The sequence below is a fragment of the Gymnodraco acuticeps genome, unplaced genomic scaffold (assembly GCF_902827175.1).
Source record: "Gymnodraco acuticeps unplaced genomic scaffold, fGymAcu1.1, whole genome shotgun sequence".
NCBI classification, from domain to species: Eukaryota; Metazoa; Chordata; class Actinopteri; order Perciformes; family Bathydraconidae; genus Gymnodraco; species Gymnodraco acuticeps.
This window is the reverse complement of record NW_022990042.1, coordinates 6,029,505-6,170,677: the sequence shown is the minus strand read 5'-3', so window position 1 is coordinate 6,170,677 and position 141,173 is coordinate 6,029,505. Positions and strand designations below refer to the sequence as shown.

Sequence of the window (141,173 nt, the reverse complement as noted above, 5' to 3'; positions counted from 1 at the left end):
AAGACATTTCCCTGTGAGGGATTAATAAAGTCTTCTTCTTCTTCTTCTTCTTCTTCTTCTTCTTCTTCTTCTTCTTCTTCTTCTTCTTCTTCTTCTTCTTCTTCTTCTTCTTCTTCTTCTTCTTCTTCTTCTTCTTCTTCTTCTTCTTCTTCTTCTTCTTCTTCTTCTTCTTCTTCTTCTTTCAAAGTAGGATACACAGAGAGGCTAACCGCAGATGTCAGATGTTGCTTATATTTTAACTAGTCAAAATCTTTTAACATTTTGTAGAAGTAAGTTTGTAGAAGGTATATTCATTTATATTATTACTCCAGATTCTTCTATAGTGTAGTTTGTGCTTTTGCAGAAGATCTTTTAAAGGTACCTACTTGAGCAGGTCTCCCTTGTAAAAGAGTTCAATGATCTCAATGGGATTTATCTGGATAAATAAAGGTTTGAAATGAAATGAAAGGTCACCTATTATGCAAAATCCAGTTTTTCATGTATTTTCTACATCAACACGTGTCCCCTCCCCTCTGTGTAAAGAGATTCTAAAAATGTCAGGAAAAAACATTTGCTCACTTTTTGTCCTGATCCATTTATATAAAAACCAGTCTGAAAATGAGCTGATCAGAATTTGGCCACTTCATGATGTCATAACGGTTTATTGGCTTGTATAACCATAAACCGATAACCAATCACGGTAACTGCCGCCCACCTTATCACCTGAATCCCCTCCTATTATGTATTTATTTCAACAAGGACCATTCATACAAATACATTAGTCACAGAAAAGAGAAGATATGAATTATGCCAGATCTGCAGTCCTCATGCTGGTACATAACAATCAACAAACACTAAAAACATTGCATAATCTCTATCACACAAACAATTATAAAACAAGATTTAAGTACAGGTCAATAAATAATACATAGTACAGTTCAAATATAATATTACAATACAGTTCAAATTGAAAAACTCAGATTAGAGTGTAAATAATGTTGGCATGACTAGTTGCTTAATATCTTCTTCTTTTTTTTGCACCATAAGAGAATGAGTTAAAGTCAGTACAGGTTTTAAGATCACCATTGTGTTCTTTGTAACCAAATATCTCTCAGAGGGGCGTGGGGAGGGGCTTCTTATTTTCATCTAAAGTAACAGACAGAGAATCAGCACTTTGGAAACAGGGCTGAAACAGAGGGGATTATGGGATGCTGCAATGCATGATCTGTTTGGTATTTCTAGCCTAACACTTCAGAGACATGTTTTGTATATATCTGAGACCTATAATATATTGATGAAAAACAGTATAATAGGAGACCTTTAAGAATTTGAAACCAAAAATTGAGATTGTCTTGCAAGCCAATGGCTGGCATGTAAGTCAAGCCAATTGTACATTACTGTATTGTATATTCAAGTACAAATAACTTTTAACCCAGGGTTTTTAGTTTGTCTGATGATGTAAATATCTGATATAGGTTGGCAGTAGCTGTATAGAAAGTAGTCTGTAGAGACTTGACTTGTGACCGAGAGGGTTACTGGTTCATGTCCCAGAATGGACCAAATACAGAGAGAGGAGTGCTACTTCTTTGTGAAGAACTGTTGTCTTTTTTTCACAAAAGCAGTATACAGGACCGTTAGTAACCCTCGATGCCTGATTTATCCTGCAGCTCACCTCCATCACGCTGGCCTCCATGTCCACCTTGTGCAGAGAGAGCGCCTGCTGAGCTTGGTGGGCTCGAACCTGCCCGTTCATGCTTTCCATGTGACTGTCCATCTCCGCCTGGAGGCTCGGGAAAGATGTTTGTTTGATGCTGTCCATCATGATGTTGTACTGGGCTTTAACCTGGAAGTAGAAACAAATACAAGTGCACATTTCTTTTTAGTATGATCATGATAATAATCACCAGGACTTGTGTGTTCGCCAAGATGAATACACAAATTAAACACTATGATTATTTATTCCAGGCAACCCCATTAGTCTGCTCTGCTTATAATTGTCCCAATTGTTCTGGATTGTGGTGCAGACCCTCCTCCTCCTCTGCTCCACATTATGGTAAAGCTCCTCCAGAGGGAGGTCACCTGTCATCCAACAAAATAAAACGTCTGCATGTCAGGTGTTTTCCATCCACCTTTTCTTAGTAATTGTTCAATGCTATAATCACAGCCTAATAACAAAACCACAAACTATCAACATCTTCTTTTTCATCATCGATCACAGAGGCCGTACTTGCTCCATCTGTTCGTACATCCTCCTCTGCTGCTCCAGTATTTCTCTCTGCTGGTTCACCAGCGTCCCCTGCTGCTCGCTGAGGAGCCTCTGCAGCTCCTTGACCTCGTCCTGCTGGCCCCTGAGGGCCTCAACCAGCTTCTCCTGGCTCTTAGACAGGGACAGCTGCAGCACAAGAGCGTCCTCAGAGGGAAGCTCATTGTTGCCTGTGGTAGAGAAAAACAACTAGTACATATATCACAGAATGAGGTTACACAATGGTGATGAAATGCTACATTTCTATATTTGCATTACAAATCTGGTGTCTGCCATTATTCTGGGGAGTTTTCCCCCATTGTATACACACAATAACATTTAAACATGCATACGATTTTGAAAACTTTGCAAAATACTGCTTGATTCTAAGAAAATGTGGATTGTTTTATTAAATTAGACGTTTTAAATCAACCAGGACTGAAATCATAAAGTTTGCTACTTCAAGTGTTTTTTATTTCTCACTGAGAAAGCTGCAACTTCACTTAGATTTATTTATCTAAAATGTAACTTTTTGGCAGATTCCTCCCAGACTGACACTGACCTGGTTTCATGTCACATGTCAACTGTATCCATGCACCACGATCCGTCCCAACGTCTGGAAGCTCATCCAGAAACTGCGCCGCTCTGTCCGTCACATGAACCGGGGACGAGTGCCCTCCTCTCCCGTCGTCTCCTCCATGCGTCCCGCATCCTTCCCCGACGCAAGGCTTGGGCGTCTGGCGCATCCGGAGGGGAAGTTTACATCCGATCCCTTTGCACCCATGCGTTGCACCGTCATCACCCGTGGGACGATGAGAGACAGACGTCGGACATGTCCCACCGACGCAGCCAGGATGGAACACCTCCGCCGTGATGGTCCTGGGGTTAGTCCTCCTTATGCCATCCGTCCCTGCTGGCTGCGCAAAGCCTCCCTGCTGAGGTTGGATAATGGTGTACGGGGATAAAGGCGCGCTCTGGCCTTCGTGGTGACTAAAATGAGCATCCTGTTGGTAACTCGGGTACACATGTCCCTGTCTGGACTGTGCAGAGTGGGGAATCTGTCTCCTGGGTGCTGCAGCCTCCGTGCGCCTTTGGCAGTGTGCTCCGACGCACGGTCTGCTCCAGTCCTGGCCAGAAAAGCAGCGCGCGCCCCGGCAAATCTCGCTCGCAGCCCGATTAAACAAAGATGTTACACAGAGTAAAAATAAGGTAGAAACACGCGCCATGTTGCAATGCTGAAAGGTAAAAACGTAATCAAGCCCTTTTTGCGCACCAATCCTTCACTCCTGTTTGTTCATGTCTTGAGAGAGAGAGAGAAAGATCCCTTAAATTAGTAATTATCCACGTAGGTTCCAATTGATGTCGAACAAGTGGTTCCACAGACTTTTAGCTTGTCCCCATTGCGTGCAGTGCGGTTTCTGCCCGCTTTGCCCCTTCTGGAGATAGCTACGTCTAGCCCACATGTGGCGCTCACTGCTCCTAATTGGCAACAGGCTTTGCTTCTAGTCTTAAATTAACCCGTAGCTTTCCCGGACATACCACTCTGCACAGTCACTCCTATTGAAGCTGTGCATGTGGTACATATTTGGACTTTCGATAATGTTGTTTTTATTCTCACACTCCTGTGGTTCATTTATAAGCAGCTTTGGAGCAGGAGTTATAGGAAGTTCCAAATGGTCCAGTGGAATCACAAATATGTTGTTAAAAGGTTTTTTTTTACACATGTTTTTCAAAGGGAAATTAGCTTTTTTTCCTTTTATTTCATTCATTTTGATGACAGGATCAGCCCTGTGGGTTTTTAACAAGCACTGTGAGAATACAAATATGTGCTTTATATGGCACCCAAGCTTTGATCTCTTCTACTAGATTAGAGTGCAGTAGTGGGACCCTGTGATATTCTGAAGTCAATTCTGCCTCTCCTGTAAAATGAGTACTTTATTACACTTTCTTGCTACTCATTTCCCTTCACTGACCCCACCTGGCCTTGATTAAAGCCTGTACCCACATTAGAAACACTTAAATGTTTCCTCCTTGTCTTATCTTTAGGGCAAAATGGAACTCACACAAACACAAACTGAATATAACCAAGTCTTTACTCATGTCCTCCATCTCTCAGAAGTAGTTTATAATAAATCATCGGCTTATAAACACACACTTCATGTATATGTTGAGTCGGGACCTTTGGGTTTTCTTTAAGACCGTTTAAGGAAGGGTACACACACATGTGCACCAGCAGCAGGTGAACGCAGGGTCGCTCTTAGACATGGTTACTAATTTACCCACTTAAGCTAAAGAGGGACCTCACATGGTTCTGAGGGAAGCTATACCGACATGTACTCTGTACTTAAGAAGAGTCCGGAATAGGATTATGAGATAGGAGAAAATTGTTTATTTTCAGATCACGTACTTTGTTACAGTATGTATGTATTTTAGTCTTTTCATTTGTTTTTCTATCTCATATATATATCCCTTTTTTAAACAGACATATTTATTTCATTTTTTTCCATCTGTAAAGCACATTGTACTGCAAAACAAAACAAAATTATTGTAAAAAATATATTTCAAAATAACCAACAGCCCACTGGCAAAGACTAAGTGACAGTAAGAACATTACTGTTCTTGTTGGGACCCAGAGATGGGGTCGTTACTAAAAAAATGTAATATATTACATATTACATATTACTTTAAAAAAAAAAAAGCAATATATTACACTACTTCGTTACTAGTATCTAGGCCTACATAAAGTAACTCGTTACTTTAATCGTTACTTTACTCGCCGAGCACGTACGAACTGCGCATGCGTGAGTGGTAATAACTCTCCTTACCAGCAGGCGGCGGTAGTGTGTATTTGTCATTCAAAACAGGCAACAACCGGAAGACAGAGAAGAAGCACAGACTACGTGATATAAACAAACAACAAATAGCGTGTGTGTTAGCTTCACCTTAGCATGTGTTATTTGCAGGTGTTTGTTGAGGTTTGACGTGGTGTTTACAGCAGTGGATAACAGTAGTGATGGAAAGATTAAGCCTTATGAAGCTTTGAAGCTTTCCAGCCAATTGGTTCGCAAAAGGGTTCATCCAGGGCTGCCAAGTCTCACCCTTTGAGAGTGAGAGTCACGCAATTTAACCTCTTCACACGCCTCACGCCACACTTGCCATTTCACACGCTTTTTTCCCCCTCTCAATACTTTATAATTATTTTTATATTTAATGATATATTTCCATAACTTGTTGCTCGAGGCTTGCCGTAGTTCGAATCAGGGACAGGGTGAGTCCGCCCTATTCTGCCCCCGATTGGCTGACCGAGATCTGTGATAACCAATCATCAGCCCTCGAGGCTAAATCTAACCAACCCAACGAAAGGCACCACGTATACAAACCAATCAGAGGCAGCTTAGGGCGGGTCATTGCGTCTCTATCCTATGAAGAACAACCTAACTCTATGGCGGAGAAATCGAAAAGTAAACGTGAAACGTCTGTGTCAGCGCCTCAATAATGCCGTGACTGACATTTTCATCTGAAGCGGGAGGTCAAACGGCAGGTAACCACATTATTTGTACAAATATTTTTATTTTGATGAAGTCAACGGTGGGTCTGACTACGTGAGACTTAACGTTACACAGGCTGCTGGTGAGCAGTGTGGCAGGTTGCTGCGGTGGGTTTAACAACAACCGTGACTAATAGCAGTGTTAGTTAAATCATCACGTATTTGCGTGTGTGAGCTAATGGATACTTACTATGAGCTAAGGGAATTTTACAGTACTGTACCTGTGCTGTTTGCATTTCTGTCTAATAAAATATTCAATCAATCAAACAGTTACATGTAGCTATATTTTGATCCAGAGGATCTGACTGTGGATGTGGGATACTGGTTTAAAGGAAGCACCAATACAGTATGCTAGTAATAATGTACTATGTGTGTTCCCTTTTTCATTAGCACTCTACTTCTAGGTTAAATGTAATTTTGAAAATCTTTTCTGAAATACAAATTTGTAGATACAGAGTTTCATCCGCAAGTTGCTCTCGAAGTTTCTGAAGCCAGCAGCACTGCAGCACCGGGAATTGCATGAAATCCTCTATAAGGACCCATCAAACCAACTGCCATAGGTAATCCTCCAAGTTTCACATCAGCAGATGCACATACACTTTCCACTCACTGATCTCACTCACATAATACTGTTTGTGTTTGTTAGAGGGCTGCTTGTGCAGACAAGTTATGAGTTTGATAATCTAATCTCATCTCATCACACACATAGGACCACAATGGAAACAAGTCCACAGGACTTTTTTACGTTATCCTTTTAGCCCAAATGTGTGACTGTACCTTGTGCTGTTTGCATTTATGTCTAATAAAGTATTCAATCAATCAATCACTGATGTGATGAAGATACTTAAAGGGGTGCTTTCAAGTTAGCTATTGTGGTTGTTGATGATTGCTAAAGGGACTCAACACCGGTCTTATTCCCAGTCTCATACTGACATGTTGGAATGAGAACATATTGCTTCAATCTTTCTCCAGAATCGCATACAGCACCTTAATGACCTCTGTGATGTTGTTGATGTATTGTGTCTCTCGTAGGAGAAAAGCTGGTGATCGGCTTCACTACTCGAGCTACACTCAACAGGCTCCTTGATGCAGGAGACATTACACCGCAGCAAGTGCAGAGGTTCCAGCAGGCAGCAGTGGCGTTTCTGGTGAGGGCTGTGGAGTATGCCATGAAGAAACTCCACATGAGAGAGCCCCTGATAAAACATGCCATGTTTCTGGATGTCCAGCAGAGGGTAGAGTGTGGAGTGGAAGACGCCTTGTACTTTGTCGACAGGTTAGTTGGGGTATCAAGTCAAGTACATTTATCTATAGTGCCAAATCATAACACAAGTTATCTCAATATGCTTAATAAGTAGAGCAGGTTAAAGACTCTTGGCTCTTGTTACATTTTCTTAACATTTTCTTAATAGATTGTAAAGTTTAATGACCACATCTGAAAAACAACCCGTTTCAGCTACATTACTTGACCAGATCAGTGCACATTGTGTTCTTTTTAGGTTTCCTGAACTTCTCCCATACAACGGACCTGACGAGCGTGACAAACTGAGTGAGGAGTTTTTGGACTACCAGTCCATGGACATTGCCATGCCCGAAGACCCAGCCACGTTCGACATTGAGAGCTTTTGGGAGAACTTGGCATCAATGAAGAATAAGGTAAGAATTATTCTGCACCCATTGAAATACCCATTGACGTAATCAACGTAATTCTATACAAAAATACTTGAGAGTAATTAGGCTTCCTACATTTTTCAAAGGTGACCGGTACGAGCAGATTTGGGAGGCTCTCCCGTATTGCCAAGTTGGTGTTGGTACTTCCACATTCAAATGCTGATGCTGAACGAGTGTTCTCTGTGGTGGGACTGAACAAAACCCGAAAAACTGTTTGGCTCTTGATGGAACTCTATCATCCATCATGACTGTGAAGATGGCAAACCTTGAGCCACAGTGTTTCAAATGGGAGCCCCCTCCCTCTGTCATCAAGGCATCAACATCTGCCACAAACACCTACAACATGAGACATGTCATGTAAACCAAAACACACAAACAAAGACATGCACTTTATTTATTTATAATATATATATTATATATATATATATATATATATATATATATATATTATTCTGGTTCTAATTTTGTTACTCTTAAAAAAAAATGCACTAAAGGAAAAGGCTGCTATTGGTTCTTAAAAGGCTGCTATTGTTTCTTAAAAGGCTGCTATGTTTTCTTTATATTGACATTTTATAAATAAATGTATTTTATTTGTCAAACTTTTATTTGTTACAATTATTTTCATTTCTACTTGTGCTGGTCAATTATTAACACTATATAAGCATGAGGAGGCTGACAGTGCAGGGAGAGCAGCTGGCATGGGGGTGAAGACATCACAACAGTCTTAATGTTCATTTAAATTGAGATATTCCTCTAAATCGATGTTAAAAAAAGGCAAAAAAAAAAATCAAAACGCATCTTCCCCCGAAAGTCTCACTCCTACTTTTTACTGAAACTTGGCAGCCCTGGTTCATCTCATGAGGCTTCATCATGGGCTTCATTTGAACACAAACCCCCTGTTGGTCAAAGTGTGTAAAACAGGCAGATTGGACATCTCATCCGTGTGCTCTATCTCATACCGAGTTCCCAATGAGTAAAGCCTTAGCATAACTCTAAACAACGAACATTAAATCATATCTTCATGTTAACAATATTGTATTTATTCCAGTTTAATGATTGTGATTGAAAAGCCTAAGGACGCTGGTAAACATTGCAAAGAGGGATTTGTATTCCTTAATAATATTCGTAAACTTAACCATGTTGTAGCCTGAGAAAGGCTAAACCATATCAAAGAATACATTTATTAACTACATTATCTAATTTACCTGTAGCTTTTATAAAAATAAAAAAAAGACGTATTGACCAGTCGTTGAACCAGGGACCCTGCGGTCATGAGTCAACTGCTTTCCAGCTGAGCCACAGCACACACACTGAATTAATCTGAAAGCACTGCACGCTATTTATTCCTGTATTTATTCATTTATTTATTCATTGATGTTTTTATTCCTACTTTTATTTATGCTTTTATTTATTTATACTTAAAACATGTTCCAACCTCTATATAAGTGAGGGTCTGAGCTCTCTTAATTCCATCGTGTCACCGGCCCGGGTACAGGAGGGGTAATATGGTTCTTATTATACATCCATGGCATGGGTAATATCATGAGCGTTGTGGTTCAACCGATCTAAAGCACTTTCTGCTTCCAGCAAATCGGTTCACTAAAAGGTTCATCTGAGGCTTCATCATGGGCTTCATGTGCACACAAGACCCCCTATTGGTGAACAGGTGTAAAACAGCCAAATATTATTTGTAATCTTTGACATACTAAAAATACTGGAAATAATGATACAAAAGTGTAAAAGATGTCAAATGTATTTGTAATCCTGTATTAACAGAATTTTGCACCAGTAAGTGTTTTAAAATGACTGTATATAATAATAATAACAATGTATCAATAGTAGTATCTTGTTGTTATATCTATACATAAATAAATGTAAATGTCTGCTGCCTTCTATAAAGACAAAAGAATCAATATATGTTCGAAAACTGGAAAAGAAGAAGGGTTTAACTTTCCAGAGGGCAGTGAATGTGCTTGTGTGACTTTGCAAAGGGCAGTGGGCAGTGGGTGTGCTTGTGTGACTTTGCAGAGGGCAGTGGGTGTGCTTGTGTGACTTTGCAGAGGGCAGTGAATGTGCTTGTGTGACTTTGCAGAGGGCAGTGAATGTGCTTGTGTGACTTTGCAGAGGGCAGTGAAAATGGTTGTGATTCATGGAACAATTTTATTGGTTTTTGTTTTAAAAACAATATTTTTTCCACAGTTTTCGGGCTTAGACGATGATTCTTTTTCTTTGACACAACTTCTCCTGCCTTTGAAAATACCCTTTCACACAGGACTGAGGAAGCAGGTGTGCACTGTAGAGTTATATTTGTATTTATTCATGTTAGCAAACTATGGATAAGCTTAAAATGAGAATAATTTGGGTAAAACTGTGAGCTGCATTTGGGGCCTGTTGACATGTGTTTTTGAGGATAAAGGAAGATGGGGGAAGGTGAGAGCATGTCCTGATTTGCATTCAACTTAGAACGAGCTACAGTGGTTGTAATATTAAGAGAGGTCCCTTGGGTTTCTCTGGTGGTTATCAACAGTAGCAGTTAAGTGAATACTGTTCAAACAATACCTGTGTTTGTGTTTTATATTGATTTCTCTGTTTTATCCTTTCATAAATGTAAGGACTACAAATGGCTATAAACATTCTGGGCTGGTTGGAGTAAACAGGGTTTTATTGCTCTGTGGGGGAGGTGTAGGTATGCAGGCCTTGAGACCTTTTGTTGGAAAGTGAGCCTGTTTGGTTTCCTGCTGCGTTTCCTGCTGCGTTGCGTCTCCCAATGAGATGACCTGAAAAGATGACCAGCTGACCTAACACCAAACCCCTCCTTCTTACTCTGGTATATATCCGGTGGATCCCTGGCGTTCGGCCTCTTCTTCACATGCTGCCCTCGGGTGAAAGTAGCTCTGCAGTATGCGGACCAGGGCAGGAGTAAGCCGGCATTACTCCTTAAGCATTACAATATAACTGTAATATATCATGTTGTATTGTAATGATTGTATTGCATTGTCATATTGCCATTAAAGTAGATTAACTGTTACTTTGTAGATATGGATTCCTTCCTGTATTATAAACAGCTTCATAGGAACGCGCGGAGATTTGAAAAGCGGACCAGATATCCCTCCAAATCTCCAACAGCACAAAAAAGTGACTGCAAGTTTATGCAGGTTTGGATAAACATGTTTTTGTGTCTGCTAGTAGTTCAGAGGGTCCTCCAAGCGTCCGATATTTGGTTCGGACAGTTGCATCAGCTGTGCATTCTTGGTCTTCCTGGACATCTTCACAGTCTGATCCAATTTATGCCAGAGTTTGTTTCCTGAAAAGTATACACAGAGAGTGTCAGTGGATGTAGTAATTACTTCAAATTGCTTTGAAATTAATAAAATCAAGCTGTGTTAAGAATGAGTATCTTGTAACTTTCTTTTATTTGCATGATAAAGTGAAGTTAACATGGTTAAATTCTAAAATATATTATTCCAAAATATTAAATGACAAACCTTTAGCAGGTCCACCTCCATGTCCCTCCTTGTTCTCATGTATGGTACGATAATGCGTTAGCATGGATGAAGTATTGTTATTGTATCCCAGTTCCCTGGAGCACAATAAACACTTGACCTTTGAATGAAATAGAAAAAGTAAAAAAATGAACCATACAAAATCTAACATAATACATCTGCTGTAATATACTATGTATGCAACCTACCTTATTGGGTGAAATCAGATCAAAGTGTTCCCACACAGGGGAAGTCCTTCTCTTCTTTGCTGGCTCCATTCTAACGAGTTGCAAAAATATCATACAACCAAAACTGGCAAACCACAGTGTTCTCCTCTCACAAGGTTCACACATCTTGATTCGAATCCCATGGGTTTTTATCTGTCAGAAGCACGCGCCAAGATCTGAAGCGCTTCCTGAAGCAGTCACGTGGTATCGACAGGCAGCGAGGCTTCGTTTGTCATCGATGATGTCACTGGCCCAAAACGATACAAGCCTTGATACAGGCTTCACAAAAAGCTTCGGGGATTACTCAACACACGCTCCGAAGCCTCGGCGCAATACGTAACATCACTAGATAACAGCTTCTGGCCTGGACACAGTTTGCACCTCACCGTCACATTTCTGTCTATTCTTCCGACGAACTCAAAATAATGGGCATACCTCCACCCCTCGAAAGTTATCGCTGACTCAGTCATGTTTATGCAGCACTGCATGTGGAGATGTGGACGCGCAAGTCGCGCAGATTACGTACATATAAACCTGTGGCGGAAACCCCTCTTGTCTGTCAGTGTGATTATGACTGATTTTAGTAAGTAACGAAGTAACGCGTGTCGGGGCAATGTTAGTAACTGTAGTGTGATTACTGAATTATAAAAGTAGCGCGTTACACTACTCCGTTACCAAACAAACAAAAGTAATATTATTACAGTAACGTGTTACACCCAACTCTGGGACCTCACCCATTTATTTTATTGTTTGCAATATTTATAGGGATGCTACTATCAATGTATTGCCCTATCTGCTGACCCGTCAACTTTGCTATAATATTCTACATAAACTGCAGCCAGGGCCAAAAATGTTAAGGGTGACTCAATTTAGTTGTAGAACCCTAAAAAGTCATGCATGTGAGCTCACTAATGGCGCATTTCCACTGCAGCGGGTAGCCCCGTTTAAGCGTCCTTAACCGTCCTCAAGCGGCCAGGCCAGTTTTTGGTGGCCTTTCCATATAGCCTAGCACCGGCTAGCGGGTACTTTTTCCCTCTTTTTCCGGCCCCATACAATTGTGGTTCTATCACATGGATGTATAATAAGAACCTATCAGTTCTATCAGGCCAGGGCCAGGCCTGAACTAGTGACGTCAACACTCTCGACTGCTGATTGGTCAGAGAGAATCGTCACAAGATCGCGCGCAAGATCATCCCTAGCGTAGCATATATATCTAGAAGCAAGCTTGCAGCATTTTTATAAACAGCATTTTTGTAAACGGAGGAGCTACAAAAATGGCAACGTCAAACCGTCACACCGTGGTCGACCGCGGAGGTGACGACGTTCCTAAATCTCATTGGGGATGATACAATCCAGCGGGAGCTCGACGGAACAACTCGAAATGTGAAAGTGTTCCAGGATGTCTCTGCTGCACAGATGTCCGCAGATCTTCGAGGACTTTCCTGCAGTGTAGGGAAAAAGAGATGAAGAGTGAATATCGCCAAGTAAAGGACAACAATAACACGAGTGGTGTGGGTAGGAAACAATGGAAGTGGTTCGACTTGTTGGACCAGATTTACGGCCATAGACCGGCCAACGTTGGGAGGGAGGGAGGCCTGGATTCTGCAATGGCTTTACTGGAGTCCCTGCAAGGTACGCTCACTTCTAACAAATATGTCTATTTTAATCCTTACATTAATGTTCGACAACCCATGCTTTTATGGAGCCCCGAAGAGCTACATAGCTAGCTAAGGCAGATAGCCTGGCAGATAGCCTTAGCTAGAGCTATTGTTTGCTAACACCATATGTGCCATTGTTTACGTTCAGTTTTTCTTTTCTATAGTTGTTGTTGCTATTTAGTATTGTGCTGCAGTAGTTTGTGGAATTAACAAGTCATTTTGCTGTTCTAGATGATTACATTGGGACTAGTGAGGAGGAACATTCCCGAACAACGGGTGATGTCAGTGTTCCGTCCACAACATCGTCATTGAATCCAGAACGGACCCCAGCTCGACCACAGACACCAGCCGAAGAACCGACACCAACTCAACCACCAACGACACCGCAGCGTGTGGTTCTAGGTAAGAAATAGAAATGGCAAAACGACTGGAATTGTGTTTTGTTTTTTTAAACCTTGGATCATCCATCGTCAGTAATTCAAATAAGCTATACCACTGTGTGGAAATGCTCTGTTACAAGTAAAGTCTTAGCTAGTAAGCAGCTAGTACAGTTGTGTGTGACATCGTATCATATACATATATTTATATTCATTATCAACAGGCTGGACATAATGTAATTCACAATCATTGTAAACATCTAGGGCCAGAACTTTCTTTAGTTCACCTTACTGTTGTTCTGTTTATACATGTTATTCTTATATCCTTGTGTGACCTGTACCTGTCCAGTGTTTTTTCCTTATTGCTAATTATTATCTTATTGTCACCCAGGCAAGAGGAAACGAGGAGGAGAGGATCGGGCCCAGAAGTAACGGCACCATGAACAGCACATGGCCCAGCAGGAACGGCACTTGGACTGGGCCAAAGTGTCTGCTGAGCGGAGATGGGAGTTGGATGCGGCCTTGAGAAGGGAGGAGGCCGTCTTGAGAAGGGAGGAGGCCGTCTTGAGAAGGGAGGAGGCCGCTCAAGCAGAGATCTTCAACCAGGCCCGGTTCCAGAACAAAATGACTCAGGGTGCATCTGAGATTAGAGAGGGTGCAGTGGTAAAGTGCTATTTTTATAAGTGGGGAGTGGACCCAACACCCTCTAGGGGGGTCCTCACCCCCTCTAGGAGGGTCCTCACCTCCTCTAAGGGGGTCCGGGGGCATGGTCCCCCGGGAAGTTTTTTTTTTAAAAATATTGAAGTTAAAAGCATCAATCTGGTGCACTTTGAGAGCAACATTAAGAGATCTATGGATCTAAATGCTCTTTGCTTGATTCATGCCTTCCCAGTCCCTTATCACGTACAAGAGCATGGCGCCAGTTGTTGTAGCCAGTTGTGGTGAAGGCATCTGACTTCCTTGAACCGAAATGTCTACATGCACAGCAGAAGATGGCATCTTTTTTACATGAATATTCCAGCCAATCTCTATTTTGAAACCATGAGCTGCAAAATGAGCGCCTTACCCCACTGTAAAGGTGAGTTGGCTACTTTTTTAAATATACCTGGGCAGGCTCTGTTTTGCCAAGGTCCTCTGGCACTTGCGGGCCGCTGAGGCTGCTCCGCCTCCGTGGGCGAGGCGGGCAAAGCCGGCGAGTCGGGCGTTAGTGTCCACGACAGTGGCCGCGGGTAACGTAATGTCCCCATGATCTGAACTGTTATTACCTGCAGTAGATGCAGTGTTACTGCTGGCGATTAGGGCTGGTTGTTTTAACCCTTTTCTGATGTCCATCATTGACTGCTGTGTAAGCACTTTGCAAATAACGAACGCGCAGCAGCACAGGTCACGCACACCTGACATAATAACGTTACTTACCGTTTAAATTGACCAAATAAATGCAGCAAACAATGTTATTTAACCACAATTACAATTGATTTTATTTCAACTAAATTCTTCTTCTTATTATTATTATTATTATATATGTAATATTTTTCACTTTTCACTTTTATTTTTTTTCACTTTTCATTTTTCAAATGAGGATGCATAACGACTCAACTGAGGGTGCAATGCACCCTTATGCACCCCCGTAGAACCGGGCCTGCCTTCAACCTAGCCTTCCTGCGCACTCTTGGCGAGGTGCTAGGGGGACTGGGCAGCCGACGTGGCCCGTCTCCTCCGTGATACTTCAAATAACCTTAATAGTTATTGTACATATTATATATTTTTTATCTAGTTAATTTTTAAATGCAACATTTGTACTTTCTTGTTTATTTATTTTCTTTAAAATGTGCATTTTATATTTATTTTTACAATGCCATGTATATTTATGCTGGCTGCAATACAGTTTTACATGTTTTATTTGTATTGTTTAATGGCATGCCTTTTTGATAAAAAAAATGTTTTGTATTTTTATACTGCCATCAATAAAGTACAGATTCACATAATCTTGATTTAGAGAAGATATAAACCTACATGAATTTATAAAGCAATAACAAACACCATCAGTTAGGAAAAAGCCCATAAGATAAGTTAGTTTTAAGAGATTTAAAGCAAGAAATTGAGTTTGCTAGCTTGAGGTCCTCCTCTAAAACATTATTACATGTTTATTTTGTAATAGTAAGAATACATGATAAATACATAATACATGTAGTAGAAATTGCTCAATTGTAATACCCTCGTTCTACTAGACTCAAACAACACATTCCTTATATATTTCAAAGACGAGAGAACAAAAGAAGAAACCTATAACCCATTCAAGCAAGCTTTTAACATGTCTAGAAGAAAGATTGAGGTTATATTTTAATATATTATTTTATGTTGTGGATACTTTAGCCTCCATCCATGTTTACAATTGTCCACACTATTTTACACTTGCATTTATGAATATAGTTTTGCTGTGTTTTACACTTTAGTATTTATGTTTATAGTTAGCTTTGATATTCGCTTAATTTATTAGAAAGATTTTCTTTTCATGATCTGATATTTCCTCAAATGTTCTTATTGTGGGGCAGTTCTTACTGGTGCTTGAAATTCAAATATTTACTAAATATTCAATTCAGATAACATTTGTTTAAAACATTTGACAAACACATGTATATGAAAAAAAAAAGATTTATTTATGTTCAATACAATGAATACAATACAATGCATATTTAGGTATTCAGGTAGCGCATCAAACCCTCTCTGATGTCAGTGCCCTCCTCCTCTGCACCTTGAGCCACTGCTACCCCAGGCTCTGCTGCTGGTGCATTCCACCCATCTCCATGACTCTCGCAGAGGTTATGCAGAGCACATCATGTTAACAAGCCACACACCAAGAAACAAGTAAACGATCGCTTCCACATCCTCCATTGTTGTGTGAGTTGTGTCGCATTGAAGATGACGCCACTGCAGTTTTTACTCAGCGTCGCTCCGCCCAAAAAGCCCGCCAAAAAGCCGATCGCCCCGCCTACACTGCGTTGCTACCCCAGGTCCTAAACTGTATGGAAATGCGCCACGGCCTCGGACGGCCAGCGAGGCAGCCCGAGGCCTGAGCGAGGACGCTTAGGGACGCTTAAACGGGGCTACCCCGCTGCAGTGGAAATGTGCCATAACTCGAACAACCAAACAAAATGTATCAGTCAATAATGTTTCTTTAAAGGTAGGGTAGGTAATTCACTTCAGAAACACTTTTTGTTATATTCCATGGAATGCTCTTAACATCCCGATAGCAATGAATACATGAAATGCTTTGACAATAAATATATACAAATATTTCATCTGTGGAAGCCGTGGCGCTGTAAAAAGCATGCAAGTCGAATTATCTGCCTCGGCCCGCGGCAGATAATTGGATGGCCTACCTGCCTGTCAGCCTTCCATCTGTACACAAACTTATCTCGTGCCCTCATTGGTCATGTGCGCGTTCGTGTGTGTTGGAGGAGGGGCTCTGTAAGGAAGTCTGAAGGAAGGGGCAGATTTGTTTCGGTTGTGTACTTTCAAATTCTAGCGCACTTGAGCTGGTTTCCTCATTCTTACCTACCCTACCTTAAACATGTGCTTTCTCTGCATGACAAAATCATTGCTACTGAGGCTGATTATTGTTTTTATTTTAAATCGTATAATGTCGGACTTTTTTTGTCGTCTGTGAGGAAAATAAATGGGGCTCAGAGCCTCAGAATACTGAAATCTGTATTTCCTTTAATCTTTTTTTCCTTCTAATTTGTTATTCTTTTCTAAAAAGATAACACACAATTATCCTTGTTTTTATTTATTTGTTTAATTCCATAATCTCTGGCTTTTTTGGCGTCCGTCAGGAACTGAATTTCAAAATAAAAATAACCGGAAACAGACATAGGCCTATATGGGACATTTCGAGCATCATTGCGATACACACCCACTGAACTGATTACTCAAGATCCTCAGCTATGGTTTAAGCTCGGTGATTGGATGTTTTAGCCGCAATGCACGTTGGGATATGGTGTTAATGCGATATGAAATCCGAAAAACATTTCGGAGTTTAGGATGGCCGAAGACACTACATTACCCATAATCCCCAGCAATCGTTTGGGACTACAGCCCCCGTGATTAATCTTCGAAAGATTACGAAACCACAGAACTACACATGCTGACTATTGTGTTTCGCAACATGTTCTATGGCACGTCTCTACTGGGAATTGTAGTTTTAAAAGACGTTTTCCCCAAAATTAGAAGTTGACAGTATTAAACTGTGTACAGCCCTCGAGGTTTAGGCGATAGGAAACAAATTGGTGTGTACAAATTTAAAACATATAATTAATAAATGGGTGAAAATCGCTTGTGTACATAATGCGCAGCATTAATATATACCCACATGACAGCTCATTGTTACTTTGTAATTCTACTCCACTACAATTCAGAGGTTAACCAACCTGGTATTTTTACTCCATTACATTTATTTTAGTTACTTTGCAGATTCTGATTAATGATGTGAAATATAAACAACCCTTAAATCAGGCTTTAGTTGCACTCCAGTAAAATTCAGGGAAGGTGATTGTCAAGTGCCAACAATCAGGAGAGATATTTGATAGTTGGTGCTTGAGAAGACTAAACATGTATCTGCAGATCTCTATAAAGCATATTCATTACTTGTTATTCTCTACTAATAGTTAATTAAAGACTGTATATAATGGCTATTTTGCACATCCCTTTCAAGATTTCAAGATTTTCTAAGGTTTATTGACATATCAGTGCACAACTAATTCAATAACGTGCTCTAGGCGGTGCAGACAAGGTACACACAGCATACAATGCCATAATAACTTTGTATTATTAGTGTAGGACACTTGTGTATGTATAACATCTGAAGATGTGTAGTTTTATTCATGTTTTCACATAATTGTACAGGATAGTGCTATATTATTTCACATGTTTTACTTCTAATAACTGATTTGTAAAAACATCACAGACAGAAAGCCATATCCGTCGTTTAATGGTAAGCTATTGAAATTCTTAATCCATAGGTGTGTCTCCCATCACCCAAAACCCCTGACTATTCTTTCAACTCAGTATTCACATTCTTATAATCAAAGAAAATTAGTAATATCTTTAAAAACTACAAGTCCTTTTCTAGCAGCTGTGCACCGTTATGGTGTAAATATAACTTATCTACCAATTGGATCAAATATAAAAGTCAGCCGAATTAGTATTGATACTGCAAGGAGACATATTGTGTGAAGAGAAATTGAAGATGTTGTTTAATTGCTGATATATTTATGATCCACGTCACATATTCAGTTTCCATGGCAGTTCTTCCAGTTTGTCTAGAAGTCTTCTAATCAGGGCTCTATAAATAGAGAACTACGGCAGATGTGTAATATGTAATGCAGCCGAACCGTGTATTACAATGCCGTTATGTGATGACTTTCAAAGAGAAAAGCAAGAACACTCGGAATAAAGTATTATTTAATTTTTTTTATAAATGTTTTTCGGATTTCATATCGCATAAACACCATATCCCAACTTGCATTGCAGCTAAACAATCCAATCACCGAACTTCTAGCTGAGGTGAGGTCCCCTCCGCGAGGTGAGGCCCCATGCAGTCTGTGTGATCTGCTTGTAGGGAGGGGCGGGCCTGCATAGGAGGAACCGCAACACCAAAGGTCTGGTTTAAAAGCTGTCTTCCTGTGTAGGCCTATCTCTTGCTTTATATGTACTCTGTTGTGACTTTTAATTTCTCCACAGAGCAAGTTTATCTTATTTTAAATTTCACCCAATGTTGTTGTTCAGAAGGCCACTACATGCTGCATTACCTCACGTCAACCATGGTAACTCACACAGGTGTTTCCTGTTAAGCTGATTGATTATAGCTCATTAAGCCAAGGCTGGTTTATTATTATAGCGCCTTACAATAACATTGCAATGCAAAGGGACTTATGCCTTACAAAAAACTGCATCTTAGGCAAGATATGAAATAAACACAAAGGAGTTTTAAAAGAGCAGTATAATGTAGGAGATAAAAAAGTTGTATATTAAAAAAAAATGTAAAAGCTCAGCCATATAAAAAAGTGTTGAGCCTCTAACTTTAAAAATACATGCTTTTTTTGCTGATATCACCAAACTCCCTGAACTTGTAAATCAATAATGCCACAACTCTACCATCACGGTGTAGGGCTCTGAGAAAACAAGTGAAGAGGCAAGAACATCATGGTCAGTACCATATATGTGCAGAAATATAATTAGAATAGTAAACCTCACTCTGCTTCACCAGAAATACAAATTAGCCTACTTCCTTATTTAATCGGAAGCTAGAGGCAGTGCATGTGTCGTCACGTGATCATGTGGTTAACTATAGACCAGGGGTGCCCAACCTTTTTTGAACCGAGAGCTACTTTAAAGTTGCCGGTCTGCCGAGATCTACCAGTCCAAATAGAGAGGCGTAGCCATTACTGACAGCCTACTACCAGGTAAATACACACTTCTACTTGTATAAAGCTGACCTTTGTACAATTAATACTTCATAAAATACTGCAGATCCTTTATCTTACCTCTTTCTAATCCAAGTACAAATACAAGTATTTAACTTAAGTTGCACAACAGTGTTGTTGATACAGAGTTGGAGTTTATTCACAAAAGTATAAATTAGGCTTACTAATAATAATAATAATAATAATAATGTAATAAGCTACACAGGAATCTGCTGCCGAAGTGCAATAAAAAAGACAACATTAATAGAATCAAACCCTTTTTTGATGCATTTTAGTAGAATATAAACATAAATGCCTTTTAAAATAGGATGCAAGCAACACTAGTTTCTTAACCTGAATTGATAATAGACTATAATCAATTTAAGTTTGCATTATTATACCATTTTGTACAATAATTATAATGAATAAGTTCAAACAAACTAAAACTTACAGCTGATTAATAACGGTATCTAACTGGAGTTTTTATTATATCAAAAACCTGTTGAAATGCATCTGTTATTTTTACTGTCCCCAAAAAGCACGTCGCAGCCTCCAGGAATGCTTCTTTCACAACTTCGCCGTCTTTGAAAGACTTCATGTGTTTCTCAAGAACGTGACTGACACGATAAGATGCTATGGTAGCAGCCTTGCTCTTGTTGTTGGGCCTGGTGAAAATGGACTGCTGTGCATTTAGCTGTCCTTTCAGGCCCCTCCCCTTTTGGGAGCGTAGGGCAGAATTAGGAGGGAATTCCGTCTCGTAGCGTTTGTGCACTGTTTTGAAATGCCGCTTCTAAATGACCCTTCTTCGATAAAGCAACGCTCGCATTGCAGATGAGACAGATGGACTTTGAATTGGAATAGATACAAAAATAATCATCCTCCCACTCGGAGTGAAAATTATATATTTTGGGCTTTTATGCTACTGCTACTGCCACTGCCCACTGCCCACCAGCCACGGCCAATCACAAAGCTTTGATGCGTTCAAGTGCATTATTCTGGCACAGGAAGATTATGTTATCGGACATTAACGATAAAACTGAATATTGTTGTTCTATTTTTAGACACATCTCGCGATCGACTGGGAATCTCCCCGCGATCGACCGGTCGATCGCGATCGACTGGTTGGGCACCCCTGCTATAGACTGACCCCTGACTGTTGAGTCAACTAAGACACTCCATGATGCTCCTAAGTGTGAAAGAGACAGAAAAGGTAAGAACTTTAAATGAAAGTGAATGTTTTTCTTTGTGGGGGACTACATAGTAAATTAAATAAATACTAATATGCTAATGCTGAATCTAGAACAATAATTTAAAAACCTGCAACCATATCTACCTATCTATTGGTCGATTGACAGTAAAATGATCTACTTTGATGATCCATACATTTTGGTTAAAAAAAGAAAATACTTTATCAGCCTCTCAAATGTGCTGCTTTTTTTTGTTTTATATTATTTAAATATTTTGGGGTTTGGGACTGACAAAACAAGACATTACCTTGTAGGGGTGTAACGGTATCCGTATTCGTCCCGTAGCCTACCGTCACGATTCGGCACATACAGTCACACGACGAATACGCCTTTTTTTACGAGTGGGAAAAAAGTCTGTCATTCAGGGCAGTATCCATTACACTATTTATAATCCAGGAGACGGTATTGCGCCTAAAAGCTGTTTGCCAGCCGCCCTTAAAGGGAGGGAATGCTCATGACACGCATTTTTAAATAATTATCATCCGATAAAACAGACCAGTCTCTGCCAGTCTTTTTTTTTTTTTTTTTTAATCCGATGAAGTTATCAGTGATTTTAAACTGATTAATTACCGAAATGACATCAACCCTGTGGGCGGCGCCATTTTGACGAGTCACATGACTTATTTTACCGGAAGTGACGTGAACTATGCGTTTGGTGTCGAGGACAAATTGACGTATGTGCGTTGTTCATGTTGTGTACTCTAGTTACTCTCTCAATTCTATAGAAATATGCCTCATTGTATCGCGAAACATTGCCACAATTCGGATAGGAACAATCCACGGAATGCTCGGTTCCATCTATTGCCAACGGGTAAGCGTAGGAAGTACGTTCGGAGGCAGTGGCTAGCGAAATGTGCTCGGCCCGAACCGAAAGATCCACAGGCGCATGTATGCAGCGAACATTTCAAGTTTCCGGACGACTACTCTGAGAGTAGAGTAAAATGGGATTTATTAATCAACCATTACTTAATGGGGATGTAGTGCACTGCCAATGCCAGCCAGCGTAAGCACATTACGCAGAAGACTCTACTTATTGTTTACTACGTAAGGAAGCAGGAATTGCAGGACCCAGAGCGCACGGAGCACAGAGCGGACAGCAGATAACGGAATTGCAGTTTTATTGCTTATAGATTATCAGAACATTTCAAAGGGGACACAGTCACATTGGATATTAACCTATGGATTAACTACATCATCGTTTTTATCGTTGTAATGCCATTGAAGACCAGTTTAGACCAGACAAAGACCAAGGTAAGCCATGTTAGCCTAGCGCATGTTAGTACCTAGCGCCACTTGTTTTGATGTACGTTTTTGTTGATAACGTCGTGAGTTTGTATCTTTCAGTGTTGAGGTGAGCACCGTTAGATTCTGTGTCTTTACGATCATAAACAATGTGTTGGATGTGGAGCTAGGATAAGTAATAAGGGAGCTAGGAGTGATTTTCGGTGCAGTAATAGGTTAGCATTTTTCGCTCGGGGCTAATTCAGAGGCTCACTGTTAGCATTGTGTGTTTTTTTTAAAGAAAAAAATGAAAAAGATCAGTTAAATTAGTTTTTCCCGTTATATGGATATAAAATATTCATAGTTTATTAAATATTAAGGTTCCTTAGACGTTGTTTCCTGCAAATTACGATTTCGGCCCCGGAACCGGGTCCGTGGGGCCTAAGAGGATAACAGAGTATGTTTTTTATTTTTTTTACAGTTGTATTTGGATGGAATGAATACCTATAGTGATAATTCAAAGTAAGTCCGCCTGGACTTTATTTTTCTAAACTTCTTCCTCGGCTGACGAGTCCGAACTCAAATACTCCGCCATGTTTTTGTCGTGTGTTTACAAAGTGAACGCATAGATGACGTCACGACCTAGTTTTTCGGATCATGTGACTACTGAAAATGGCCAAAATGGCAGCTGCCTGACGGAATATACAGGTTTTGATAAAAAAAGAGCTATAAAATCATTATTTACCGGGGAATATCGCTGATTTCTTCAGGGTATGGTTTAAACATAATGTTTCACTAAATACTGAAGTTTTGATTAACTATCTAATGACTGGAGCCTTCCTTTAAACAACAAATGAAGAATAAGAAGAAACAAAACGAACAAAATACAAGAAGAACAGTTAGTATGGCGATTTCAGATAACACACAGGAGCTAGAACCCACCTGCTTCTTTTAAATCAGCTGTGTGGGAACATTTCGGGTTCCCTGTGGACTACAATAACGATGAAGTGAGCGAGTGGTGGATCGGACGAGGACGGTGTGTCGGCGTTGTTCGATAGCGGTGCAGTATGCTAATGGCAACACAAGCCAAACATGCTAAATCATGTCAGCCCGGCAAAAGACAACAGCAGTAGTGATGGCGAGATGAAGCCTTATGAAGCTTTGAAGCTTTCCAGCCAATTGGTTCGCAAAAGGGTTCATCTCATGAGGCTTCATCATGGGCTTCATTTGAACACAAACCCCCCTGTTGGTCAAAGTGTGTAAAACAGGCAGGTTGGACATCTCAACAGTGTGCTCCATCATCTCATACCGAGTTCCCAATGAGTAAAGCCTTAGAATACATCTAAACAACGAACATAACATCATATTTTCATGTTAACAATATTGTATTTATTCCAGTTTAATGATTGTGATTGAAAAGCCTAAGAAGGCTGGTAAACATTGCAAAGAGGGATTTGTATTCCTTAATAATATTCATAAACTTAACCATGTTGTAGCCTGAGAAAGGCTAAACCATATCAAAGAATACATTTATTAACTACATTATCTCATTTAGCTGTAGCTTTTATAAACAACAACAAATACGTATTGTTCAGTCGTTGAACCAGGGACCCTTTGGTCATGAGTCAACTGCTTTCCAGCTGAGCCACAGCACACACACTAAAGCTCCCTGAAAACACTGCACCATATGTATTCCTGTATTTATTGATGTTTTTATTCCTACATTTATTTATGCTTGTATCTATTTATTATGACATGTTCCGACCTCTATAAGTGAGGGTCTGAGCTCTCTTGTTTCCATCGTGTCACCGGGCCCGCCGGGTACAGGAGGGGTAATATGGTTCTTATTATACATCCATGGGTATTATGAGCGTTGTGGTTCAACCGATCTGAATCGCTTCCTGAAGCAGTCACGTGGCAGCGAGGCTTCGTTTGTCATCGATGACGTCACTGGCCCAAAACGATACAAGCCTCGATACATGCTTCACAAAAAGCTTCGGGGATTACTCGACACACGCTCCGAAGCCTCGGTAAAGGTAAAGTTCACATTAACAAATGTCACTTTCATATGGAAGCAATACTTAGCCCTACCACTTCCCCTTTACCTCATTACAGTTTAATGGAGGCTATGTTTACCGTTTTACATAAACACAGAATGAGACTGAGCAGCACTGTATGTATTTCTGTTTGTGTGTATGCATATTAGTCTGCATATGTATACCTATATAAAGAAGAACAAGTGGTACTTAAAGCGATAAAGACCCGGACAGAGCCTCTGAATATATGTAACATCACTAAACAGCAGTTCAACAGCTTATCCCCGGTGTTTTTAAGAAACCAATAGACATGAAAGCGGTGAGACCAAAATAAATAACGGAAGCTTTTGGCATATGTTTTTCAATGACTTTGCGCTCTTGAAACACTTTCTTATTATTTATGATGTAATATTTTCAAGACATTCTTTTTAGTTTTACAGCTTAATGAAACTTTTTTGTTTGACATCAGCCATTATAGATAATATGGCCATCTGAGTGTGTGTGGTTCTGTTTGTGGTTTGTTTTTAACTGTTTAATACAGTTAATTATTCAAAATGTCAGAGTTCCTTATTTTTAAACTGAAACTTGCACTACTGTTAAAAAATAAATAACAAACCTGGAATTATGCATTTGGGACTTTTTTTTGCTTTTTCTTGTTGTACCGAACTCGTACCGAACCGTGACCCCCAAACCGAGGTACGAACCGAACCGTGACTTCTGTGAACCGTTACACCCCTATTACCTTGGAGTTTGAGAAACTAGGATGGACATTTTCCAGAGTTTTGTTTTTTTGTAAAGATTTTTTAGGGCAACCAGTGCCTTTATTGTAGAGGCAGAACTGAAAAAGGGAAACCGAGGGAATGACATGTGGCAAATGGTGCCAGGCCAGATTTGAACTCCGTTCTTCCCAATAGCCGCAAGCTCTACAAATTGAGCTTTACGGCGCCCCTATCCAACATTTTGATAAACCAATATAAGTCGCTTTATCGAATATTTGTGAAATAAAACATCAGATTAATGAAAGTAATCATTGGTTGCAGCCTTAATATCTTTCTCCCTTGTGTTACTTCCTGTAACAGTTAAATAGTTGAGCAGATAAATCAGCTTTGTTGAGGACAAACACATGTCTCCCCACAGACGCCAATGGACGGTTATGCAACTAATTAGAAAACAGTAAGAAGCTGTCAACCACAGGAAAATACCATAAATGTTCGTTGACTGTCAGCAGGAAATGCTTTCTGATTCCTTTCATGCATATAAGTCTTAATAAATAGCCTTTTGTACTCAGGCTTTGGTCCCTCCGCCTGTTTGTTTGTTTGCCTGCCTGTCTGCTGCATGGTCTGCTGGCGTCTCCTCCATTTGTTGATGTGTGAGACCACAGTGGGAGACGGCAGCAACAATGTGACATGGCCTATGAGAGCATGGTATTCATAAACAAATGTCGTTTTGTAACGCTTTCTTTGATGGGCAAATGCTTGGGGTTATAAGTAATTAAATAGATATGTATAAGAATGAGAAAGAAGTTACAGAAGTTGACCTTCAAATATGTGGCAGAAGACCTGAGAGGCAACAAAGGTAAAGTTCACATTAACAAATGTCACTTTCATATGGAAGCAATACTTAGCCCTACCACTTCCCCTTTACCTCATTACAGTTTAATGGAGGCTATGTTTACCGTTTTACATAAACACAGAATGAGACTGAGCAGCACTGTATGTATTTCTGTTTGTGTGTATGCACATTAGTCTGCATATGTATACCTATATAAAGAAGAACAAGTGGTACTTAAAGCGATAAAGACCCGGACAGAGCCTCTGAATTGATATACGTCACACAACAGATGACTTAACGTATACAGGCCAGAATATGCACTTTGCATACCTCGGCCTGCAGCTTTAATGTGTAAAATATATCAGCGTAAAGTTAAACAATGCCAAACAGATGTCTACTCTGCCCGGCGCATATTTACAATTTCACTTCTGAGAATGTATTCACTCTTTCTGAGCCGATATATACAGCTATACCACAATTGGCAGATTTTGTACTTTTGACTACACCATAACTGTAAGATTGCTTCATTTTTTAGATGTAACTTTTTATACCCTTTCTCCCCAGTCAAAACCATGTATCTTTCATTTAGTGATCATTAATTTGAATGATTTTAAATGAGCTCAAGAATAGAGCAGCAGTAGTTAATATTCAAACAATCAATCAATGTTTATTTATATAGCCCAATATCACAAATGTTACATTTGTCTCAGTGGTTTTCACAGTTTGTACAGAATATCAGTATGACAATACGACACCCTCTGTCCTTAGACCCTCACATCGTACAAGGAAAAACTTCCAGTGAAAACCCACAGTTTAAAGGGAAAAATGGGAGAAACCTCAGGGAGAGCAACAGAGGAGGGATCCCTCTCCCAGGACGGACAGACATGCAATAGATGCCGTGTGTAAATTGAAAAGATAATACATTTACAACATAGGTAGTCCAAATGTTTGGAAATGCATGTGTCTATAAGAAGAAGATGAATCCAAAAGGATGTCAGCAATCTTGTGGGAGCCATCAGTATATAATCAATATTATATTTTTACAGCGGTACAATTCAAAACAGAGCTATAAGGAGAGGAAATATTGGAAGTTTGAAGAAAAAAAAAACAAAGAGATACTGAGTTCGCCTTCAAGTAACCTAAAAACAGAAAGGCCTAACCCTAACCCTCTAGAATCAGTGTTTGGTTTGTTGTTCTTGGCTACTGTGAAAACATGGAGGTCCAAAATAGTAGTAAAATACATGCTTCCTATGTGGATGTGGTAGGATAACAACGACACAACTTACCATTGTCTAACCCTAACCCTAACCAATCTCACCCAACTCATCCTACCAATGAAGGCAACGAGTACAAAAGCAACTTTGTCATTCCAGGGAAAATGTGAAAATCTCCTCTAAGCCCACGGAAAAACAACCATTCTTAGTTTTAGGTTAATTGGCTTCACTGAACTTAACACGCCTGCTATGTATTTAGTTTTAATTTTGGTCACATGGAGTTGGATCCTTTTCCAGCACCCACTGAGCAAGAACCGAACACAAGTAGACCCTGGTTAATGAATTACAGATTTAAGGAATAGAACAAAACAACTTAATGAGATACAGGGATACAAATGTGAAAACCAAATGTGTCACAGATGCAAGTTCTATCAAGTGGTACCATACAAACAGAACTTGCATTACACATGTCTACATACATGATTAAATTACAAGTATAAAGACATGAAAACAATGCAAACAAAGAACATAATATCAGTTTAAATGTCCAATCATGTGCTTCTAGTTATTATGCTTATTGTAGGACCATGTCCACAAAAAAACTCTAAAATGTTAAGTGAGAAGCTAACATACCGATAAGAAACAGTTGAGCATAGCTGTATATAAACCTTAATACAGCCTCTAAATTAGTTGTTTCCTTTGTTTGTATGCAAGGTTTCTTGTTTCTATGTATGTTGCTGTGGCTTTATCATGTATCTATTGGTATTGATACCTGTGCATAGCAACAGTCTCAAAGGGTTGGCAAGAAACACTGAGCTCATTCTTCGGTTAGCTTTTTAAGCCACTCCACATGCACAATGTATTGTTGACCCTAAAGCTGGCGAAGTGCCGTCTCCATATGGACAAACCCAGACGCTGGGTTCTCCTTTGTATCGTTAGAGAACATCTTTGATCTTAAAAAAAGCCCCTCTTTTTTTAATTCTTCAATTATTAATTCAAAAAGTGTGATTTATTTATATTTGAGCTGCCACCCATATTTTTTAGTGATACTCATCTTTTAATTTAAGATAAAATGCACACAAATACTACAGAGATGGTTTGGAATCATATTTAGGGGGTTTGTTTTCTCCCGTTGGGACATATTTTCGCGAATATAGCACTGTATTCAACAATCTCTTTGCTCAAGAGATTATTGAAGGTGAGATTCATCGGTTTTGCTAGACGGCGATAAAAACAACATGTTCAGACAGCACAGCCAGAGAAACATGGAAACCATTTTAACCAGCTCACACACACACTCATTTGTGACTTTTTTTGGAAATGGCAATGGCATCACATTGCAGTGCTTGTGACGGAGAAGAAATATCACATTTCCGGGCTCTTTACATGGAGGGATTAAGCTGCTTTTTGCATATTGTTCATTGGTTTTTAGAGCTGTGACAGACACATCCAAACTGTATTTGTGCTTGAGCATGCATGTGTCCAAAAGTGTTTGTTTGTCTACTGCAAAAATGTTGTTATGGAGATGTTGGTGGCCTTACGCAAGCATTTCAATAAAGTTTATATACCAAGTTTTCCAGTTGCTGCACGACAATCCATTCAAGAACTGGCTTGAAACTGAATCAAAGAGAACTGAAAATATCCCACATTTTTCAGTTCCTGCTGGTGTGGTCTGCCATAGTAAACTGTCCTCATTGTGTTTGTATTCCTGCTAAATGTCTTCTTCTCCCTTCTCAGATGGACGACATAGACGCCATGTTTAGTGACCTGCTTGGAGAGATGAATACTCTCTCTCAGGTGAGTTGTACACTAGTGCTATAAGATGAATGCACCATCACTGCGACAATGAAAGTGGTGAATGACATTACGAGTATTTTAGATAATAAGCAGAGTTGTGCAGCTCTATTTATTGACCTTTCCAAAGCGTTTGACACCGTTGATCATCACATTTTGAAGCAGAGGCTACTCAGTATAGGCATATCCAGCCATGCAGTGGGGTGGTTTGTAAACTACCTCTCTGAAAGGTCCCAGTGTGTTCATTTTGATGGGCTGTCTTCTGAGTGGTTAAACATTGCTAATGGTGTTCCTCAAGGTTCTGTTTTAGGTCCACTTTTATTCTCCATCTACATCAATAGTTTAGGTGAAAATGTGGATGAAGCTACTTTACATTTTTATGCGGATGATACCGTGATGTACTGTGCAGGTCCCTCCATTAAGGAGGCTGGTGTTAAATTACAGGATGTTTTTAACATTATTCAGACTCAGCTCGCTGAACTTAAACTTCTTTTAAATGTTGATAAAACCAAGGTAATGCTCTTTTCTAAAGCTAAAAAGACACCAGACACTGCTTTGGATATTGTTACTGTGCAAGGACAAGTACTCAAAGTGGTTACCTGTTATAAATACCTAGGTATCTGGCTTGATGATTGTCTTACTTTTAAACTTCATGTCAATAACCTGCTTAAAAAGCTGAGGGTTAGACTAGGTTTCTTTTTCAGAAACAAGTCCTGTTTCTCTTTTGAAGCCAGGAAAAGGCTAGTCACTGTGACCTTTTTACCTGTGCTGGACTATGGTGATCTGATCTATATGAATGCACCTGCCCATTGCCTGGAAAAGTTAGATGCCGCCTATCACAGTGCCCTGAGATTTGTTACTAACTGTAAAGCACTTACTCATCACTGTACCCTGTATGCCAAGGCAGGTCTGCCTTCACTAACTGTACGGAGGCTCAGTCATTGGTACATGTTCATTTACAAAGCCATGTTGGGTAAACTACCTTTTTATATCTGCTCTCTGATCTCTCGACGAATTGAAAGTACTTATTGCCTGAGATCTCATGATGTTGTTTTATTAAATGTGCCAAGTGCTAGGACTGTCTTAGGGAAGAAAGCTTTTAGTTGTGCAGCTCCACTAAATTGGAACAGTCTGCAAACATGTTTAAAACTGAGCACTTTGGTTCCCCTGCATCATTTTAAAACTCAGCTGGGTGACATGCTGTTTGATACTCATGGTACCTGTCTCTGTAAATAGAGTTTGTAAACTGTACCCTGTACATTATGTTGTATGTCATCCTTATTGTTGTTCTGTTGTTTTTATGTTACATGTGTAACTAATGTCCTGCAGGTCACCCTTGAAAAAGAGATCTTTTGATCTCAAGGGGCTTTCACCTGGTTAAATAAAGGTTACAAACAAATGCTTATATAAAAAATTATGTGGGGTGAAAACAGTGTCCACAAACAATTGTTATGTTACGTAAAATGCAATTTACAAAGGAATGTTGAATCCACCATTAATGCTGTTTGTTAAGCAACCATGTTACACATATTGGCCAATTATGTAATTAAATAGGTAATTAGACAGGAACAAGGTGGCGCTATGAAAAGTGAAGGGATCATAAAATGTTTAACAATTTACGAGAGTTTTTGAGATATTTCACTCAAAACCATAGACTGTAGATAGGAAATAGATATAAGAGATAATTCAGGTTTAAGGCACCTCCGAATTGTCTTTACTTTTCAGACACAGAAGTTGCCACTATAAACTGTCAAGCTCCATGTGGTGCTAGGAAAAAAGAAAAGGGCTCATCAGAGTAATTAAGATTATTTCTCTGAGAACCATAACACGTCTGTTTGAAAGTTTGTACGAATCATCCATGAGTTTCGAACTCCATCTACCGGGATATTCGGACAAGACATCATGCATCAGTTAATCTGGAGTTATAAGGAACAACAGCTGATGTCAAACATCTTTGGTCGCATTCTTTCTCAAAACATGACCAGATGAGCTGAGACTCTCACATTCTGGAGGACTGCTCCATCAGTGCTTTTGAAGTAGGAACCAGTTACTGGAAGTAAATCAGACAAATCACTCGATGTTTACTTCGCTAATCTGTGCATTATCTGATTACACATGGCAGTCTCTGTGTTGAAACTGAAGCTTCTGACCGGAAAAAATTTAAGGAGAGACTGAGACGTGAAGTCATCGCATCTGGATTGGACGTGGGCTATCGCTGCAGATTTCCTTAAGCACACATACTCTGCTCATCATATGACTACGGCTCACCAAGCAAAACATGACATAGCCTACTCCCAACTGATGCAACCTCAGCCTGAGGTTCAATCCATTTTTTGCCCTTTCAAATCTCTTTATGTAAGCTGCGACCCTGAGAATGGGACCATTACATCAGCCATACCAGAAAAGCGCTCTATGTCACTTTGACATGCGCCTTCTTGAAAAGCCACCACAGTGACAAACACCATCCAACAGACTATAACCAATGTTAGCAAGAAAAGTATTTTGGTTAAAGCCTTGATTCTCTCAGAGTCTGAGAAACAAAAGCATTTAAAGTGATTCCACTCCTCGCCTTGAAACCAGAAGACAAAAAGGAGAGTTTGTTGTGTGTTCAGACAGAAATGATCTGGGTTAAACTGCATGCTGGCAGCAATCATTTTGTGTACAGGTTGGCAGTTATCCCAGCATGTTTAAAGAATGTGATTGAGCCTGTAGAGACTTCTGTTAATAATTAAGACATTGCAGTCTCTATATCGGCCATTTTCCAATGATATTCAAGCTCTTTAATAGAGACACTAGTGTGCAATGTATGCACCGGATGTACAGCTTGTTCCAAAAAAAGAAAATGTAGACAATTTGCAACATCACACTTGACAAATAAGTTTTTCTTACTGAAGTGTTATTTATGTCGTTGCAGAAGCCAAGTGCGGTATTTTCCCTATTAATTGTCCAACTTGAAAACAGAGCATTAAAAACAGGGAAACAACTACTAATACAAAACAGGCTCATGTAACCTCTTCCAACAACAGTTCAGAGCAGTTCAAGGACACATATGGCCCATTTTGGCAGCTCTTTGATTTGAAATTAAAAGCTTCTGTCATACAAATTACTTCTGTGTAAAATGTATTTTGAAACATTTGATGCAATAATGTTTATTTGCTGTACAATATACAAAGGTCATATGGTGTGAGATTTTGTTCATGTATTATCTCATTGCTTTGTTACAGAGTTTAATGCCATCAGCGGACAGAACTGAAGTGGACAGCGCTTTACAGACAGAGCGCACCTTCTCCATTGGCTTCACAGACCTGAATGGTAAATGCTCATTCAAATGACAATGCTCTCTTTCAAAGCAAGAACTGTAGATGTTCAACTGTGTTACATAACCAAGAGTCACACTGCCCTGAAAATATGTGTGATGTAGAAATGATGCAAGTGGGGAAGGTAAGGCAGTCTTTCAATATGTTATGTTTCTGTTAGGAGATGGGGGGAGTCTGTTTTTTCTTGTGCCAGAAGATCACGCCAACCTCTGAAGAGGTTGAGATAAATCAGTTTGGGAAATAAAGGAGGATGCCAACAATCTGTTGTTAGGACTAAGAAATACAAATAGATTCAATAGCGTCCCACTGCAGAGCTTTAGGCTCATGACGTAATATAACATAACTTAACGTAGAATATCGTAATGTAACATAACGTAACATAACGCAATATAATGTAACATAACGCAATATAACGTAACGTAACATAAGGTAACATAACGTAACATGACGTAACATAACGTAACATGATGCAACAAAACACGATGTAACATGACATAACTTCGAGATTTGTCTTGGCAGATGAGAAGTGCTATATAAATTAAATGTATTATTATAACGTAACATTAAAAACATAATATAACATACTGTAACAGAACGTAAAACATAGCATAACATAATGTTACATAACCTAACATGACGAAGCATTATGTAACATAACGTAACATAAAAAACATAGCGTATCATAAAGACACGTATAGCCAGGAGACGCCTAGCTTAGCACAAAGACTGTCAACAGGGGGAAACAGCTAGCTTGGCTAATGGCTACGGAGGTTTTGTTATCTGTGTGAGGTTACCAGGAAGGGAAGTTTGACTGGCACCTTTACTTCTCTGACCTTTAGGCCACAACTCCTTATCTCCTTACAGAGTCTCTTAAAGAACTGGAGGACCATGACCTGGATGCTCTGATGGCTGACCTAGCATCAAGATCAACCACCTCAGAATGTAGCCTCCCCACATATCAACAGGCCGGCAGCTGTGCAGATAATGAAATGGCAGCATCTGCCCTTCCTCCACCTTCAAACTCTGTTGAATCCTCTGGAGGGCTGCAAACGGTAATTATAGAATCAGTCACTGTTTTTGAAAACCAAAGTTGTAATTTCAAAGAATAAAGGATAACTGATAACCTCCTCATTTTATGCTTCCAGAGCGAACCACAGACAAAGTCAGACAAATTTAAACTGGCACTGGAAAAGCTGAAAGAAGCCAAAGTGAGAAAGGTAAAATGATCAGGTCTGTTTATGTATTAAGTCACTTTTCAGTCAGATAGACACATGTACTTAGTTTGCTGCCTATCCTAGTTAATAGTAAAAGTGCTGATGAGTGACGGCAGCTCCAAAATACTGATGGTGGATGAGAGACAGACAGTCCGAGAGGTTTTGGACATGCTGTTTGAGAAGACACACTGCGACTGCAGCATTGACTGGAGCCTGTGTGAGACCAACCCTGAACTGCAGATTGGTGAGATGAACAAGAACACACACAGACACACCAATGCCACAAATAATCTCCACAGAGGCAGGATATACATGTGTTTTCAACATTTCAGAAAGAGGCTTTGAAGACCACGAACACGTAGTGGAGCCCCTGTCTTCGTGGACTCGTCTCAGTGAAAACAAAATGTACTTTGTCTCAAGACCTCAGAAGTATGTGATGTTCACAAACCCTCAAGTGAGTAAGAGTGCTCTTGCCTTTTCAAAAATGTTATTAAACTGTCTTCTGCTTAGTCGGTATAATGAACCATGCTTTTCTCCCCCTGAAGGTATTTTACATGTGGAAAAAGAAGAAAGAATGTTCGAGCAAAATTAATGAGCAAGCCAAACAGCTCTTACTTCAGGTCAGTTACAGTACCATGCTCACATCTTATTAATGAGACTATTTGTGTCATTTCACAAAACGAGAGAAAGTTGAAATTCATACAACCTTTACAGGTTTTGGACCTAGTTGATATAATTTATGAATAATAAATAACTCAATGGTAATTTTTTTCTAGGTCCCATCTTGCTTTAAACGAGCTGTCATAAACCTAACCTGATCCGTCTGTTCTTAATAATTACTATTAATAATATCCAACATTCTGGATGAAGTGCATTGGAACAATTTCAGTCACCATAGCGCTGAGTCTGAGTCACACAGTTTCAATTAGTTCATCTCTACTGCCTTTGACACAGTAAATTACTCTACCCACAAAGACTGCCCTTGAACTCTAACACTACAAGAGAAATTAACCTTTGTTAGAATTTAAATGTGTGTCCTTTTCTTCTGCACCCATTTTCTGTGGAGTTCCACAAGGCTCCATATCAGGCCCCCTTTTTCACTATATATGCTTCCTTTGAGGTCTATCTGAAGACAAATTGCTGGTCATGTTAAGCAGACTACACGCAGCTTTACCTCACACTTACCTACTAATGTTCTTCTCTATTCCGGGACCCCGCAGGAGCACTTTGGAGGTTCCACTCTGATTGTTCCTGATCTTGAAGGTACCCTGTACCTCAAAGAAGATGGGAAAAAGGTTTGGAAACCTCGCTACTTTGTGCTAAGGGCCTCAGGCATCTACTATGTACCCAAGGGAAAGACAAAGGTATGGCTAAACAAATAAAAATGTTGAGCATTTAAAGAATTCTACATCATATTTCACTTTAAATGCAGGCATGTTCATAGTGCACTGTTGACACCAATGTGTTGTTGCTCAAGAGAGAACAGGTAGGTTAGAGATGAGCTATTTAGCAACCTGTGTGGTTGAAACCTCCTCCTACACACAAAGCCTTTTAGTGGGCTGTTGCCATGACAGTAAAACTGGTTATTACTCATTTGGTTAGGTCATTTTTGGCACCAGGCAGTAAAGAGCCTAACTATTCTTAGTTAGAAAAGTACAGCAGCAGTCTTTAAACAGAGAGAGACAAGATACGTTTTCCCCCTGTGTGAAGTCTATGATGGCTTACATCTGAGTGCTCAAGCATAACAGAGGCAGAAAGAGCGATAAATTAAGATGGACAGTGTGAATTGAGTACAAGCTGCTGTTGAAGAGCAGCATGTGAGTGAGGGCTGAAAAATTAAAAAAATCCGAATAATCATCCAAGAGGGGAAACTGTGCTAAGCAGATGTGCAAATCGCTGCAGCAATCATCCAACGCCAAGGCCACATGGAGGAAGAAGGTGAAGATTTGGAAAGGATAGAAATGGCCGAATAAGGCAGAGTAAAAATCATCAGCAGAACGAGAAGAGGCTACTGTCATATTATGAAGAAGAGGGGGATGGAGCTTTGATCATAAAGCAGGAAGTGTTGGCTAATGGAAGAAGACAAATGGACAAAGGTGCCAGATAAAGTGAGAAAGAACATGAGAGATAAAGAAAACAGAAGCCAGAGGTCTGCGGGTTACTTCCTTTTCCTTGAAGCTTCCCTTCGTAGATTTCCGTAAAACAGCACCTTTGTCAGTGTGGTTTATTGTGTGAACACAATATCTCTGCTCAAAACCAAAACAGGGAAGGAAAGTTGAACTGCTTTACAAAAGAAAAAACAAATGTGTCCCTTGACTTGAAGCTTCATTGTTGCCTCCCTTGAAATGAAAGAAAAACTATTGGCCCTCCACTTCTTTGAAGTGTCTTTATTTGTAATACCAACCACACAATGAGGCTGAGAACAAGTACTTCTTCACAAAATGATGACAAGCAATGCAACTTCTCCAACATATGCTACATCTTAAAACTGATTGGCAGCTTTTTAATGGTAAAAGATCTTGAAAGTTGATTACCATATCTTGTACACATTTAAAACGCACGTACGTAAATCCAAACTGTCATTTATTTCGTCCTTTTAAGATTTGTCCCTGACATTCTGAATATTAGCTTTTTCTCTTCTCTTTCCGATAGTCTTCCAGCGATCTTGTCTGCTTTGTCCATTTTGAAAAATTCAACATCTATAACACCAAGCACTTCAAACTGAAATACAGAGCTCCCACCGACTTCTGCTTCATGCTTAAGGTAAGCTCAACGAATCACACTCGGCATTGGGAGAAAATTACAGACTTGGTAATGATCATCGGATTTAATTAAAAAAAGGGTTAGGGTTATTGTGCAGGGTTAGGCTCTTTTTCTTCTTAACAACAGGGTCAGTGTTGTCTCTGTTGCAGTATGTCAACACTTACTTGGGGTACCATACGGTTTTCATTGTCGATGAATAAAGGAGAGAGAGAGAGAACAGTGGAACTAAGGCCCAATCCCAAACCACGCCCTACACCCTACCCCTACACACTACCCCTCAAACAGCGAGTCTGCATCGGTGCTGAGTTCTGGCTTGAAACCGGTCACTACCTGACCGGACTCAACGCTGTGTGTGTCTGTCAGGAAACACGCTGTTTACAAGTAGTTCCAGCAAACATCCACTGATAAACTGCGATGTTAACAACCTCATGATAACCTCGTCTTTTTTTTTTACTTAGGATCGTATACCTGTGTTTAGTCTAGAAAAAGGTAAATGTGTGCATTTTATTATAAAGTCGGGTATATTTACAGACTGTTGCAAAAACTAAGAAGCTTATAAACATCAGGTTTACAACTAAAAGAGCTTTACAAAAAAGCACAATTAAAGATGTTTTATTTTAGTTATTCATTTGAATTTTTTGCCTAAGAGATGTTGTTACGGCATTTCCTATTTCTGCCGGAGAGAGGGGAGTTTGTCCCAAAGCTTGCCGCTGTATTTACTCCCTCCATCTGACAGGAGGGAGCCTCGTTGAGCTGCGAGTGTCACTTCGACACGGAGGGTTTTTTTTGTGTGTGTGTGTGTGTGTGTGTGTGTGTGTGTGTGTGTGTGTGTGTGTGTGTGTGTGTGTGTGTGTGTGTGTGTGTGTGTGTGTGTGTGTGTGTGTGTGTGTGTGTGTGTGTGTGTGTGTGTGTGTGTGTGGGGAAGTAAGAGGACTCAAGAAAACATTTGAATTGTTAATGTAAATGTGTGACAGTAGAACAAATGCTTCTCAAACATGTGACCCTGGCCTTGTAAACAATGGTGAAATGTTACTAAGTGCATTTACTTCAGTACTGTACTTTAGTAATGATTTAACATTTATATTACAGCTTTAGTTACTAGCTACTTTGTTATTTATACAAAATATAATTCAACTAGTAAATGATGATATATTATCATAGTTTAAGCTGCCCAGCAGAATATAAAGTAATTGAAATAAACCACACTTTTATCATCTGCAACATTAAAAGGGATGAAAACAGACATAATGTATCAATAAATAGTACACAAATGTAATTAATTTGAATCTGAAATAGGCCAAAATACATATTGAGAACCTTTTTACTTTTTGGTATTTAAAGTATGTGTTGATGCTCATACTTTTATTCCATATTGTATGCAGGACTACTTGTAACTTAGTATTTTTACAATGTATTGTTGCCATTTGCTATATCTGATACCTCTTTCACCGATACTAATAAATATAGTATTGTGTTTACTTATACACATTTCCAATTGTTGTCTTATTTCATTTTGATTTAGTTAATCAAGAGCCACAATCCCAGTCAAAAACTGTCATTTATGTGCCAAGGCCCTCAGTGCAGCAACATCTTGGTATCAGCTGCCCTCTGCTGGCTTTTATGTGTACTACAAATACATGAAACTGGGAACAGAAATGAGGGAACAGGAAATGACCCCAATTATGTCATAGTGATGTCATCCTGTTTATCTTAGCTTTAGGCTACACGTTTAAAACTGAGAGTTCGTGTTTCAAACTAGGGCAGTAGAGTTTGCTGGACGTTAGCATTTACCAAGAAGGAAGAATCTACCAAAGACACTACTGAGTTGCATTATGGGAAGTGTAGTACACAGCGTTACCACAGTTTGATCCATATTTGGGAGTGACATTTGGGAGATCTTGCATCAGTTTTGACAATTCTTCTTTTAATATTTCTCTCAAGTCATACCATTTTATGGAAGTAAAATACTAAATTATGGTATTTCCCTTAAACATCACGGTTCTGTCTCTTTCACAGCATCCCTGCATCCAGAATGAGTCTGACTACATCAAGTTCCTGTGCTGTGACGATGAGCACACACTGCTGCTTTGGGTCAACTCCATCAGGATAGCTAAGGTCAGATTCAACACTGCAACAAAAATCACTTTAATGTGGGCAGTTAGATTAGAAATCTATATGACATTCAATTTCAAATTTGAAAATTCTATGCACAGAAATAGCAAATATAGAGATTGCAACATTGTCAAAGACTTAAACATGTGTGTGTCCTATGTGTGTTCAGTATGGGACCACCCTGTATGAGAACTACCAGGCTGCGATGAAGAGAGCTCACCCCTCTGCTTCACACAAAGGTGAGTCTACACGTCACAACAGGGCCGCTAGATAAAAAAACTAGGACTACGAACCGCGATACTTATCTCGCTTTTCCCATTTTTATACTTTTGTGTGTCTTGTCATTTACATTAAAACCAATTCCCATTGTTAATCATTTTAGAATTGTTCTCGACATAATCAAATAGTTGCTGGGCACCCTTGTCCGCAGGCCGCAAAACTCACTAGCCTATCACTGAATTTACATCAAGAAAATAAAAGTTACATTTAGCAACATTTATGTTTGATTATTATATTAAGTTCAAACCGCAATGTTGTTTGAACTTACTATTCATTTAACAACTTGTTAAATACAAAACAATTATATCCTTTCACATAGGCCCTCCTCCAAGCATTGAGTCATCCAATAGCAGACCTCGGAAGTAGGTATGACGACATAAACAAAAAGCACTTTGAATTGTCGCATACAGAAAAGTGATATATAAATAAACTTGCCTTGCCTAAGCTATTTGGAACTCAACCTAAAAATAAAACATTTGCATGCATGGTATTTATTGTTAAATCTAAAAACAATAAACCTAACATTCAGAGAATTTGACGTATTTAAAGGGCCAGTGTATGGTATTAGCAGAAATTAAATGTAATATATATCATTATGTTTAAAAAAAAAATAATTCTGGTTTTGCTTTTGCTTCCTGTCTTTGTGTTTCCCGCCTTTTTGTGATTGTCTGCCCCGCCCTGATTCTTTCCACCTGTGTGTAATCACCATGCTGCCCTTTTTCTGCCTGCCCTCTCCAGCTGTGTCTTGTCTATGTGATTAGTTCTACTTGTATTTTGGTCCTCTGTTAGTCTTGTTGGATCCTCGTATGTCAAAGCTTGTAAAATGATGTGTGCCTTGCCTTGTCTTGCATAAAGGTAAAGGAATAAAGGTCTGTCTCCTGCATTTGGGTCCCCTTCGCTCCAGTTGTACCATGACCAAATCTCTTAAAACTAAGAATCTTTGTTTTTTATTGAATTAGAGTAAGCTATTTATATGTATATAGAGAGTATGTCCACAATGTTGCACCACCATGTTTAAACCGATTCAACAGCAGCCCAGAATGGACAAACCAATTTCCGGCACTAGATAAGGCACTTAACATTTTTACGTTACCTCAAAGCCACCGTGGCCGTTTCTCAATCGTGAGTACACATGCTGCAGAGCAACTATTTCAAGTATACTACGTCATAGAGTGGCGCAGAATGCTGGGCATTTGTATTTAACATGCAAGTACAATGGGGAGAGACAACATTTTTTTACTAGCATGGAAACATCACATTCGGCTGGAGTGATGATTCTATTTAACAGGTTACCTGGAAATATAATTGACCACAGGAGTGATACAAACGGTCACGGTTTGTGACTGATGTTAATGGGACTAATTAACTAATTATTGTGTTTATGGATATAACAGAAAGATTAAAACAATAATTTTCTTTCAATCTTGTGCCAAACATTAGAGGAATGGAAAGTACTTTATATGACTGATAAGATTATAATCGGAGGGATTTTAATGTAGTTCCTGACTGAGTGGTTAGATCGTATTCCTTTAAGGGGACATTGTCATAATTTTAATGATTCTATTATTCACTTGGCCTCTTAAACTTAATTTACTGATGTTTGGAGAATAAATAATCCCTCAAAGTCACAATATACCTGGTTTAACTCTTCTAACAATGGTCAGTGTTCTAGGCTCGATTATTGGTTAATCTCTATTAGTTTAACTAATAATGTCTCAAAGTGTGACATTTTCAGCATCACCTCTGACTGATCACTGTGTCATCTCTTTGTCCTTTTTACTATGCAACTTCAGTCCCAATCTTAAACCTATATGGAAATTCAATAATAGTCTTTTGGAGAATGCATATTTTTGTAAAAAGATCAAACAACTGATAAAAGAACTCTGGCTTTTGGATATGTCATCTCTCAGTAAATGGGAATGGTTTAAATTTAGTGTGAGACAGATTGCGATAAATTCCAGTAAATACTCCTCTAGATTAAAGAAACAAAAACAACAAGAGATGACAAGTGAAATTAATAATTTATGCCTTAAAGCTGAGTTATCATTGGATGAGCAAATTAAACTGAACAATTTACAAACTCAATTAGACAATATGTATTTGGAAAAAGCTAAGGGAGCTTTTATTCGTTCGAGAGCCCGATGGATTGAGCAAGGAGAGAAAAACACTTCTTATTTCTTCAATCTTGAAAAGCAAAGACAAGTGAAAAAGAAAATCCAAAAACTGAGTGTTAATGATGTCACTATTGAAAATCAAGACCAGATAAACGAAGAAATTAGACTTTTTTTATAGCAATTTATATAACTCAAAGTTTTCTAAAGAAAATTGTGATAACTTTTTTAGTAAAATTACAGAATTCAAAAAGACAATGGATGATCCTTTTAAACAGTATATGGACGATCGACTAAAAATTGAAGAATTAGATAGTGCATTACTGCACATGTCAATCAATCACCAGGGGCCTCATTTATAAAGGGATATACGCTCAAAAGATGGCGTACGCCAGTTTCTACGCAATGTTTGCGATTTATAAAATACTAACTTGACGGGAAAATGTGCGGTCCTCCACGCAAACTCTAACCCATGCGTACGCACTAAGCACAAAAACAGGAGAGACGATAAACGATAGTTACGGCTGTAACTACGGTTCTATGAGTCCCGGATGACCGCCAGAGGCGGTGCTTTTAGCACTGGATATGTCCATCGCACGCATGCGCAGTTCGAGTACCTAATAACAACAAAGTCACCTGTTACCCACGTGACTACGGCTACATAGGCCGGCGTCATTAGTGGATCGGTTCCCAGAATCTTCTCGCGAGCACACAAGAATTCTGAGTGACCGGAAACTCTGGCGGTCATCCGGGACTCATAGAACCGTAGTTACAGCCGTAACTATCGTTCTATTTCGTCCCTACTTACTGCCAGAGGCGGTGCTTTTAGCACTGGATGACCTATACCAACCATGTCATGAAGAATCCAAGCCCTTGCTCACTACTGGAAGCAGCGGAGCACGGCAACAGGACCACGCCCAAAGGATGGGGAGTGGCGACATTGACCCGGTAGAACCTGGAGAATGTGCCAGACGATGCCCACGACGCCGAGGCGCAGATTGTCTCCGGGGACACCCCTCTCAGGGCAGCCCAAGACGTTGAGATGCTCCTTGTAGAGTGACATCTCACCCCTGATGGGGGGGGCGGCCACTGGCCCCATAGGCATGTGAGATTGTATCCACAACCCAGTGGGACAGTCGCTGCTTGGAGAGAGCACAGCCCCTTCTCGTGCCGCCATGGCAAATGAAGAGCTGCTCTGACTGTCGTATATGGGCCGTAGCACCAATATACGCCTCTAGGGCACGCACAGGGCACAGCCACTCAGGCGTGCCGTTCTCCTGTGGGACGTTAAAGCGCGCCAGCTGGATAGGCCGATTGGAGTGGGCTAGTGGAAGCACCTTGGGCAGGAATGCCACGTTCGGCCAGAGGGCAAAACCCGAGCCATCGGAGTTCCACCTCAGGCATGTATTGCTCACGGAGAGGGCATGTAGCTCTCCAACTCGTTTCCCTGCGGTCATGGAAAGCAGAAATGCTGCCTTTAAGGACAGTTACTTAAGCTCCACCTGGGCCAGGGGCTCGAAGGGAGGAGATGATAGGGCATCCGGCAGCAGGGGCAGGTCCCAAGCCGGAGCCCTAGGGGTGCTAGGGGGATGCTGCCGTAAAGCCCCTCTTAGGAAGAGACCTGTGGCACCCCGCCGTGGCGCCGTCGACCTGAATATGTCGGGCAGAAATAGCAGCCACATAAATTCAGAGTGGAGTGAGAACGCCCACTGTCTAGAAGGGACTGCTGTCTGGGCAACAGCGTACATGATGTCCCAAGGAACACGCACATTCTTGCCCCCCAGTTGGGGTAGAAAGTGCGTGAGTGCAAGCTGCACAGCCCGAAGCTCTAGCACGTTGGCATGGCGTGCACCCTCCTAGGCAGACCACTGACCCTGAACGGTCCTGCCCTGCCGTACTGCACCCCACCCTGAGAGACCTGCACCTATGGTGACGGCCTCCTGGCGGGATGGGATGGCGCCCATGGGCACGCCCATCAGGAGATAGGCCCTGCAACGCTGCAACACCCTGACTTTCCTGCGCCACTTGGCGTCCAAGTGAAGGCTGTTCAGCCACATCTGCATGGGGCGCAACGACAGCGAGCCCAATGGCCTAATGGCCGAGGCAGCCTGCCCAAGGGCCGGAGGAACTGAATATAAGGCACCATGTTGCCCGGCCCACGTGGAAGTAGGCATCCCTCAAGTCCACGGCTGTGCATGTGCTGTAGTCAGCATATAGAGTGGCAGCACCTTCAGGAATCTGTTGATTCCTCTGAGGTCCAAGATCAGGCGAAATCCGCCGACTTTCTTGCTCACGAGAAAATACGCTGAGTAGAACCCCCTGGGCTAAGCAGAGGGTCTACTGGCTCGATTGCGTCCTTGGACAGAAGGACGGACAACTCTTGGGCCAGAGCTAGGGCCTCTGCCGGATCGCTGACGACTGTCACTTTGGCCCAGCCGAAGGCTAGGGGCCGGAACTGCGGTTCGTACCACTGTGTTAAGGTGAAAACCACCCAAGGGCCGGAAGTACAGACAGCCCAGTAACTGAGCTGCTGCTAGGAAAGCAGCCGACGACCGTCCCCGAGAGTCTCGGGGCCTAACCCCTCAGCCTCCGGAGCCCCCTGGGGGGCGCCGGTAAGGCTCTGAGGCACGAGGCCGCCTAGAAGCCCCGGGAGGCGGATGAGTGGACCGCTGGGACCTGCGCAGACCACCACTGTAAGCTGGTGGCTGAGAGCGGCTGCTAGAGGGACCCCTGAGCCTGCTGGGAGTGGGCACAGGCCTATGAAGACCCGAGAGCTGCTGCCTGGTCTGCTTGGGCAGCACGCTCCAGTGCCTACAGGGCAGCTGCCCCAAACAGCTCGACTGGCACACTGCGGAGGACATGTCTCCGACAGTGGTGACTGAGCAGGCCAAACCTGGCGACGAGTCTGCACCAATAAGGACATAACTCGTCCCCATTCCCTAGACATTAGGGCAAAGGCTTACAGTTTCATCACTGAGGCCCAGCAAATAAGGCTCAGCCGGAGCCTGCCGCAGAGAGGTAGAGAAAGCCAGTATCAGATGGGAGAGGGAGTTCCTATGCCGCTGTGTCGTAGGCCCTACAGAGCAGCTCGTTTGTGATCCTGCACTGAGGCCCAGGGCACCTGGCATCAGGAGCCCGAATCGGGGAGACGATGGCAGGCTCAATGGATGGCAAGCGACCCAGCCCCACCCTCGCCGGATCCTGCCTGGCAGCAGAGTGGGAGAGGGCCCTGGTGTCTCTCCAGCATGCATGGGGCTCCCTCAGGTACTCCTCTGAAGGAGGAACAGTGGGAGTGAAAAGGGGCAGGGTTATGCCTGAAAAAGGCGCTAGCCCGAGCCGAGTCGGCCTGCGGAACCTGAAGCTGCAAGCGTACCAGGGCCGCACGAATAATGGCCGCCATAAAGGCGTCCTCCGTGCCCTGCAGAGAGCTCTGAGCAGAGGAGTGGGAAGCCTCCTCGGGGGTGAGCGGGGCCCCGCCCCCCCTTCATAGAAGAGGTTTATCCGGAGCCGCTAGCGACATGGCCTCCTCAAGCAGAGGTGTGGCAACCGAAGGAGGGCCAGGCGGCAAGCTAGTAGCCCCCACACCGGCCCCTGGCTGAAGGGCCAACAGGAGCGACTTCGTCTGCTCCATGACGGCAGCTAACCGACCCACCTTAGAGGACAGCCTGTTTCTAACCCTCTACCTGGGGGGTGAAACCATAGCCATCCTTCCATCAAGTCGCCGGGAACGGTCAGACTGAGCTGGAGGAAGTTGTGACGAGGAGAGGTGTGCCACCTCTGCGAACTCTAGCCACTCTGAGCGCCCGAGGCATGAATCTACAGCTCATGCAGGCGCTTTGCGTGAGACCCTCCCTCAAATGCTCGAGGCCAAGGCAGAGGGGGGCAGTGGTCATGGCCGCCCTCGGGCTCAAGAGATGCCATACAGGCGCTACATGAATGAGCCAGTCTATAGGTAGCCAGATGCAGCGTAGCCGGGAGTAGGCGCGAGGAACATAGCCTTCCCCAGCTACCTGCTAACGGAGAGCACTGCCTTCACCTAGCTGGATTAATAAAGACGTTTAAACAGGACAGCTTAGCCGGGCTGCTGCTGCTAGAATCAAGCAACATGTCTACCAGGAACGGGGGCGAGAACACTGCCTTCACTGGTTGAGTTCATAACGAATGCCAGGTGCAGCGTACCCAGGAGCGGGTGCGAGAACACAGCCTTAACCGGCTACCTGCTGAACGGAAAGAGTAGAGCAATGCTCCTACTCGCCGAACACAGAGAGGGATGTAACTACACCCACGTTACCGGCAGAGGGAGCGGGAGCGAGAGCAGTGCCTTCACCTAGCTGGATCAAATAAAGAAGCTTAACGGGGCAGCTTAGCCAGGTGGCTGCTGCCAAGAATCAAGCAGCACGTCTACCAAGAGCGGGGGCGAAAAACACTGTTTTCACTGGATGAGTTAAACAACGAAGCTCAACAGAACACGCCAGATGTTAGCCAAGCGGCCGCTGCTAACAATCAGAGCAATACGTTACAGGGAGCGGGAGCGAGAGCACTGCCTTCACCAGCTGAGTTAATAATTAAGCTTAACAGTACACGCAAGACGTTAGCCAAGCGGCTGCTGCTAACAATCAAGCGAGATCAAGTCAAACACAAATGTTTAAGACCAGATAACTAGCTTCTAAGAAGAGAACAGCACAGAGCCGTAGTTACAGCAGTAACCATGGCCAGTGCTTACAACGGCATAGAACCGTAGTTACAGTAGTAACTATGGCCAGTATTTACACGGCTTAGAACCGTAGTTACAGTAGTAACTATGGCCAGTATTTACACGTCTTAGAACCGTAGTTACAGTAGTAACTATGGCCAGTACTTACACGGCTTGGAACCGTAGTTACAGTAGTAACTATGGCCAGTACTTACACGGCTTAGAACCGTAGTTACAGTAGTAACTGTGGCCGGTGTTCCGGATGAACTTGTTTCCCGATCAACTTGTTTCCCAATCAACTCGTTTCCGTGGGGTGCGTGGCTTTCGACTGAAATACACATTTCGATCGCTTTCTTCTGTCGTTTACATACATCTTTTGGTATATTTGGATTCTTAGGAACACGTTGATGCACATCCAGTACCAGTGTGTGAGGTTGTGATTACGATGGCGATATCCGGACGCGAACAGCGAGGACTACAACAAGACAAACGAGTTGCTCGAATAAATCATTTAAACCAGCTATTGTTTCCAGACTTATTACGGAATATCGTTGTTAATGTCCAAGTCCATCTGTGTATACCTTCAGACAGCCTCCAAGTGAAGCACACGGTGTTTACTCACAGTTTGAAAGCAGCGTGGAGAAGTCTTCATCTGTGTTAAACTGTGATCCTCCCACGGAACTGGGACCCGCCCACGTTAAAATGTGACCCGCCCAGGTTAATATTTTTTTGCGTTAACGCGTTATTAACGCGTTGACGGCCCTAATTTATAGGCAAATATGGGCGTTACGTGAAGCCCGCAAAAGCTGCACCGCATTTCGAGTCGGTTGTGATTTATAAAGGGAAACCGGCGTAGGAAGTGCTGTACGCACTTTCCTCGCCGGTACGCAATGTTTGGTGAATCGGAAAATGTCGGAACATTTCTGTACCTATTTTTTGGATTTCTACTACGTAAGCAACCTTCCCACGTGAATCCTACGCACGGCGTTATAAAATGAGGCCTCAGGGCTGGACGGTATAACCATAGAGTTTTACAAATATTTTTGGTCAGATGTGCGAAAAATGCTTTATAAGGCTTTCACAGATTGTATTTCAGCAGGAAACCTTTCGCCAACCATGAAACATGGCCTTATTACCTTAATTCCAAAACCAAATAAAAATAATCTTTTGTTGGATAATTGGAGACCTATTACCCTACTATGTAATGATTACAAACTGTTAGCACATGTTTATGCTAACAGGTTAAACTCAGGTTTGAATCAACTAGTAGATGAATGTCAATCAGCCTTTATTAAGGGCAGAAGTATTCATAACCATACCAGACTGATATTGGATATGCTCGATTACCAGGAGTTTATTGATACTGAAGGTCTCGTACTATTTCTGGATTTTTATAAGGCTTTTGATACTGTTGAACATTCCTTTTTAATGGAAACTCTAACATTTCTGGGTTTTGGTTAACATTTCTGCAACATAATTAGGATGCTCTCTAAAGAATTTAAAATTAGTCAATTTGCGGATGACACATCCATTTTCCTAAAGAATAAATCCATGGTAAAGGAAACTCTTAACACAATTTCAATTTTTTTCAAAAGCATCAGGGTTATCTCTTAATCTTTCAAAATGTGAATTGCTCCCTATCCATTCATGTGATGATTCCATTATTGACTCTATTAGAGTGGTACCTGAAGTGAAATATTTAGGAATAACATTATCTAAAAATTATATCAGGAGAGAAGATCTTAATATTTGTAACCGTATCACAGATATGAAGAAATCTCTCAGTCATTGGTTAACTATGATCTTACTATTTTTGGCAGAGTTCTTCTTACTAAAGCAGAAGGTATATCTAAACTTATTTATCCATGCCACTCATGTTTTGTCTCCTCGGCCAATATTTTTAAAAAAAAACTCAATTATTTTCCAATTCTTGTGGAGAAATAAAACTCACTACATTAAAAAGTCACAGCTTGTTAAAGAATATGATAAAGGCGGAATTAAAGCTTTAGACTTTGAATCGATGATTGGACAATTAAAATAAAATGGTTGAAAGCTTTTTTGTCCCAGCCAGAATCCATGTGGTTCCATATTCCAAAGGCCATATTTAAACGTCTAGGAGGGTTTGATTTTCTTTTAAAATGTGATTTTGAGGTTAATAAGATTCCGACCAAATTGTCAAATTTTCATAAGCAGATACTTCATTATTGGAAAATGATATTTACCCACAATTTTTCTCCTCATGGATCTACTTCATGGAACAATAGAGTGATTATTATAAACAGAAAATCCTTGTTTAGGAGTGATTGGCATGAGAGGGGTATTTTGTTTGTTAGTGATTTACTAGATTGCAATGGTAAACTGCTAGATGTTTTGGCTTTTTCAACGAAATACAATATAACGTGTACTGCTAAAGATTATAACAAAATCTGTAAAGCAATTCCTGTACCACTTATTGAAATGATTCATAATACTTTACTGTACTCAAATGTTGTATCAGTTTTACCTAGTTTGGAATTTATTGGCGATACTCTTAAGAATAACAAATCTATTAATGCTTCTTTGAAATCCCACATTTGAACAGAGGCTTATTTCCACAAGGGATCGATTTAGACACTTTATCTGTAATGGAAAAAGCTCTATCTTATTTTATAAAATTGCCTATTTCTCCTAAAGCAAAAGAAACTCATTTTAAAATTGTTCATAAAATCTACCCGGTTTCTACTTTTTTAAATTCAAAATTTAAATTTGAAGTGGAACCATGTTCCTTTTGTAATTTATCTAATGAATCGTTGGAACATTTATTTTTCTCATGCCCTTTTTCTAAATTGTTTTGGTCGAATGTGAGAGATTGGTTGTTACTTAAATTAACAAACATTCCGGCCTTCAAAATATATCACATTTTATATTATATTGATAATTTGGATTCTCCCATATCTGATTTGGTAAATATAATTATTATTTTGGGTAAATACCATTTACATTGTAGTAAATGGAGAGGAGGCAAGCCCTCCTTTCCCTGTTTCATAAATGAGTTCAAGTCCTTTTTTCTGTCCCTTAGGAAAATACAATCTTGTAACATGTCTATAAAGATTTGCAATGACATTTCCAAATGGTTATTATTTTAAGTAAGCTTAATGCCTCTCAAATGTTTTTGTGCCTTTATGCTTTTTTTCTCTCCCCCTGGCTCTTATTGGATGTATTATTTTTGTCTTATTGTGAATGAATGTCTTGCACTTATGTTGATAAGTTGATGATATCCTCACCGAGCTTTTGTATGTTTTAAAAATGTTCAATAAAACATTTATTTAAAAAAAGAAGCATTTAAACAGTCCTTCGGCGCCACTCGATGACGTAGTATACTTGAAATAGTTGCTCTGCAGCAGTTTTACGGCCCGTATTTATCAAACAAGCTCTAGAAACTGCTGTGAGGCTGGCATCTGACTCAATTTAATTGCTTTCTTTGCTTGCCGGATTATACACACTATACCTTAAGACGTGTTACTGGTGCTTTTGATCAGCCAGGGAGAAAACTGTAGGAAAGCAGTATTTTTTAAATATAGAATAACACTCACTCAATGTCTCACTCGATTGTCTCTACAGACAGACATAACTCACAGGTCAACACGCAACAGGCTCCACCCCAAACTACAAATGTTGAAGACTACCCACACGAGGCACCGCCTGACTTCATCCCTCCTCCACCTCCTGATTTCATCCCTCCTCCACCTCCTGGACACACACAAGTTTAAGGTGTCCTTCAGTTAGCCTGGATTAATTGATTGGAAAACACAAATCCGGAAGAATTGTTAACTTGGTGCCAATAATATCATGTTTCTGTAATGCACATAGGAGTAACCTTACATGTCATAATGCAAAAGAACAGATTTAATTTATTACCATATATATGAGGATATTGATTTGTGTATGGTTTTGCAAGTAATACCTTTTTCGCACATTTACGACACACTCCAAACGTAATTTTGTTCATTGTTTCAATGAACTGTTTATTACAAAAAGACTGTACATACATTTCAATGAACACATCCTATGTACAAACTGAGAGGAGAAGACAAATATTGGATTCTGTTCCCATGAACATTTAAGTTACAGATTCCCCCCACCCTACTTTTCACCATTAAAAAAACACACATCAAAGAAATGCGCCTTGACCTGTGATGCCCTGAAATGCGAAACTTTAAGTGGTAAACATTACAAATTTCTGCACGTCAGTGGTTGTCTCATGATTTCTCTATGAAAAAAGTATAAATTAATCCTTTACATACAAACTGCTATATCCAAACCTTCCTCAGTAGACACAAAAACAAGTTGAATGCAAAGCTAGAAATACATTAGGTAGAAAAGTTTTCACAAAAAATGACCTCCTGATGGAATAAATACAATCATAATGGGATGTAGTGGCAAATCATTCACTGTTACGACGTTTAGATGCATGCTTTCATGCACAAAGGCCCAATGAATACTGAAGTATTTTGGTTTGTCTGTATCCATTTCAAAATAAAAGTGTGTTCAATGCCCGTTATTCTCATAGTACATGATTATGTTTGTTTATGTGGCTTGTTACAAACATGTATTCAAAAATAACAATTAGCTTTGATGATATATGACGGCGGGTTTTACTTGCAACAACAATCACTTTGTAAGAGCAGGCAGTTTACTTTGAAAAAGTAGTAGAAACCAGCACAGAAGTCTTCATATCGGCACTGTTTGTAAGCCCTCTGGATTGCAATTCACTGCGTTTAGCAAGTCTCATTCATTTGTAGCGCAGACTTGTATCTGTTTCTGGGTGTACATTGACAAAAACAAACTTTAGTTTTACATTACTGCTGGGTTGCCTACATTCACTAGAGGTGATTGAAGACGATTACAATCAAATCTGATGGATGTTTACCTTTTCGAACAAAGAAATTACGCTAACATCACTTGTTACGTTTTTACAGTGTGTAGAGAAGTCTCGGTTTGAGGTTGTTTGTGTTGGTGATAATGTTTTTTGAGCACCAATGTAAAGCCCCTCACCAGAAACCACTCATGTAAAGGTTAGCCGATACTTCTGTAAGCAACTCTTGCAATGCCGGAAATCATGAAGTCATCACGGTTAACCTGATCAGTGCAGCTATTCAAACGCAATGGGAAGAAAACTTGAAAACAAACAGTTTAGTCCTTCCTTTGCTTCGTGTTTAGAAGCTCTGCTACAGTAGCTGGACAGCATCACCGAATAAGTGACCAACAGGATATAGGTGTGACGGAACATAGAAAAATAACTGTTTATACACGGCCACTTTGACACGATAAAGTAAAAAATGGCACTGTGAGTGATGAATAGAATTTATATTCAAGTTAAATAAAAAATGTAAATGGCATCCAATCTTGGCATCACCTGCACGGATGGAAACAGGTGAAAACACACTAAGTGACAAATGTACTGTTATTGGCAGCTTCTCACGTTACAGTTTATATACAAGTTAGAGAACAGAAACAAGAAACTGTTGTCTTTTTTTTGTAATGCATTCTATACACTCAGTTTTTAACAGCATCCCCATTGACACAGAGCATAGTAAGTACACAACACGAGGTTGCTTTTGTTCCACCTTAAAAAGCTTGTGATTCGGACATCGACGGCATTGAACATTCAGTGGTGTCCTAATGCACTTGTTGATGTCTGTTTGTCCTTTTTCGGGTGTTTTTTTTAAGGTAAGATGGATGTTCTTTTAAGGAAGGGAAGGGTTGGTCTGCTGGTCTACAGTGCAAATAAGGGGTAGGAGCATATGCACGGCATTTTATCCTAAAAATGCGATACTGCCTCATCTATTTATGAAATCCTTGCAACACTTCCCTGTCTGGATCTACTGCATACTCTAAATACTGAAAATGTTGGCGGCAAATTAACACAAAATCTAAATTAACTTGTCGTTTTTTTTAATTATGTAATTTCTTTGAGGAAAAATGTGACTTCTAAAGGGGACATATCATGAAAAGCTTTATCAGTGCCAATCAACTAACTTTCACATTCATGCTCATTAGAAAACACCAACCTCCATCCACACTGGCTTGAGAACTACCATTACAATATTTTCCCGCAAGCCAATCAGAGCAGACTGGGCTTTTTCAGGAAGGAAGCTTAAAGAAACAGGCGCCAAAACGGGGTGTTCCGGACAGATGGTGAATTCAGGTATCTTTACACAGGCTGTACGAAGAAAAAAACGTGTTTATCGAACATTAAAGCATGTAAACATGTTCTACTAGAAACCCGAAGTACATGAATGAACTTGAAAACGAACATGATATGTCCCCTTTAGACTGCTACAGACCACCAGAGATGTAACGGCCCATCCACACAGCGGCTTGCGTTGTCGCTTGCCGGCGGGCATGTCTGGAGCTAGACCAACAACCACTCACCTGAATCTCCCGCCCCGGACACACAAGCAGCGGTTTGATTGGCTAGAGCTTGCACTGGCATATGATTCGATTGGCTGACGCTTCCATCAAAGCTTCAAAAGTTGAACATTGCTCAAAGCTACGCTTCGCTCCCACAATGCAGTTCGGTGATGCGTGACGTCACCCCATTCAAAGTGAATGGGCAGAAGCGTTGAAGCTTCAACGCACGCCGCTGTGTGGACGGGCCGTAACAGTGGTATCTGAAAGGCCTTAATCTCCTCCCTTTCATGAACAGTGTAAACTAACAGACCCTGGTCCGAAGCTTTAGCTCCTTCATTGTGCGACACTTTTTTTTGGGAGTATAACAAAACCGTGCAAGCACAAACCCCCCAAAAATAAACCATTTGAAAATCCACAATGGCACTTCATTCAAAATGGGGGCTGTATGAAGTGCAGTACGTCTAAAGTTCATTTTAACCTCCTTTCAAAACCGTGTTGTATTTTTTTTAGTCAGCATAGTGCATGATCGCCTCAACGTAGTTTCCTGGGAAGAGTCCGGTGACGCCGTTAGCGACGCCTTCGTACCAGCCGTCATCGTTTTTCTTGATTATGTAGATGATGGCCCCTTCCATGAAGGACAGCTCATCCTCCTTGTCCTTGCTGTAGTCATAGATGGCCACAACTGGGAACAAATCCAAACAAACAGAAGTGGTTTGATGCAGTGGCGGATATAGTAAACTGTGACATTAAAAGCACTATCAAGAGGAAGACTAACAGACATTTACTTTTTGTTTCATTAGGTGACAATTTTAGCAAATATGATATGATAACAAATATGATAAAAACAAATTATCATTGTCACCAAATGAAACTTTAAGATTTGAAGTGTTTTTAATGAAGAGGAGGAAAAATAAAAGTCTCTTTAAAAGCCATTTACCTTTCTCTAAATAAATCTTGGGGGCCCAGTGGGGGTCTCCGTCAGCGTAGGGGTCGCTGTAATTAACCACCGCTGCATCCTCGTCCTCATAGTCCGCAGGTGGGGGAGGAGGAGGGGGAGAGCGCTCTTCAAACACACCCACAATATCCTCTAGGGGAGGCGGAGGAGGCGGGGCGGGGCTGTCTGTTACTGAAATAGGACAGAGAGCAGAGATGGAGAATCTTTTATTTATTTATACAATGAGTATTATGTGTCAGTAAGAACTAATAGAAGTAAAATAATGTTCTAGACTTTAAAGTAGCATACATATTGTGAAATATTTCATTTTGTCTATATTGAAATCTATCATGTCAACGGACAGAAAACTTGATGAACCCTGTTACTGTGGACCTTTATTTGTCCACTAGAGGGCAGCGTAGGACACTTTTTCGTCTTTACCGCAGTCCTCCTACAGCTACTACTAATACCATCACTACATAATACTACTACTACTTCTACTCCTGCTGCTATAACTGAGAGGACATGGACAGGATTAAAAAAATACTGAGGTCATTGAGTCAAACACTCATAGTTCATTTATTTGCATGTATTCACATTAGTACATCTCACCCTGAGTTAACTTGAATTCTTTAAGAAGCTTTGTTTCTCTCGCATGTCTTCAAGGTGAGAAATACATCAAAAAACTGAAGGTTTGTAATCAGATGTTTTGATATACTTTTGCTGTTGTTTAAAGCAGCCCCTATTTACACACCACTATATATATTTTTTAATATTTTATTTTATCTTTTTTACTTTACATATGTTAAGATGAATATTTTATTTTATCTTTTTTATTGCCAGTTGAATCTTTAGCTGCAACATTTTTTATATAAATATTTTTGATTTGATATTAAATGGAGCAACTCAAACCCCAATGTTTTCTAAATTCTCATCAAGAATGTTTAAAGCCTCTTTTACTATGGCCTCCTGTTCAGACATTCCCAAACTTTTATCATTTCTATTCCAGTTCCCCCCAAAAGTATTAGCAGTGGCGTTTTAAGCAGAACAAAACCGCCCTGAATATTCCCTTGATGTGTGTATTTACCAAGCGGCAAACTCTGGGGAAGAGCCGGGACGCCAATACGGAAGTGCCACACACTGCAGTTCATATATTGCCCGATAGGCGATGGCTGCAGAAAGGAGCAATTTCCATAGACCCCCATGTTAAAATGCCCAACTTTACAGCAGAAAAAAACATGTTTCTACCCCTGGCTCCATACATTTTTATTATCGATATAGTTAGATTCCACCTTCATGATTATGGATCTGTGAGTGAATTGTTTTCTAATGCGACCCTTTTATTTATATTAGGTCTTAACGTTTTTGCATAAATTAGGGCGTGGTCACTTTGATGGACACGTACATGCCTCACTGTCAGCTAACAGCAACTTGTCCACTCTGCTAGGCTACAACCATAGAGGCTAGCTACAACGTTAGTTAGTCATAGTACTGTACTTGACCCTTTAGCTTTAGCCGTGTTCGTGGTGATTGTGCCTTTTAGGGAATATTGTTACAAATACCAGCCAATTAAAATGTCGTGCTGTGCGCTTGAATGTACTAACAGAACTTCTAAGAAGTCTAAAATGATAATATTATTCATGTTTACCCCGTTCGCAGGTGTTTGTGTGCTTGGTAGCTTAGCTTGTTACTTATTAGCCAGCTAAGGACGTAACCCTTTATGCATACATATACATTTTAGTTTATGATTCAGCCTTGGGTAAGACTTGTATAGTCTATGGCTATGACGCCCATAATGCTAAACGGGAGCAAATGTTAATAGGGGACCCAATTATCCCAGTGGTGGCCGCCGGAGCTAACGGAGCCGCAGGGGGCTAGCTCCAGCCGGCGTCCCGGAGCTAGCCCCCTGCGGCTCCGTTAGGTCCGGGCGGTGGAGTCCATCGTTATAACTGGAGATCAAGGAATGCAGCGAAACGCAGACTTGCTTCGCCTGCTGTAGTATTAGCTAAATAAATTATGTTGAACAAGGCTTATTAAGCTGAACATCGCCACAATTGTTCTGCTATGTATCGGTACTTATTTTCTTAACGTGTGAATGACAAGCATTAAGAATAACAAAATATAGCTAATTCTCTTGCAGATTGTCTCATTTGATTATGAATGTAACGTTTATATAGGGGAACTACACTGTTAGCAGTAACTTGGTATGCATGTATTTCATGTTAGCTTAGCTTCTTAGCCTGAGCTAGCTCTGTTTACTTCCAGTTCGGAGGCAGCAGGTCCCGCCTCGGCTCCGCCTCTTTGCCCTTATTTGGAGCAGGCGGGATTAGACTCTGACGTTGCTGTCAAGCCGTTAGTGGCCGACTCCGCCTACTAAGGGCTTCACGGCAACTCTGCAGAATCCTATGGGTGACGTCACGGACACTACGTCCATTTATATATACAGTCTATGGTATTTACTCATACAGGCAGGGTGTCTCTGTGTCTGAAGGCTAAAGGCTTGTTCACACAATTACAAGTGCTATATCAAGTGGGATTTGAAAAGCTTGACTCGGTTCTGACCCTCCCTCTGGTGCTCCAGTCTTATGTCTTTAAACATGTCAGTGATAAAACACAAACGACACCTCTTAACTAAATCATTCATAAGCCTGCTCTTAAACAGACTGCACCAGGATTGAATGCATCCCTTCGATTCTAAACCCTTTTTTACCGATGGTCTAACAACTGACTTTAAATCTGTTTAATGCTGAAGATGCTAAAATATATAACAAGAGCTGTCTGGCATTTTATTAGTGCATCCATTACCCCGTTAAGGTCTGGCAAATTGTAGTCGGAAAGGACTTTATCTAAATAAATACTAACCAATCAATTTAATCATAGAAAATAACAAAGACATCCTCTATTTAAAAAACAATTTGATAAGCGTGTGTTGGTACCTTTTGGTGAGTGTTATCCATTGTTAGATAGCTTCATATTCTGACATTTTTATTTTTGTAATTTATTGTAGTACATTGTACTTAACTTCTTGAACAATTATGTTATATAATATATATATTTAACAATATATTCTATATATATTCTTATATCTATATAAACATTATTTTATATTTGTATTTTATTTTATTCTGAAATGAACTGAAAGACAATCTACCAGGAAAAATATTGATTCTAAATAAACAAAATGAGCTTCTTTTTGTTGGTGTCTTTTCAGCGGGTTGATTTGAACTGTGACACTTATGCCTTTATTTAAATTACTGTTCATTTGAACTTTATATCTCTCCTTCTATTTACATATGAATCCTTTTCTAATGCAGAAATGTAAAATACTTCACTTCCTGTGTGTCAGAGGGGCTCTTCTAAGAAAGATTTTACACAAACTAGCAACAAATAACGGTAAACTGCTTGATGGATTTGATTTAATCCTTTGTATAAAACGGTGTAAATGACTGGTTAAAGACTGAAGGGATAATCTACTCTTCATTGGACTGCGTGACTGATATGCAGTGGTGTATCAGTGTGGCAGCCTGCACTACGTTTGACCAGTCTACAGACAGTTATAGGGGGGGGGGGGGGGGGGGGGAATCAGGACACGGCATCAGGTCACATTTTCTCTCCTCAGTGGACAGAGAGGACAGCTTTTAGTGATCCATCGCCATGGCAACAGACAGTCGTCCGAGTGCCGTGAGCTCCCACTCGACCCCGAAATACAGTGCGAGAGAAGGTGTGCCGAGTGTAGCGAGCCACAGAGAAGATGTGAAAGTGAGGCAGTGTGTTCAGAGCTCTGATAAGGGGTTGAAAGGAAACTCTTTGATGATGATAAATGTCACTTTTTTTACGTATGTGGATGTATTTATTATTTTCACTTTATGGTCAGTAAAAAAACCTTGATTTTGAGGAAATATAATACATTAAAGGGCGAGTTCAAGAAAGGATTACACATGTGTGGCCATTACACTTTACTAATGAGACCAAAAAAATGAATTATTTTCAAAGCAGCTGACCCTGACTGCACCCTGACTGCACCCTGACTGAACCCTGACTGCACCCTGACTGAACCCTGACTGCACCCTGACTGAACCCTGACTGCACCCTGACTGAACCCTGACTGCACCCTGACTGCACCCTGACTGAACCCTGACTGCACCCTGACTGAACCCTGACTGCACCCTGACTGAACCCTGACTGCACCCTGACTGAACCCTGACTGCACCCTGACTGCACCCTGACTGAACCCTGACTGCACCCTGACTGAACCCTGACTGCACCCTGACTGCACCCTGACTGAACCCTGACTGCACCGCCAAGTGAAAAGCATGTTGGATCTCCTGTGCTTTTTGCGTTTACTAAAACAGGTCATGTGCAAATATTGAATACAAAACTCACCCCTTTCTATGGAAATGAGCCTCATTTCAGAAACAGCACAATTCTCACTAATTGCAATATGCAGAAATGATAAGCGTCTCCAGAGTTTGAGGTGACTTTGGCACCTTTGCAAGGGAAGTCACGCTTTTAATTATGCAATCTACTGTGATGAAGTTACTTTACACTTGCAATTGTCACAAAAGTATTGCTTATGTGTTTTGGATTTATTAACCCTGGAAAGCACTTGAATTTGGCTTGAAAAGGGCTCTTTAAATAAAAAATACCAACAGCATGGACAGAGGTTTATTTATTTAAAAAAAAAATGTTATCCCTTCTATTTCAAACTCATTTACTGAACTTTTGAAGAATACCTCTGCACCTCTTAGTCAAATCCTGTGCTCTGAGTCTGATCAAAAACGTTTGCCTACTTCTGTGTTCCACTTGCATAATGCCATTAGAATAACAAAGGGTACAAATTGCACTTGGCTGCAAAACTGTATAGGCATGTTTGAGCTCTCAGTAGTAAGAGAGCTCAAACATGCCTATATATAATATAATGTATACGACTTATTCAATTCATAGTGCTATAAGCATCCACAATACATTTCTTGTGAATTTGCCTATTATTATTTGATCCTGAAATTGTGTGTAAACTATGTGATTTTCTTTATGGAAGCATTATGAGATTTCCTGAAATGCACAGCAGTTATTTTCCACCAGTGAGTGTGCATATATCTGCATGCATATCTCTAAGTGCATGCACATGTTCTCCGTATGGATTTATTTCTACTTACTGCTCTCCTGCATTCTGGCCACAAAGCCGGTCAGAGGGATCTGTGGGGTCAGCTGCACCATGGGAGGAGGAGGTGGAGGAGCCACAGACACTGGAGCAGCAACAAAGCAGCAGAGACAGAGAGCGATGGAGGGATAGAGCAAATAGACATTATAGAGAAGAGATCAAGTCCAAACGGGGAATGCGGATAGAAATGAGGATGAAAAAAGACACAAAAAGCTTGTGAGTGAGCCAAACAGTGCAGGAAGCATTGCTGAGCAACTCATTTACACATTTCCAATCAGTGTTATTTTGTGATGCCTTCTTCAAGCTGGGCTAAAGAGGCATTCATCTCATCTCCGTCTGAGAATCCACCTCATCAGCAGCCGTTTTTGATGTCAAAAGCAAAACGCTTTAGCTAGTAATAGGTGTCTGCTGCAGTGGAAGGACTGCAAAGCAAGGGGACGGCTTAGTCGGTGTGTGGTGGGAATAACAAAGCAGAAACGTGATCTTTTAAGGGAAAAAAGCATTTCCAGGTCGAGCTCTGGTAATCTGATTTAATGCTATATGAAAAATGAAGTATCACTATTTTCAATTTTTAACCAAATACCTCTGCAATATTCCAGGAATGAATATTCGTTTTGTTCCCCAAAATAATAACATAATAACACTGTTTATTAATAATTACCCGCCATGTGGATTGAATGACTTAGTGGGAAAAGCAGATTATAAAACAGGTAAAGTTGTAAAGTTGAACCACACAAACCCAATATCTAAGACGATATCTAGCCTCCTATCACCATATCGATATTTGATATATAATAGTTGTTCAGGAATTAGTTCTAAAACCATGAAATTAGTTCGCTTTTTACAGTTTCTGTTTTTTGGTTTTGAAAGTCAACGTTTTTTTTAAGGTGTTTTCAGGTTTATGTAAAAATGGCAGTGGCCGACCAGTGAGAATAATTAGCGTTGTCATGCTAAATATTAGCTGCCTTTAGCTTAGCGGTTTTCACATGCAGCAGTGATGTATTTTGTTTATAGCCTAACGTTAGCTTTTGACATCTGGGGATTACATTTATGCTTCAAAGATCATGAGATTGTCATGCTGAAAAAAACATCTAGGTAACATGAACCTGTGTTTGCCACTTATCTTATTACCTGCAATATTCGGAAATGGAAAAATCTCATTGCTTCCAATTTGGCCTACAAAAATGTTTCATCACTGCACCACACTATCGCCCAGCATTAGAACAGACAAACAAAGAGAAACACAGCTGTCCTCGTCACACACACACACGGCAGGTCTGACTCATAAATCACACGTAATGGAAGGGCGTCTCTAATCTGGCTGGGCAGTCATGTTTTATTATTCCACCCTGCTCTCAACGCAGAGCCCCATCCATCCATCCATCCATCCATCCATCAATGAGCTCCCTCGTGTACCAGAACTACCCGTTTGTGTTGAAACAACTCCTAACCCAAAACATATCTTGGCTCTTTGGATACATTTCCAATGAGTAGACATCACAGAGATAACTTGCTGTCCTAGTTAAAGTCCTCTGCATTATTGTCTACTCTCAGACAAACAGCCTCTTCTTTCTGTGCCAGGCAAGACGCTTGTCCTTTGAGAGGGAGAAGCCATTAGAGGAGAATGTCTCAAAGTGATGCCTGCCAAAATACATTCTGACAGAAAATATGCCCGTGTCCTGGGTTTCCCCTTGTCGAGCAGCTATTTCTGTGTCTCCTGCCTGCCTGTCTCTCCCGGACAAGAAGCCTTCTGCAGCTGCCGAAAGTGATAACTCAATTACAGATGCTAATGAAAGACTCTGCAGGCAGTGCTGAGGTGAGGTGAGGAGGGTTCAGCAACCCCGACTTCATTAATTATGGTTCATAATTCTTTTTCATTAGCTTCTGGAAGAGCTAGCCCCATGCAATATCTTTTAGACCCAGAGATTGAGATTTAAGCAGTGGAGTGAAACTGAAAGATGCCAAGAATGGACTGTATAACATTATTATTTGTAATAATAATGATGATAATAACTTTATTTGTAAAGCACAATTTGTGCAGCCCAAAGTGCTTAACAAAACAAGAGATAACAAAAAACAAAACAATGAGTTCAAATAAGTTTAAAAGGAAATTGCACTTAATGCGAAATTTGGATATCAACATTTTAAGATGATAACAAGACTCATATCACTATATCTATATAATAACGACACATTGACCAATTTTATCAAATTAGATAGATAGAACTATTCCAAAATACAAACCATCTAGTAAAGCAGACCATTTATTACATACATGAAGAAAGAAGGTATTTAATCCTAGTTACCTGGATTCTGAGGGTAGGCGGGGCCCCCGTTGATGTGGGGCTGCTGGGAGGAGACGGATGGTGCACGTCGATAAGTGCCGGTGGCCGACACCATGGAGGCCGAGGAGGTGGTGGAAGAGTTGTGGCGGGAAATTTGGCGGGAGATGGTGCCGAACTGGGACATTGGAATGGGGCCCAGGCCGGGGCCCTGAGGCACTGAGGCCGAGGATGTCACCACTGCAGGAGAGGACGTTAAAAAAAACTCATTATGATAAGTCGTTTTAAGTGCCGACTTACTTAGAAGGTTATCAGTAGTTTGCACATACATTTTCACTTTATTTCCATGCAGACTGTGAGTAAAATAATAAGCGGCTGCTGGAGTGATAAGAGCATTTAAATTCAGGTTGCAAACACTACAGGGCTTAAGAGATATAAAAAATAAAAATAAACATTTATGCACTGCTCTAATTTTCTTCCTTATCTTCCTGCAAAGGGTACACATTAATTTAAGGTAAATTCAGTCCATATTTCAAGGAGTTACATAAATATAAAGATTAAGAAATGTTTTCCAGATAAGATCACACGGTTTTTTTAATGTTTGTATTTGAAACCATCTAATAACTTAGTTAATGCACTACTGATAGTAAGATGTAGTTAACAAAGATGGATGATTTAATACTATATATACTTTAAGGAACAGTTTTGACTCTTCAAATGTTTGTTCTTTTTCTTTAAATACATAAAAAACCTTGATTTGCAAACTGTTATTGTGTTGAGATAATATACGTGTTGGCCCATGACAGCTAATAGCTAACATTTATCGGCTATAATAATACTAACACTACTTATAATAACAACAACAACAACAAAAGCATAAATGTGCTATTATCTGCCTATAATCTACCGACCTGAATTCCCTAAATGAATGTCTTTACTAATTAAATATTTGATAGAGGTACATTTGTATGACATTTTATTGTATTATTAATAGTGTTGTCAGTCCTGAATTGATTCCCTTCTGTTTGACCTGATAAATGAGATCATGTTTGAGTGAGAGAAAATGCTCAGGACAAGAATAGACCAGAGTGGACAACTGAGGCCATTAGAGGACAATTGAATGTGTCTGGCTGCTGGGACTCACCTTGCCCCATACTGGGAGGGGAGGGGGTGGGAACTGCTATAGGGATACCGACTAAACTGCTTCCACTGTTCTCCCTGCCCCCACTGCCACCACTGCTGCCGCTGCAGGGAGAAAGACACATTTAAGAAGAGTCAATGTGGTGATCATTATGTGCGAGACAAACCTAATTACATGACAGCGTTATACATAATACCATTACTCTCTCATATGTCATTCTGTCTCGTACTCTTGTCACTGTGTCAACAGATTTGCAGTTCCTGTGAATGCACCGTCTGGCACATTCACACATGAGTACTGGGCACAGATCTGGGAGTCACATTTGCAGTTACACAGTGTAACAAAAACACCACGAGAGCCAAGGCTTGTTTGGAGGAATCAAGTTCCAAACCCAAAAACTAAAACTGCGGGAGTAATTACACTTTGCCTTTAAATGCAATTTTTATTTTTTATTTATGCTTTTGAGTTAAATATTAGTGTATTTATCACAAGCAATACAGATACAAGAAAAAAACGATGCTTTCACAATAAAATCCCGTAAGATATAATGTGTGCAATGGAGTCATTTGCATTTTTAGGGACGTTTATCCCTAATTAATAGTAAGGCATCATTGAAAACAGCTGTGGGATAGTTTGCAAATGCAGGGTGTAGAATGGCCTGGTAGTTTATTCAAAGTGTTCTTGGGCAAGTTCCTTAACTCTAAATTGCTTCCATAGGCACGACTACTGTATTGAAGTGTATGTAAGTTGCTTTGGATAAAAGCGTCTTCTAAGAGGTATACAATGACATGAAAAGACAATAATCGAGTCAATAATTGAAAATAACTATGTTACCTAATTGCAGTAGTTAAGCCAATGTAATAAGTTGCATTACATCCCTGATATTCACTTATTGGCGTGTATGGCGTTGCTTTCATCAGAGTAGAAAGTTGTCCAAATACCTAGTGATAATAAATGTTTTTCCCAGGTACATTAACTCTGTGTTAAATGCAGGTATAAGGACAGAGTGTGTGTGCTACCTGTGGGTCCGGGGCCTCTGGTTGAGCGAGGCTGTGCGTGCAGGGCTGTTCTGGTTGCCCAGTCTGGCGGGGCTCGTCATGTAGTCGTTGGGCACCACTGGAGGCTTTACTGGCTCCAGGGTCTTGTAGGGAGTGTTACGCCTGGAAACAGATATAAACAGAGCCAAAGAGGACACCGTTTATTCTCAATGTTTCCATGAGTTGAGAGGGTCCACTTCTGGCTTTTATAGACACTGTTTATGTCAGGTGGTCCTGGTGTTATAAACAACCATTGTGAAATGTAAGAATTGTCTTAAACTGACAGTATTAACATAATTTATAAGAGGTAGAATGAAGAAGAAATAAATAACAAATGTTTCGTTATGTGAAGGAATATATTTAGTATTCTTGCACATATCTACAAAACACTAAAGTACACACATAAGGCCCAAAATACTTGATTAGAGAGGTGTTAGAGTTAAGTGGCTGCCATAGTTGACACCCTGGAGTACTTGGGATTTGGTGCCTTGCTCAAGGACACCTAGGCAGGTGAAAACATTTTTTCCCATCAGAACAGGGACATGAACCCAAAACACGACCTGTGACCGTCTGGTGATCTTCCTATGACCATCCAGTTCCCAAACCAAGTCCCTCAAGACTGAGGTACTGCCTGCCCCTAGCTAGCTGTATGTTCTTACCCTAGTGTACCACGACCAGCCATGGGGGGGCTCGGGGGTTTCTGTGTGGGTGGGGTGGTCCTGGAAAGTGTCCCTCCTCGTCCTGCTGCATTGTTCCCATGTTGCTAGAGGAGCAAAGACAAGTTAAAACATTGATATTGTATGTCATCCTTGTTTACCATGCCAATGATTACATCACTGTAAGAGGAGTCACTTAAACCTTTAATGGCCTAGCTAGCCAAACTTCCATTTGTGTTACAAGAGCATCATGGAGAAATTGTACATGGAAAATAGGATGTAAATTGGTATATAGATGAAAATATAAAAAGGACATAGAAATCTGTATAGTTGAACCTATAGTACACTTATGGTAAATGTTCACATCAAGTTTGTGACCTTGTTAAAGTGAAATGGGAAAAATAGAGATTCTGTATAATCATATGCTTTGTTTCCTTGTAATAAATTAGCCTTTTCTGGAATCATATTTTTTCCATGAAACCTTAACTCGTGTTTTTAACATTTGATATAATTGTTTATTTTTGTATAAATGAAAGACTAGCAGGAGTTGTATCATGACTAACACAAGAAGATAAACATAACTATATCTTACCTTGGCCTTAAGCCACTGAGTGCAAGCGGGTAAAAGGGAAGACAGAAAACAAGACATGCTCATTGGTTAATGGTTTAGTAAACTTTAGTTAATATAAAGGAAGTGGGAATTTTAAGCAGTATGCATGAACCTATTTTTCATTATAACATTTTTATATACAGTTACAAAAAAAGTTTAAAAAAAAGCTTAATAAACAACAAAAAGAGTGAAAAACAGTCTGTAAAAAAAGTCTTGTTCGTTTACCAAACTCAACATTTGTCATATTATCTGTAAAAACAAACTCGGTCTGGGCTCATAATTATTTGTCTATGTTTCCGATTCAAACTCTGACACCTGCATGTTGTGTGACGTTACTCTGTGTCAGTGTCTAGACTTGCGTTATAGACTGTAATCAGAATAAGAATCCCTTAAATAGCAACACACACTAGATATAATGAGCAGTACCTGACCTGCAAGTGGTTGTGCTGAGGCTTAAAGTGTCTTAAAGGGCAGTAAAGTAAGGCGAGGTCATAAATAACAGCAGTGAGGTGTTCAGACTGAAACCATGTCGCCCCGGTAACTGCCAGTAATGCCAATAAAGGCTGTTAAGGTGGAGGGGTGAGCACAGTCATCCGTAAATGTGTGAATGGGTCTTTCCCTGCTCCAGTCTGACTTCCCATCTATCCATGGGCGAGTTCCCCTGGTAATGTTGACGAAAGGCAAAAGGGGAGGGAATCACGCCTCGAGGGAAATCCACAAATGCCAGGAGGAAATAGACTGCTAATAAGATGGTATTGAACTGGCACACTAAAGCAACAACACAGACAAACATTCCCACGCACAACGCTTTAATATACTTCTCAGAATATTGTACTCTTCTCACTAGGGTCTTATGCAGTCGTGAGTATGAAATAATATCAGTCCTTATGAATTATTCACTGACGTGTGTGAGAGAGAAAGTGTTCTTGGGGAAATACGGATATGCATTTCCGCCAGACAAATGCACATGAATGAACAGAAATGCAGCCACAGACACATACAACACATACAAAGCCAGACAGAAAATCACAGAGAATTTCAAAGGAACCAACCACAAGTCCTCAGATGTTTTCTTCCTGGCTAAAATGATGATCCGACCTTCATCAAAAAACTACCAAACTTGGTCAAATGTAAGGTGCTGTCCTATAGAGTGGTGCAGTGATGACTTCCGTATGTGGGCTGACCGAATAGTTAGAATCGCAAGGGTTATCTTGACAAAAATAAATGGGATTTTTCCATTGGATTTAGCAGATTACAACATTTTCACAAACACGTTTATGATACTTGTCGGAAGTAAATAGTTAACGGTCGCATTGACTTCATTTGATAACCGGAGAGTAGAGAAAAAGATGAAAATCTTGTTGGCTTGCGTTAACCACAGACCTTATTTCCGGCCTCTAACTAAAAACCCATTCAAAAAACCATTCACTTACAGATAAGGACGCTTGGAAGTGCAAAAATGCTAACTTATTTTCAAGTTAAGAAGTCATTTCTGCACCACTCTATCCCAGACTCAAAATAAGTCACTTCACAGATGTCTGAGTCATGTTTTTCTTAAGGATTGGCAGCATGATCGGCTGTTTTCTATGCATGTGTATATTTTCCAGCTTCTGGTCTGATCTGCTCTAATCTCTGCACAGATCCATCATCTGCAGCTCCATGAAGGATGCTTCATTTGCATAGTGGGCCATGCCAAATCCGCCTCAGTGTGAGCCAGCTCTCTGAGGAGGGAACACTGGCTTTTTGAATTAAATCAGCGGATGTCTGAAAATTGGCGGACAGCCACTATCTCAATAGAGACAGACAGTGGGATGAGGAGTGCGACTCAAACAAACTGCGGAAATGTGTGACACCAGCCATCAATGCGCATTATGGTGTGTCTGCACATGAAACAACACACAGACTGTAGTATGAAAGAGGAGAAGAAGAAGAGGGGAGGAGGCGAGATGGATCATGGGGAGAGAGAATAAAACATTTAAGAAGGAGCCGGAAAAAGGTTGAAAGAAAATGTTCCCACAATTCAATAGAGAAAGTTGGGGTACAAAAAGGCCAAGATCTCTCACCCTCTTGGTTCTATACCCACATTTCATTCAATTCCAGCTTGGTGAGTTGTAACTAGGCATGAACAAAAGCTCAGCCCCAGTCAGGTTCAGACTTCAGGTCTAATACTCGGACGAGGGCTTGAAACATTTCTAGGTGTTTCTGTACTTAATTAACTAAAAGGCCATTGTATTGATCGGCCTGCAGGGTGAGTGAATTATGAAAGGAGACGGTCGGCTTATTCACATGGAAGCGGCGACTAAGTGTGTGTTTACCCGTCCAGCAAAATAGATTTACAGTGGAAATCAGGACGATACATCAAAGTAATGACTTTGGTATTTGGCTGCAACACTCTGCTTGTGGTGATGCTGGAATAATGTGGAGGTGCCTTTTAGAAAACCAGTAGCTTAATAGTAAAAAAGAAACTAGGGTTAGGGTTGCTTTAAATATAAGTCAATTAATGCATTGAGATTAAGTTTGCTTGCACGGAAATCCGTTTTTTATACAGGAACAATAGATTTTTCACGACATAATGACCAATAAATGTCCTACTTTGACGCCATGTCCCACATCGTCCAGCAGCGTGTAGTCGATGGGCTTTCGAATATAGCGCACCGGCCGCTCCATGTTACCCGGGGCAATGATCTTGTGGGTGCGGGCTGTGTTCTTATTTGTGGTCAGGATGCCGATCTCTCGACGTGCCACCTTCTCCTTGTGGATATCCACCGTCTGCAGGAGAAAGAGAAACAAAGGGAAACATGAGTGGTTGGGTAAACAGACCTTTTTGGGTGTATTCCTCATATTGCACAACATTCTCTAAATGTATTGCAAAAGGTTTTGATAAGGGACATGCATGATTTAGAACCTTTCCCTGTTTTGTAGAGATTGGATTAATTATATGAAATGTCATTTCTTGAAATGTCATCCCCAGTGATTATTACACAAATTTGCTTTTGGTGAATACCCATACTTCCGCCATCTGTTTTGCATGAAAAGCCTCCCAGGGTCATAACCAGGGGTGCACATCACTTTTTTGCCCTGGTTCTCAAAGGAGCACCTGGAGATGTTGTTTGGTGCTCATCCTTAAAATGAAATAAACCGGACCTTTTGAGGGGTACTTGACTTTATGAACGGGGTGGGGGGGGGGGGTGCGCTAGTGAGCACGCTCATGAACTGTTCGCCCATGCCTCGCAGCAGGGTTACTGTGCGGAGCGCATAAAGCACCCTTCACGCAAAAGCGAGGGATACAGCTCGCGGCCGGATTAAAAAAATTAAACCTAAATGGCTCGCGAATTATACTTTGGCGGCCGTTAATATACCTGGGTGGCCCGCCCGAGTAAAGTCCATGTGGGAAACCCTGCTATCTTACCAGTTCTTATGCAACTCGCAAATATCTCTCTCTCTCTGTCTCTTCTCTCTTTTCTATCTCTCTCTCTTCTCTCTCTCTCTCTCTCTCCCTCCCTCCCCTTACTTCAACACTGGTGAAAAAAAACCTCACAAATTAGAAGAACAGCATGTTTTTATGTTTAAAAATTTTTCAAAACCCAATTTAAAATGCTTGCTAGGGGCAACAATATGGTCACATTTGAAATTAAAACAGCTTTGGGGTCCCTCAGGGCTCTGTTTCAGGCCCATCATCGTCACATTATTATTACTGATATATTTACTATTTTCGCTGTATATTTATTGCTACCTTTCTAATATATTCAAGCATATTTATTATTACAATATTCCCTATCTTTTCAAGCATATTTGCTTGAATTACTGTTCATGGGCAAAATGATGTTGGCCTGTGCACAACTAATCTGTATTTAATATCTAATGCACTCTGCAATTACAGTTAAGCATTTCATACTTTGACCCTTCTAGTCTTTGTTGGCAATTGGCATCAGAACATGTATTTACTGTGTATTAAAAAAAGATAATTATGCTTTATGAATGTCACACAGTTTATTCCACTATGGCCTTTAAATTCCTGGCCACCCATTGTCTGAACACACACTCTGGGTTCATCCTTTGAACTTGTACTGACCCACTACTCTGCTCTATTGGCCTACACCCTGGGGCCCATTTGACAAGGCTCCCCTTTAACCCCTCGCACTGGGTGCACTTGGAAATACCAGTGACCTCCATTTCTTCTAGGGTTACTGTCATTATTGCTCACAGCACCCATTCACAGCAGGCGCACTGTGGACCGGCATTCAATTTATGAATGATAGATGAGACAGGAAGGAGTGAGGGATGACGGAATGGAGGGAGGGGAACCCGAGCGAAAAGGGTGGGCTAGAATGAAGGACTACGGGCGGCTTCATATCTGGACTACGAGGTCACCCTTGGGAGAAGAGTGCTGACGAGTGCAAGTGTTTCTAAGGCTCATGTGAGACATATAATAATTAGGGATGGGTGAATATGAAGAAAATCATATATGGTGGTATTTTTGATGAAATCTACAGATAATGGATTATTCAGAGTTATTAGACAACATCTTCTGGTTTTCACAATTCAGTCTTCTCTCTTTCTTTTTCCCCCTGATTTAATATACTATTTGTTACTTCCTTTATCCCCTAGAATTTGGGGAATGTAACAGAAAATGCTGGTAAATAGAGAAAATGACATCACTTAACTGTATTGCTGCATTAAACAAGGAAAGACAACACTTAGGATACCCAAAATCAAAAATGATATAACATATTTTATAAATAAATAAATATAATACTAATATATTGCCCAGTCTTAATATAAATCCATTATAGTGAAGGTGCGGGTTTGGCTCAGGAGGTAGGTAGTTTGGTCCCCGTCAAGTCAAAATGTTGCAGTGTCATTGGACAAGATACATTTCTCCTGATGACATGGCCAATGATGAGTAAATGTGTTTGAGTGTGTGTACATGTTAGTATTACTGAGATGGCACCTTAGGGCAGGTTCTGCCTCTATAGAATAAAGTATGTGAATGGTAATTCGTATTTAAAAGCGATTTAAGGGGTCACCAAAACTGGAATATCGCTATATAAATGTACACCATTTACCACATACTGTTAAAAATCATGCAGTACAATTGGTGTACACTGGGTTGTATGATTGTAAGAGACTCATTGAAATGAAACATATGAGTCTGTGTGTGAATGTAACTGAGGGTATTTTTTAAGTTAAAAGTGTGAGTCCCACACACAGCAACAAGGTCACAAATCAATCACCACTCAGACATCTTATTCAGCCGACCCGACAGCTTCACTGCTGGAGATGAAGAGTCCAACGGAGAAATTGAAAGTCTGATGTGGTAAAATCAGGTGTTGTGAAGTTGACCTGCTCTTAGTTGACTCTCTCTGTGGGTGTGACGTGAGGTCTGTGTGCCGCATGTGAGAGATATATATAGAGAACATGCTAGGCTCTTTTTTAAGGAGAGGAAACTGAAGCGGCACGCCCAACTTCAGCTGGGAAGTAAAGAAGAAAATAAAAGACCCACCTATTTCCTGCCATTGAGAGGCGAGAAGAGGTGGAGTGCAGATTAGAGAAAGCGAGAAGAACAAAACCCGGAAAGGATAGAAAGGCACTGACTGTTTGAAATGGACGAGAACATTTAAAGAGAAAATGCAGAAATGTAATACTACAATCTGATTTGTGTGGGCTGTCATGATCAAAAAGGAAAAAAAGTAGAACATTTTAGGACTTCATTTTAAGACGACATCTTTCTATGCACACATCTAATTTTCAATTGAAGAAATTGAGTTTGGTGACTTTGTGAAGTAGCGTTGAATAATGGAAGTTTGTCACAGTAGTCAGTTTCCCTTGTGAATTATTTGATTGTTTTTCCTCGAGGATATTTTTTCTATGAGCTGAATTATCCACAGAAGTCTTTTTCTCTTAAAAACAAACATAATGGGTGATTATACCAATGAAATACACTGATTAAAAGCATGTTATGTTTCAAATCAATGTTTATCAAACCTACTTTGGCAGATGTCAATGTTTGCTTGAATCGTTTCTTTGAGAAATTAAGATAAGATCTAGAAGTCAGATGACGTGTATCCTGAACATGAAGTCAAAAAACACAAACAAATCTATGTGTATTGTCAAAAAGCTGGCTTTAAAAAAAGTATAAAGAGTCCGTTTATTACCACTTCGGGCAGACCGAGGACATATGACGCCATGATTATAACGTTTGGGATAATGGAAGTACAAAACTCAACAAATATATAACATAGGTCTAGTTGTTTTTTGACATTTTAATGCAAAAATGTGTCATTGCCCATCTTATGTCAATACTGAAATACCATTAAAGTACCATCTAAAATGACTCTTGAGGAGAAATTGAAGCAGCGTTTCAGGAGGCGTGGAACATTTCTTTGGGGATGACTGCAGCCTGGCAGCTTTATTTCAGAATTTCCTTTTAACGTACATTATGAAAAAGGAAGTTATCAAAATGAGGTAATCTTTATGAATGAATTGGACGCAATAACCTAATCATGGACGACATACCTCTCTATGCCTTTCCTCTGCTCTCAATCTAATTGGTTTGCAATATCTTTACTCTAATAAACATCTGCTCAACCTCTGAACTGTGTTTGTGAGAGCAGATGCTACATCTGTTATTTTCACTGCTGGATCTACATCGAAGTTTCATCCAAATAAATCTGTGTTTCAGCAAATAGTAAGTCTCTGCAGTAGAGTCGGAACAAGTTTGTTTACTCTTGTTGGAGTGTTTTTTTGTCGAGAGGAAATTATGATGCAGTCTGTATCAAGCCGTGTCAGCAGATGTGTGTGATTTCATACATCAATGATCTCATATGTGGCTCGGTAACAAGTCTACCAAGTCAGCCAGCAGACATCCTATTCCCTAGTTATGAATCGCAAGCGTCCGCATCTGTGCTATTATCGTTTTGTGAACGTTCGGATGTTATTCTAGGTACATTCTGCACTTGAGAGGATTTAGCGGGTTGAAATGAAGCAAAAAGAGGCACAAGTGGGTCATTGAGTTGATGGATGACAACGTCTGAGAAATAAGTGAACAGATGAATCAGATAGCAAACTGGCAAACAGCAAGGAGGAAATGGAAAAGACCAAAAGAGACTCAGGGGAAGGTATCGCAACTGAATCCCAAGCACTTTTGTCGGTCACACGGAGAGGAGAATCATTTCTCTGCTTTGATTAAACAAGTTGTTTTGCATTTAGTCACATTTCTTGGAGGAGTTTGTGACAGCCTCCTTTGCTTTAGGCTTTTAAATCCTACAGAGATGGGGCTTGGATGTGGCAGCAAGGTTTGGCTGCTACCTTCGCTCTCTAATCCCATTTGAACTCTTTAGAGTAACCAACCCAGGCTAAAGAAAACACCTGGCACAAGCACGAGAGTTAGAATGCATTCCCTTGGACATATCCCTACTAGAATAATACATTCAAGCCCTTTATGAAATGCATGTTAAAGTCAATTCACTTTTCCCTTGATTTAAAAACTTGATTCCAACGCATCTGTGTGAAGGATCAAATTTGAGACAGCCAAAATGATTGTTTCTTGTGTGTTTAAGCCTATATAGTCTGTAAAGCTTATTTAAATTATTATTATGACATTTTCACTGAAGATGTCCCCTATCTTTGCAATCAATGCCATTCTGAATGGGTTTTGACATCAATAATTTTGTTAAACACTGAAGACGATAACATTAGCTTCAAACCATGTCTGTTTAATCAGAACTATTTTATTAGAATCACAAACGAATATAATAAAGCAGCCAGCGTTTATCGAAGCTCATTGAACCATATCTATTAGATTGCCTTGTGTAAAGCGTTGATGGAAATCCGGAAAGGAAGCTTCTTCCAATAAACAGGTGTAATAAAATACAAAATAAACTTTGATGATGCATCCTGTTAGCTTTCATACCGTTCTAGTATTGTGCCATTTAGCTTCGCTGGAACAGTCATATGGAAAGGAGACATTGTAAATGTATAGTTCTACTTTTACTGCTATGGGAAGTTGAAATGGCTGCTTGGTTTTTACCAAGGTTTGATGTACTGTAAGTTAAAAAAGAAAGTAGAAAGAAAGTGAGGTCATAGAAAACTATTTCTGCTAAAAAGTTAGCAATGATTGAGAGTCAGACCTAAACATTTCAGATGTGTGTATCTCAGACTGTACTGTAACTTGTATTCATGTACCTTTGTTTTATTATCTTTGCTTTTAAATGAGTGTTTTTAAATGCCATTTTATAATATGTTTCTTAATGCTCTTAAAGGTGGGGTATGTAATTTATTTCAGAAACACTTTTTGTTATATTCCATGGAATGCTCTTAACATCCCGATAGCAATGAATATATTAAATGCTTTGACAATAAATACATTAAAAAAATTAAAAAACCGGCTCGGCTAAAATAACTGGATGGCCTACCTGCCTGTCAGCCTTCCATCTGTGCACAAACTTATCTCGTGCCCTCATTGGTCATGTGCGCGTTCGTGTGTGTTGGAGGAGGGGCTCTGTAAGGAAGTCTGAAGGAGGAGGTAGATTTTTTCCGGCTGTGTATTTTCAAATTCTAGCGCCCTCGAGCTAGTTTCTCCAAAATGACATACCCCACCTTTAATGTATTTCATTTTTGTAAAGCACTTTGAATTGCCTTGTGTTGAAAGGTGCTATATAAATAAACTTGCCTTGCCTCTAATTGACAAGAGGTAAAAAAATTAAAAAAAGAAGCTTTCAGTAGCGACTACAGTCAAGTGCCAATACTGACTTAACCGTTTATGTTCTGCGATATTATACATAGCCCTATATAGCTATAGGATCTGAAGCAGAAATATCAAAAGGCCATCTAAAGGATCAATAAAATACTTTATCTTCGGTATCCTGCTGCACCTAATTGTACTCCATCCTGCAGTCTGTGGAGTAAAACAGGAGCTAGAAATGCTAACCAGGCAAAAGGGAGCTGGCGTCAGAATTGAACTTCATCCCTGACAGGCTTAATGAAGCACACGGGGGGGGGACCGGGACATTCACTGGCTGACAGGCAGGGTGGCCGCACACAGAGAGAAAGAGAGAGGACTGCTGATGAAGCAAGAGCGACTGAAGAGCGGCTGTGGAGCTCCAGCATGATCCATGCCCCTGTCTGTCTTTATAAAGCGTGAATGTGCCATTGTGCTCTTTGGTGTTATGACACGGATTAATGCCAGCAGGTTTGTATTTGATTGTACTCGAATAGGTTTCATTTGGAGATGACAATCCCCAAAGCCCACACCTTGATCCAGCAATATCCCCCATGGAAGGAATGGAAATCGTGTGTGAATAAAAAAAGTATTTCTGTCAGAGATGAGGAACTGGTGGTCAGTGTGACATGATGACTGGTATGGAAATGTACTTTATGATTTATGGGTAACAGGTCAAAATAGAGGAGGTTTTGTGTTTGCAGTAACATCCAACAGCATCAAGAAGCCAATTCAAAGTAAAGTCGAAAACACAGGGAGATTTCATACGGATACGGATGTCAAACTAAAATGGCCTGCCTCTATTGTAGGCTTGTTTGGAATAAAGGCCTTGTTCTATAGGCAGATGAGATAAATAAAGACCCTGGAAATGATGCATTAATGCAGACGCAATAACCTCAATATTTCAATACCACGTTATTAATTGACAAGCCAACAGGAAGGGATGACAAGCACTCTCCACAACTACTAAATTCAAGTTTATTTTTTCCTTTTTGATCTAGCAGACGAGGTTGACATTTTTTTTCTGGTTGCCAAGAGTTAGAAATTGTTGAACTTTAGGTAAAACACTGTATTTGCTACTGCCCCGTTTACCCAGCCTTCTTATCACAGTGGAGGATCACATTCTAACCCTAATCCTCGTTGGTGGAGGAACGAACACACAGATTGGCAGTTACTTCCTCTAAACCTATGAACTTAGGACGTTTATGTCCAAACAAGGGCCAAAGCAAGTATGGAACATTTGCTTGTGCGGATACAAAGCATCTAAGCTGAAAAAGAAAAACACTGCACCTTTAATTCTCTTCTGTTTTCTGCATTTAACAATACACAACTCTTCAATCGATCTTATAACTGTGTCTACTTGTCGTTTAAATGTCAACAATATACATATCAATAGCCTAACAACAAACCTTATTATATTAAACACAAATCTGAAAAGTATATCCAAAAACAAAACCAATACTGTTAAAATCAATCAATATCTTTCATCTCAGGGGGGAAATCCTTTACTGTGACACCCCTACCTGGGAGATGTGGTTGATGGAGGACTCCATGCGTCGCAGTTGCGAGGCCTGGATGTCCAGCAGCTGCAGCACATTGTTAGCTAAGGCATTGATCTGGTAAGCCACACTGGCCAGAGACTGGGTGGTGTACGCCTTGGTCTCCTCCAGGGCCTTCTTCTTGTCTTGAGCCTGGCGGAGAGAGGAAACAAAAACACAGAAAGTCAGAAAAATATGTAAAGTGGTGTGTTGGTAGAAGAAAGGGAGTAGTTGCAGAGGGAAGTAAGGTATAAGCTCCATTAGAGTAGTGCAGGAATGAGCCCTAAAACCAAGAAATGATTTAGCATGGGAGTTAGCTTTTTACCACATTCAGTTACCTCGTCTTGAAGTCAACGTTTTATTGAACGTGTTTTTCAGATGTTGTTGACACAAGCTTCATAGACTTTTACGTTTTGTTAAATACCCCACTCGTTAATGTCCAAAGCTACTATGTGTCGTATAAAAATGCATGACTAAATGAGATAACGTCATCACGCTGAACACAAGTCCACCTTAAGTTAAGCTAGGGCTGCTCAATTAATCGTATTTTAATCGCGATTACGATTTTGGCTTGCAACGATTATGAAAACAACATAATCGAAATAAAACGATTATTTTTTGTATTGGTTTTTCAGTTGAATTATACTTAAAGTTAGGGCTGGGCGATATGGCCAAAAAAAGAAATCCCCGATTTTTTCACAAAAAATCCGATTTACGATTTAAAACGATTTTCTCCCCCCCCCCCCAATTCATATGCAGATGACAAAGTAATTGTTCCAATTTTAACCAATGACATATCACTGGAAAGACCAGGATGTCTTCTGTACAGCACATTAGGGATTGATAGAGTAGCTCAAAAGAGTAAAAGGAGATGCATGTTAACAAAATGTCCACTACAGTGGACATTTTCAATGGGCTGGGTCCCAGGAGGATATATTGGCACCATATCCTTTGCTATATACATACCGACCGCATCTGTAATGGCTTTCCAGCGGGCCAAATTCTTGTCATATGGGATTAGTGCTGCGTACCTGGACAGGACTCACATCAAGGGCGCCGGAAGCGGGGGGGCCAGGGGGCCATTGGCCCCCCCACTTTTCAGCCCTGCCCCACATTTTTGCAGCAGCAGATTTTTTTTTCTTTTTTTTTTCTTTTCAGTCTTTATTTCGAACAGATTAAAAAATAACAAATAAAAAATAACAAATGTGAAAAACAGAATACCGTATTGTTATAATACAGTATTTATCCACATTCATGGTAATATTTGTATATTCAACAAAAAAAAACAAAAAAAGTCTTCATATTAATAATAATAATAAATTATTAATATTTATTAATTCATGTGTATGTTATCTAGTATTAATTGTATCTGTGGATTTGTTTTATGTTTTCAACAAATTCAACAAATTGTTGTCTGTTGCTTAAATAATCTCTCACCCAGTTTAATCCCACCCCTCTGATGCCATACCGTTCCAGTTTTATCAGTAAAATATTGTGATGGTGTCAAATGCTTTTTGTAAGTCTATAAATATTCCCACTGCTTGTTTTTTATTGTCCATGCAGTTTGCTATTTCCTCACTTAATTCCATTAGTGCCATAGATGTTGATCTATCTTTCCTGAATCCATATTGACTGTCGTCCAAAAGCTGATGTGTTTCCATGAAACTGTGCCGCGGAAAACTGTACAAATCCCGTTTCAATCATTCCCCTCTACTCTAAAGTCGCATCTAAAACGTGATCTGATCTAGCTGTGTATATTTTGTTATTTTTGATTGTTATATTCAATCTCACTAGCTACAGGCATGTTTGAAGCTTGTAAAGGGAAGATGACAGCTCTCGCCACTCTGCTGTTCCTCAGCGCCGCCCCCCCTCCCTCCCGCTGAAATTATGAATGTAAGGTGCAGTAATCATAGATAACACGGCAGGGTCCGTTAGTTTGTTTTTATCTGATTTCAAATAAGCAAAGTCTTGGCTTTCAGAATATTAAACTTGTTTCGGCAAATTCAGATGATAAATACAACTTTGAAGCTTCGGCATAATTACAAGCGGAGAACGGAGTAACTTAACGTCACAGCAGGCATAACAACAGCCGGTGTTTCTCGTGAGTGCAGTAATCCAAACGAAAATATCTTTCCTCCGTAGTATTTTGATAATTTGCTCCGCTAATAATCAATCATGATGATTGATGATGAGAAATTATGGATTCCAGAGAAGAGAAAACTTTAAAGGCCTTTTTCTCAAAATGATGACTCGGTGACAGTCATTATATAATGTGACATATTTTGCTTAATATTTGGAGTACAAAAACAATCCTGATATCATTAGAAAGCTAGGAATCAAAATATGTCTTCGGGTCAATGCGACTGATTTCGATGGAGCAGCAGGTAACTTTGCATTAGGTAAAATAAAGCAGGCAGACATAACAGGAAGAATATGTACATTTTAACCCAATCAAATAGGACATTGTCACACCATTCAAATGTATCCATGTAAATTACAACCAATAAAAAAGCTTAGATTTGTTTATTTGTTACGTTGTTTACTTTATTTGTTACGTTGTTCTGTGTGTGTCAGCCGTTAACCTAGAAATAATATATACACTTGCAAACATGTCAGAAGAACCAGCGCAGAAGAAAACTAAATGTGACCGCTCTATCGAAATCAGTCGGAAGTCGCAACGGCTCATTTCAGAATAAACGTGGATTTACGTAAAAAACTATTTTTTCAGGGTTCGGGTGTTTTGTTTGATTTTAAACAAACAAAGTCTTGGCTTTCAGAATATGAAACTTTTATTTCCAAAATCACACGATAGATACATTTTTGAAGCTTGTAAAGGGATGAAGACAGGCACCTCTCACTCGCAATCTGCTCTTCCGCAGCGCCGCCCCCCTCCCTTCGCTGAAATTATGAATGTAAGAGTATAGTAATCATAGATAACACGGCAGGGTCCGTTACAGTTTGTTTTCATCTGATTTTAATTAAACAAAGTCTTGGCTTTCAGAATATTAAACTTGTTTCGGCAAATTCAGATGATAAATACAGCTTTGAAGCTTCGGCATAATTACAAGCGGAGAACGGAGTAATTTAACGTCATAGCAGGCATAACAACAGCCGGTGTTTCTCGTGAGGGTTTTCCCCTGGAAACAAACACAATACACACAAACGCAAAATTACACAAACACACACACGTATACACACACACACACACGTATACACACACACTCGCGAGCTTCCCCTCCAAACGAAAATATCTTCCCTCCGTAGTATTTTGATCATTTGCTCCGCTAATAATCAATCAGATCGATGGATTCCAGAGAAGAGGAAACTTTTAAGGCCTTTTTCTCAAAATGAGGACTCGGTGACAGTCATTATATAATGTGACATATTTCGCTTAATATTTGGAGTACAAAAACAATCCTGATATCATTAGAGAGCTAGGAATATCCTCTTTCCAACAGTGTATACAACTCAAAATGTGTCTTCGGGTCAATGCGACTGATTTCGATGGAGCAGGTCACAAATACAGTCAATCTAAACTTAAATGTAACAACTGGAAGGTCACATCCCTGACATCCACATCTCCGGAGCCTGGACCTTCATCAATCATAGAAGCAGCGAAGCCAGATGAACCCAAAAGCAGCACCTCTGCGGCCACAGAAACTGTCAAAACCGCCGCCGCCCCCACCGTCGTTGAACCGAAACAGGCTGGTTCCGACTGCATGGAGGTTTGTTGTTGGGACATTGAGGCGGGTAAAGCTGTACAGCTAACTATCGGGAAAAAGGAGACCGCTAGTAGATTATTTGAGCAAAGAGAAGGATACTTCAACGCAGAATGGTACAAAAACAGAGAGTGGTTCATTATTTGCAAGACCACTAAACGATACTGATAAATTGCGATGTTAACAACCTCATGATAACCTCATATTTTTTTAACTTAGGATCATACCTGTGTTTAGTCTAGAAAAAGGTAAATGTGTGCATTTTATTATAAAGTTGTGTATATTTACAGACTATTGCAAAAACTAAGAAGCTTATAAACATCAGGTTTAAAACTAAAAGAGCTTTACATAAAGTAACCAAAGATGTTTGGAGTTTTATTTGAGTTATTCATTTACATTTTTTGTCTAAGAGATGCTGATTTGAAACCATTGTTAGGCCTACATACAGTTACGCATTTCCTGTTTCTGCCAGAGAGAGGGGAGTTTGTCCCAAAGCTTGCTGCTGTATTTACTCCCTCCATCTGACAGGAGGGAGCCTCATGTGTCACTCCACGGAGTTCACTCCGTCACGGAGGGTGTTTGTGTAGGTGTAGGGCGTGGTTTGGGATTGGGCCATACACACACACTTTTTTTGCCCCCCCCACTTCTAAAATGAATCCGGCGCGCCTGACTCACATTCAGGTTCAGGTCCGGACTCAAGTCCAGTGGTTCAGGTTCAGGTCCGGACTTATAAGTCCGGACCTGAACCCATGGCTTGTGTCAAGTTGTGTGAGTAACTAAAATGAACTTATTGTGAGCTAATTATCAATTAAAAATGAACTCATAATTAACTCAAATTCAAACTCATCAGGTTTATTGTGCTCCCTTCCAACTTGTGTCTACATTTCTCTACAAAGTACAAATGTAAAAAAAACACTTTTTGCCACTTAGTCTACAAATGACTTATGACAGCAACTACAGTGAACTACTACAAAGTTCAAACATTTATTTCATTTACCAAACTAAAGTAACCAAACAGTCCCTGAGCTGACTGAGCCTAAATCCCTAAAACGTTGCTGAAAGGTAGAGTGTAGAGTAGACTATACGCATTACACTGTTACACACCTACTATACAGTATAGGCTACACTGTAGTGACTGACTGTACAGTCAGTGTACTGTACTGTCTGTACACCATGTATTTTCTACAACTCTACATGTGTACATTATACAGTGTATACTACATACATAGTGATGTACATACATACTTTTAGAAATTAAAATCAATGTTGATATGGCGTAATTTTGAATTAAATACACTATTTAATTTAAATCAGTTTTATTGTGGGAAAAAACGGAAGTTGACACTATTAACTTAATACTTTTATTCTGAAAATTCTTCACTTCCGGTTAGCATTAGCATGTGGTGAAATGATACGTTTTCAAACCGTGAATCGAAGGTGATGTTGTACACTGAGCACACTGGGATTAGCACTCATTTATTGACGCTGAATAACGTTTATCAGGGAATGTTTAAATAACCACAGACACCAGAATATACGTAAGTGCTAGTTTTTTTTGCGAGTCCAAGTACCGGTGTACCGGTGTAAGCAATTATGTCTGCCTTCCCCGTCTTGCACCATTAGGACCCACTGATATAAAATGCTTAACTGCCTAAGTTGCAACTATGCACTTTTTGGTGGGCTAAGCGCAAGCTTCACATATTTTTGGCTACATTTAAAGTGCCAAATGTAAGTTTAGATATTATGCAATGCAACGTTTTTCTTGGCCTACATCAGTGTTATAGAAGGAAAGACAACAGTGATAGTTATGTTTCAGAATAACATTTATTGGAAATTGTTGGAAAAATATCACTTTTCACCAGTTTGAGCTTCAACCTCAAGATCCATGTGTCTGTGATCCTCTCCAGAATGGAAGTAGTCATCACATACAGAGTATCAACTAGTTCCTGAACAGTGTCATTCACATGCTGATATCCAAGAGAGGGAGTTACACAGTCACAAGATGGAGGAATAGAAAGCAGTATTCAATGTTTACTTCAGATTAGCTCCACGTCAGAAATGAGCATGCTTGATGTCAAGCTATCCAGCAAGGTTATTTTCATTTATGTTGTTTTTTTTCTGGACAGTGTAGAGTCTTGTTGTGATGAGAGGTATTTAATAAAAACCTTGCTCGCTGGAGAATAGCTAAAGAAGTCCTGTCACAAGTTAATCGGAGAGGATCACAGCTGGCCACGGATCTCGATGCTGCATTCGGGCTGTGAGTAAACAACTTGTGTCTTACTTTTAGGCTGTCTGGAGGTATGGACAGCTATCAAAGCTACTAAACATCACATTAACAACGATGTACAAATGAAAGTCGGAGACAAATACATATTTGAAATGATTTATTCACGTTGGCAATGTTTTGAACAGACATCCCCAGTCATTGTCATTTTGTAGTCCTCGCTGTCCGCGTCCGGATATCGGCATCGCAACCACAACCTCACACACAGGTACTGAATGTGCATCAAAGTGTTCCTATGGAGCCAAATATACCAAAAGATAAATGTAAACAACAAAAGAAGCGATCGAAATGTGTATTTTGTGGTTATTCGACAATGGCTCCTCAAAGTACACGCCCCATTCCTACCGTTAACGTAACGTAACGAGTTCCCCGGTGTAACCAGTTAAACGGTAACACCGGTTCCTGACGTTCCGGTTTTAACCGGACTTGAACCGAAACTTTTTACAAGTCCAGTACCGGTTCGGCGAACCGGTACGCAGCACTATATGGGATGCAGTTTGAACATGTCTGTGTTACGGTAGACTGTATTTTGGCGGCTGTGCGTGAGGTGCTTGTAGTGCCGCGGTCTTTTTCATTCCGCTGCGCGTAACATTTCTCCCATTCAGCAGGATGCTTTTGTTTGAGGTGTATGGGCATAGATATATCTCATAATTATTTGTGTGAACATAAACATAATTTGTGTGTAAATATGTGATTTGTAAATGTAAAACAATATCCACAAATGCATTTAAAAGATTTGCAAACTCACAAATACATTTGCAAGTGTAAAACGGATCTGCAAATACGCTAAATATGTTCACAAATAAAAAAAAGATCTGTGAATATCTCTTTAACATTTACACCTTTCGATCAGGCATTTGTGAATCCATTTTGTATTGGTGGACCAAAAATGCGCTTGCGGATCTCAAATCTCTGTTCTCACGGATCTCAAATCTCTGTTCGCGGATCGTCTTTTTACACACACGGAATTTTGAGACATATTTTCCGCCGCTCTCGGCTAAAATCTACTCGTGTCACTCGGTTATTTTCGGAAACCACGTGATGGCCTGCTGATGACGACATTTCAGCATGATTTCAAAGTAAGAGCATGATGGTTTGTTTAATGCTCTGTTTTTGTATTATAATGAACAGCGGAACGTTAGATGCATAGTCATAACCCTGACCTAAATACGGTGCTTTTCTACAGATTACTTTATTACTGCACTGGTAAGGTAAAATTAGGCCGATTAATAAAATGGTTAGTGCTTTGTAACTTCGACCCGCTTGACTGAATACACAACAAACAATGAAGAAAGAGTTTTATCTGGGCTGCCAGCTGCTCCCCCGGGACCCGAAAGTGGCGTAGGCTATAGCCTGCACTTCAACATCAACGAAAGTGCTCGATATATGCTATATTGAACCAATAACACAAACTAACTGTATCACTATAACATGATGATGATGGTGATGGTGATGAAGAATGCATATAACGTTCCGCTGTTCATTATAATACAAAAACAGAGCATTAAACAAACCATCATGCTCTTACTTTGAAATTATGCGGAAATGTCGTCATCAGCAGGCCATCACGTGGTATCCGAAAATAACCGAGTGACACAAGTAGATTTTAGCCGAGACCGGCGGAAAATATGTCTCAAAATTCCGTGTGTGTAAAAAGACGATCCGTGAACAGAGATTTGAGATCCGTGAACAGAGATTTGAGATCCGCAAGCGCATTTTTGGTCCACAAATACAAAATGGATTCACAAATGCCTGATCGAAAGGTGTAAATGTTAAAGAGATATTCACAGATCTTTTTTTATTTGTGAAAATATTTAGCGTATTTGCATATCCGTTTTACACTTGCAAATGTATTTGTGAGTTTGCAAATCTTTTAAATGCATTTGTGGATGTTGTTTTACATTTACAAATCACATATTTACACACAAATTATTTTTATGTTCACACAAATAATTATGAGACATATCTATGCCCATAGAGGTGCTGCAGTAAATGTGTCGTACTGCTGCCTTTGCTAGCAACAGACTTCAAACACACTTTGCAGCGGGGTGTTGTCTGGTCTAAAACTGACCTCGCGAACGCAAACCAATTCCAAATAACGGATGACACCGTGCCTTTCTTTGGAACAAGTTCTTACCTGCTCGTTGTCATGTTGTTTGTGTAATGTGTATCACTCTATTTGGTAAATGCGCGCACTGTGCGGGGTGAGGGCTGAGGCGAACTACGGGAGCCCAGAGGGAAAAGTTGGCGGATGTTGAAGAGAAAACCGATTTTCATTTTAACAAGTCGACGTGAACTACACACTCGAGTTAATCGATAAAATCGATTTATCGCCCAGCCCTACTTAAAGTTCAGGGTAATCAACTGTTAAAAACATACTGTTCAATAAATGGATGTTTTCAAAGTAAATGGATAATCGTTTTTAATAATCGTGATATCAATTATTGACCCAAATAATCGAGATTATGATTTTTGCCATAATCGAGCAGCCCTAGTTTAAGTTTAGCGGTGTTGAAGTAAAGTCATGTAACTGGGATGTAGTTTGCTTATAGCCAACGTTAGCTTTTTACTGCTAGCTATTGCATTTACACTTCAAAAATATCATAAAAGTAGTGTTATATATTGAGATAAGCCTGCTAAACAAAACATGTAAGTATCATAAACGTGTTTGCCTACAAAACTGCACCACTCTATCAAGCTCAAAAGGAAATGCTACAATATCATCCCAATCAGTTGTGTGAGGAGTGATTGAGAGGGCAGATTTCCACAGAGAACTATATATAACATGCTGTATTTGAACTGCGAAGATCTGAAGGAAAAATGTACAGGAGTTCACGATTCTCAAAGGAAATGACTTTGTGGAAGCAAAGCAGCCTTGAATTGGACAACAATAACTTTCGAATAACCCAGATGGGCAACATGGGACAGGTGCACGGTGGGAGCTGTGCCCAGTGAGCAGGAATGCCAAGACATTTCCTAGGATCCCAAATCTCCACCCGGCTGCGTGAACCATCTGTTTCTGGAGGCCTTTAAATAGCGAAGGGACATATTTATAGTTTGGAAACAAAACAGTGATAATGGAGCCACACCAACAGGGTACAGTTGGTCTTTTGCAAAAAACATGAAGCAGTATTACAACTAGGGCTGTGCAATTAATCCTATTTTAATCGCAATTACGATTTTGGCCTGCCACAATTATGAAAACAACATAATCGAAAAAAACAAACAATAATTTTGCTTTGCTAGGTTGTGCACTGCAACATATTTGATCTAATTTATTTGTATTTATCATATTTATATGTGTTTAGTAGCTTGTGGAAGTGCGCTCCAAAATATGTGTTGATCTTGTTTATTGGTTTTATTATTTTGATATTATTTATTTAAATGTAAATATCTCATTTATTTATTTTATTTTTGTATTGGTTTTTCAGTTGAATTATATGTTAAAAATATACTGTTCAAATTATTATTTGTATTTGTTTTAAAGGTCCCATGTCATGGCCATTTCTACTGATCATAATTCCATTGTTGAGGTCTACTAGAATAGATTTAAATTGTTCAATGTTCCAAAATCACATTGATTTCTCATACAGCATCTCTGTATACTATGTGTATTCACTCCTGCCCCCCCTCCCTGTGAGCCCAGTGTGCTCTGATTGGTCAGCTCGCCCACTCTGTTCTGATGAGTCCACCACTATGGTCCACCACCGTTACAGCGGAACATCAGTGTTTATGTGTTACAATGGCGTTAGCAACCAGAAAATGACACCAGTAATGACAAACAGATGAGAATGCTGCGTGGGGTCTGGGTGCCGAGTTGGCGGGACGCTGCGAGGCTCGTTGCTGGGAGCGGACAGTGTGAGCTGGGTTCATTTCCTGCTTGCTGCGTGGGGTCTGCGAGACAGCGAGACATCGCGAATGGACGCGGGAAGGGGGGGTGCTGAGGGGGCTGCAGCACCCCCATCTGCGAGGCTCCACTAGCTCCCTACTTATTATTTTCAATATGAATAATTCCATAAATGTAGTTTTTTTATTGATAAATTCCTCATTACGTGTTTTTAATTTTAAAAATGCCAACCAAAAGTTAACAAAGTACGTTCAAATGTATTCATTTTAATCAAGTTGTATGGAATGTGTATAGTATGTCATGTATGTAATCCCCAACCTTTTATAATTTATACTTTTTTAATTGATATTTTCAACATAAGGAAAACATATGCCATATATATACATATACATATATACATATAGCCTACTCTGTATTTGACACATGGCAGCTACTAATTTCTAATAATAATTGAATAATTGTTACTATGTCCTGTTCTTATGCTAAGCTTATCTAATTATCTCTTGGCTGTAGTTTAATACTTAATGGACCGATGCTGTGTCAATACCCCCATCTAACACTCCTCAACAAAAAAAATGTAAATGTCAAGCTATTCCTTTAAAAGCCTGCACATAGTTTGATCTATAACTGCTTATCAGTCACTTTGAATATTTTCATATCCATAGGCTCTAAACTAAAATCATATGAATGCCACAAAGACATCAACCATGATCTGCCAGCTGTTACCTAGCAACAATTTGGTCCGTGTGTGGTAACAGGAGGTTAACAGCCTGCATCATGTCACCAAAAAGGGCCATCTGCCCACCTGGAAACCACCTGCAGCCCCGAAGTCGTTAGTATCGTAAATCTTACTGAATATGACGCCTTTCACAATACCTGTTTATTATATAATGTAGTAAATATGCTCACTGTGCCACCTTATCCTGACTTATTTGCCATCGCATACTACAATTAGGGGGGAAAAATACACAAATGTACCAGCTTTAGTGTGGTTTGCAGAAATCCCCAGGTATGCTGAGTAATGTTTCCAAAGCCATGTACACAGACTGATTGCAAGGAGCCACTTGACTGAAGGATATATACATAAACATGCTTATTACACAGCTTAGGTGAACACTCGATTCTGCATACTGATTCTCTCTCCTGCCTTCAGAAATGATGTTTCATATTAAGCTCACAAAAGGCTTCTTCTAAGAGCTTCACTTGGAACTACTTTTTTGTGAGACTCAACATTAACAGTGCACTGAAGTAATGCAATGTCTGGGTGCCAGGTCACACTGAGCTCCAGGTTTGACACCTTCCTGAACCTCATGAGTCATGATGAATGGCTGTGAGTCAGAGGGGTATCATGTGAGCAGCCGGTCGGGGGTGAGGAATTCTGAGGGGGTCAACATCAGGGAATTATTAAGCATATCCATGGGTTTCCATCTAACACCCCTTTACTCATACATCTTTTTATAGAGTGGTGTAGGAATATAATGCGGACATATGTTGGAATGTTGGCACTTCAGGTTCACTGGTCCCGAACTGTCAACTGTTTTTTTAAAAGATTTTGGTTAGATTCCTAAAATAATGTTTTACAAGCTTACAAGAATGAGTCCTTACCCCAAGTGAAGGAGTTCAAGTATCTCGGGGTCTTGTTCTCGAGTGAGGGAACAATGGAGCGTGAGATGGGCCGGAGAATCGGAGCAGCGGGAGCGGTACTGCAGTCGCTTTACCGCACCGTTGTGACGAAAAGGGAGCTGAGCCAGAAGGCAAAGCTCTCTGTCTACCGGGCCATTTTCGTTCCTACCCTCACCTATGGTCATGAAGGATGGGTCATGACCGAAAGAACGAGATCGCGGATACAAGCGGCCGAGATGGGTTTTCTCCGCAGGGTGGCTGGTGTCTCCCTTAGGGATAAGGTGAGAAGTTCGGTCATCAGGGAGGGACTCGGAGTTGAGCCGCTCCTCCTTCGCGTCGAAAGGAGCCAGTTGAGGTGGTTCGGGCACCTAGTTAGGATGCCACCTGGGCGCCTCCCTAGGGAGGTGTTCCAGGCACGTCCAGCTGGGAAGAGACCAAGGGGTAGACCTAGGACCAGGTGGAGGGATTATATCTCTTCGCTGGCCTGGGAGCGCCTTGGGATCCCCCAGTCAGAGCTGGTTGATGTCGCCAGGGAAAAGAAAGTTTGGGGCTCTCTGCTGGAACTGCTACCCCCGCGACCCGACCACGGATAAGCGGGAGAAGATGGACGGATGGATGGAAGCTTACAAGATGTTCATGTTTTTGTTTTACGACAATATCCAAAGCCTATGTGTCATAAAAAACTATGGTTGCTAACATGTGGCCAAGTGAGACCACTAAAGGTCATAAAGATGAACCTTAGCAGCATTTAGCTTAGCGGTGACGTGAAGTCATGTGACTGTCTTGAAACGTTAGCCTTTTACTTCTGAAAATTGCATTTTCGTTTAAAAAAAATCATAAGGTATTGTTAATATGTTGAGATTATCGTGCCGATCAAAAATTGTAAGTATGAATACTTTTTTCTGATAAAATTCAAAAGCCAATGGAAGAGGACTTGAACTGCCAACAGAAATACATCATCCCTGAAGCACTAAATTGAGAGGAACAACTGTATTCTTTAACTTGGAAACCAAAACTGATACTGGCTGGTCCATCTAAAAAGTGCCACTCATACATATTGATTTGCACGTTTGTGGTTTTGATATGCAAAGCTCATACTTGAATAACATTAAAGTGGTGTTCATTTTAAGATCTGGCATTTTTGAACGGGTCAATTCAAAAACAGCACTGTTCAATGTTACACCAGATATCATCTAAGAGGTGTTATTTTGGTATACAAAGGCATTTCGAAGGGTACTAACAAAGCAGAGTTCTTCTTTCATGCCACCAATCATTTTGTCGGCGACAGCTTTTCAAATGGATTACTTCAAATATCTAATCTAAGAATAAAACTCGTCTTTTTTTATTTATTTACATATCAAGGCATGCGCTGCCTGGGTGTTATTTTGAGCAATTTTTGATATGCAGGTCAATGGTGAATGCATAAACTGCGTTTTTTAAATGTTAAACTAAGAAGAGTGTTTAGAATATAGTTACATACATCCAATAGTGCACTAATGTACCGCTTCCTCACTCTTAACTCCCTGTTGTGATGGTCCAGTGTGTTCTTATGCATGCACAATCCGAGTTAATGTTTTTACTATCCCTGAAGAAATGCTCATGCTGCAGCACTAACATACAAGCATCTTCAATATTCCAGGCAATACTGTAAATATTGCAGAACGTGAATGAGACTACATTACATGGTATTGGAAATCACCAGAGATGCATTACATGACACTTGTTCGACGCTTTTATCCAAAGCGACTTACATACTCAATACTGTGGGCAATCCCCAAATATATATCTTCCTGACAAATCTTACAAGATTTAAATGGGGTTAATTAAACTTATTTGGAATGATTTGCATGAGTGCAGCTCTTTTTTTTCTTTTAACTGGATATTCTGGACCTTTAATAATATCCTGGCACTCATACAATATACACAGTATCATGTATGGCTTTATGACATGTTGGCTTACAGACATGGGTAATCAGATGTCATGAGAAGGGACATTGTGTTAGGATGCTACGACGGAAAGCCATCCTTTGTTTGGACAGTTGTGCTAACCCCCTAGGGTCAAGCTATTCACCAGGTGTAGTCAACCAAGATTATCATTTAATTTCCATCCAATCATCAAAATGACTGAAATGTTAAACATTCCCTAGGGAACATGTAAACAACAAATCAATACATCAGCCATATGGTTTAACCTCTAACCCACTGCTTCTAATAATAGATACGTTTGGCAACAGAAGATGTGACATTTCCACCGAACTAACCACAAAGGAAGTAACTGTGACACCTAAATAAAAAGTCATAACAGCAATACCTTTGAGCTTAATATTAAAGTTCTCGGATAACTTTCTGCACAATAATACAGTATATAAGCAGTGTAACCTACATTGCTTTCTCACCACCAGAGTCAATCAAAAAGACCACGCTGGAGCACAGTAGGGTTTCTGTCAACAGACGCTGCTGTTCACACCGCATCATTTAACCTAGTGATGATATGTTAGCTCACACTCCACTTTAACTGAAACAATTCTCACTGTGGCAATGTAACAGAGCGATGAGTGTTACTGTGAGGAACTCTTCTGGCTAGAAATCTTCCAAATTGTTTCAATATTTTATGCGCGCTAGGCCATGGATCATTGAGATGTTGTCCGATGGAGACCCCCAAGAAGAGTGGAAAATGTTGGTGTTTGCTGCTACACGTATAACATTATTTTTGAAGGTGTATTACCCTCTTTAAAACAGTTACTTGCATTAAATAAATAGATCATTAATCAAACGTGTTCACACTGTGCTTCTGATTCATACTTTCCCTAACCCTGATTTAGCATTCAATCCTAATATGCAAAAAGCAGCATGTGTCTGCATCATGAGCAGCTTTACTACACATCTAGGTCTTTATTCCCCCCTAGAAGTCTATTAGGACTTGGCCCACATAATGATATACACTAATAATAAACAACTTACAGATGCTAATGTTAATGGCTAATGGGAAATCGTTATAGCATGACTAGTGAGTAGGGTAGTATGGTCTGTACTAAACATGCTACAGTTAAAACCAGTTTATAGGGACTAATGGTATGTTTCTAAATGCGTTTCGAGGGTAATAACCTAATAACACACACAACATGTTACTTACAGTGTTGGAAGTGTTAGTTTTTACATTTTTCACGAGTAAAAATGTCTCTTTAAAGATGTCATTGGCGGTGTTTGCTTTATAACGCCGTTATGTGGACCAAACGCCTGTCATGCAAAAAAGGAAAATGAACGCTATTGTCGAACTGTATAAAAATGCAGGAGGGAATATTATTTTGTCAGATGTACCTATCAGAGAATGTGACAAAACCACTTGGTCATAACAACGACACACCCTCTGTAAGCCCCCAGCAGCCTTCAACACACAGCCTTTAGATGTGAGCACGTCTCCGGTAAACCGCAAGGACTAGCTAAAAAAGAGAAAATACCGAAATGCAGCCATGCCTGATAACACTGCACTAAGCCACGACTGAATTATTATACCGGGAGAAAAGGCCACTACGTGTAGTTAGCGGTTTTAAGGACCCCTTTCGTTACGACCAGCATTTCCTGTCCCTGTGGTTTTACTCACTTCTACTACAGCACCGCAGACACGACGGAGAGAGCGGATAAAAATGACCACATTTAACCGTGGTTAGGCATCTCTTACCTGAACATAATTGTTTTCACAGTATTCCGCAACCTTGGACAGGTTCTGGTAGCTTTCCACAAGCGCTCTTTTGCCGGCAGGGATTTCCTCCTCTAATAGCATTTGTAGCTCTGCCATCTTACATCCCTTTGCATTTCTCTCCTCTCGCTGTCCTTTTCATTGAGGCGAGGCGGTGATGCTCTGGTGTGTCGCTGAGAGAGGGGCTCCCCCGCCTGGCATTGTGGGGCCGCTGGCCTCGATTCACAACAGCCTGTGACAAATGGCAGCTACGTCACAAACATCGGCCGGTGATTGGCCGAGAGGCCGAGGAGAAGAACAACAGACCAATGACATTTCACCATGATGACGTATGAGTCCATAACAAATAATGTTATAATAATAGCATTAATTATGATGTGTTTTTCTATTATTGGCATGACATTTTTCATATAATTATTTTAAAATAATTTGTGTAAAATAATTTCTTGCAGAACTTTATGTATTTTTCTTTTCATGGCTTAATTATATTGTATGTTGCATTGTGGCACTGAGGAAGAGTGTATATCTGGTAAATTGAAGATAATTTCATAGTAACACAACGATAACTAATAATTACTAACAAATAACTGCTAACAGAGCACTTATATACTAATAAAGGACTGGCTTATCTAAAGCCAGTTGAGTAGCACTTGAAATGTTTGGCTCTATGAAACCTGATGTACTTATATGATTCTGTTTTCTTCAAGGTTGTGTCTTCCTGGTCGAATGTACTTATTGTAAGTCGCTTTGGATAGAAGCGTCAGCTAAATGCAATGTAATAACTTACAACAACATTATCATCACATATGTCCTTTAAATAGTAATCACAATTAATAAACTTAAGTTGAATATATATATCCTAATAACATTTTGGAAGCCTTGAACATGGTATAAACAAAACAGTACTAGCCTATTAAATTATGAATGACTATTTTTAAACTGTGGTAATTTGTATCAAATAAAAAGATAACATTTTACAATAAAACTTCTACACTACCGTTTATATATCAACCTACATAATACCCACAGAAGACTCATGTGATTTATTTCGATAATTATAACATTCAAAGTGCACAATTAAAATTGAAATATGTACTTAAGTCCGTGTAGAGTATTTCAACATATGTTGTGTTAACATATTTTACTGTTATGCTTACTCTACAAGAAAAAACCTCACGACACTACATTTCCCATAAACCACCGCGGTTTAAATCCCGGTACAGAGGGGTTTGTGGGACATGAAGGATTCAACGTGACGTTTTAAACACAATTAACCGAAGCTTTGTTTCATAAAAACTACATTTCCCAGATATCTTCAGTATTCAAGACGTTGACAGCTTGGCTCATCCTTGACCCGAGTCGGAATTGGCTTTCTGCTACATATTGCAGACAAACACCGGGCTAATGGAATAATTAGAGCACCGGCGAATATGAACTTTGTGGTGAGTGTCTATCAAATCAAACACATCAGGAATCCTTCATGTTAAATCATAATATAGTGTATTCTCGCTGAACCGACAATGGCTAATTATATAGACCAGATTTATCCGAACATCTCCCAGGTTACAGAGGAAACAGTCTTCCTCCTTAGATAACACAAGTGGCAACCAGCTGCAGTGATGGCAAATTGTGTGCAAGTGTCCCTCCCTGTAGACCTTTTGCACTATTTCCTCATTAATTGCTTTATATTTATGTTCAAGATGTGAGGACTCCTTCATTTCCTCCGTATTGGGACTCAGCATGGCGGAGGAGGAGGAGGACGGACACAGCCTGGAGGCGAAATTTGTTGCAGCAGTTAAAGTGATCCGGAGTTTGCCTGAAGATGGTGAGGACTTATTTTGTAACTGTATCCAATTCTATGAATGAAGGGTTCTTCTTTGAGTTATTTGCTGTATGTTGTGTCGGTGCTTGTTTGTGTGTAAACACTACAGGTGATTGACCTACATGCAGAGCTCCTGTCTGGCCCTCTATTGACAAAGCTGCTATAAGGATAAGAGCTGATTAACTGTACATGTAGTTTCTCAAGTCTAATAACAACTCCTGTAGCTCATGTTGTGTCTCAGAAGAAAAAAAATGTCAAGCTGCCTTGCAAATCTATTTTTCCTTTTGTGTTGGAAATTATTTTTGAGCAATATTACTGGAAAACAGAAGACAAAAAGGGATGCTGGAAGCCGGAACTAATGTCTTACGACGCTGGTTGGTTTCAATTAAAAGGTTGTCCAAGGGAACAAGTGTATAGGCTGTATGCCATGAGTTCTGCCAAACCTTTCCTGGATCTGCATATTTACCTGACTAGTACATTTACTCAACTACCATATTAAGGGGCCATATTATGCTAATTTGTATGTTGTGCCTCTACTATGACATGTTTACATGCTTACATTTTCTAAAAGGTCTTTATTTTTCTCAAACTGCCTGTACTGCAGCACCTTTTTTCACCCTCTGTGTGAAACCAGAGCCCAGTCGACTCTGATTGGTTAGACCAGTCTGTTGTGATTGGTCAAACACTTAGAGATGACCCGCCATAGGCTATCGAGTACAATGTGTTGGAGCGCTAGCAAATAGAAGTGTAAGTGTTATGATGTCACTATGTTACAGAAGAAAACAAACAAGTAAAATGGAGATGTTTCATGCAGGGGGGGGGAGGAGTATGTGGGAGAGAAACTCCCTCTGGAGGGAACTTTAAGGATTTTAGCCTTTGCAGACCATTTACATGCACAAAAACCTATTTAACACACTTGTAAAAAAATGCCTAAAGTCTAATGTTTGAATATATTAATGTATGTATATTCTAATAGATAGGAATAAGCTAAAAACATGAATTAACATCTTTTATAATTATCTTCATTTCTCAGGTCCGTTCCAGCCCTCTGATGACATGTTGCTGATGTTCTGCAGTTACTATAAGCAGGCCACCTTAGGGCCATGCGAGATCCCCAGGCCTAATGGATTCTGGGACTCTCATGGAAAAGAAAAATGGTACTTATCTTGATTTAATTAAGAGGTACTGCTCATGCCACACAGTAGAATGACAGTTTGTGTATTTTGTATGTTACACACTATCATTGTATACTATCAGAGTCTCACTTCCTGTTTATTTGCAAAGGGGTTTAACAAGCCTGAAATACCAATTTTCCAACGTCATAGCTCATTTAGAAAACCATTTGCTACTGCAAAATGGTGTGGGTATATCTCATGGATAATCCTGCAGTAAAATACAGCTTTTAATAGTTTAGTGAGTTTTTTCCAAAATTGAACATCGCTGCAACTGCATATGTTTAGTCTTTCAGTGTTCACTTTGTGTTACCAGGGATGCATGGAGCTCTTTAGGAAATATGACTAAGAAGGAAGCCATGAAGAATTATATTGAGGATATCCAGATGGTAAGTCCATTAAAAAAAAAACTCAAATTGAAAAAAGGCAACATTCATTACTGTACACACCTCTCTTTACGTTGATTTCATGACATATTGTAGTGGGAAAAGTGTGCGGCCCTATCACCCCGTATGTCTATTTATAATGTGTAATTATATAGGCGGACCATTTCTCTGGGTCTATAAGGCTACTTTTCCTTCTCTTCCTTACTTTTTTCTGGTGCCTTATTGAAAATCTTGCTTGTGTTTTTGTGACAACTTGAAACTCTGCATATTTGAGCTTTACCGTTATTACTTTTGTGTGTTTTCAGATTTTGGAGACCATCCCAATCTCAGATGAAGTGTCCGACCTGGTGCAGAAGCTGGGCAACTTCTACACAGACGGAGAAAGAGAAAAAGGAGAAGCTGAAGATCATGAGGTGGACAGCAGACCCTTCACCAGGCCTTTTGCAAATCATGCAGGTAGTGTACAAAATCAGCCATGCCGTGATGAAAGCAGAATACCATCCATGGAGAGCACTGCTGCTCGAGTGATACGTAGCACTGCTGTTCATCCTCTTTGTTAGACACACAGATGACATCTTTTTTAATTCTGAGCCTGTCTTACTTGTGTTTTATCACTAGATGAGCTGAACAGGCAGCTTAAGAAACCGGCAATGGAAGGCAAGTCTTTGGTGTTCGCAGTAGCTATAGAGTTGATAGATCCCATAGTACAAGGGTATTTTAACCTAATTAAGTTGCTTTCATTGTTTAATATAATAGCTCAAAAGTGATAAGTGTACATTGTCCTTGGATTCAACCTGAGGAAGTGTAAGAAATAGCTTTTTTTAAATGAAAGGAGTGTGTAATTTGTGACGTATGTGCTGTAGTTGGTCAGTGTGTTGGCTTTTTGCTTGGTGTAGATGTTGTGTGTCGGAGCCGTGGTCCATCGACTGTGTGTACTGTCTCTGTTTGGTGTAGAGTAACATTGTGTGATGTAATACTTTGATAAAGAGTTAATCAATAGTGTTTCCCTCATCGTTCAGGCTATGGGGATCTGTGGGATGATATACAGAACGTCCATGAAAATGACAGCACTGTTCATGGCTTAAGTGTCAGTAGCGAGGAGGCATGGGGGAGCAAGGAAAATAGTGAAGTGGAGAGAAATGAGGAAAGTAGTGATTGGAGGAAAAGTGAGGAAGAGGATAATGGAGATGAAGAAGACAATACAGAGGACGAAGACGAGGAGGAGGGGCAGGAGGAAAAAGGTACTGTTTAGCTGTAGCGTTGTTGTGATGTGAAATGTGATGTGTTCGTAGTGAGTCGTTTTTACGTTATGGGTGGAGATATTCTCTGTTTTTTAATATTTCCCTTTACGAACGCAATGCCTGATAAATATCTGTTCTTTAGAGCTCCAATGAGTCTACCAAAATCACATCCATGTTGGACTGGGTAACATGTTTCTTCATTAACTCGTACAGATATAGAATCAGATAAATCAAAATCCGTTTTATTATTGATTAGATTTTCCCAAACAAGAAATGTCCTTTTTTTTTTTACAGCACTTAAACAAAGAAAGATAAATTAAAGGGGCCCTCTTATGCTTTTTGAATTGTCCCTTTCCTGTAGTGTGTTGTAAAGTTGTTTGTGTATGTAGATGATCTGCAAAGGCCAGAATCCCAAAGTTTCTCTTTCACACATTCTGAAAGGAATTACAAAGATATACTTTATCAAATAAGTTTAATATATCTGAATTAAGATCAAAGGGTTGTGCCATTTCAGAACAACTGATTTTGTGCAGAAATATGCAAGTGTATCCCACATTCATCGTTACTACCAGAAATACTCACAAGTGTACCCAAATGTGTGTATCACGCCGCAGCGGAAAATAGTCCCTTACAATTATACAGTTTACTCTTGTATGAGTAACAAATAAAAATGTCTGACCTCGATTGTTTTTAGCAATCTACTTCGCCTTGTTGTGAAAGTCATTTGAATATTTGTGACCTATTTGCAACCTTAAACAATCTCTGAAGAATGCTACGTTTTTATGTAGCACATTTGAATTATTAACGTATGCACTACTTTCTTTTAATTGTCCTCTTTATTCTTAGTTTAAGTAGTGGTAGCAAAATAACTTTTTTATTGTGCTTTTGTGCTGTGTTCTTCTGTTTATCAAAAACTCTACAATGACAGTGACATCTTTGAATGCATTTCAAGGGTGTAAGATGTACATAGTGTCCTTTGAAAGCAAATTAATGTGATGTATTATCCCTGTGTATACATTCATATAAACAAGAACAGCCTTTCCATAAGATTCAACAAAGTATTTTTTACCAAATACATCCACGGCAAGTTATGGCAAGACACAGGGCTCATTCAAAAAGAACTGCACCTTTTTCTCACTGCATGCGTCATACTCTCTCTCTCTCTCTTTTTTTACTGTCTAAGGTTGGAGGCCTGACCCGACGCTGCTGATGGTGAACAAGAGGTGGAGGTCTGACGCCAGGGGGTCCAGTAGCAGCATGGAGCCCAGCGTGTGCTCCTTCACCAACGGGACGCACAGCTCCCTCAACAGCGAGGTGGAGGAGGAGGAGCTGGCCTGCTCCATAGAGCCCTCCATTGAACAGTATAACTCATACATGCACTTTAATGGACACCCGAGTGGTAAGATGAAACTTTAATGCAAAAGGTGTACATCTTTTTTAATAATACTATACATTTCAACCTGTGGCAGCAGCAAAAGTATTACAACAATTACAACAAATATTATTATTATTATAAACATTGTGTTTTTGATGTAGATGAACAGTGAATAATTATATTATTTGATATATTTTCCATGTTCAGGTCATAGTGAAGTAGTTCCTGAGAAGAACCGCCGGTCAACAGACTCGGACGAGGAATTCTGTGACTCGATGGAGCATCTGGCCATGGAAGAGGTGAGGTGTCCCTTCTCAATAGCATGCACCACATTAAATAATTACTTTTACCATTTTAGAAAATGTGCCTATTCTCTTTCTTTACAAAATCTAGATGATCAAAACCAATGAGCTCATCTATCAGTACCTCGGCTCAACACATGACTACAGGAAATCATTGCGAAATGGAAACAATCTGAAGTAATAGTCCAGTACAAAAAAACAGAGAAATGTATCTATAAGGATGCTTAAGGATACTTGATAATTTGACAATTACATTGTGTTCCCTTAGTAAGGCAAGACCCTGAAAGATGTCAACACTGAGGCATTTACCAGGTGGAGTAAGTTAAAGGGGACCTATCATGCAAAATGCACTTTTGTACATCTTCATACATGAATATGTGTCCCCGGTGAACTCACCAAGTGTCAGAAAACACAACCCTCTCTCTTTTCCTCCATACCCAAATCTCTAAAAACGGGGCTGCAACGGATCTGATACAGACTGATACAAACGGGGTGCTCCGCCTATATGGGCAACTCTCCACCTATCAGGGGAATGAGAGGTTGCGTGGCATGGTAACAGCATGGTAACAGCATGGTAACAGCATAGTAACATGACGCTCGTGCCTCGCCCCCCTCCTTTGCAGGGGGGCGTGGTCAGCTGCAGCTCATTTGCCACAGAATCAGCCCTTGTGAAGACAGGGCTGGAATAGAGCAAATGGAGCGAAATGAGGCATGGCTAAAATGCATGATCTGTTTGGTAATCTGAAAAAAAAACTTCACATGTTTTATATAGGTATGGCCCTACAATATATTATTCAAATATAGCATGATGGGTCCACTTTAAGTTCCTTAGGGTTCAGGGCTTAATGCTTTAGGGGTGATCATTGAGATTTGGCCCTCTAGTTTACCAATGCCATATGGTTTTTTAGCTGAAAAGAACTAAACGCTGAAGTTTTTAAGGCAACCATAATGTTAAAATGAACTCTTATAAATAAAAACACAGTAGGAAAATATTAAAGTGGTTAGACGAAAACAAGAGAACCCAGACCGGACAACAGTGTTGTAAATAAATGCCTGCCCCACCCTAAAGCATATGCTACTTTATCTTGTCTTCTACTCTAAATGAGACCATTATTTATAAAATAAACATCCTGCTGTATTAACGAAGTCTTAAAACGATCAATTGAGAATATTAACTCATTAGGAAAACATTGACTGAGGTAATAAATCAAGTAAGAAGTAGGGCCATTTTCTCATAGACTTCTACACAAAAATCAGAGGAGCTGCCCCCTGCTGGCTATTAGAAAAACACATGGTATGGGAACATTGGCTTCACTTTTCAGACAAAGAGTGTGCCGCTTGGTTCTGAACTTTTACTATTATTATTATTATTATTATTATTATTATTAAAACTACTCAAACCGTGCCTGACCTTTATTTGTTCCTACTAAGGGCCTGTCAACGTCAAGAATACGCTCCCCTGGATCAGCAGCTGTCTCAGTGAGGCAAAGGGATCATTGGTTTGAGAGCAACACTACCTTGAATGCAGGAGAGGATCAAGTGCTCATGGGAGATTCTTACTTTAAAGAAGGGATTAGTGCAAGCAACAACAGCTCCTTGTCAAGAAGAGGGAGAGGTGAGCCTGTCGACTGTGATTCATACTTACACTGTAACATACCTTCCTCCTAAAATGTCAACGCATAAGACACCATCAAATTAAGCGCTCATTCACAAGCGTTAAGATATATTTGTCTTACTCCAGTTCCAGGTTCACCGTTGCCAGGGACTCCCTGCGATTCTCAGCGTTCTGCCAGTGTAGATGCTGTTTGTTGTTGTGTGTCACATAGCAGATATCCTGTGAGCGTTGCCAGGGAAAACATCAACGAGCAAATAGCTACCGCTCTGCTGAGGCTGCAGCATGACATGTCCAGGGTGTTGCACAGGCTGCACTCTCTGGAGGCGCTGACGGTGTCACAGGTGAGAAACCAGTGTGGGTGTTACCCACAGTGTGTACTGAAATGTATCATTGTTTATGACTGTCTCCATGACAATTTATCATAGATGTATTCATGGATGTAAATGTTTTCTTGTTCTTGCATTTTAAAGTCAAGATCATCTTCGCCAAAGCAGGAGGACGCCCTGGCTGTAGCACAAAAGGTTTTTTAACATCGTATTTTAATGGGGGCCCTATTATGCTTTTGGGGGTTTCCCTTTCCTGTAGTGTGTATTATAGGTTTATGTGCTTCTCTGCAAAGGCTTAAATCACAAAGTGACACACTCCACTGGACTCCTTTGTTTTACGTAACATAATGCCATCACTTTGTAACACTCACACTTCTATTGGCTAGCGGGACATCTCCAAGCAGTTGACCAATCAAAAAATGCAGCAGCACAGGCAGTATGAGAAAAATAAAGAGCTTTTTGAACATTTTAAACATGTCACAGTAGAGACACAAAATGCAAATATCAACCCGAAAATGAGCACAATAGGGCCCTTTTTATGACAAAGTTGTATCCAATCAGAAAACATTGGATTTTTTCTATTTACAGTTCTTAAGACCAGCTTGGTGGCCTTTTGACTTCTCTCCACTCACTGTGGTGTTTACTACACTCTGGCCTGTGGTTGCCCATTGGCTCGTCCAGGTTTACTTACAACGGAGGAGAAGGTGAGGAAAATGCTGATCAAAATCATCGCAAATTACTTTTGCTTTATAGGCATTTTAAATGTTTTATCTTTTCTCCTCACAGGAAAATCGCCTGAATTCTCTGACCTCAATCAAACAACATGACGCTGGGATGAAATCGTTGCACTTTTGATGCGTTGTGGCTTTGTAAGCCACCACAACAGACAGGGTATAATGAGGGCAGCATTAGAAATGGAAAGCCACCTTGGATAAATGAATGGTCAGATATGGATGTAAAAGGAGACTCTGCAATTTAGTGTAGCATTTTGACTTCCTGGATACTGTTGAGGTGTTTAAAATGTGTGCATTATAAAACTGGCACATTAACAGTGAGCGTAGCATTAGGCAGTGATCTTATTTATGAAATGTAGCCCAGATCACCAATAACTCAACATATAAATAACTTGCATCAACATGATCGTACAGTAGCTGTGGACAGTCATCTATGACCCATTGTCATGCCAGTTATTTTTATTTATTGCACATTTTTTCATGTTTTTGTCAAACTGTTTTTTTCTCATTTCTAAGGACTTTTATATGTATTGTTATTTTTAGACCAAATTGACATATTCATTTGTAAAATTCTATATTTATTTTATCGCTTCAGTGCAATACTATCATACACATAAAGTGAGGAACAGAGTAAGGACAATCCATATATTTATTTGTGTTACTTGTCAGCTGTAAACTGAAAATGAAACATTCTCTGTTAAAGCAAAGATGTGGTACTTTTTAAATATACTGTACATATAAACATAGAACATTTTAATGCAATAAAATCATTATATGAAAAAGCAGAGTAGATCTTTGATGTTATTATATGTTCAATATGGAGCATAAGTTGTTGCTACTTATGAAAAGGTGGAGTCTGTATAAACTGAGATTGAATATATAGCATATTTTTTTACATTAAAAAAGAATTGCATCATTAAAATTGTAGATAAACTAAAGGAGAATAAGCAAGATTTCAACAGGGATGCAAACCATGTCACAACCATAGGTCACAACGTATGGTCACAACACGTGAGACGTCATATCCGGTTTATTTTCGGCTCTGTCCCTGAAGTTCGCAGTTTGATTTGTTATGCCTGTGAAGTAAAATAAATACGGCCCTTTAACTCGGGGACAGAGGAATACTTTGTGTGGCATAACAGGCATCGTGTACCAGCGGGAATTCAAACATGTTTTCTCTGTCAATGACAGTCCAACCACAGGTAAGAAAGCAGGAAGCTTTAGGCCAAGCTAACGTTAGCATTGTTGTTGTTTTGGTTGTGGAGTTGAGCATGCTAGCGAGCTAAATTAACCTTAGCTTGTTCTCATTAGCCATACTGCTCTCGACCTCATGTTGTTTTAACGAGATGCTTTATCGTCAGGGGACATTGTGTCACTATTGTTTTCTGTATATTTACCTACAATAAACTGAAGTAAAGACTATGAGGTCGGTTGAGAGAAGTTTTAGTTAGCTAACACTTCAGTTCTGATGTGTGTCCTTAGCTGCCAGATGGAGAAACTGCGTCAATGAGCGACATGTTTGACTACTGGTGATTTTATAATCTATTAAATCAGCAGTTCAATCAACATATCTACTGATTCGTGATAATCACCTGTATACGGCTAACGTTACCTTATTTAGAACTAAGCTAGTAGCGTGTAAGCTTTTGGTTATATCATGTTGGTTTTATAACGCCATCTAGCTGATGTACTTGACCTGTGTGGATACCTGCTGTCTAAGTCCTTGATCTACCTAACCTAAGTGTGTGTGATGATGTTTTGTACATGTATAATAGTCCACCTTTTCTGACTGTTGGATTACATGTGATGACAGGTGACATTACCTCTAAGTCACCTCATCAATGTCCTCCACTCCATGAAGAGCTCAGTGGGGAGCAGCCTCAGTGCCTCGTGCAGACCCAGAACTCACAAGGAGCATGCCTCAGACTCAGAGGTAAAGCATTGTTTCCTGTCCCCCCTTTTTCAATACTTTTTATTTAGCTGCTCATTTCATTCACATAATGCACTTTGCTCAAAGTATACACTCATATTTTGTACATATCCTATAGGCAAATCTCAACCAACCAAGATACAAGAAGAAGAGTACACATTTTTAACAAAAGCCTGTTCCTGAATAACTTTGAGAGGAATATCATTGGATTCAATTACATAACTTTATTGATCTTACAGCAGCATGTAAACAAGGCATTGCACATGAATTACAAATAAACATAACAAGTAAATATATATTAACAGGGAAAGATATATCTGAAGAATATATCTCAATAGAATACTGAATATAATACGCAATATAAATATACAGTATAAATTAGTAAACACTATATTCGACCACAAACATTTTAACAAAACAAAGTAATCGAAATAAAACGATTTTTTTTTTTTTTTGTGGGTTTTTCAGTTGAATTATACTTAAAGTTTAGGGTAATCAACTGTTAAAAACATACTGTTCACATTTTTTTTTCAATAAATGGATGTTTTCAAAGTAAAATAATCGTTTAGGATAGGATCGTTTTTAATAATCGTGATATCAATTATTGACCCAAATAATCGATATTATGATTTTTGCCATAATCGAGCACCCCTACTACTTACTTTATGCAAGTCAGCTATGTAACTTCAGTGTTTTAATTAAATGTATATCTTTTTCATTACATATTTATATGTATATACATTTATACAAAATCTATATGTATATATTCAATACATGAATGATTTAGGGTGATTGACAGTAGACACCGGTTAAAAAAATAGCTGTTAGCATAGCAATAGCATAGCTTCCATAATAGATTTAATGGATCGGTCCTTATGACAGCAGAGCAAGATCCAATCTCATCCTCCAAAGTGTATAATGTGTCTATGTTTGCAGCCCATGTTGAACCTGCGTGAGCTCGGCCTATCAGACCTGGGGGCGCAGCAGCTGGAGGAGCTGGTGAACAGTGTGTTACCACGCCTGAGTCCACAGGAGGCGCCACTTCCATTGGACGGACAGACGGCGTGGAGGACGTCACATCTCTCTACACACTCATTTTACCACAACAAACATGGTGAGAATGCTCATCTTTTGTCATAAACAGGCCTCCTATAGTGTACAATGCAGCACCCACAGGAAAAGTATGTCGCATTTAGGGGGGATCTATTCCTAAATTAGTTTTCATTAGTGTATATATTTATCTGCAACTATGCACCTAAATGTTCTTGTTAGCTTACAAAGAGCCTTCAAGTCTGCATATGGTTTTCTTTATGGATTCCCCCATGTTGCTACGACATGATTCTACAGTAGAGATGGTGAGCTGACGGGTATACAGTTGCTCACAATATACCACTTCACTGCTAGATGCCACTAAATCTCACACACTGGACCTTTAAACAGTTGTGGCTGGTGCTTTTGCGAACCCATCATCATTCCTATATCAAAACAACATGCCAGGACCTCACAAAATCTCTGATTGCTAGAATATCAGAGTTCTAGTGAGTGAAGGTGGTGGTAAACATCAGTCTCAACATTGTGATGTCTCTGCTTTAGCTTAGATACTAGTTAGTCGTTTTAACAAGCAACCAGGGCCTCTGTTACACTTTTTCTTAAAGGTTAAGTATGCCAGGGATAACAGTTCAACCTCTGTTTGCAGGCTTCTCAGGTGGTGCAATGCCCATGTCTTATTCCAGGCAGCACCCTTCACCTCTCCAGTCTGTCTGCTTAGAGCTGAAACACTGGCCAGGTAACTATGGATCAATATGTTTATTAATAATCGAAAACGTTGCATTCAGTTGCTAAGTGTTACTGAGAGAAAAACTCATTTTCCAGTTAATCATCAATGTTATCTATTGTTACTTATTTTTACTTGTATATTTTAAATGTATATTTACAATGTTTACGCTCATCTAGGTTATATATATCTGCTGTTGAAATGATTGGTTCATGCTTACTGTATATTTCAGTGTGGGTCCCCACCAGAGGCTTTAAAACGTTAAAGAGCAAAACCAGACGACTGCAGTCAGGCTTAGACCGGCCCCTGGAGTCTGAGGGGTTCACTCCCACCTTTATGAAGGTATGTACATAGAGTTGTTGTTAAGAAGATTAAGCAAGTCCTTAAACATGCTATCGATATCATTTAAAGAGGCTCTATTATGCCTATATATGTGCCCTTAAAGTGTTCAGGCCTGAAGAGTGAGTCCAGTGTCATAGCCTTGAGAGCTAAAGTGTAATAATGGTACAGTATTCGGGCTTTGGGAATGCTGCAAACCAACCCTACTTTGTACTACAGGGTTTCCTGACACGAGACAAGGGGGTTGAAATTGAGAGTCTAGACAGCCTGGTTAAGATAAAGAACATACCGGATGGACAGCAGGATTCTTTCAAGAGGGGCTTCGCTGAGGGTTTCCTGAAAGCCCAAACCCTGACACAACGCTCACAAGGCAAGTTCAACATACACAGGCCCGCATTAAGTCACTTAAACGTTTTTATTATGAACCATTAAACAGTTTTTCTCTCTCTCTTTTCAGACACCCTCAGGAGGACTCGTCTCATCCTGCTGGTGCTGATTTTTGCTGGGCTTTACGGTCTCTCCAAGACCCCCTTCGTATCGGGTAAACGCTCCGTTTTTAAAATGCATGAAATCTACTCCCAATGAGTCATTTTGAAGGAAAAACGAATTCAAGTTGCATGGTGCATATTTGACTGTTGCCGCAGCTCTCACTGCGGGGAACAAACATTTTGAAACTCCTTACGCAAAGCTCCCAAAAAAAACAAAGAGCACTCTGACACACCCACAAAGAAGCAACAAATCAAAGAGCACTCACTCTGAGCCAAAATGAATTGGACCACTGGCCACCCCATAGGCGGCACAATTGATATTCCAAACATCAGTATTGCTGCAGATTGAGACATTTGTATCGCTATTTAAATATGAATCTTTATTTTAAAGCTCATCATTTCCACTAACTCATCTATGCATCGAGCGTGTATCATCCCCTACAAGAAGGCTTGGTATGCTCGATGCAGACACCAACACATTCTAATCTGCAGCATTAGGCACTACTATTCCCAATGAACCCTCAGTGAGAGCCAGCGAGTGTGTGTGTGACCTCATTAACCCTGTCATGCAGTGTGATTTCAAACTTTAATCTAACCGTGTTTGACAGTACGGTTCCGAACCACAGCAGGCTTGGACTCGGCTGTGGACCCAGTCGCGGTGAAGAACGTGACGTTCGAGCACGTCAAAGGGATCGAGGAAGCTAAGAACGAGCTGCAGGAGGTGGTGGAGTTCCTGAAAAACCCCGATAAGTTCACGGTCTTGGGAGGAAAGCTGCCAAAAGGTACTGGCACCTTTGTCATTTTCTTATCTCTATGAGAGTGTGGTGTCAATTTAGGGCAACATTCCTGTGTCTTTCTCTCATTCTTCCTCCTCCTCTTTGTCTCTTCTTCAGGTGTTCTTCTGGTCGGCCCTCCTGGGACTGGAAAGACTCTCCTGGCCAGAGCGGTGGCTGGAGAGGCCGATGTGCCGTTCTACTACGCTTCTGGGTCCGAATTTGACGAGATGTTCGTTGGAGTGGGAGCCAGCCGCATCAGGAATCTTTTCAGTAAGCACTTTTTTTCAAGTGTTTTAATATCAAAAGCAACACTTTCCCTCTCTTTTCCTTAGTAGGAAACCTCTTGAGTGTGTAAAATGCACTTCTTCTGATTAAAGGGCAGCTTTATTGAGGCCATTAATTTGTATTAATGTGCTAGGTTATGCTCCTGTTGTGTAAGTCGGAGAGAACGGAGACAATAACAGTGTTTCCGCCCGACCAGGGCTGAGAGGGGAATCCACCCGGAGAGCGGGGGAGGGCTCTTTACGTTAGTGAGCCGGATCATTTGGCTCGGCTCTCTTAAAGCGCCGGCTGTTTCGGCTCCCAAACGGCTCTTCGTGTTACCACAGTTAACCACGGAGCCTCAGTTTCACCGCTGCGAGGCTCCGGCGCTCGCAGTTCACGCGCCGTGCTCCACTAGTACCCCCCGGCTCATCACGTCCAAATCGCGCACGTTCCGAGTTGTCCTGTGGCAGGCTTCGCCGATGTCGGGGAAACAATCTTCAATACTCCGAAAAGAATCCCAATAGACTCCTTTGCCCCTCCAACAGAGGGGTGTCCTTGTCCTTTTTCCTTTTCTTCATTTCAACCGATAAAAACTTTCGATCTTCTCTCAAATTATTAATTCAAATGACAGCAAGAAGCCCCCCTGGCGGAAACGCTGCAATAACACAAGAAACCATTTATTTCAGCGACTGAGATTTTAAATGTGCATGTTTTTTTTTCTCAGATAACATGCAAATGTCCACAGAAATTACCAAGTGAAGTTGAGGAAGGGACAAGGTGATCGTGCTAGACAAAATAACAAAACTACACATGACTTATTCTGCCATCTTAAACAAAACACAAGCAAAAGACTGCTTTGAATATTGTGAGACATGTGTTGATTTCAATATTTGTCTCACTGCTTGTTTCCAGGGGAGGCTAAAGCCAACGCTCCCTGTGTGATCTTCATCGATGAGCTGGACAGCGTGGGGGGGAAGAGGATCGAGTCTCCCATGCACCCTTACTCTAGACAGACTATTAACCAACTGCTTGCTGAGATGGATGGGTAACTACTTACATTATCTGAGGAATCTTTACAGTTTGACATTGTTAAATAAAAAATCAAGCTAATTTGACCAGATGGTGTTTTTGCAAGGCTTGTGTATGCAGTAGGGGTTGATATGCATAGAGTCTTCAAACATCAAAGATATAGAAACATCCAATCTAAAATATGTTTTATTGATAATTGTAATGTTCACAAACATGTAGGCCCTACCTGCCTGGACATACAGAGTTGGTTTCAGTGTTACATGTACTCTGTCAATTGGCATCTTTAAAATAACAATAATGACCATGCTCGTCTGTCACTGTCTGGACGTCTATAACAACAGGTTTATCCAATACCACTCAGCAAAGAAGTTTTAAAGCATTTAAGCTAGCTAACTATGTCACTATGTTGCATCGTATCTGTAACTTGTTCATGTTGGCAGAAGTGAGGCCCTCCCCCCCCCCCCCCCCTTACCCTGTTGCTATGCAACCTTGACAACACATCTCATTTCGTTAGCCTCGTGTTTTTTTCCTCACGCAAAGATACTGTGAAAAGGTATTCGACGTCATAGCTGTGGTATATGGTTATTATACCATGACTTAGAACCAATCAGATTGCTTGATTCGAGCTACCCGTGTCATAAGTAGTTTTATATATAGCAATGTATTGTAAATTAACAATTTATACAAAAAAACACTATAAACATTTATAATCACAAGTGCACACGTTACATTACATGTTTGGTTTCCATGGGAATAAATGAAGTAGTTCATGTTGTTAAATATATGAATTGGTGAGAGTTATAAATTGCTGTGGTGAACACAAAGCAAGAGGAGAGCTACTGTGCTCCAGACACTGACCTCCCTGTCATATTATTTTGTAGGTTTAAACCAAATGAAGGTGTGATCATCATCGGAGCAACCAACTTCCCGGAGGCTTTGGATAAGTATGTTTACTTCTGTGTCTCCTGCTAGAATCAGAATCAGGTTTATTACCAGGTAGGTTGATACTTATGAGGAATTTGACTTTATGTCATGGTGCATACATAAAAGTAAAAAAAAAAATAGAGCTTCCAATGCACATTAATGTTGTGGTTTACAACCCTCAGAGCTTTCCTTGTCAACAACAAAGACTGTAACCCTGAGGGTGTTTCTGTTGCAGTGACCCAGATTGTATGCTAACAGTTTCAGTATTTTACTGACAAGCTGATTATTTTTTAGCGCTCTGATCCGCCCGGGGCGCTTTGACATGCAGGTGACCGTCCCCAAACCAGACGTGAGAGGACGCACGGAGATCATCAACTGGTATCTGAGGAAGATCAAAGTGGATCCAGGTGTGAAAGCAGCATCTGCTTATCAAAACATTATTTTGGTCAAATGATGGTCTATGTTATTTGAAGATAGATTGTTTGTTTGCCTTGGTTTGGTTGTCCTGACACCCTGAACGAACAGAACACAGCTAAGGATTTGAATCAATAACGTTTTATTGATACCGATTCCATTATCTTTTCCTCTTACAAATTAGATTCTTCATCAATTTCTTTATTGATTCCTGATTAATTGTTGTGTTGAAAAAGAGTACATACATGCAAGGCTCAAGGCTAACCTTTTCACAATTGTCCAAAACATATTTTTAAACTGTCGTGAAGTCATTGTAAAACAAACAGTTAAAATGATAAGTAAATAAATAATGAATTTTTGTTTAAATATTTGCTTAGAATAAAAAATGCATCAGTATGTATCTTAATGGAACCTCCGTTAAAGCTAGCCGTTAGCTCCATGCTAGCTTTACCTAGCGCTAGCTGTAGCAATTTGTTGTATCAAAATGTATGAGGGGAAAAATAGGGTTAGCCCACGATTATTAGCGCCAAACTTTGAGGAATTTTTCTCTTTTTCTCTTCCATTTCATTTCATATGTATTTGTTCCGTTCATGGTATGCACAACTTAATGTATAACAATTATTTACAAAACATGTCTCTATAAACACACCGTACCCGGAAAGGAGCAGGGAGAAGAAAATAATCTTATATTACCTGCCCCTTTCTAAAATAAAAATTGAAATAGATGGTCTGTCCTTCATATTTTCTTATTCACAGCCAATCATAACAGTATCATAGGAAAATAAGAGAAACACAAAAACTTCCAAAAAAAATACTTAGTTCCCACTTGACAGTTAACGGAAAGAAACACAACAAAAAATCAACAACCCCAAAACATCAAATGTACAAGGTAAAGTTCACATCCTTGTGCATACACAACAATGTTCAATTGAGAGTGAACAACAAGGAACCGGTTCTCAATTTCCTTCCTTACACAGGACTAGCATTCTTTGAACCTGACATAACAGGCTGAATGTTTGCCATTTCCTTTCCTTTAACAGTAACCTGGAGTGATGCCCTTGACTGTTACTGATAACCTTGCTCTCTCTGCAGCTATTGAAGCCAACATTATTGCCCGGGGCACAGTGGGCTTCTCTGGCGCTGACCTGGAAAATCTGGTCAACCAGGCGGCCCTGAAGGCAGCAGTTGATGGCAAAGACATGGTCACCATGAAGGAGCTGGAGTTCGCTAAGGACAAAATCCTCATGGGTGAGTTATGAGGGAGCTTTAATAGGTACCAAAGAAAGACTGTGTTGACCTGCAATACTGCAACAATCACTCTCATTGAAATCATGTTGAGAATGTGGCAATAAAGTCATTTAATGATTCTCTTTTCTTCAAGGCCCTGAGAGAAAGAGTGCTCAAATAGACAAGAAGAACAAGACTATCACTGCGTACCATGAATCAGGCCATGCGATCGTCGCCTACTTCACCAAAGATGCCATGCCCATTAACAAGGCGACCATCATGCCCAGAGGCCACAGCCTGGGACATGTAAGAAAACAACTTTTAAACTAAATGGTTTCAATTCATTATAATCTAATAACCAGGGCTGCACATAACTGGAGAAAAAAAGAGCACCGTGTCATTTGAAAAAAGGCGCATTTGCGTACCAACATTGAGAGAGAGAGCGGGAGAGAGAGAAGAGAGAGAAGGGAGAAGAGAGAAGAGAGATAAATATATTTGCGAGTTGCATATGAACCTATGATATGAACTCAGGGCCGGCCCGTAGCACTGGCGTAATAGATGTTCGCCTAGGGCGCCAGATCTGGGGAGTCGCTGCGCTGGCAGCTCTGGGAGGGAAAAAAACATTTTTGACCGTTGGGGCTCATCCTAATTTTCGGCCTTGATGTAACAATATTCACAATTAAGTAAATGTAACACCTTTTTCACCCCGGTTACACGTTTCATTTGCCCTGTACGATGGGCGCTGTAAGTGAGAAAAATGGGGGATGTTGGCTTATCTGGCGCCCGTTAACTTTAACTTTAGTCTAAGTTCAAACGGTTTGGTCACAATTTATGTAAACACATATTTCCAAGGCACTCCTTTATAATTATTGGGATGAACAGGTTTGAAATCATTCCAATGTATACTATAGGACAGTAACCAAAAATATCCTTTAAAACTGGAGAGATAAAAAAATATGCATAAATAAATAAATGTTAAGGTAAAATAAGATATGAATGAACAACATAAATAAAATAAGTTACATTAATTTGTTATTGGCTATGGTAGGTTATTGGTTATGTTCACATACTTATTTGATTACATCCACTTGTCTAAGATGACAACAGAGACTTTCGACCCAAACCCAGCTGTTGACTTGTGGATGCAAGCAGCTAATCACAGACTCAACCAGAGAGGAAGAAGTAGGCCTACATCATCAGCTACCATGTCTGACAGAGAGGAAGACAGTGAGGAGAACAGTCAGGAGGGTAGTGATGCTTGTAGGATTACTGGTCGTGCTAATGTTGTCTTGTGTTCACCTCTGCATGTGTGTTCTGTGTTCACCTCTGCACGTGTGTTCAGTGCCGTGTGTCTGGCAAATAAAGTCAAGACCCCCTCAAAAGTTACGGTTTATTTCATTTTAAGGATGAGCACCAAGCAACATCTCCAGGTGCTCCTTTGAGAACCAGGGCAAAACAGTTATGTGCACCCCTGCTAATAAGTCTGTTGAACTGGGCCAACCAGGTGCAATGATGTGTACTGGCACAGTCAATCACTTGACACATATGACTCAGGGGGGTATATACTGAACAATGTTGTCTTATTTTTGGTGACCTACCCAAAAACATGGAACCTGAAGTGCTAAAATGCTAACTAATGTCTGGGTTTTAGGACTCCTTCCTGCACCACTCTATTGACTATCTTACCTTTTTAAAGTTGTATATCCTTTCAACCCCTAAATGATTTCCTTCTCCCATTCTCATCGATGTCAGGTCTCGATGCTCCCGGAGAACGATCGCTGGAGTGAGACTCGCTCTCAGCTGCTGGCCCAGATGGACGTCAGTATGGGCGGCCGTGTAGCAGAGGAGATCATATTTGGCAATGAGTACATCACAACTGGTAGGGAAGAGTTCCTAAAAAATGATTTGTTGTTGAAGTAGTAGTAGTAGTAGTGTACTTGTAGTAGTAGTAGTGTACTTGTAGTAGTGGTAGTGTAGTAGTAGTGTACTTGTAGTGGTAGTGTACTTGTAGTAGTAGTAGTAGTAGTAGTGTACTTGTAGTAGTGGTAGTGTACTTGTAGTAGTAGTAGTAGTAGTGGTAGTGGTAGTAGTAGTAGTGTACTTGTGGTAGTGTAGTAGTAGTAGTAGTGTACTTGTGGTAGTGTAGTAGTAGTAGTAGTGTACTTGTAGTAGTAGTAGTAGTGGTAGTGTACATGTAGTAGTAGTAGTAGTGTACTTGTAGTAGTGGTAGTGTACTTGTACTAGTAGTAGTAGTAGTAGTAGTAGTAGTAGTAGTAGTAGTGGTAGTGTACTTTAAAATGAAACGTCTAATTTTTTTCTCTCCAGGTGCTTCAAGCGACTTCGATAGTGCCACAAAGATCGCTAAGATGATGGTGACCAGATTCGGAATGTGTGAAAAGGTAGGGGACTTAAGGAGAAAAGGCCTGTCGTTCTATTTCTACCGCACATGATTTGCAACATTCAGTATTTGAGCTCAATATGTCTAGAACAAACTCTCAGAATACAGGCTTTTTAATTAGTGTTTTTTTTATTGCTTTTAATAGGGCTGCACAATTTGGAAAAAACAACTCATTGCGATTATTTTTGACTGATATTTTAATTGCGATAGGATTTGTAATATTGGATGAATTGATCATTTTTGAATCAATCACATTTGAACTATCATTGAAAAAAATATGAAAATGATTAAGGAGAGATTTTAACAGAAGATCTGTACCAAATAAATGTGTGTTTAGTTATGTCCATAGAATAAGATGTATAGACTTGGATAACTCTACAGCACCACAATACTTATTTGAATATTGCACTAGTTTATTTGTGATTTTGATAACATTGCAATTCATTTTGCTGCTCTAGTTTTTAAATGTAATTTGTTAATGTCGCACTTTTTTAAATTCCTTTTAAGCACTTTGAATTGCACTGCTGTTAACAATGTGCTATATAAATAAACATGCATGTTCTTGCTGTGTTGCTGTCATTCTATTCGCATTAACACATGTGTTTCCCCTTCCTGTCCCCAGCTAGGTGTGATGACCTACAGCGACATGACGGCCCAGAGCCCGGAGACACAAGCCGCTGTGGAGAATGAAGTCAGGGTGATATTAAAGGTCTGTGTAATCTTTGTTTATACAATTTAACGATTAAGCTGTTGTCAAACCTTTTTTCTCACCATAATTCCCTTTCGCCGTCTCCAGGACTCTTATGAGCGTGCCAGAGCCCTGCTGAAGTCTCATGCCAAAGAGCACAAAAACCTGGCCGAGGCTCTGCTCCTGTACGAGACGCTCGACGTCAAAGACATCCGGCTGGTCCTGGAGGGCAAGACCCTGGAGACCAGATGAAACAAGGGCAGCGCCAATCAGAGGGTAGCACCAGAGCAGGGGGAAGGGGGCGGGTTTTAAACACTCAGGGGTCATGGAAAGAGGAAAAGACTCAATTCATGAATCGGAGAAGTAAAAACTCATGGTCTGCATTCACAAAGTCTCTAGACAAGTGATGATGTACGGCTGTAATTTCTTCATGCTGTCACGTCTGTGTAATCTCAACATTATTTCCAGATAGGTCGTTTAGTGCTGTTGCACTTTAATAGGACTTTCCTGCTGCTGTTAGTTCACTATATGTGACTAAGGCTCACAGGTGAAATGCCTAATGATAAGGAAGTTGCTCAGGTCACTTCATCCTTCAGTGGTAGGACATGTGAATGTAAGGCTGCAACAAAAGCTTATTGTCATTATCAAATATTTTGCTGATTATTCCATGGATTTATCGTTCTTGTCTGTAAGACTTGGTATCGGTAAAAGAAAATGATGATGCCAATCGTTTTTTGATTTGGGTCAAATGCCACCACCACATTCAATAACATCCAAAAGAGAAATACACCAATACATTTGTTCGATTGTTTTCACTGGAAATGCTTCAATACTACTTGGAACTAGGTTATTTCAGGGTCATTTTCTAATAAAATGTTAGAAACATTTTGATCCCAGATAATCAAAGTCAACAGTGACGTCTTTAAATGGCTTGTTTAGTAAGTCCAAACCTAAAACATATTCATTTAATTTGGCGAAAAGCAGGAAATCTACACATATGGAAGTCTGAAAAAAAGCATTTTCTGCTTCTTCTTTTTTTGCCTGTAAAATGACCTGTGTGGTTAATGCATTATCAAGCAATTGTCGAAAAATGATTCTGTCATTCAAGTTATCGCGTTAATTGTTAAAAAAGGGATTTGAAATGTGGTCAAATTCTGTTCAGCCTGTTCTCTTAAAATTCCTATACCGTCGATGAGAAATACTGAGCGGTTTTTATCTTAAACACAAATAACTACTTGGTAATCATTGCAACCAGTCTTTATGAAATCGCAACCCCTATTTAGTTGCCTTATATACATGTTTTTTGTCTAGTATTTCCATTTGGTATAACACCTTTGTGTGCGTGTCTCAATTTGGTCACCAAAAAGTGTCACAATGGGGTGCTTCACTTTGTCTTACCATCAGATTCTAAGTATCTTGGATCATAAATCATGTATCCCATCCCTTCTGTTTATGTCACTCAATCTTATTTTTAAATGTGGCCTTTTGGGGAAGGACTTTAGAGTAAGTATGTATTTCCTTTTTAAAAGACTAGGTCTGACAAGTTAAACCATAGCGTCTAGACACGTTGGGTAAAGTGTAAACATTCAAATGCACTTCTGCACTCTATTATTTTTATTTATGCTGTGAAAACATTTCTGATAATCTGAAAAAGCATGCACCAAATACAAGCTGTGTTTATGTAGTGATAAAGCATTGGGATTTTAGGATTTAAAGTTGTAATGCTCAAACCTAATTTATTTAAATAATAGAGTTAGGCTTCCAAAAAGCCTCTGAAGAATATCAGTGTTTCTTGTAATTTCCAATGAGTTAATGAAAACCTCTTAATCTTTTAATTACTGAAAAAAACAACTAAGTTATGAGTTTATTGTCCATTGGCTTCTCTTGTCGTTAATTTGAGGCAGAGACATGTTAAATGTCCCAATGTGGAGTCAATACAGCAGTGTATGATTAGCGTTATCTGCCATTTTATTGAAAGTATAGCTTTTGTCAAAATGACCACCAGCAAATGTACTTTATAGTGTTGCCCTTTTCACTTTCTTTCTTCATTTTACTTTCTTTCTTCAGTTTACTGGCCTTTTTATCCATGTTTAGCTGTATATATGATGTGTTGATGTTGAGAACATTGTACATAGATGTATAGCAATGCTTTTATGCTGTACACATTGAATGGCTCTGCTGTTGATTGACACAATCTCTCAACATTCTGATGGCAATGGTTGATGAATTGTTTGTGCATCTCAAATAAATAAAAAGAAGACCAAAAGAAGATTGGAGTGTACTTCAGTTTTATTATTTACAAAACTATCAAATGCATATACTTTGTTACAATGAGCCAAAATGAACAAGCTTAACAATTCTGTCACTGAAGACTAGCTTTAAATTATATTCTTAAGAACTGACAAAAAACAACTATTCAAGTATTTGAGCAAACGTCTCATTACTAAAATTATTAAAAACATCACATTATTAGAAAAGCTGTAGTATCATTTAAGTTCACAAAAGATTTGCAGATTTTCAATTTATGTTTCACTTTAAATTTGCATTAAAAAAACTTGGAATCCCGAAGTTTAAAACCACTTCCCAAAGGCCCCAAGAAGAGTCAGAAACACTGGAATAAACACTAATCCGTGGAGCAGGCCAAATGTTATCACAAGAAACACAATCTTGAAGAACGTCCTAAAGATGTAACTCCCGGACATGGACAGCACCAACACTCCTAAAATTGTAGACAGTGCTCCTTGGAGTATTGGATACCCTAAACAGGCCATGGCATCGATCGCTTTCTCATTGACGTCACTCTTAGGGCTAGAGACGAAAGAATATGAAATATGTGCAGAGAAGTCTACCGAAAAACCGATGCACATGACCAAGTTGATCATGGAGATGGAGTCCAGGTTTACACCCCAGAGTGCCATGAACCCTGTCACACCAACAATGACTGAACAAATTGAAAAAGCCACCCAAAGGGAACAAAGAGGACTGGGTATTAGGATGAGCGAGACGACTAGCATCACCATCACAGCCACCGTGATGGTTTGAATGGTGTTGTCCATAATGACAGTATACTGGTCAAAGTAGATGAAAGCAGGGTGGTACACAAGTAGATCTACTTGGCATTCCTCTGCTGTTTTCCTAAGTCCAATCATCATATCCTTCGTGGATGCATTGTTGAGTGTCTGAACAAAAAATCGAGATGCCCGAATCTTGGTATCCGCTGTGAAGTTGATGTCATGTTTGAACATGGCGTTGAGTTCTAAGAAATCTGGCAGATGTGTTAGGAAAGACTCTTGAGAACTTATATTAAGATTGCTGGCATTAGCATACTGTACAAAGGAGAGAAACCAAGCCAAAGTGCCATTGACAAAGTTCAAACTCTCAAAATGTGAAATGCATGAACACAGATGCTTCTGTTCGTCTGCATCCCAGTATGCAAATGGTTGCTTCACTGCTACCATTACGTTACAGCTATATTCGGCGAAGTGTTGCCCTTGATCGTTGTAGTACTTGATGAGGTATGAATCATCCAAAGCCAGATTCCTGATGTCGAGTCCTTCATTTAAGTTAAAACAGCCATAGATGCTAACAGCCAGATAGCCTGCGTAAAGGAAAAATACACAAACTTTTGTTGATTTATGAGTCAAAAACGGGCCGTAGAACTGCTCAAACATGTGACTCACGACCTCCGTTTCCTCCTTTTCAGTGATTCGATCATAGCTCCCCCCAACACAACACATGCCAAAGGCTTTAGAACTCCTGGAGGGTAAGTCTTCAGGGATGTTGGCACAGGTGAACCAGTGCTTGTTCTCTGCTTCTCTTTGTCCGTTCAAAGCCATACACGCCCCCAGGAAGGTGATGCTGTACAGATAGCAGAAGCAAATAGAAATCCCAGCGTACAGGCAGAAGGAGCGGACGGAACCAAAGGGCGAGCTGCAGCCCAGAAATAGAGCCAGCGCGTCGGTCAGGGTGGTGATGGTAATGGAGACCGTAGCATCCTTGTAAGTGTAAGCCAGCCGCTCGGGGACGCCGTCCAGAACACTGGTCCTCTGCCAGCAGGAGATCATGATGAACATATCATCCAGTCCAATACCTTTAGATTAAACAGTCAGAGGAGAAAAGATGTATGCACAAGGGAAATAGGACCCTTATCTACTTTGTATTACAAAGTAGATCTACTTTGTATTACCCTTATCTACTTTGTATTATCGTTTGGCTTTGTCATTTTAAAGGGTATGGGAGTACACCCTGCTTCTTAGCTATTTAACTACAAAGGAGATGCACTGTATTTCACTTTGACGGTTTGACTGCATTTGAAAGTGGTCAAAGTTTGACCGCTTTCAAATGCAGGCTGTTCTGTTTTGTGTATCCAGGCAGCCATTGCTTTCCATAGTAGACTGGACTACCGTATTGAAGCCTCAAATGTGGCATTTTGACCATCGCCATTTTGTTTTTTTGGAACCATAATTGATTTGGATAGGAGGATGGAATAACTAAAAGCATTTAACGAAACTTTACGAAACTTAACTTTTTGGGTTAACATGAAGTTGTTTTGAGCACACTCTAACTTTGATTCAGCATTAGATAGTGGAACCTCATGGGCCTGGACGTTTTACAGAACATAACTTACCTAATATCATGAAAGGACAGGAAGCAACTGTCATGACAAAAGGTTGATCCAGCAGCAGCAGCAGTCCAAATCCACTCAGGACTGCCAGACCTGTGGAGAGCACCCCGCAGGCTGCCACCCACACCTTCGTCCTCACATTATCCAACCTAGAAGAAAATCAGACATTAAAAACAGCTAAACATTCGTACTGCACTGAGATGGTGAGCAGATGTTCTACCAACCTCCAACATGATATGATGGAAAACGTGATGGCGATGGCATAGGTGATGGAGAACAAATGGATGACAGACCCTGGAGACTTTTCAAATTCCCACTGCATCGACATGGAGGTGGAATAAGAAACCTAGAAAGAGTATTAATATATTACATAGTCTACGTACTAAATTAAACTAAAACGGGTTGAAGTTCTGCTTACCTGAATGTCAGCTGATGATATGTTTGAGACTAATTTAATGAAGCTTTCCAACCAAAGGTCAGTCTTTGTTTTGTTGTCTTCACGTAAATAGTAATAGAGCTGTATGGCTTTAGCACTTTCAACTACTGTGCTCTCATTAAGTAATTTCACATTCCCCAGACTCAAATACAAAGGAAAACTCCTAGAATTTAAGTTATACCATGGAAATGTCAAATTGACTGTGTCTATATTGCTGGCATTGGTTTTAATAATGTCTAAAATGTCATTGGAGGTGCAGGATCCCATCACCTCAGTGCACACATCCACATATTCAAATGACTGGTTGTCAAACTGGACCACCATACTTCTTACTTGAAAATCTAAGTCTAGGACGTCCTGCAGTGATTCCACAGTCAAAATATTCCTGTCATTCGTAGCTATAAGAATTGCGTAATTCCCGTCCGTGCTCAGCCTTAAACGCGAAAACGTGGAGTCATTTCCAGTAAAAGTTTCTTGGATGTATTTCCTCTCCAGCTTGGCTTGTCCATCGAAAGGCGTGAACTGTTCTTCGATATCGTTTGACATTCTGTCCTGGAGAAGATAAAATCCACTCCCAAGACATGTCGAGAAAATAAGAGGGGCAATCAAGAACCACCAAGGATGAGATCCGATAAAATGACCCATCATCTCAAAGCAAATGCGCAGGGGCCTCTCAACGCAATATGTGCGTAGTACGGCCATGGCTGTAAGAATTTGGATTTCTGAGGAATATAAAGTAGATGCTCCTTCTCTACTGTCGAGGGTTGTGTGGGTTTTCGCAGCTATATTTATTGTGCTGCAGACCATTTTCAGCTCCTTCATGAAATTAGATTTACATAATTACAGGGTTAGCCCACTCTGTAATGAAAAGAGGCAGATGAGGTTTGAAGAAAGGCTCAGTCAAAGAGCCTATTGAAGGACGGTAGGTGAAGCATGGCTCACTGGGTCCATTTCAATACTGTCCATTGTTTCCAATTGCAACACCCCCAGGTGATAACTTCTCATGGTTGAGGCAACATTCAACTTTGGGGCACTCAAGGTCTAATGAATGCAAAGGCAGAGAACAAAGCTGTTTTATAATGAATGAGGGTTTTCTTTTCTTCTTTGTTTTCTACCTGTCAATTAACAATACCTTTTGGTGTGGTAGACTTCCTTCTCTTCTTTAATCAGTTTCATGGTAGACTTAACCAACTAATGCAGAGTTGTTTAAAATAAGAAAAAATCATAGACACAATGAAATGAGGTATTCAAAAAGTACAAGGAAAAAAAAGTAGGCACAACAAAAGTAATACGATTTTAAATTATAATGGTAAGATACAGCAGCAAAAAAAAGCAAGTGAATCTTTTTTAATGAACCTGTAACCAGTATACATTTGTTCCAAAATATAGTCTGATCCTCACCTAAGTTCAATTAATGAACTACAAACACAATCTGTTTTAATTTATAGCACACAAATTGTTGCTTTGTACATATCCATATCGAAAACGTTGTTAAAACAATCACAGTGTAGGTTGGAAAAATTATGTGAAGCCCTAGACTTTAACAACAACTCGGTTAGGAGTTAGCAAACCTTGTTTTAATCAGTGAACAAGATAAGAAGTGTTGTTTGAGCTATTTTGACTTATAATAATCACTTTTAAAATATTTTGAGTTTGCTATTAACAAAAAGCATCTGCTGATGTGAAGCATGCCTCATGCCTTTTACATGTTTAGACCATAGGTTTAGACTAAATAATCAGAATACAATAAGAACATAATGTTTTCCTATTTTTCTTATTTTATTTATGTATTCAAATAATACTACGACTATTTTAGACAAACTATAAAAACACTGTTAAAAACAGTAATAGCCCAAGTAAAATAACAAAAACTATTTTATTGTATCTTAGTTTCAAACGACATGATCCTCAGTGACGTCACGCATCGAAGCTTGGCCGGAAGTTGCGTGAACAGCAGCCTGTCACCGGAGCTGCTAGCCGCCTGCTGCTCCAAAAACAAGTAAAGTTCACCGAAAAAAGCGTCGCCAAGTGCAGGTTAAACTAGCCCCTTTTAGGAATATGGATGACGACGTGATAACGACTCTGAAGCTGTTGATAATCGGTGAAAGTGGAGTCGGGAAGTCCAGGTTTGTAGCAAGCTGTTAGCTAGCCTGTTGTGAATGTTGACATTCTTCTTATTATGTAAGTGTATTACACAGCTGTCGCTAAGCTAACAGCTAATGTTGTTGATGTCCTTTTCCTGCCAATGTAGGCCACATATTCACTTTTAACAAGTTGACAATTAGGTGTCAGAAAAATGGCAGCGTCATATAGGCTGCTGTAAAACTTCCCCCTGGTATTTTGTTTCCTGATAGGGATGCTGCTGCTCATTTCAACATTACAACTGTGTAGCTATTGTACTGTGCTTGTAACTGACAGAGGGAAGGGTTGATAGAGTTTGCAGTCACCTCACGAAAGCCTAGTGTGTCTTGCTTATAGCCTTGTTTTCTGTATTCTCCTAACAGTCTTCTCCTGAGGTTCACAGAGGATACCTTTGACCCTGATCAGGCAGCAACAATAGGTTTGTAACTTACACACACATGTACATCAACACATGGTTCAACACAGAAATATCATTTAGAAGGTGCCACCATCAAAGCCTTTTCTCTTTACTTTGTTTCTTCCTTTCATTAATGATCAGGTGTGGATTTCAAAGTAAAGACCCTCTCAATAGATGGGAACAAAGCAAAGCTCGCCATATGGGTAAGAAATAAGTCATTATGTCACTGTCTACAGTTTAGTCTTTGTTGTTAGGAAAAACACGAGGATGTACGTGTTTTCTCCACAAGGCGGAGACATTGCACAGCCAGACTCTCATAAAGAAACTTTAACACTTTTCATGAGGCATACAATCCAGATGTCCAATGTAAAAACACTACCACCATTCTCAGTGAGACCATAACCCAAGCCCAACATACTGAAATGGCATACTCTTTATTGTTGAGAATATTAGAATAATAATTGAGCAATAAGTGTGCCGGAGGATGCCAGGGCTCAAAATACATTATGAGAAAGAGGACGGCACTTTGTAAAGTTTAATGGGCTGACGCAGGTGTAATACTTATAATGCATGTAGTTTAAAAATTCATATTTAAATTATAATAATTGTGAATTTTTAAATGTCTGATTGGATTAAAACTCATAAATACAATATATGCTTTTTAATTACCTTCTATTGAATTTCATTATATCTATATTGTCGAATTTGGTCTACCAATCAGCAAACTCCCATATATATAAACAAATTATAATTCCAATGCCTGACTCATAATATTCCCTTCTTTGTGTGAATTTCAATAAAAAGAGAAGTAAAATAAATTGATATATTTTCCTGCATTTATATGCACCATACTCTAATCCACTTAACAAGCAATACAATCATTCTCAGACACTTAAATGCTGTTTAGTCTCCTAACTTCCCCATATATTTTCAGGCTTGTCCTTCAAGCCAATAAAATCGTATTTTGATAGAAAATAGAAGTACACAATGAAATGTAACTTATGTTTTTGCAGCTCTGCCAGTTCCATAACGTGCCAAGTCATCCTGTTTTAAACATTAGCATTGTGAATAATTCCCTTAAGAATAAAGATTTGCAAAAGTTCTCAGGCAGTGGCCAATTTCACAGCGGGACAGTCTGAGACATCGCACCACTTATTGGGAAAATGATGTCTGTGAGTGTGGACACATGTAGTTTTTAAATGCTTGGCGTTATGGAGCTTTTTGCTGCTGTTAATCTTAAGTGTTTTTACTTTGACAGGACACAGCCGGACAGGAAAGGTTTCGCACCCTGACACCCAGCTACTACCGCGGTGCGCAGGGAGTCATACTCGGTACACAGTGATGTTTATAAAGCCTCATAACCTGTTCTAAACCTGACCTAGAAACACTTTCTCTTTTACCAGCTAACATATTATCTTCACTCTCCCGCTTTAACACTTTCTTTACACATTTTCTATAAGTCACAGCCATCAGATTACAGCAACTTCTAATACAAATGTTAATAATAAAAGGAAGATGTTCCAATTCATTTTTCCCTCTAACTCCTTTTCTCTGTTTGCATGGTTTTGACAGTGTATGACGTCACAAAGCGTGAGACATTTACGAGGCTTGAAAACTGGCTGAACGAACTGGAGACCTACACAACACGCAATGAAATTGTAAAGATGCTTGTTGGGAATAAAATCGATCGGGTGAGTCTGTCTGACACAAAACAGGTTAAAACAGTTACAGTTCCATCAGCCCATTTCCTTGACAGATCCTAGACCTCTGACCCAAACCATGTTCTGAACAGTGAATATGAACTGCTACCATCTAATCGGAGATACAGGATCCCACCATTCAATAAGGTCAGACTGAAGCATCCTTTGTGCATCAGTCAACACAGAGCTAAATCCTAGATCAAATGCAGCTGAAGGCTCTTTGAGCAGCTTTTCTCTCACTGATTGTGCTGTTATGTTCAATGTTTGTTGTTTGTGTTTCATGTATTTGTGTCTGGATATTTGTCTGTTGATGTTGGACATGGAGCTGCTGTGACGCAAGTCAAATTTTAGACTTGATCTGACAAATAAAGTAATATCGTATCGTATTTCTGGTCATTTAGTAAACCTAAAAGGCTTAAACTCAGCCAAGAAGGTAAAATATGTAAGGTTTCCAAATTAAAAACAATTAATTGTTTCCAACATTATTCATCTTTGAAAACACATGCTGTTGTATCCCCTTTGAGCATGCGTCCATGTTTGGTTGTCTGACAGAAAGTGACTTGTTTTATCACAATTTAAGACCGATTTTTAGGATAGACTTTAACGATGTACGTTTTATTTCTACTTCATGTTATAACCAGAGCAAAATAAAATAAGCAAACTATTGCAGGAGCCAAACCACATTGGAAAACCACTCATTTTTAGCATGAAACTGCTTTATTCAGTGTTTTCACAGGTTTTGTTTACCTTGCATATAATTTGGCTCCTGGTAAAAACATCTAGAGTGTCTGGATCTTAAGTGAACAGAGAAACAAGCTGAGTAAATGTTAGCAGTTAGCTTGCAGCCCACCCATCCGCCAACATATTTTATACAAGTTTTTACCAGTTATGCTCGCTGTGTCCTTTTTGTTTTGGAAATAAGGAGACCTTTTTTTTTGATAATTCTGCTCCTTCTAAAAACCTCCTGATTGATCAACAACAAATTCCACAATCCAACGCTACTTTACGACCCCCCCCAAACTCTGTATTTTCTCATCGTTTCCACTGAAAAACCACTCAGGGCAGAACAAAAAAATGTTTAGTTGAATGTTAACCTTTGCTTTTATATTTCCTCCTACCTCTTTTGGGAATGAAAAAATAGGTCCTTTGCTTGTGCAGAACAAGACTTTTAATCCTTCAACATGTGTATTCCACATGGAGAAAATAACATAGGATGTCTGTTTGTTTTTCAGGACGACCCTGAAGTGGATAGAAACGAGGGCCTGAAATTTGCTCGGAAACACTCTATGCTTTTTATCGGTAAGTATACATGTCAGACGCGGTCAGACATGCTCATATAAACTCATAGAGCCATAACATGAGGCTTACTGTAAAGCCATTCAAACGTACTTACTGTCCTTAAAATGCAGAACTGTAATTGTGTAGTTGGACCAAAAGAAGTCAAAACATCACTTTAGTAAGTCATGCGTTTAGTTTTGAGTTGTTTTGTGTTTATACGGCTGTGGCATTTTGGAGCCTCTCTAGCGTTGCGAGATGCTCCAAAAGAAGTGCATTATGATTAAAATCTAGCGGGCTTTCATTTATCGGATCCATGTCTACACGTGTTCCTGATTCCCATCGCCTATCTGCCCCTCTCTGGGAAATTACGTTAAAGTTTCTGCAGAGTTTCCATTTTAGAACAGCTAAATTAAGGGTTTCGAAAAAGGGTTGGGCAGCGAAGATGTTGTGGATAAATCCGCTGTCATGATGTCTTCATCCCACTGGATATGACTCTGGCTTCTTAAAATTAAATCATTTTCTATTTAATAAGTCATATTGGCAACACATGGATATATATTTTTAAGTTTTACGACAGGATATGCTAAAAATATATATATTGCCCTGTTTTGGGTTTAAAGGGGAATTGTTTTGGTCATTTTTCATGTTTTCTACCAGGTTTCTTTGCTGATAAATCTGAGTAACCCTCTTTCTTTTGTACAGAGGCCAGTGCAAAGACCAAAGATGGCGTCCAGTGTGCCTTTGAGGAGCTTGTGGAGAAGATCCTACAGACTCCAGGGCTGTGGGAGAGTGAAAACCAGGGTCAGAAGGTCCGTCTGGGGGACCAAGAGCATGGTGGTGGCAGGGCATGTGGAGGATACTGTTCCATACCCTGAAACTTGAAAAGAAACAACGACAACAACTGACAGGAATGACTACGGAGCAGAAACTGATATATTGGATGTGGAACTGAATGAGTACTCTAAAAAAAAAAAAAAAGTTTGTTCTTTTGGTCGAAAGGACTTTTTGCTGTTTGCACACTTCCTTTTCAACCATCATCTGTCACCACTTTCTGTTAAAAACATGAATGAAAGTATCCTGCAAAAAAAAAAAAGCCTCTTGCCTAAGGAAGTATAGTGTTTTAAATTGACATGCCAAGTGTACATCATCGGAGTTCATGTCTGGTTTGAATTTAGCTTATTGGCAGCAGTGATTCTGTTGTGCATTAAGGCATCAGGTTAATAGCATAGTGCCTGTTACGTGAACCAATTTGTAGGTTACAGCATATAGCAAATTTACCCCAAAGGATGCATTATAATCAATACAGACATCCCCTTGATTCCTTTATTGCAGGATTGCTTACACGTTGTGAGCTTTAAATACCAACTTTATGTAACGGCAACGAACGAAATGTTATACAAGATGTTTATTTGTACGTTTTATTCTATATATATATTGCATCACTTGAATCAACTTGTAAGTCATAATGCACCACAACACTGTGAATGCTCGCTGATTACACTATGGACCGCAGTAATTTACACCAAGTAATTTTTGCTCATCCAATTATTATTTGTATTTATAGATGCTTTAAAGATAATCAATTTCCTTTCTCTTATCATGATATATGCAAACCTAGTAGCCATGTTTTAGGACTTCCTGCTATCTGTCTGTCCGGCACCATAATTTCCATAAGGTTTACAGAATTGGAGCTGATATAATACAATATGTTCTTATACTCTCTTCAGCTTTTTTGCCTATCTGACCTGGCAACACATTTAATTTAGCCTGTACATTTGTTTGCTTGGGTTTTTATTTAGCCATTTCTGTGTGGTGTTGTGGTCCATGTAATGTCCCAGCGACGTATTGAAGGCATTTCTCACACCTTATAGTATGAGAGCATTCCTAAGAGCTTCCTGTCTTCAGAGTTGATTCGATGTATTGTTTGCTTGTTGAAAATCATGCTGACCGTTTTATCCCTGACCTTTTTGTCCTGTTTGCTGTGAATCATATTCAGCAAATTGTAACAATTATATTATCTGCCTTAACTTTGAATGACATGTAGGCTACTAGAGTCATGGCCCAGTAACGTTTGTATTGTTTCAAACTGAAATAAATGACAACCTGGAGATGCCGTCTCTCAATACTTATTATTGTATCGCAATTTGAGAGCTGAGCACGTTGTGTGGAATCCCATAATTAAAAGCAGGTCACAGTGGAAACACAAGTGAGTTTCTCTTTCCAATTTACTTGGTTGATGACTAGCCTGCCGCACATGCTAAAATATTCTCTGCACAAGATGTTAAAAAACAGACTGGAAAAATCCTGTTAATCATGCTTTGTAAAATAGTCCCAGAGGACTGCGTGATGTGATTACAAGCTTATGTTTGGTGTCAGGATGTCCCCAGTTGGAGGACGCTCACCACAAGTCTCTACCAGACGTTTTCCTGAGGCTTATCGTGTTCTTTCTATTTCCAATAACATAAGTTGTTGGCAGTTTACCCCCATATTGAGGTCAGAAAATTCCTGAGCTCTCATTTGGCATTTTATTTTGTGTTTTTACATCGAAAGCAGATGACAGTTGTGCGTCTGGCCTATCAGAGATGTTAAAGAAAATACTGAAGATTTAGTTCCTAAGACAGATATCCCATTGTTTTTGTGAGCAACCTGCCTTATTTCATTACAATACATTCCATTTTTCATCAGGAACTTTATCAAAAAGTTGAACTTGCATAACAACCCAGTCTCATAGCATTTCGTGTTCACTAACACGATTTTTAATCTATTGATTCGTGTTCACCAACACGATTTTCCCCTTTTTTTCGTGTTGCACAGCACGATTTAAAAGCAATGTATTTCTACTGGTAATGTGTTTCGTGCCTGTAGCACGTATTTTTCTCCGGTCGGGTCGTGGAAGACCGGAAGCTGTGTGGTTCATAAAAACATGTTCTTACTCAATATCAAGCCACAATTATTGCTTTTATTTTAAATCGTATAATTTCGGACTTTTGTTGCCGTCTGTGAGGAAAATAAATGGGGCTCAGAGCCTCAGGATACTGAAATCTGTATTTTTTAAATATTTTTTTCCTTCTAATTTGTTATTGTTTTCAAAATAACACACTGTTATTTACTCACCAATAACACACAATTATCCTTGCTTTTATTTATTGGTTTAATTCCATAATCTCGGGCTTTTTTGGCGTCCGTCAGGAACTGAATTTCAAAATAAAAATAACCGGAAACACATGTAGGCCTCTAGGAGTTTAGAATGGCCGAAGACACTACACTACCCATAATCCCCAGCTATCGTTTAGGACTACAGTCCCCGTGATTAATCTTCAAGCTCTGGGATTGGATGTTGGAGTGGCAGTGCGCCAAGGTTACGCCGAGCGTCAAACAGCTGTTTGAAATGGAACGAAACCACGCCAGACTATCCAAAACTGGAATCGAACGCCCCCCCAGAACTACACATGCTGGCTATTGTGTTTCGCAAAATGTTCTATGGGACGTCTCTACTGAACGTTTTCGTTTATCCCACAATTAGAAGTTGCCAGTATTAAACAGATTGGTGTTATCAAATGTAAAACATATAATTAATAAATGGGTGAAAATCGCTTGGGTCCATAATGCGCAGCATTAATATATACCCACATGACAGCTCATTGTTACTTTGTAATTCTACTCCACTACAATTCAGAGGTTAACCTGGTATTTTTACTTTTCTACACTTATTTGAGTTACTTTGCAGAGTAAAATTCAGGTAAGGTGATTGTCAAGTGCCAACAATCAGGAGAGATATTTGATAGTTGGTGCTTGAGAAGACTAAACATTTATCTGCAATTGACATGAATGGAAACGAGTAATAAAGTATATTCATCACTCGTTATTCTCTACTAATAGTTCATTAAAGACTGTATATTATGGCTATTTTGCACATCCCTTTCAAGATTTCCAAAGGTTTATTGACATATCATAATACACAACTACAGTGTATACAATGAATGAAAAACTTGGGTCACAGGTTCCTCAACAGTGCATTACAAGACATCTATCAATATGTGTGTATATACCTCCACCATTGAACTGTCATATTCTGCACATTTCTTATACTATCTACATACATAAGAGTATAATACATATGTATAATATCAGTTAAAATAAGTGCTTCAACATAGTTAACATTGCAGGAAAGCAATTGTTACGTTCCCTATTGGGCTAGGGGAACCAAAGGGACACGACATGACCAGATTGGATTTGGTATATGTTACCGGTGGTTTATTTGTAACCCAAAACAATGAACACAATAATATACACACGAACAGCCTGGACCAACAACGGACCAAACTGTTACGGTTTAACAAAAGAAGACTCCAAAAGAGAGTTGCACAGTATGCTACAAAAGAAAGAAAGTAGGCCTACCTCACTTCGAAAGTGGAACGAAACACTAAACAAAAGGAGGCTGTGTGGGAACACAGCTGTTGCTGATCAACCGGTGCTAATCACCGGGGTCTAAGCAATACTTTCACAAATGCTGATCCACAGGCGCTAAGCTAACCTGGGTCTAAGCTGTTTCACAATGTCAATATCCTAAATGCGGTTCTACAGGAGCTAAGCAACCTCTATACGCAATACACACACACAAACCCTATACTAGACACAGAATACTACGACACACTGCTAATCAGTGTGCTCGCACAGAACCCTACTGAACACACTGCTAGGCAGTCTAAAGAAGCACAGAATACACACTGCTAGGCAGTCTAAGGAATCACAGAAAATGGCCTTGTCACAATGAGAGGGTTGAGGCGTCTGTCACACAATACAGAGCCTTCCGAATGGTGTCCGTGCCCGGCCTTTATACTCTTCCCCCGGATGACGTCGCAGAAGTGGGCGGGGATTGGGTGACGTCCGTCCAATCACCGCGGATGTTGCGAGGTCAGGACGGCCAATGGCAGCAGAGGAACTGCACAGCTCATTTACATACCCACACACAAACAGAGTTAAGGGCACAAGGTAACAGCGGCTGTAACATCCCCCCCCCCCCCCCCCCCCCCCTTAAGACACAAACCCCACAGGGTTTTTGTGAACCATAACACAATAACACCATGACCACAGAACACATCTACAGTCTGGACAGGGCATCTGCGAACACATTCTCTGAACCTTTCTTGTGGCGGATTTGCAGGTTGTAGTCCTGGACGAGCAGAGCCCACCGCATGAGACGCTGGTTGTGATTGTACATGCGGGACAAAAAGACAATGGGATTATGATCGGTGAATACTGCAACCGGCAAAGAACTGGACCCGACATAAATCTCAAAGTGCTGGAGAGCTAACAACAAAGCAAGGGTCTCCTTTTCAATGGTAGAGTAGCGGACCTGGGGCCTCATTTATAAAAGGATATACGCTCAAAAAATGGCGAACGCCAGTTTCTACGCAATGTTTGCGATTTATAAAATACTAACTTGACGGGAAAACGTGCGGTCCTCCACGCAAACTCTAACCCATGCGTACGCACTAAGCACAAAAACGGGAGAGACGAGAAACTGCGACACCGCGTTGGCAGAAGGAAGAATGGAGAGAAATATGTGGAATTAATACCATAAACAAAATGTTACCTCTCATTTATCATATATGAAGAATTCATTTTCAAACATTGATTAAAGCCAATCTTAAAATGATTAAACAAACGCTGACTCAGTGCACACAAAAACATAACTTGGAGAAATAAATAAATACGGATATGTTATTTAAAACCACCTCGAATATGTTGTGTTAATGTTATGAAATGTTTTCTCATAAATGATGCGGTTTTGCATTTCTATAGGTTGTACGAGCATGGTTTTATATAGGCCTACTACCATGTTTAATCATGTTTTATGCCGTTTGCTAAGACTTGATAAGTCGCTCATAAAACACAGGAGGTATGGAAACTAAGAACACCATATGTGGTCAATTGTACAGCTAATATAACACAACACATTAGTTGTATTTCCTTTAACTGGTGGATATAGAGTTGCTGCAGTGGAGACGCTGCGCACAGCTGATCGACAGCTGGAACACAAACCACCAAATACAAAAACATAATGCAGATCCAGTCGTCATGACTCCACTCCGGAGGGATTCCCCGATCATTTCTTACAGTTTCTCATCAATGGGGGGGTCTCCTGTCCCCGGTACAAACACACTGCCTGAGGAAGGCTATGTGTATTTTCTTTGTCATGAACCTTTTTCGGACCACTTATTTATTTATTTTGGTGACGATCCGACCTCCATGCTGCTACTCTGGTTCAAACTGCATCCACCAAACAATATGATTTATCTCGACCTCCCCAAAATAACCAAAATCTGACACGGTGTGAGATGTATTTTTTTAGCTGTTCTGTCGTCATTTCCTGCTATCTTCTTCATAAAGTCAGTCAGAATGAATGAATGAATGGGCGTTTCTTTAACTATTTATAGGCAAATATGGGCGTTACGTGAAGCCCGCAAAAGCTGCACCACATTTCGAGTCGATTGTGATTTATAAAGGGAAACCGGCATAGGAAGTGCTGTACGCACTTTCCTCGCCGGTACGCAATGTTTGGTGAATCGGAAAATGTCGGAACATTTCTGTACCTATTTTTGGGATTTCTACTACGTAAGCAACCTTCCCACGTGAATCCTACGCACGGCGTTATAAATGAGGCCCCTGGTGTTTGTTGAACTTGCGGCAGAAATAACAGACAGGATGATCAACTCCATCCGCATCCTCCTGCAGTAAAACAGCACCGGCCCCCACTGCACTGGCATCCACCTCGAGTTTAAAGGGTTTAGCAAGATCGGGAGCAGCGAGCACAGGAGCGTGACTTAAGAGTGTCTTTACACACTCAAATGCATGTTGGCACTCAGGGGTCCAAACATAGTCCACATTGGGACTTATCAAATTAGTTATAGGGGTTGGGCTACAGTGGAAAAATTGCGACAGAAACTGCGGTAATAGCCTGCCATACCGAGAAAACGGCGGAGGTCACTCCTGGTGACGGGCACCGCACATTCAGCCACCGCAGTAACCTTAGCTTCCACTGGTCGGACTTGGCCTTGCCCAACCTGCTTCCCTAAATAGGTGACAGTAGCTTTACCAAACTCACATTTGGCCAGATTCAAAGTAAGCGACGCCTGTGCGAGCCGGGTGAATACCTGCCCCAGGATCTTCATGTGCATCTCCCAGGTGGGCGTGTACACAATGAGATCATCCAAATAGGCGTTACAGTTACTTATCCCTGAGAGGACAGTATTCACCAATCTTTGAAACGTAGCGGGAGCATTACACATGCCAAACGCCATGACTGTGTACTGCAGAAAACAGTCAGGTGTAGCGAAGGCGGAGATTTTTGAGGCACGGTCCGTTAAAGGCACCTGCCAGTAACCTTTAAGTAGGTCCAATTTACTGACATATTTCGCAGAACCTAAATTGTCGATGCAATCCTCCATTCTCGGCAATGGGTAGCAATCTGTCACCGTAACAGCGTTCACTTTACGGTAGTCCGTGATAAAGCGCGGAGAACCATCAGATTTAGCTTCTACAAGACACGGCGAACACCATGGGCTAGAGCTCTGTGTAGCTAAGCCATTAGATACAAGGTATTCAGCCCCCTGTTTCATAAGCGCGCGCTTGGTCGGATTGGCGGTACGGATGTTGTTTAATCGGCCTCGCGCCCTTTACATCGATGTCATGCGTTATCACATTAGTTTGTGTCGGGATATCATGGAAAAGGCTCGGGAAACGATCCACCAACTGGGTTATGTCATGCTGCTGCCCTTCCTGCAGATGACCTAACGTATTTGGCAATGTCTTTACCATCTCCGAGTTGCATAACCGAGCACCCGGCTGGTGATGTGAACGCATCACCAAACCGTCGTCAGATGGGCCGGAACTATCTGTAACTATTAACGCCGAAGCAGCTACTCTTTGATTAGCCAAGCCGGCCGGCGGACTATCAGTGGCAGATAATAATAATGCTTCAACATGTTCACATGACAGACGCGCGTTTTTCGTCGTCTCTCTGGAGTACCAATCACGTAATCTGTGTCACTGAGACAATCACGGATTTCGTACGGGCCGAGGAATTTAGCTGAGAGCGCAGAGCCGGGGATAGGCAATAGTGCGAGGACCTTGTCACCTATTTCAAAGTGCCTGGGGACAGCGGCACGGTCATAATTACGCTTCATGACAGCTTGTGAAGCGGATAGCGACTCTCTAGCAAGTGAATTTGCTCGGTGCAAACGCTCACGAAACTGACTAACGTACTCCAGTAAGTTCTTATCTGGAGGAATATCAGTCGAAAGAAACTCATCGTGAAGAATTTTAAGTGGACCGCGGGGCGTATGACCGAAAACGAGCTCCGCGGGACTGAATCCTAATGACTCCTGAACAGCTTCACAGGCTGCGAACAAAACGAAGGGAATTCCCTCATCCCAGTTTTTTTCTGTTTCCATACAGTATTTTCGCAGCATGCTTTTTAAAGTTTGATGCCACCGTTCTAACGCCCCCTGCGACTCGGGATGATACGCACTGGATATGACATGTTTTACATGTAAGGTTTGAAGAACCTGTTTGAACAACTTCGATTTAAAGTTTGTCCCTTGGTCACTCTGAATTACTCGCGGAATTCCAAATGTAGAAAATAATTTTGTCAAGGCCTTAACTACAGATGCGGAAGTAATGCTACGCAGCGGAATAGCTTCCGGAAAACGAGTCGACGTACACATTATGGTGAGCAAATACTGTTGACCCGTTTTTGTACGTGGTAAAGGGCCAACACAGTCTATCAACACCCGGTCAAAGGGCTCACCTATAGCCGGTATGGGATGTAACGGAGCATGAGGAATTTTTTGATTAGGCTTACCGACAACCTGACACACATGGCAGCAGCGGCAAAAGCTAGAGACATCCTTCTTTAAACCTGGCCAAAATAAATGCTTGATTTGATACGTTTTAGTCACGCCCAAGTGTCCCGACCATTTGCTTTCATGCGCTACAGATAGTACATGTTGGCGGTATGGCGCCGGCACGACTACCTGATGCACTACACTCCAGTCAGCTGGTGAGTAGCAGTGAGGGACCATTGGCGCACTAATACCTCCTTATCCAACACATAAGCTACCTTCTCACCCCTTGCTTTGTCATCACTCACCACCTGCTCAAAACACTTCGCAAGCGTCAGATCCGCCCTCTGCGCGGCGAGTAAACACTCTCGGGTTACCGGGAGTGTGGAACCATCAACAGCTGGGCTGGCAGGTTGCGCTGGCGCAGCGGTCACAGCAGGGAAAGCGGAAATCACCACTGCTGGCTTTTCCTCCGGCATTTTGTCATCTGAAAACATGGTCCCAAACATAGTATCATGTAAAGACACCTCCGAGTCACTCTTACGCACCTGCGCGCGAGTGACAGCACAAATGGGAAAAATGTGAGCATTTGTTACCTCAGGCAGTACAGTCTGAGGAGAATCCAATACTTCAAGTGCGGGAGTTACCTTACCTCCTGCGATGTCATTTCCCATTAAAAGGACTATACCCTGTATGGGTAATGCTGGGCACACAGCAACAGGGAAAAATCCAGTAATTAACTTGGATTGTATGTGTACATTGTGTACGGGACGGGGCACGTAACCCATTTCAATGCCACATAATATTGATACATACCCACACGCTGACTGGTCTGAGAATGGCAGAGCCGAGGCCACAATCACTGACTGTGAGCCTCCAGTGTCTCGTAGAATGCGGACGGGTCTCTGATCGTCCGACTCACCTGTTAATGATATCAACCCCTCGAACACAAAAGGCTTAAAACAGGGATCTATTTCCTCCTCGTTGTCAGATGCGGAAATACTGAGTGAGTTCGTGTTAATTAAGCCGATGCCTTTCGGCCTGGTCATGTTTGGTGGCTGCTCCTTCCGCTTAAGAATCATGCAGTTAGCAATAACATGTCCAGGCTGATGACAATAGTGACATTCTCTCTCCTCTCTGTTCCTTGTGAATACTTTAGCTGGCTGACCAACAGGTGCACCCGGCATGCGGCGAGAGTTCTCAGCAACAGCCGGAGAAAACACCGTTTTATGCGTTAGCACATATTCGTCCGCCAGTACAGCAGCTGCGGAGAGAGATTGCACTTTCTGGTCATTTATATGCCCCACAATATGGTCAGGCAATCCCCTCTTAAATTCCTCCATCAGGATTAATTCTTTCAAGGCAGAATACTCTGCAGCGTCACATGAGTCAATCCACTTAATGAGCAACATCCCCTTCTCCCTGGCATACTCGACATGTGTTTGATTAGCCCCCTTTCTGTGATTCCTAAACTTCTGCCGATAAGCTTCGGGAACTAGCTCGTACACCCTAAGTATGGCACGCTTCACCAGGTCATAACTTAGGCTGTCCTCTATTCAAAGCGCAGCAACCACCTCCTGGGCTCTCCCGTGAAGTTTAAACTGGATTAACAGAGCCCAGGCCTCAGCCGGCCACTGTAACGCCGCTGCAATGCGCTCAAACGCACCGAAATACGCATCCACTTCATTCTCCCGGAAAATCGGCACTAACGAAATATTTTTACCTACATTGAAGGCAGGTTGGTGAGAATGAGGGGAGGAACTTCCTCCGACATGGCCAGAAGCACCGGAGGCGCGCAGCTCGGAGTCTAGCTCCAGCTGACATATCCGCATTTCCTTGTCAATTTCTAACTTTCGGACTTCCTTGTCCATTTCCAACTTTCGTAGCTCCAGCTGTAACTGCCTGGCTTTCTCCCTGTCGTTAGCTTCCCACTGACGCTGCCTGTCCTTGGCTTCCAACTGGAGCCGGACGAGACGGACATTGAGTTTAGCCCCCTCCCGGGAATCTGTACTACCAACAGGAGAGGGTGGACATCTGCGAGGCGGCGTGAGCGGTGCCTCACACAGCTCGCCCCCCTCGCTGTCACTACCCCTTCCTTCAGTACACGTAAACTCTGCCTCAGTCCCCGGACGCAATAGGCCCTCAGTGGGAACATCGGACACTGGGAGCTCAGTTGGTACAGCCGGTACAAGTACCTCTCTTCGCACCATCTCATCCACCACCAATGCCTTCAACTCCTTCTTTAACATTTGCCGATTCACCACAAGACTGAAGTGCCGTGCTATCTCCATTAAATCGTCCTTTTTACACCGGTCCAGCTGCTCATAGCACGGCCAGACCAAGAACGCCTCTATGTCGAACGATGCCATACCTGAGTGTACCGCCCACACGTTTCACAAAGTTTTCAGCCACAATAAAACCACCTATAACCCCAGGAATTGATTTAAATATCCCGGACGAGCCCCCACGTGTTACGTTCCCTATTGGGCTAGGGGGACCAAAGGGACACGACCAGAGATGGGGTCGTTACTAAAAAAAAGTAATATATTACATATTACATATTACTTTTTAAAAAAGTAATATATTACACTACTTCGTTACTCTCTACATAAAGTAACTCGTTACTTTACTCGTTACTTTACTCGTTACTTTACTCGCAGGGCCGGCCCGCCCCTCCCTACAGGCAGATCACACAGACTGCGGCGCACCTACAGTGTGAGCGCGCCACAGTTTTGCCTCTGCGAGACTCCACTTGCACCCCCAATTACTATTGCATTAAGGAAGACATAACACAAGTCTTTCTTTTTATATGCTCTAAAATAGGCTACCAGCCTACCACAACAAGCTAACAGTCTGTGAAACGTCAAGACACTAATTAATGAAACCAGTTCAAGACGCATTATCATTCTTTATGAGCGCAGTAACGGTAAGGTATCTAATTACTTATTTATTTAGTATTCCATAACTTAGTAACAGAGATGGTCAAACTAAAGTGGTAGAGACATGGCAGAATTCCTACAATGAAGCGGGACATTGAACTGTTCACACGTGGGAGGGCGATCGACAAAAGAGAGCGAGCGGCCCCGTGAGGGAGTTTACAGATGAAAAGACTCAGCCATGTTTATGCAGCACTGCACGTGGAGATGTGGTCTCGCAAGTCGCGCAGATAACATAGGCCTACATGTATATAAACCTGCGGCGGAAACCCCTCTTGTCTGTCAGTGAGTGTGATTATTTTATAAAAGTAACGAAGTAACGCGTGTCGGGGCTATGTTAGTAACTGTAGTGTGATTACTGAATTATAAAAGTAACGCGTTACACTACTCCGTTACCGACAAAAGTAATATTATATTACAGTAACGCGTTACTTTGTAACGAGTTACACCCAACTCTGGACACGACACGACCAGATTGGATTTGGTATATGTTACCGGTGGTTTATTTGACATCTATCAATATGTGTGTATATACCTCCACCATTGAACTGTCATATTCTGCACATTTCTTATACTATCTACATACATAAGAGTATAATACATATGTATAATATCAGTTAAAATAAGTGCTTCAACATAGTTAACATTGCAGGAAAGCAATTGTTACGTTCCCTATTGGGCTAGGGGAACCAAAGGGACACGACATGACCAGATTGGATTTGGTATATGTTACCGGTGGTTTATTTGTAACCCAAAACAATGAACACAATAATATACACACGAACAGCCTGGACCAACAACGGACCAAACTGTTACGGTTTAACAAAAGAAGACTCCAAAAGAGAGTTGCACAGTATGCTACAAAAAAAAGAAAGTAGGCCTACCTCACTTCGAAAGTGGAACGAAACACTAAACAAAAGGAGGCTGTGTGGGAACACAGCTGTTGCTGATCAACTGGTGCTAATCACCGGGGTCTAAGCAATACTTTCACAAATGCTGATCCACAGGCGCTAAGCTAACCTGGGTCTAAGCTGTTTCACAATGTCAATATCCTAAATGCGGTTCTACAGGAGCTAAGCAACCTGGATCTACGCAATACACACACACAAACCCTATACTAGACACCGAATACTACGACACACTGCTAATCAGTGTGCTCGCACAGAACCCTACTGAACACACTACTAGGCAGTCTAAAGAAGCACAGAATACACACTGCTAGGCAGTCTAAGGAATCACAGAAAATGGCCTTGTCACAATGAGAGGGTTGAGGCATCTGTCACACAATACAGAGCCTCCCGAATTGGTGTACGTGCCCGGGCTTTATACTCCTCCCCCGGATGACGTGGCAGAAGCGGGCGGGAATTGGGTGACGTCCGTCGAATCACCGCGGATGTTGCAAGGTCAGGACGCAGCAGAGGAACTGCACAGCTCATTTACATACCCACACACAAACAGAGTTAAGGGCACAAGGTAACAGCGGCTGTAACAGCAATATATTAGACGTTAAGTACTTTGTCAGGCTTAATATTTATCTGTAGATAGATACCCCCAAAGTTGTTTTCTTATTTAAAAGAAGACCTTAATCTAAAGTATTATTTAATGTTTAAACAAAGGTTAATTCGTTTTTCTGTTTTGCACCTCCTCCTATTAATATCTTTGTACATCCTGCACTAAACTGTTTTATTGTAGAGATCACTTACAGTATCTTCTTGATTTTTTATATTCTATATTTCTATCACAGACCTTCTACTTTCCCCCTGTGAAAGTATGTACTCTTAATATTTTTTTAATCAAATATAACACATAAAAACAATAATTCAATAACGTGCTTTAACCACTAGGCGGTGCACACAAGGTACACACAGCCATAATAACGTTGTATTATTAGTGTAGGACACTTATGTATGTACAACATCTGAAGATGTGTAGTTTTATTCATGCTTTCACATAATTTTACAGCATATTGCTATATTATTTCAGACTCAGTATTTACATTCTTATATTCAAAGAAAATCAGTAATACCTTTAAAAACTCCTTTTATATCAGCTGTGCACCATTATGGTGTAAATATAACCTATCTATGAATTAAATCAAATGTAAAAGTCAGCCGAATTAGTGTTGATACTGCAAGGAGACGTATTGTGTGAAGATAAATTGAAGATGTTGTTTAATTGTTGATATATTTATGATCCACATCAAGTATTCAGTTTCGGCGGCATTTCTTCCAGTTTTTCCAAAGGTCTTCTCATCAGGGCTCTATAAATAAAGAACTACGGCAGATCTGTAATATGTAATGCAGCCGAACCGTGTATTACAATGCCGTTATGTGATGACTTTCAAAGAGAAAAGCAAGAGCACTCAGAATTAAGTATTCTTTTATTCTTTTAAAATGTTTTCCGGATTTCATATCATATAAACACCAAATCCCAGCATGCATTGCGGCTAAAACATCCAATCAGCGAGCTTAAACCATAGCTGAGGATCTTGGGTAATCGCTCGAAATGCCTACTTCTGTTTCCGGTTATTCTTATTTTGAAATTCAGTTCCTGACGGACGTCAAAAAAGCCAGAGATTATGGAATTAAACCAATAAATAAAAGCAAGGATAATTGTGTGTTATTGGTGAGTAAATAACAGTGTGTTATTTTGAAAAGAATAACAAATTAGAAGGAAAAAAAGATTTAAAAAATACAGATTTCAGTATTCTGAGGCTCTGAGCCCCATTTATTTTCCTCACAGACGGCAACAAAAGTCCGAAATTATACGATTTAAAATAAAAGCAATAGCTTCCGGTCTTCCACGACCCGACCGGAGAAAAAGACGTGCTGCAGGCACGAAACACATTACCAGTAGAAATACATTGCTTTTAAAATCGTGCTGTGCAACACGAATCAATAGATTAAAAATCGTGTTGGTGAACACGAAATGCCATGAGACTGGGTTGTGCATAGTCGTACCTTTAAGGCCACAGCAAATATGAGCTATATAAACATACTACTAACATCACATTTAAAGGACCAGTGTGTGTTAGGCAGGTTTATTAACATAAATAAAATATAGTATTCATATTCATATTTATAATCACTTAAACAAAAAAAATTCATTTTTTCAACATGCTTGTAAAGGTAGAAAGGAGTCGAAGGGTATTCCGTTGAAGCCCCTTTATTCCTCGCCACTGGAGCTTTTAAGTTGCTGTGATAAGCAGTTAGCTTGTAACATGTAACGTTAGCATTTATTTGGCTTCACATTTATGGTGACCTGACCAATGTACTTTTAGCTTTGTTGTTGCTTAGCGAATCTATATGACAAATGTTGCTTCAATTCCAGAATCGTTGGCAACTTCAACTTCACAAGATGTTGATGTTGGAAGCAGGTTGCTTTGGCTGGAGTTTTGACCAATTCGGTTTGACCAGTCTTTGGTTGAATGCAGGCAAACTGTCCATGTCGACAGCAAAAAGTGATTTAGCTAGTTACAAGCTAGCTTTGAGTTAGCTTGTAAAAAAATCCGGTCGTAGTCGTCGTCTCTCAATTCACAATGTAATTCTTGCATATCAAGTTGCTAACTGTAAAGAATGAGCTGTTACAAGAACCTCACAAATATAGCCCCAGCAGCCTATCATCTTTAGGGCTGCAGCAGATGAGTTCTGAGATTGCTATTATGCTAACGGAACACTCATAAACTTCTAAATGTTCCACATTTTTCTCGCTAGTTTCTAATTAGGTGTTTGTTGTTTGGTGCTAAAACAGTTAGCCTATCGGTCTGTAGAGCTCTTTTCAAAATGTAAACAATGAGAGCGGTACATTGAACCAAAACAGTTAAAGGTGGGGTATGTAATTTATTTCAGAAACACTTTTTGTTATATTCCATGGAATGCTCTTAACATCCCGATAGCAATGAATATATTAAATGCTTTGACAATAAATACCAAACATTTTATCTGGAAGCCGTAGCGCTGTAAAAAGCACGACCAATCATTTTAGCCGGCCCGGCTAAAATAACTGGATGGCCTACCTGCCTGTCAGCCTTCCATCTGTGCACAAACTTATCTCGTGCCCTCATTGGTCATGTGCGCGTTCGTGTGTGTTGGAGGAGGGGCTCTGTAAGGAAGTGGCAGATTTTTTCCGGCTGTGTATTTTCAAATTCTAGCGCACTCGAGCTGGTTTCTCCAAAATGACCTACCCCACCTTTAAGCTGTTGGCTAAAAAAGCTGATTTACTGACTTGTATCTCAACAAATGTGACTATCCAACCCAGTCTCACGGCATTTCGTGTTATAGTCACACACTCACCCCCATCACACAGAACGGAAACACAGAAGCAATGTAAATAATAACAAATGATTAAAAAGTTAATATAACTTACTGCAACAGACGGCAATAGGAAGTCATTAGAAACATGGCAAAAAAGTAGAAAATACTCAACTGCATTAGGTCAGTTTTTCCCTTTTACAATGTAGAAATGATTGAAAATGTCAAAGTTTATCAGCTTTACAAAAGAACAGAGGCTGTACAGATATTGCTCAGCACTTAAGCATCTGGTATTCCTCTATGGAACAATTGACCAGATGCTTTCATGAAATGCCTACATGCTGTTTGCCAGGGCCACATTAACAGTCTGGACTTCAGAGATATGGGAGGACTTCTGGATGATGCGGCTGGTGAGAGTGGGCCCCGTGGTGCAGCTCTGCCTCAGAGCCGCGTTGGGTCCTGTGACACGTATCCTGTCCAGGATACTGGTAACCAAGGTGGGACCTCGTGTGCTGCTCTGCTCTGTACCAGCTTTGGGCCCTGTCAAGCTGCTCTGCCCCTGGGCCAGGTTGGTAAGAGCCACGGCGGCGTGAATCTCCCTCCAGTCCTGATCACCTCGACTATGCTGACCTCGGCCCTGCTGCTGCTCCCTGCAAGTAAAACAAAACAAAACATTGATACAAAGCAGAAATGGTGCATTTGCCTTTTCATACAGAGCCAAAATGATATGGGTGAATGAAGAGGTTGCGGTTCAGATTCAAGAAAAACTTCCAAGAGGGATTATGTAAGATATTACTTTTCAAGCTCATGAAAGTTGAAGAGGGCAAAGAGCTGATTGGATTGCAGATTGAGCGAGGAATAATTTCACTTACCTGTCACATTTAGTTGACGTATAGTCCATTGTGTCTGTAAAAGAGAAGAAAATAGTTCACCTAAATATCCCATGAATCTGTTAACTTGATAGCAGTGAAATTGCAAACAGGATAATCAATGTTGGGATTAGGCCTGTATGTTAGTGATACATAGGCTCAATTCCAAACCAACCCCTACACCCTCTCCCTTCCCCATTCAACTTGAGTTTGCGTGGAGGGTTGGCCACATTAAGTGCTGTTCAAAACCAAGTGTAAGCGTTGCATGGATTTAGTAGCTTAGACCTTTTAATTCATTGTCAAGTTTGTATATTGAATGGAATCAAGCAGCAAGAAGAGGTTCACACAAAAATGGCACTAACGTTTTTTTTTATATTATCATAATGTATTATATTTGAGTATATACATAGGATTATAAACCTTTCTACACTCCATGTGTTGGACAAAGATGGACAAAGATATTGATGGCTTTTTTGCTTTATGTATATAATAAGTACTTTTCCCAGGAATAGTTCCCGGAACTTAGTTCCCCGGAACCTTTATTTCCTGGAACTATCTAGTACTGTAAATCGCGTTCACACCGGAATAAGTCCCTTAGGGAGCCGCTGACGTCTCTTCTTCTTCTTCTTCTTCTTCTTCTTCTTCTTCTTCTTCTTCTTCTTCTGGTTTACTGGCAGGCCACAAACAACTTCACGGCGTATACTGCCACCTGAAGTCCCCGGCTGGAAGTCCCCGGAGTTGGGCACTGGCTTGCCTTCCGAGTAAATCGCCAGAAGCGCCGACACCTCCTCATCACTCCACCGCTCCCATGTTTTATTTTGTGTTGCCATAAGTTAGTCTCTCTCCGTTGGTGCGCTGGGCTAATTCTAATAATGCTGATGCGAGCAAAGAAAATGGCGGCTTCACAATTTTTTTTCAGAGTTTTACAGGGCGTGGTTTGCAATTCGCCCAGCAAATCAGAAATTGGAACCTTTTTCTCCCCAGGAAAAAAAGGGGTGAAAAGGTTTGCAAAAAAAAGTTCTAGTTCCAGAACGCAAAATCCCAGGAACTATCGGAACTATTCCTGGGAAAAGTACTCCGGTGTGAAAGCGCCTATTGCCACTTTCTTCCTTTAAATAAAGCATACTTTCGTTTTTTTAATTGGCTAGTGAGCCATTTGAATTTTAGCGTTAATAAACAACATGTTTTGGTTTTATAAATCACTTTTCTCTCTTTTCCCTCGGTATGTTTAACTTTTTCTCACTTTCCTTTGCCCCTAGATTTTTTGGGAATATAACACATGGTATAAATGTTTAATTTGCAGCATGTGAGTATGTATGTAACTCTCAGGATGGGTTTTCCAGTGCCAAAAAGGTTTGCCTCAGTGAAGTGCATCAGTCTGCCTGTGCTCAGATTCTGTGGCCAAAACAAACGCAATGCTCTGTTTGTTTTAAGATTTTGAGAGGGGAAGAAAACAAAATCTGATATCTGCATCATGTCAGGAGGTACGGTGGCCCTGAAGTGCAAGTCAAAACAACATTTCACAAAACACTACAGCATTTCACAAAACACTTCAACATTTCATAAAACACAACGACATTTCAAAAAACACCAAAGCATTTCACAAAACGCTACAGCATTTCACAAAACACCACAGCATTTCACAAAACACTTCAACATTTCAACTTTTATGGAAAGGGTATTCCTTCAAGCCCCTGTTACACTGCCCCTGTCACACTGTCCCACACGGATATGGAATTGTGAATTTCGCACGAAGATGGCCCCGAACTTGGTCAACAGCCAAGCAACAGCCGAAGCAAGTACGATGCCTACAGAAGGCCACTCAATGGCACCCGAACCACACACGAAAATATGGTCGTAGACTTTACTGATGATTTATGTATCCAGACTCAACGTAAGAGCTTGTGCCTCTTTGGGGGCACAAGCGTTAAATGTTGTCGTGTCGTTTCCCTTTTGTTCTCCTAGCCAAGAGGGAACGTAACACGTGCTAACATTTAAACATACACTTTATTCTTTACTTTCTCCATCTTTATATGTAGATTAGAAGATATTACTTATCTCCGTCATGTTGTTTCCATAGCAACAACAACTTCCTGTCAACAGCGTAAACTCCCCTTCAAAAATAAAAGCATCTAAATAAAACAGGAAGTTAATCTAAATTACATTTAAAGGTCCCATGTCATGCTTTTCCGGTTATTACCCGTGCCCTTGTGTGTTATGAAGGTTTTTATGCATGTAAACGGTCTGCAGAGTCACAAACCCTCAAAGTACACCCTGTAGCGAGTAAAACTTAACTTAATCTTAAGGGAATATTTTAACAAAGGATATACATATGATGTTATCCTCTACATGCTGTCAACCCATCACCACATCAACATATCCCAAAACATCAGCCGTTAGCTGTTAGCACACAGAGCTCACAGCTCCTCATATCTGTTCAGAAACTGGACAAAAGTTAAACATATACAAACCGGGCGAATACAGTCGCTGCTTTATTTCTGTCTGTATCATGAGTTGTGAGTTTGGACGGAGCAGCTACAGGTTAGTTTAGCCTGATCGATCCGATCTCCATTCAGAAAACACGCATTTTAAAAGGTTTTTCGCCTGCCGTCTTGTCTGCACACTTGTCAAAGCATTAATTCATGGTTTTTACTAACCATACGGTATCAGTATGTTGTTACTTCGGCATCATTTTGAAACGAGTATTACAATGAAATCACGGTAAAATATGTTAATTTTGTTGGTATCTACCATAGTATTTACATGGGGTTGGGAGATAAGCCCCGAATATTCGCATCGCTCTAATCGCTCGAGTTTCACCGCCGCTGTCAGCTGTGTTTACTCCTGTCATTCAAACAGGACGCGCTGGAGAGGGGGCAGGGCTTATATAAATATGTTGAAATTAAAGTTGAAATAATACAAATAAAGTTGAAATGTTAGGATCTTGAAAATAAATCAAGTGTTAATACTGAACATTAATTTTTTTTTACAGCAGATTTATTTTTAAAATGCATTTCTTTAGTTGTGCCAGGCCCTAAATAATCTCCTGTAGTTCGAGGTCTGTGCATCATATGTAAAACCTATTTTCCATTTCAGTTCTGGAATATGGCCTCTTTTCATCCGAGCAGATAGCAGCTGGTCAAAAGAGATTTTTCTTCAGAGAGCAATAGACAGGGAAATTAAAGGGCCCGCTGTGAAACATAGTCTGTCAATGCTTGTGAAGCTGACAATTGAGCGGCCCGACCAAGCAAGGAGGCAGAGGCAGAACGTCCAAAATGCAACCCGGTGTGGGCATTTATTAAGTCAGGAACACATGACACACAGCCTCAATCCTGCTGGTTCTCCCTGACCACAGCCTGCAGCCACAAGGATCTCACACACACTATCTCCCAAACAGCAAAACCCCAGTCTAAATGCCCAACCCAATCAACCCAACAGGACACAGGTGAGGGGGGAGGAGACACCACAGAGCACCAGGTGCACACAATCAATGGCCACAGACATGGGGAAAGGGGAACACATTTCAAAATAAAATACAATAAACACTCCATCAATAAATAATATAAACTGTATAAACATGTGCACATATGCAAGGCCCGAAGCCATCAGTGACAAGGTTACCTTCGTCACAATG

The 141,173-nt window shown here is 40.3% G+C and overlaps 8 protein-coding genes across 21 annotated transcripts in view; 4 read left to right on the top strand and 4 right to left on the bottom strand.

Moving 5' to 3' along the window:
- The window catches only part of si:ch211-252f13.5, a 9,788-nt gene extending 6,149 nt beyond the window's left edge, over positions 1-3,639 (bottom strand). The window contains exons 1-3 of the mRNA XM_034215409.1: positions 2,784-3,639; positions 2,207-2,412; positions 1,652-1,822 (exon numbers count right to left, since the gene is read on the bottom strand). Coding sequence (XP_034071300.1) covers positions 1,652-1,822; positions 2,207-2,412; positions 2,784-3,447 — 1,041 coding nt within the window. The 5' untranslated portion in view covers positions 3,448-3,639. The remainder of the gene's footprint in view (positions 1-1,651; positions 1,823-2,206; positions 2,413-2,783) is intronic.
- A 15,953-nt stretch (positions 3,640-19,592) lies between these two features.
- On the top strand, positions 19,593-49,178 carry LOC117545420 (amyloid beta A4 precursor protein-binding family B member 1-interacting protein-like). 6 transcript variants are annotated; one of them, XM_034215186.1, is made up of 15 exons: positions 19,593-19,644; positions 20,706-20,854; positions 28,651-28,710; positions 31,932-32,019; positions 32,889-33,076; positions 33,170-33,241; positions 33,323-33,482; positions 33,571-33,692; positions 33,784-33,858; positions 34,459-34,602; positions 35,891-36,001; positions 38,018-38,116; positions 38,283-38,352; positions 38,712-38,754; positions 48,797-48,933. In XM_034215186.1, the coding sequence occupies exons 2-15, from the start codon at positions 20,822-20,824 to the stop codon at positions 48,804-48,806; spliced, it is 1,275 nt and encodes a 424-aa protein (XP_034071077.1). In that variant the 5' UTR covers positions 19,593-19,644; positions 20,706-20,821; the 3' UTR covers positions 48,807-48,933. The 6 variants fall into 6 exon arrangements, with proteins under 6 accessions (XP_034071077.1, XP_034071078.1, XP_034071076.1 ...); XM_034215187.1 differs by having other exon boundaries at positions 38,712-38,758; positions 48,797-48,888; XM_034215185.1 differs by lacking the exon at positions 38,712-38,754 and having other exon boundaries at positions 48,797-49,178.
- On the bottom strand, positions 49,172-89,080 carry LOC117545419 (abl interactor 1-like). Of its 4 annotated transcripts, XM_034215180.1 has the most exons (11): positions 88,820-89,080; positions 73,653-73,820; positions 66,003-66,179; positions 63,393-63,407; positions 62,804-62,907; positions 62,127-62,267; positions 61,111-61,211; positions 59,991-60,206; positions 57,680-57,769; positions 52,527-52,715; positions 49,172-52,271 (listed from the first exon to the last, which is right to left on the bottom strand). In XM_034215180.1, the coding sequence occupies exons 1-11, from the start codon at positions 88,934-88,936 to the stop codon at positions 52,096-52,098; spliced, it is 1,494 nt and encodes a 497-aa protein (XP_034071071.1). In that variant the 5' UTR covers positions 88,937-89,080; the 3' UTR covers positions 49,172-52,095. The 4 variants fall into 4 exon arrangements, with proteins under 4 accessions (XP_034071071.1, XP_034071073.1, XP_034071072.1 ...); XM_034215182.1 differs by lacking the exon at positions 57,680-57,769; XM_034215181.1 differs by lacking the exon at positions 63,393-63,407.
- Positions 88,899-98,595, top strand: LOC117545418 (acyl-CoA-binding domain-containing protein 5-B-like). 4 transcript variants are annotated; one of them, XM_034215176.1, is made up of 14 exons: positions 88,899-89,166; positions 90,538-90,662; positions 91,693-91,816; positions 92,148-92,220; positions 92,523-92,673; positions 92,836-92,874; positions 93,237-93,458; positions 94,642-94,857; positions 95,041-95,132; positions 96,567-96,750; positions 96,877-97,091; positions 97,221-97,271; positions 97,665-97,780; positions 97,863-98,595. In XM_034215176.1, the coding sequence occupies exons 1-14, from the start codon at positions 89,159-89,161 to the stop codon at positions 97,873-97,875; spliced, it is 1,629 nt and encodes a 542-aa protein (XP_034071067.1). In that variant the 5' UTR covers positions 88,899-89,158; the 3' UTR covers positions 97,876-98,595. The 4 variants fall into 4 exon arrangements, with proteins under 4 accessions (XP_034071067.1, XP_034071069.1, XP_034071070.1 ...); XM_034215177.1 differs by lacking the exon at positions 88,899-89,166 and adding an exon at positions 90,147-90,279; XM_034215178.1 differs by lacking the exon at positions 93,237-93,458.
- A 183-nt stretch (positions 98,596-98,778) lies between these two features.
- Positions 98,779-112,330, top strand: yme1l1b (YME1-like 1b). 2 transcript variants are annotated; one of them, XM_034215433.1, is made up of 18 exons: positions 98,779-99,012; positions 99,624-99,743; positions 100,677-100,854; positions 101,437-101,526; positions 101,747-101,856; positions 102,073-102,223; positions 102,311-102,394; positions 102,968-103,123; positions 103,235-103,387; positions 104,294-104,426; positions 105,292-105,354; positions 105,629-105,741; positions 106,841-106,996; positions 107,130-107,281; positions 108,728-108,854; positions 109,301-109,374; positions 109,996-110,082; positions 110,170-112,330. In XM_034215433.1, the coding sequence occupies exons 1-18, from the start codon at positions 98,980-98,982 to the stop codon at positions 110,311-110,313; spliced, it is 2,124 nt and encodes a 707-aa protein (XP_034071324.1). In that variant the 5' UTR covers positions 98,779-98,979; the 3' UTR covers positions 110,314-112,330. The 2 variants fall into 2 exon arrangements, with proteins under 2 accessions (XP_034071324.1, XP_034071323.1); XM_034215432.1 differs by having other exon boundaries at positions 102,950-103,123.
- Positions 112,331-112,428: 98 nt separating this feature from the next.
- Positions 112,429-115,832, bottom strand: LOC117545596 (patched domain-containing protein 3). The gene is made up of 4 exons (XM_034215436.1): positions 115,104-115,832; positions 114,910-115,031; positions 114,689-114,834; positions 112,429-114,151 (listed from the first exon to the last, which is right to left on the bottom strand). Exons 1-4 carry the CDS (start codon positions 115,821-115,823, stop codon positions 112,632-112,634), a joined length of 2,508 nt encoding a protein of 835 aa, XP_034071327.1. The 5' UTR covers positions 115,824-115,832; the 3' UTR covers positions 112,429-112,631.
- Positions 115,833-117,033: 1,201 nt separating this feature from the next.
- On the top strand, positions 117,034-122,746 carry LOC117545597 (ras-related protein Rab-18-B-like). Its single transcript, XM_034215437.1, has 7 exons — positions 117,034-117,247; positions 117,626-117,681; positions 117,802-117,863; positions 118,919-118,991; positions 119,233-119,351; positions 120,593-120,659; positions 121,341-122,746. The coding sequence occupies exons 1-7, from the start codon at positions 117,180-117,182 to the stop codon at positions 121,511-121,513; spliced, it is 618 nt and encodes a 205-aa protein (XP_034071328.1). The 5' UTR covers positions 117,034-117,179; the 3' UTR covers positions 121,514-122,746.
- A 13,767-nt stretch (positions 122,747-136,513) lies between these two features.
- The window catches only part of LOC117545629 (homeobox protein Mohawk-like), an 11,157-nt gene continuing 6,497 nt past the window's right edge, over positions 136,514-141,173 (bottom strand). For both annotated transcript variants that reach the window (XM_034215481.1, XM_034215482.1), the window contains exons 5-6: positions 137,543-137,576; positions 136,514-137,320 (exon numbers count right to left, since the gene is read on the bottom strand). In XM_034215481.1, coding sequence (XP_034071372.1) covers positions 137,005-137,320; positions 137,543-137,576 — 350 coding nt within the window. In that variant the 3' untranslated portion in view covers positions 136,514-137,004. The remainder of the gene's footprint in view (positions 137,321-137,542; positions 137,577-141,173) is intronic.

Excerpts from the sequence above, each read along its gene's own strand:
- LOC117545420 (XM_034215185.1), top strand. The coding sequence starts at position 20,822 with ATGATGCTCCTAAGTGTGAAAGAGACAGAAAAG. Across the intron at positions 33,693-33,783 it reads TGATGTTCACAAACCCTCAA|GTATTTTACATGTGGAAAAA; the intron begins GTGAGTAAGAGT and ends CTCCCCCTGAAG. Across the intron at positions 38,117-38,282 it reads ACTCCATCAGGATAGCTAAG|TATGGGACCACCCTGTATGA; the intron begins GTCAGATTCAAC and ends ATGTGTGTTCAG.
- LOC117545419 (XM_034215180.1), bottom strand. The coding sequence starts at position 88,936 with ATGGCAGAGCTACAAATGCTATTAGAGGAGGAAATCCCTGCCGGCAAA. Across the intron at positions 62,268-62,803 it reads GCTGGTCGTGGTACACTAGG|GCGTAACACTCCCTACAAGA; the intron begins GTAAGAACATAC and ends ATCTGTTTCCAG. Across the intron at positions 52,272-52,526 it reads CAAGATTTATTTAGAGAAAG|TTGTGGCCATCTATGACTAC; the intron begins GTAAATGGCTTT and ends ATTTGTTCCCAG.
- LOC117545418 (XM_034215176.1), top strand. Across the intron at positions 93,459-94,641 it reads GGAGGGGCAGGAGGAAAAAG|GTTGGAGGCCTGACCCGACG; the intron begins GTACTGTTTAGC and ends TTACTGTCTAAG. Across the intron at positions 94,858-95,040 it reads CTTTAATGGACACCCGAGTG|GTCATAGTGAAGTAGTTCCT; the intron begins GTAAGATGAAAC and ends TTCCATGTTCAG.
- yme1l1b (XM_034215432.1), top strand. The coding sequence starts at position 98,980 with ATGTTTTCTCTGTCAATGACAGTCCAACCACAG. Across the intron at positions 103,388-104,293 it reads CCGCATCAGGAATCTTTTCA|GGGAGGCTAAAGCCAACGCT; the intron begins GTAAGCACTTTT and ends GCTTGTTTCCAG. Across the intron at positions 106,997-107,129 it reads TAAGGACAAAATCCTCATGG|GCCCTGAGAGAAAGAGTGCT; the intron begins GTGAGTTATGAG and ends CTTTTCTTCAAG.
- LOC117545596 (XM_034215436.1), bottom strand. The coding sequence starts at position 115,823 with ATGGCCGTACTACGCACATATTGCGTTGAGAGGCCCCTGCGCATTTGC. Across the intron at positions 115,032-115,103 it reads TATCATCAGCTGACATTCAG|GTTTCTTATTCCACCTCCAT; the intron begins GTAAGCAGAACT and ends TACTCTTTCTAG. Across the intron at positions 114,152-114,688 it reads CTGTCCTTTCATGATATTAG|GTATTGGACTGGATGATATG; the intron begins GTAAGTTATGTT and ends TTTAATCTAAAG.
- LOC117545597 (XM_034215437.1), top strand. The coding sequence starts at position 117,180 with ATGGATGACGACGTGATAACGACTCTGAAGCTGTTGATAATCGGTGAA. Across the intron at positions 117,864-118,918 it reads AAGCAAAGCTCGCCATATGG|GACACAGCCGGACAGGAAAG; the intron begins GTAAGAAATAAG and ends TTACTTTGACAG. Across the intron at positions 119,352-120,592 it reads TTGGGAATAAAATCGATCGG|GACGACCCTGAAGTGGATAG; the intron begins GTGAGTCTGTCT and ends TTTGTTTTTCAG.